This window comes from Pseudopodoces humilis, chromosome 16 (genome assembly GCF_049639895.1).
Source record: "Pseudopodoces humilis isolate 2021_Gansu_Grassland_sample_001 chromosome 16, ASM4963989v1, whole genome shotgun sequence".
NCBI lineage: Eukaryota > Metazoa > Chordata > Aves > Passeriformes > Paridae > Pseudopodoces > Pseudopodoces humilis.
In genome coordinates, this window is record NC_142215.1 from 1,787,122 (window position 1) to 1,909,017 (window position 121,896).

A 121,896-nucleotide genomic window follows, 5' to 3' on the forward strand; every position below is an offset into this window, starting at 1 on the left:
GATCTGACAATCCTCGGGGGTCCCTTCCAGCTCAGGAGATTCCATGTAAAACACCCAAATCACAACACTCCCAAACTCTGTTCAGGGTGCAATCCTAAATGTTAGGATTTGCAAAGTATTTACAGTTTGCTGCCTACAATGGAACCCCAAAAATTAAAGTGAATTTCTTCACCTTCACCTAAGATTGAAACTATTTTTTTAAAGGTTTTTCTTTAGGATTTAAGGGTAAAGCTGCACTATGGAATAAAGAGGAGAGCATCAGGGATTTTCTCTCCCTTATGATTCCTTCAGCAGATGTTCCTTCCCTGCCATGAAGGACTCTGTGCTAAGCTCCATGAAGTCCCTCCTTCCTTTAAAAGCTGTGGAAAAGCAGCTGTGCTTGGGCCACCTCTACCATGAGATTGACCCCTGCCCCTGCCCTGCCTGCTCTATCCAGGCTCCATTCCCCAGGGACACGCACGCCAGGCTTGAGTTTCCCGGCTGCCATTCCAAAGCAAAAGCCAGAAATCCAAGAGTCTTTGCTTAACAAATAAAATTCCAGCACTATTCACGACACTGGTGGCTCAGTTTACAGGGAGAGCTGACAGAGTTTTCTTCTTGCTCAGGCTCGAGTGAGTTATGGCGATGAAGGAAGACCCAAGAATGTTGATTAATAGATATTGGAATCTCCAAAAAGGAGGCCCAAAATCCACGGCTGGAAAGGGAGAAGGGCAGGACTAAGAGACAACCAGAGCTGCAGCAATGTGGGGTAGCAGTGACACTCCAGCCAGATCAAGTAACACTTTGTTCTTTGCAAATCCAGGAACGACTCATGGGAGAAAAATTCTAAATATCAGCACTTCCAACTGCACAGAGACAACTTCCAACTGCACGAACTGCCGGGCACGTGCCGGATTTGAGGCATTGACCAGAAGCAAGATGGAAATTACTTCTTGTTCCATATTTTTTCTCTCAAACCCATTGGCAGAAGCTTTAGTTAGGCTTCTCATGAGTTTGGTCCCAGAGTCTCAGGGCTAAAAGAGGAAAAAAAAATAATAAAAAAAAAAATTCTGCTGGCTGCCAGGAAGCTGCTGGAGCCCTTGGGACAATGGGTGAAAGGCTGGTTTGATCCAGCTGGGGAGGCCTTGAGCTGAAAGGTTTGAGAATGGACAAACAGCTGTCAAGAATGATGTTGGTGTAGGTGATCATGGCAAGGGACTGGGAGATCTTCTGAGGAACTTCCAAACCTTCTCTTCCAGCTCCTGAGCACTTCCACATCACCAGCCCTGTTCTAAAGCATTGGAACAAACTGCCCAGGGAAGGGGTGGATGTGGCACTTGAGGATTTAACAGGTCTTTTCTTAAAGGTCTTTTCCAGCCTTAATGATTCTGTGATTAATTTGATTGTTATTCCTACCTAACTACTTTTACAACAACAAATTTCTATCAGACATCCATATCTTCACTGATTACAGCACACTTGCTAATAAATCTTCTAAAATCCAGGTTTCTTTCAGCTGACACTCCCAGTGAAGAAGGAGGAGGACACACATCTCAGCCTGTCAGAAATCAGCTGGCAGGCTCAGGCAGCCCAGCAGAGCCTCCAGCTCGCAGCTATCACAGATCTCCCTCCAGAATCTCAGACAGGAGTACGAGGAGCAGCTTTACAAATTCCAGACAAACGGCTCGTTCTGGCATCATGACAATGCAATAAACACACATTTCAAAGGCACGTTTGTCAGGTTCCTCTGTTGTTCACTGGACAGTTGCCAGAAGGAATGAAAATGTTACCCAGGGGTGAGCTCTCTGAAGGCACTGGAGCTGGGGCTGAACTGTGCTGATGGATCTTACAGAATCTCAGTTAGGAAGATGCTGGATATTCTGAATTCCATGTTAGATTTATGGAAAACAAGGTGATACTTTTTTTAAAAAAATGTTACTAGATAAAGTGAAACACAATTAATTAAATTAAATAAATTTAATTAATTAAAACACAATGCTCCAATACTGTGATAGATTTCTCAAAATGACAGGGGGAAAAAAAAGGAACCAGAACTAAACCAAACCCCACACTCAAGGGGAAGAAAGTAACCATCAGTCAGCTGTTAAATGAAACCTGCTCTTTCTTTCAGATTAGCTACTGTCTAGTGGTCCATAATTAATATTGATTTGAAGGCAGCCTGCCCAAGGGATCCAGAACAAGTGAGTGCAGCACATGCTGACAAATGAAATATCATAATGGTCACTTTGCAGCATGCCTTGAATGAGTATCCATCAGTAGGAGGGGGTTTTCCCCCTTCAGACTTCCAAAAGGCAAAATTCTAATTTGACCAGATTTAGACACTGGAAAATGGAACTGATACTTGAGGAAACTGGAAAGTACTGTTCTATTTTTTCAGCTACTTTAATCAGTTTTTCATGTCAAGGCCAGACTGCGTGTCTCGGGGAAGGAATTCCTGGGTGAAAGTCCATGGGCTGAAGGATGGCATTAAAACCTGATTAAAACCTGCATTCCTGGTGGGTTTTGTGTGTGTTCCATGAGCAGGGACCTCCCCACGCAGCCAGGGGAAGGAAGGCGAGAGGTCAGGCTCTAACCTGGAGTTTTAGCAACCTGAATTTAATTTCTTGCCCTGCCAGAGACTTTCTGGGGCAAGCAGGGGGCAATTCTCTGTCTTTTTGGGGTTTACTTTCACACCTGTATAAGGGAGTGATAGGATCACCTCAGAGAGGCACAGCAAGGATGAAAACCAAAGAGCTGGGAAAAGTGGGATTGCCCAAAGACCATAACCTTCTGCAGCCAGCACTGCCTGACACACTGAGAAATGCAGTGGAGGGACCAAAACTCAGCAAACTGATGGTTAGTTTTTTCAAGCAGTGTTTTGATTCATAAATGCAAACAGTAATCTCCTCAGAGGTAACACATGAGGGGGAAAAAAGGGTTTTGAAGTGTTCTTTCTCAGAGTCACACCAAGGGGACCCTGGTGGGAGGAAGGAGCAAGTCCTCCTCCAAGGAGAGGGTTCAGCGAAAGGGGAGGAACGTGTTTGGGTTGAGAGCAGCCTCAAGTGATAATTAAAAGGATAAACCAAAAATTGCTTGTACAAAGAAAGCAGCTGCTGTGTGAGAGACCTATTTACACCTTGCATTGGGCTTGCTTTCATCTCTCTAATGACTCCTGAAAGTAGCAGAGCTCGGTGCAATTCCTACCCAGTGCAGCTACCCTGAGGATGCAAGCCACAGTAAACATTACATAATTCAGTAAAAGCTGTGCTCATGACCAGGACAGGAGCTGGAAAGATTTCCTATGTTTCCATAAAACATCCCATTTCCCTCTATACAATCCTATCTCAGGAAACAAACACAACAAAACAAAATCTATTAATTCTATTTTCTAAAACTAAAGAAGGAAATGACAAGTTATATTAAGAAAAATCAGGGTGGCACTTTAAAAGAAAAACCAAGATGTCCCCAATTACTAAAAGCAGATTTGTGTGTCCCCTTTGGTACTGAAGCAAAACTGAAACAATTTTAGAGTTGTTCCTTTTTCTTCCATTTATTTTTAAACAAGAATGTTGAATGATAGATAAAACTTAATTTAAAAAATAAGGAATAATCCCAGTAATCATTAATATATTTCAGTAAGATTATTTAAACTCCTTAAACTGTTTATTTCCAAGTCCAAAACAGTTTAAAGCTCACTGTGTAAATACTGGGCTTCTGAGCATCCTGCTGAATTCAACAGCACAGAAAACCTTCAGCATCATTAGAAATAGCACATTGTTTGCATTTTTCATAAAGACATCAAGTGTATTTCATCCCTGTGAAACACGATCTCTCCCGGGGAATTACGGATGAGCAAAACCAGAACAAGTGGAAGTTTAATTTTTTTTTAAAAAGCTGAGAAGCCAATGGGTTAAGCTCTCAATTTATCTTTGTTTCTCCAAAGATACAACACTCTCGCAGAGACATTAAGAGCGAGACCACACCTGTGTTTCTTTAGCGGTGGCCTGCTGAAAATATTTGTCAGGCATTGTGTCAGGAGCCAGAGCACATTCCTTCACTTTATGATTAACCTTTGGAGAGATTACGCTGGGAAAAAGCTCAAAGTGACATTCAGAGTGAATTAACGGCGCACAGGCTCAAGGCTCTGCCCTTGAAGCTGCCGGTGTGTTTCAAACAAAGCCTAAGTCAGACGTGGAGTGAGAGTCCAGAGGAAACAGAATCCACAGTCAAGTGCTGAAAACGAGCCAGGGACGTTTTGATATTTGGGCAGTGGTAAATTCAATCCTCCATAGGAAAGAAAAAAAAAAAAAAAGAGACAGATGAGAAAAAACTGACCCTTTTAATCAGATCTGGTCTCAGGGATGAGAAAATCAGCTTCAGTGGAGTAAAACCCGAGCAGAAGCTGGGCTCAGGCTGTGAGCAGATCCCACAGCAGCCCAGCATCTGGAACAGGTTGTGCCACCTCTGCTGGGCTGGGCAGAGCTCCGGAGCGTTCCTCCTGACAGGGTTTGCTCCCTGGATCCGAGTCAGCTGGGGCAGCTCCAGCCGTGTTTCATTGAGACTTTATCTCGAGACTAAAGCAAAAGTCAGAGGCTGCCTGAGTCTGGGCACCCGGCCAAATCTCCAAAGACAAAGAACTTTGTCCAGCACAATGCTAATAAATGATTCCACCCTCCTTTTACAAAACATTCATTCTCTTCACTCGGGGCACAGGATCCATTTTCCAAGTGTACAGTAGGGGATTAAAGGAAAAACAAACCCGTGGCAAAACAACAGCAACAAGCCCTGAGCAGAAGGATTTTCCCTCTGTACAATGACCAGACCCCCTGGTCCCAGAGCAGGGATTTGAAGCAGAAATGAAGCGGCAGAAGCGCTGCAGAAGTGAGCGGAGCCCGGCTGTTTCCGAGGAGGTGTCAGGAGCACAAGGCAAAGCTCGCTGCGGTCACCCCGGGGAGAGGGGGATCCCTCAACACCCAGCTCCTGTTGCTGTGCTTTGGCAGTGCCTGGGGACCGGCCTGTCTCAGCGCTCTGCCTTGGAGCTCTGCCCACCGCACATGTTTTTCCCCTTAAAGCCTGGCTGCAGAACAACAGCGAGCGCCTCCGGAGCGGCCAGCCCGGCCGGAGCTGCTGAGTGACGGCGCTGGGACCATCTGAGCTGCCCTCCGGAGCTCTGAGAGAAGAACATTCCGTGTTGTTGAGCACCATCTGCTGGCACCTTGGCCACGGACGCAGGTGCAGCCGCCTCCACCTGAGCCTCCTCTTCCAAGGAGGGCAGGAGCTCCCTTATCCCAGCTGCTCATCTTGCTGTCTTCCCCTTCAATTCTCGATTTTTCTTACAGCAGCGCTGCAATGTCAGTGCCTGACATGGCTTCTCAGGGTGGCTGGGGTTGGGAAAAGCGTTTCTGCATTGGTCAACACCTGTCTGAATCCAGCTTCACCTTTCTTTGAAATTTATTCCATCAGCTAAAGGTCCATCATTTGAGGATGAATACTTTGTAGCCTAATCTCACACAAAAAACAGATGATGCCCTTCCTGAGAACAAGGACTGCCCTAAAAACGCCTGGCAAAGGACTTCAGGACAACCAGAGGATGCATGGTTTCATCTCCATCCCTGTTCCTGTTGCTTCTTCATGAAAAGCATGAAGAGGACAAGGGAAATGTTACAGCTCACTACAGTAAATTTTCAATACTACTTTGATATAAGCTTTTTTTCATGTGATTGAGAATAATTCCCTGTCTTAAATTATTACAAGATCCGTGACAGGGATTGGATTGAGTGCTGCAGCCTCTGCAGAGTCTCAGTCCCTCCCAATGTGCTCCCATTTTCCATCCTGCTCCACAGCAGTTTGCTTCTGCCCTTGGAATGCAGCGAGCTGGCAGCTACATCCATGCATTTATCAGGAGTCTGGAAACTCCAGATGGGATCACAGGATTAATCCCTGCATGTTCCTAAAGCATCTGATATTCAGGAACATCTGGGATTTCCTCAGTGTCCCACAGTGCAGACCTTTCCTACCACCAAAGCATAAAACTCAGCTTTCCCAGGTGGAAGAGAAATAGCCGGGACACTGGGTCTGTCCCCAAAACCCAAGGAAGAGCCTGGAAGTTGTGGGGTTTGGGAGAGTTGTGGGGTTTTGGTTAATCAGAAAGACTTGATATCAAGTAAATAATGGAGTTCGCAGACATTCTTTCCTTGTTAAGGGACTTCTCGATACTTGGACTTTGAGGTTGTTTCTGTCAACATCAAGGATTTCTGGTTTTTTTCTTTTTTTAATAAATTCCAAAAATCCTTGAAAAACACTAAGACAAAGGCATGACTCACATTCAGAATTTCCTGTTGATTTTTTTTTAAATGACCAGGATGTCATTGGACAGCTTGTCCTAAAATAAACTGATTACAATGATTTTAAGAGACATGGGATATAGAAAGTTTAAGGCAGCAATTCTGCCTTCTGAGCCCCTCTCACCAGCAATGCTGTGAGTGAAGCCCTCAGGGCAATCTCTGGGACTTTTGCAGGTACAGCATTCCCAGAAATGGGTTTTAGGGGTCCAATTCTCACCAAAGACTGACAAAGCTCTTCCTGTAAACTGAAACTCAACAGAAACCAAACCCAAAGCCGTCTCCAAAATCAGAACTGCACTTCCAGGTTTGTCCTCCTGTGGGACATCAACACAGCTGGGAGGCCGATAGGGACACCAAGGGCTGATAAATTCCTCTTCCCCTGGACCAGGCACGCTGGGAATGGGGAGGAATGGCCAGTCTGGATCACTTTTCCCCGTGCTCCAGGTCAGAGACAGCTCTGCCACCCAGCACCACGTCCCTGTCTCCATTAGCAGCACAAGCTCTTTGCTCTCCTGGGCTGCCAGTGGCAGGGAGATGAAGATAAATAAGAAGGAATCACACCAACAAAACATTAAACAGCAAGGAAGAGGTTTGGGATGGCACTTGGGAGTGCCCCAGGAGCACAAGCCTGGCCATGGGTTCTGCTGGAGCCCTGCAGAAGTGGAGATGATTATGTTCCTTACGAGCACATTAACCAGAAAATGCAATTTTTGGGTTTTTCTCAGGCTCTCACACTCACCCAAAGCATTGCTGTCTTGGAAAAGCATTCTATTTGTTCATTAGATGCAGGGGATTTCTGCTGACCAGAAAACCTGGATTTGAATGCCATATGCTCCATAAATCCAGGCAGATAATGCTGATGAGCTGTGAGTTATTTCATTAGCATCATGCAGCTCCAAAGAGGGAGAGGCCACGTTAAACTCCACAAAACTCCACAGAATCCCGTGGAGGAGGGGTGGTGGGGAGAGAAGGAGACTCTCATAACCCAAATAACACATTATGAAACTCGGTTTGGGTCAGGCTGACAGGGTTTGCTAGCAAGCAAAGCTTTCACACACGCAGATTTTGCAACTGCAGAGGAAAGCCTTGGTACGAATTACAGAAGGTTAAAAGTTAAGAGAGCCTGTTCCTTGATCCAGCCTGAGGTGAGGCTGGTCCCAGAGTGTGAATCACAGAGGCAGCTGAACACAGGATGCTCGAGGACAGGAGCATCTCTCGCTTTGCGCCGCTCTTGATGGGAGAGGAACAACAAACCGGGGCGGGAGGTGGTAAAGCCTGCCTTGGGAGCACAGCCTGCATGACTCAATCCCCAAAAAGCATCTTTGAAAGTCTCACAGCTGACAAGCAGCCAGCCAAGAGAGATTCTTGCTATTCAGAAATTTAGTATACAAGGAATAAAAATTTGTTATGGAGTTACACATGGCACTACATCTGCAAATATTTTACATTTTCAAATGTTTAGAGAATTCCAGAAATACTAACTCCTCCAGCCTCCCTGTAAACGTTCTGAACACATTTTATAGGAGCAGCAGAGGCAGGAAAGTAGCTTTCTCCAAAGCCAGACAGTCAGTAGCAGTTTTGAGGCGATCCAGAGCTAAAAAATTACTGCAGAATATTTAAGAACACTCATTTTATGGCACACACAAATTTACTACAACAGCATTCACCCCCACTTTTATCCTTACAGTTTGGGGATCGTCATAGTTTTAATTAAAATTTCATATATATTTATGGAAAGGAAATTGGTGGCACCACTGCCTTTACACCAGCTATGATAAAGCAAATAAAAGAGAACTCTAGTTAATTTTAGGTCCTTATTATCTCTGCATGCATTTCATGACATTAATGAATATTGACAGCGAATGTTATGTTGGATAACATTCTCCACTATGTGGAGGATTGATAATGAAACATCCAGAGCTAAGATTACTTTTGAAATCCTGATTTAACTCTTTCTACTTATAAATTCCCAGAATCATCACCGGAGAATTGATTTGCTCAGTCAAGTACTGCACATACAAAATTATGGAAGAAAGAGGAAGCAAAAAGTTTAGGAGCATCTTAAGTGCTCAAATCTGCTCCCAGGAAATCAGTCCTGCATAGATGGTACAAGTGAACCACGAAAAATGAAGCTCTGATCAAAGAAAGAGGAGAAAGAGTCAATAAATTGCTGACTGCAGGCTCCCATTCCCCAGCTCTGTCTCCTAAACCACATTGGTTTGTGGCACACAAACCCCAGCTGGAAAAGGCTCGGCTTTGGGTGTCCTGGTTAAAGGACAAGCTGCAGCCCAGGGCCTGGCACCATTCCAGCTGGGCTTTTTGGCATCCTCAGCGTGCGGCTCCCTCCTCCCTGCGCACACCCCCGTTAATAAACACGGGCTGTGCCCTCCAGGGAACGGCCAGAAAACTCCAAAGTGGGGACCTGCTGTTATTGCAGCCGAGCTGTGCTGGACCTTTCCTCCTCCTCCTCCTCCCTTTCGCTCTCCTCACGCACTCCCAGCCCAGATGGCCAAAGCCAGGCGTGGTTTTAGGGACTTCCACTGCTGCACTCCGATGCGAGCCAGTGTTTGTCTGTTTGCAAAGGACACAGGAACTGATACAACACATCTGCTCCCACAACACTATTTCTTTCATCTGCTGGAGTTTTGGCTTCTCGGAGAGGAAGTAATTGGCTGTTAATTATGGGGGCTGAGAACTGGTCACATCACAGAACTGTGTTTGCGAGCATGATTCATGACAGCATCATTTCTCAGCAGCTGTCAGCAGTAAAGGCTCAGCACTTACAAGAAACTATTATAATATTATACCAGCAAAGGATGAAGACAAATGCTGTGCACAGCTGAGAAAGCAGCAAACAAAATATTTTTCTTAAACCTTTATTCGATAGAGAATCGACTTGAAACACGCTGTTTCTCAGGAGAGATAAACAACAATGCTGCCAGCACAGCTTCCCAGACCGTGAAACTGAAATCCAAACTCTTCAGATGTCCTCCCCAGAGCTGGATGAAAAATGAAAGACCTTTTCTCATTAATAGCTGGAAATTTTAAACTTGTTCTTAATACTCCCCAGACTGTCTCTGTTCCTGTGTCTTTCTTGTCTTGTACTTAAATTGTTTGCTCCTTGGGGAAGACATTTTGATTTGTTATCTTCATATAGGCCCCAGGAGATCTGGCCAAAATCCAGCCCCAAAGTATTTAAAAGCAGGAAAATAATCAACCTGCATCAACTCAGAATTCCATATAGAACAGCATCCTGTCTCCAGTGACTCCCAGTAGCAAATGCTTTGGAGAAGAAAATGCAAATATCAGAGCAAAGTGGGCTGAACTTTTTCCTGACTGTATTTACCCTGCTCCCTTCAGCTTAGTAAGAAACAAACAATAAGAAATAAAATGGCCATTATGGCTCTGGTGCATAACAGAGAGATCTAAATGCCCTTTATTGTTGCTGTCACTGTGTGTTCTTTCTGAGAGAGCTTTGGCGAGCCAGGGGAAGTTCGTCCTGTCAAGTGTTACCTCATCCTTGAAGATTCCATCACCTGAGGCAGCTCCAGACCCTGCCAGAGGTGGGCTGTACCCATCCCACTTTACAGCCCTGTGCAGTGATAAAACCAGTGGCAGTCCAGGTGAAAATGCTGCTGCAGACTCAGGTGATTAAGGAATGCCTTAATGGTCCCATCAGCCATCCCTGCTAAATCTGCCCACACACAGCACACAAACACTTTTATCCCTTTAAACAAAGTCCAGCCTTGAAAAAAGTTCTTCCCAGAAATCAAACTTTAGTGCACTGGTCAGTGGAAAGGAGAGTTGCACACAGTTTGTCATAACCTCAGTTCTAGGTTGCGTTTCCATGGCATAAATAAAAATGAGAAATTCTACAAAAGCTGTGGAGGGCTCTTTTCTCCTCAGCAACAACCATAAATCTCCTGTTTGCCAGAGCAACCACCACGAGGAAGAAGATGGTAAAATGGGCACCACCTCTGGCCCAACGTGGTCATCAGCCATGGTAAAAAACCAAGGTGGCTCAAAGACAGCACTCACTGAGGAACAGGGGCTTTTACAAGAAACTCAAATACTTCTGTATGGGCTTCAAACTTTTTGGCGTGGTTTTACATCCGCAGTTCCCTTCCGGATAATTGAGGCTGGGGAAAAGTCTGGTTTGCAGTGGGCAGGAAAAATTAAGGCTTCGTGTTGTTTGTGGGCTAAACCAAAATACCAGGACTTGTATGTAAAACATAAATGAGAAGAAAGGAAAAAATAATGTTATAAAAACCTCTCAAAGGAGTTTAAGGAGAGCTGACAGATAATGACATCTCCACAAAGAAGGGCCTGAGCCTTTTTCCCACAGAATTCCTGAGACTTTGGAGGAAAAACTGAGAAAAACGTTTGTTTCTTCGTACTCAGGAAACTTTCAATTTGGGACTACTTATATCAGGAAAAGGGGAGCTCTAGGAATTTGAAGATGATGATATACTGCCCTCAAAAGTCTGATTTTTCACATCAGAGAAAAGCAAGACTTTTCCTCAATTTCATGGAAACTGGCTCTCCTTGGGATTCAAAACAAAATACTGTAGTTTTATTAATGTGCAAGCAACTGCCAGAGAACAAATGCTTTATCAAGAACCATAGAGTGAGCATCAATAAGTATCTTTTAAGGTTACGCAGGGGCAGTGGTTTCCATGTAATGGCTGTATGGACACAGGAACGTGAGCAGGTCTGTAGCTCAGGTTTTGTCTCTTGGTGAGTATGAGCTAGAAAAGCTGAAGGTGCTTTCAAGCCCTCATAGAGTCAGGGTTTATGCTCTAATACCATCTGACTGAGCTTAATTCAACAGTGACCAGTTCCTGATTCATAAATCTTTGTGTAACTCTTCAGGTCGAGTTACTCAACTCCAAACCCAGTTCCCTCTGCACCATCCTCGAGTCTGGCCAAGACACTGAGCACAGCCACAGAAAGAAATAAAAAAAACACCTCAGACACCCCTGTCCTCACACCTGTTCAACACTCCCAGTCCCAAGATAAATTAACTCAGGCCCTGTTGCCAATGTTAACAGAAGTTATTCAAAGAAAAACAGTAGGTAAGCCCTGAATCCAGAAGTTTGGAGGGGAGCAGCCTCTGTTTCTGCAAGTTCTGCAGAGCAGACAAATAGCTCTGATGATAGTTGAGAATTTAGTCTGCAGTAAATGTGCCACAGACCATAGAACACAAGCACCCCAAGAGTTAAAGGCGGTGTTACCTGACTGATCAGAAGCTGAGTGGTAAAGCTTTTCAAAACCCACACGCTTATCCAGGTTGTCTTCATAATTCCTGAGCCTTAGAGACAGCCAGAACAGGGTGAGCTACCCAAAATTTATCACCCACACAAGGTTATCTGAGCTACTTCTGCCCCCTGATAAAAGCTAGTCAGCTTTTGGATGTTTTCAGGTGGTACCAATAGACTAATAAGGGTTCTGCCCAGATTGGCATCACATGTGAGGATCTGACTCCCAGCCTGTCCCCTCACGGTGAAACTCAAACCCTTGTGCTCCAAACCATGCTGGTGTAAGAGCTGAGCGTGAGCTGAAGCTGCCCAGCCAAGAACACAGCTGTGCTCTCAGGAGGTTCCTCCCAAGCACTGGGAGAGTTGGTGGCTCTCGTTCCACAGCCACAACTGGAGCCATTCACCCTCATGTGACCGGAATCAGAGAGCCAAAAATCTGCCTGAGAACGGCCCTGTCTTACAGAGCTCTCAGTGCTGGCCAAGAGGGTTCTGATCCAGTGGGGAGTGTGGGAGCTGCAGCAGCCGCCCCTGCTCAGAGCAGGCAGCTCTGGGGGTGATGCTCAGACAAAGCAGCTCATTCCCTAAGTCATTCCTTGGATGTTCTCCTTGGGACCTCCTGAGCTGGCTTTCAGCCAGGATGAGGATTTAAGGGTTGCAGTCAGAAGGGTGCACTCGGTGTCCTGGACAGCCTGGGAGGCTCTGCCTGCCCATCCAATGTCCATTTCCAATCCACTTCTGGAGAAATGTGAAAGATTCACCTAGAAACTAAACATCTCAGCTGGGGTATCTTTAACCAACTCATCACAAAGGAAAACAGCATCTTTTGCAGGACTCGGAGGAAACGTGGACAGTTCCCTTCTGCACAGATTTATTGGAAAGGTTTTCATAAACACAGATGTTGGGAACGGATGGCTACTGTGTAATCATGTGTAGAAAAAGCCAAGGGACAAAATATCCCTTAATGAAGACCCACATACCATGCAATATTCCAAAACAAGGGAGGAAGAAATATGGGTGGTGTTACAAACACACAAATTGCAAGAATCTAGATGCCAATATTTATTTTAAAAAAAAATTATTTATTCTCCCACTCTATTTGTAAGCAAAAGAGCCCCAAAAGACCTTGCTCTGAGCAACACACGAGGCAGCTCAAGGGACCTACGTGGCATTAAAGTCAGTTTTTAAAGGATTAAGCCCAGTTTAAAACAACAGCATTGAGATGGGAGACAACTCTCTCTATTTCTGATATCCTGATTTAATGCAAGGACTGCACACACATTTTAATTGACATTTTAATGTCACAATTTATTTGAAGAGCTTTTACTGGGTTTTATAGAATCACAGAATGCCCTGTGTTGGGAGGGTTAAAGATTATCTCATTCCACCCCTGCCATGGGCAGGTACTTGCCCTTCCACTATCCCAGGGTGCTCCAAACCTTGTCCAACCATGGACACTTTCAGGGATGAGGCAGCTACAGCTTCTCCAGGCAATTTAAGATTTTAGTTTGTTCTGTCTCAGTTTTAGAGGTATAAAAAAGATTAAAAAATCTTCATGAAAGTATTTGAGGCAATGAACCCATTGCCCTCTGCAATTCCCAGGGGCAATACTGATTCTGCTGTGACCAGGAATAATCCTGCATTAGCACAAAGGTGTTCATCTTTCCCAAAGAAGAGAAGAAAAAATAATTGGACACTGAAGCAAATAGAAAGCCCAAATTTCTGGCTTTTAGCGGTTATTAGTGCAAAAATATGTACTTTATTTTTTCCAGAATATCTCCATAGCATTAGGGAATATCACTTTCCCTTCCCTCTCCTTCATTTGTGACTTTCATTCACTGATCACAGCAAAATAATATCCAAGGAGAAAAAGTTATTTTTGCCAGTCCAATATCCCTGTTATACCAGTGAACTTTGCAGAAGAACCCCAAACTCAGGTAATTTAAGAATATATTTATAATATTCAACAAAATAATAAATTCTGCACATGACACAGGAAATAATAATCAGATGATCTCAGCCCCAGAAGTATTTCACTGCTGTGGAAATGCCAGGTTGGAGAGTTCATGTGGAAAAGGAAAAGCCTTGTAACTTCTCCAAACATCAGTCATCACTTCCAGATACCTCTAAATACAGCCATTCATTTCACACTGCAGGATATTGTATTGAAAAGCAAGGCAGGGCCAACGCAGCACCTTCTACCACTAAATATGCACTGCACAAACCTTAGCTAAGTGTGTTTTTCCTATTTGGAATAGGGCTCTTTCATTTCCAAAAAAGAGCTTCATGCTTCTCACAGAGGAAAAATATTTATAGCCACATGCAAAATGAAAAAAAAAAAAAAAAAAAAAAAAAGGAGAAAAAAAAGGGGGGGAAAAGAGCTTGAAAAGGCAAATCCAAAGGTATTCCAAGATAGCTCCGTGTCAAATATAGTGACTCATCCACCTCTTTCAATGAAAATGTTCATCCCAGATAGATCAAAGGCCCTGAGTACACCAAGCCCTTTTTGCTAAACCTGGCAGGAGAGTAAAAAGGTTTTCAATCAACAGCCACTTGGTGGGAGGTCTGGGAACAAATGAAAGCCAGAAGACGCTGGCATTTGAGAGAGACCATCCCCTACAATGCACAATAGGGACAATGTATATAATGTAAGCACAGTTTGTAAGGAATAGAGGGAAGCCTGGCTGGATGTTTTTGTGCAGCTCTACCAGATGGATCTGATATGAGCAGTTCTGCCTTATTTTTGTATAGATTTTCAAAGATGCTCCCCAGTGCCTATCACCATGGCTTTGAAGGCTGGGCTCTTTATTGAGGATTTATTTGGAGCCTGGATGGATCCTGCCCAGCTCTGTGGATGCTGTGCAGTAAAGGAGCCTCTGCAAGCTGTGATATCCCCGTGAGCTCCCATTTTACCGCTTGGGTTTCCACCTCTTCCACCACCCCCACAAAGGTTGGGCTGCGGGGGAAGGGAAACAACAAAACACAGGAAAGCAAAATGTCAGAGTCTAATTTAAAATAACCCTGACCTGCTGCAGCGGCTGCTTGCAGTGGGAGAACACAAGGCTAAAGATTATCTCGCACAGAGGCGTTTTGTGCTGTGCTGTGCCTGCAGCCTCTCCCTGCGGCCGCCCCGCAAGGCAGCGGCTCCCCGGCCCCGGGATGCTCCCGGGATGCTCCCGGGTCTCCTCGATCCTGGGGATTCAGCGGTTCCCTGTTTCCCCCGAGATGGTCCTGGCGCTCCCCATCCCGCGGGTTGAGCGTTTTCCCACGGGACGGTCCCGAATTCCCGATCCCGGGGGTTCCCCGGCCCCCCGGGACTGTCCTGGCTCCCGAAGCCTCAGGATCCCGCAGGATCCCACGCCGATCCCACACGGATCCCACACGGATCCCACACGGATCCCACGCCGATCCCACACGGATCCCACACGGATCCCACACGGATCCCACACGGATCCCACGCCGATCCCACACGGATCCCACACGGATCCCACGCCGATCCCACACGGATCCCACACCGATCCCACACGGATCCCACACGGATCCCACGCCGATCCCACACGGATCCCACGCCGATCCCACACGGATCCCACACGGATCCCACGCCGATCCCACACGGATCCCACACGGATCCCACACGGATCCCACACGGATCCCACACGGATCCCACGCCGATCCCACACGGATCCCACACGGATCCCACACGGATCCCACACGGATCCCACGCCGATCCCACACGGATCCCACACGGATCCCACGCCGATCCCACACGGATCCCACACGGATCCCACACGGATCCCACACGGATCCCACACGGATCCCACGCCGATCCCACACGGATCCCACACGGATCCCACGCCGATCCCACACGGATCCCACACGGATCCCACACGGATCCCACGCCGATCCCACACGGATCCCACGCCGATCCCACACGGATCCCACGCCGATCCCACACGGATCCCACGCCGATCCCACGCTGCCATCGTGCGGTCGCTGCCGGCTCCTGGCACCGCTCGCTCGTCCGAGCCGGAATTACGGAATGGTTTGGGTTTGTGATCGCCTCCTTCCATTCCTTCCACCCCACCTTCCCCCACCCCAGGCTGTTCCAAGCCCCCGTACAACTGGGCCTGGAACACTGCCAGGGATCCAGGGGCAGCCACAGCTTCTCTGGGCACCTGTGCCAGGGCTTCCCCACCTTCACAGCCCGGAATTCTTTCCCAAAATCCCATCTAACCCTGCCGTCTGGCAGTTAATGCCATGATCCCCTCTGTCAAGCACTGCTGGGGCTTGGGCAGACCCGATTTCCTCAGGGCTGATTTTGGGGACCCTCCTGCGATGGTAAAATAGGAATGAACATTTCTGGGTGTGTTCCGTGCCCAAAGGTTCAGCTCTTGTGTGCAGCAATCATCCCATCCTCCTCTCACTGAGCACTCTGCCTCACTGTTTGTGGGAAATGAAGAGAACTGTATCCTCGAAATGCTCCTTAATTCCTTCCCAATTTCCTTTGTCCTGCTTTGCTGGCTTCCAGCAGCAGACCCAGCAGACCCAGCAGTCCTATTTCCACCCTGCAGCGTGGCTCATCCATGGCCAGCAAGCGGCCAGAGAAACCAGGAATACATGGACTGCCCAAATCATCCCCGGGAAAGGCAGCACTGCCAGACCACAGGGCACAAACTCCAGCTCACCCCACACTGGGATACTCCAAACACGAGGAAAGAGATACACAGACTCATGGTAACACCACACTGACCAGGCCATGGGTTACTGCAGCTGCCTCAGCTTTCCATACACAGGAATCATCTGGGCCACGATGCTCCAGCCCTGCCCCTGCAGCTGAACAGTTTTTAGGAAGTCATTACAGTGAGAAAAACAAAGTTGCAAGTTCCTTGAGTTGTTCTGCTATATTTTTATAACTCTTTTTAAGTATTAACTGTGCAGAATTGACGATTCCTACAGAAGGGAAAATCCTGACACTAATATGCTTCTCAGTCATAAAGAATTCATGCATTTTACCCTGTTTTGAAACTCATTAACCAAGCTTCTGGAAGCAGTTTTTCCATGACCCAAAGTAACAAACAGTTTGAAATTTTCTCTGGGTAACAGTTGCCTACAAAGCACTTACAATTTATAAACTTTTCATCCAGTTTGTGCCATTTATCATTGCTAAAGTAAATGGAAGCAGTGGAATCGACTATGCATCATGAGTAATATAATGCAATATTAAAGGACACCCAGTGGAGCACTTTGGAGGCTGAAGGATGTAAATCATACACTCGGTGCTGGGAAACCAGAAGGAAAATGTGCAGCACCATTTGTTGGTGGCTGGAGCTGTCAGTGCTCAGCGTTCTGTGAGCACTGGGGTACAGGACTGACAGCAGGGATTTACTGTTTGTGTGAATGAGGAGAGAAAGGAGCACAGGAAAGAATTCCTAAGGAGTGATCACAGGCGTTTCCATGCTGCCCAAGCTGCACAGAAACTTGCAGGGAGATGAGGAGATGGGTTCAGGGAAAGGAAAAGCCCAACTCTTTGCACCTTCCTCCCCAATCCTTCACTGCTTCTTACCCATATGCCAGGAGAATATATAGATTTATTTTAGCAGAATAACCAGCCACTGGAATTACACTTTGGAATTATTTTCTTTCTTCCTCTGCTTTTTAATATATTTTGCTTTTTAATCTTTCACTCATTTCCTTTCCCTCTTTTGGATTTTTTCTTCAGTCTCACTGAAGAGGCAAGAATCATGATGTAAGAAATAAGTCACCCTTCCCATTCCTCTGTTCCTCTTCCAATAATCTGCAAATTCCATCAGCTGAAGGATGTGGGACAGGGATGGATTGGGGCAGACAGGGAGGCACAGACACAAATCCTGCCTGGTGCTGGTACTGGGAAAGAGTTTTAGCAGAAAGATCAGCACAAACCCTAATCATGTTACAGAACATGTGAGATGAAAATGAAAGTTTAAATTCCTTGAGTGTTTATCTTCATTTGTCCACTTTTGGCTCTTAAGATGGACACGTAGACATTACTGTCCCCAGCCAAACGATGAGAGGATTTATGAAAGGTGAAGCAATGTGAACTTCATCTCAAAAATCTCAAAATGCTATTTAATTCATGTTTGTGTCTTTAATATCAAAATATACATTATTTTTCTGGTATGATGGTCAAACAGTTCTGTTGTTCTTCTGGGATAATTACTTGCATTATTGGCAAATGAGCAGCTTCTGAAGTCATGAAAGCGATTTTCAGAGTGCTCTGTTCTCAGAGTTTTTAATAAGAAGCTTCTCTCCATCACAATTGCAGAATAAAAGTTTGGAAGAAAATATATACAAATATTCCAATGACTCAAAAATACCCAGGAAACAATGAATTTTGAAAGCATACTTATCTGCTTTAAGCTGATGGTCTTTAACAAAATCTCCTGACTTTAAAGAGCATTTTTGGCTTTTGAAAGCTTCCACTTGGATCTATAAAGCTGCTCTTCAGAGCCACTTCCTTCAAATCTTTGCAGAAAACATCTGGGGCTGACACAGGGAGCAAACAAGGCAGCAGAAGTCACATCAGCACTTGTGCTTCCCTGGCTTGATGTTTTTGTGGCAAAAGTACCTTTATTTGTAAAAGCAGCAATGTTTTATCCCAATAACAGGGATCACACCTGCAGCCAGTGAGCAAACCCAGGAAAAGCTGGAGGTTCCACGTGGCTGGAATGATTATTTACACCCAGGAGTCCATGGAATCTTGGCCTCCAGTGACAGCTGGGGCTGCTGGGCTGGGGGGCTCCAGTGGGAACTTCCCAGGAAGGAAGAATGTGCCAAGAGGACATCACTCCTTCCAGGACATTTTCAGGTTTCCCACCTAGCCAGACTGATGCTACCTAGAGTAAACTTCAGCTGGGGGCATGTGGCACCCCCACCAACATCCCCAGCTTAGTCTGGAAGGAAAGATTTCCCATTCCCAGCTCTACCTGACATCCTGGTCAGCTCCTCTCCGGCTCCAGATTCAACAGAGCACCACTGCATTGTCCTCCCATCAAACCCCACTCTGTCCTACATGGGGAGCTCATGGAATAGCAAATTAGGCTCTGAGCTTCTCGAGGATCCTTTGGGAAAGCATTAAAAGGGAGGCCATATTCCTATTCCAATATTCCAGCTATATTCAGTGCAATATCAAAGTCTAGTCCCCATGGCTCTGATTTCCAAAATGCCAAGTCCCTGCAGGACACACACACACACTTCAGAAACAAAACACCATAAAAAGATCAAAGATCCCTCTGGGAATACATTCTCTGCAATCTTCAAAGCCAAATGTCCCCTCACTTGCCCCCTTGTAAACTGATTAATTTCAGTGGGAAGAGTGCTCACAAAATCAGCAGATCCATGCAGTGAGGATAAGTGTTTGTACACGTTGACTCCACAAGCAAATCCCTCTGTATTTTCTTCTTCTCCACAGAAACGAGAGGATTTACACTAATTCTCATTTCCAAGCTGCAGTTGGTGTCTAATCCGCGAGCAGGCAGCTTTTCCTTGAGTGGTTTTGCACATGGATGGGATGCAGCCCCTTTCCCTGGATGCAGGAATAAATGAGAGCACCATCTGGCCAGGCCCAGCGCCTGCGGTGCAATTCCAAAATGTGAGGAATGCTCACCCAGAAGACTCCACTCACATCCTCCCTCCTGTTGACTAAAGCTGCTCTGTCCCTTCTGGGCTGCTTTAGAGAAGAATTTGGTGGGAAGATGAGGGCTCTGAAATCCAAACCATCTTCAAATGTGCCTGTGTGTGGTCTGAGCAGGCAGCTTATGCAATGAGAAATGGGAAGCCACTAAAATGATTCTGCTTCTAAATATTTTGACCTTTATTGACATTTATAAGTAGCAGGCAGCTTAATTACCAGTTAAAGGAAGTTATTAGCGACAAAAGGAGCCTGTTATTTTTTTCCCCATGGCTCCTTTCCCAAACCAGGGCTGTTAGATGGGATGTCTGTGGCAGGACAAGGTGGAGGAGCCCAGGAGACCTCGACTACTTGATGGCAAATCTGTACAGAAATCCTTCTGGAAGTCAAAAACCTTCATAAGGGGGATATCCAGAGACAGCCCATGCAGAACAACAGACTCTCCACTGCTACTAGGGTTCGAGCCTTGTTTTACAGAACTGTCCCATTTTCCTACATGGAACTGCTTGATATTTCTGGCTGATTTTCTTTCAAGCACATCCATAAAAAGGCCTTCCCAAACTGTTTTTTTGGGGTTTTTTTTCCTCTTTTATTATTTTTCCTTCACAATATGCATTTAGGGGTTGGCCTGAGGAGCTGAGAATATTCAGGACTTGGCTGCTAATCCTGACACACACTGTTAAAACAACTGGAAGTTCTGCCCCAGAGATGGATGAATTCCTAGAGCAAACAAAGCAGCTCCTTTAAAATCACCCAACTCTTCATGCTGGATTGCAAGGGCTGGGAGCTCTACACATATTTATTGTCCCACTAGAGCAGTGGGATTGTTTGCTGGGTGATGACACTGATGAGAACATCTTTATTAAAAATAGATATCATGGAATGATCAGTGCTCTCCCATAATTTTAGAGTATCTTTCAATAAAAATTAGGTACAACACATATCAAAACTACAGGATAAGCAGAGCTCTGATACTGACAGATGCAGGTAGGACTTTTTAAACTGAATTAGTGCTAATATGAATTTAAAAATAGCCTCATGAAAGAATTACCCTACACTTATATTATTTTCAGTTCTGTAATACACATTAATGTTGTTTTAAGAGTCTTTATTTATGAAGGGAGACACAATGTAGAGAAGACATGGATATCCAAAGATGCTTAAAAACATTATTTCTTCCCTGGGTGAATAACCCCAAGGTTTGAATTCCCAGTAGCTGGGAAGGTGGATGAGTGATCCAAACCTCATTTTGGAGTATGATATGGAAGATATGAAACTTCCAGGCACAGTGATTTAGCTTTTCCTCAATTCTTCTGCTTTTATCTGAAGTCCCCCAGTCCTTTCCACCAACCTCAGCTTCTGATTTTCTGACAAACTTCTGGACTCCCAAGCAAGACTTTCAATGCTATCTTTTTCCCTGAATTTTTACCCCAGACCTTCATAGCTTTTTCTGCTCTGTATTCTTTAGACCTTTTTTATTGAGTTGATTATTCACCCTCACTTTCAGAGGGAAAAGAAATTTTACTTTCAAAATATTTTGAAACTTAGAGTTTGATCCTACAGTCACCAAAGTCCAAGGCAACAAGGGTGTTCCATTCAGAGGGAGTAGAACAGCCCCGGGTCCCTGAACATTGTGTTTTCAATCAGGGAGCCTTCACATTTAAAAGGAAATCATTTACACAGTGTTCATATTCATTGTCCACCTACACAGGACGGGAGATTTGTTGGACAAGATGAAATGTGCTGATGGCAGGAGGGCAGAGCTGCTCTCAGCTGAACCTGCTGCAGGAAATGCCATCAAACCCCTCTGGGGAACCAGACCTGGTTCTTGGTACGTGGAAGGTCAGCTGAGGTCCCAGTGTGGGCATTTTCACCCCAGGAACAAAACCAGAACTAAAGCCCCAGGGAAAGAACCAAGGGAAGCTGCTGCAGCCCATCTGACACAAACATCCAGTTATCAAATATCTGAGAAGAAATTCTGTTCAAATATATTTCCCTGAAGTTTAATAACAAGGAGAGCTTGGGCAAATATCAGCTGCAAAGACTTGGGAAAGCAAATCAAATCCGAGCTTGCAACAGTGAACAGGTATCAGTAATAATGAAATATTTGCCTGGATTTTCACAGCCTTGAACAATTCAGTAAATCCTAGCACTCCACGTCCACAACCTGATAATAATAATTATTATTATCAGGAAGCCGCACTGCCCTTGAGAACTGGGCAGTGGGTTCTAGGAGGAAGGAAATTGCTGCCACATGCAGTAAATAAAAAGAAGTTTGAAAAAAAAGAAATACAGAGTTGTGCTGTAGAATCATTCCATTGAGCCTGGCTAGAAACACAGGCAGCTACAAACCAATCATTCATCTCCAACATAAACACAGATTGGGTTCAACTTGCAGTAACATAGGTTGAGATTTTTAGTAGATGACATAAATAAATGTATTTTTATATTTCCTGACCACATTAAGCTTGAAATCAAGAGTTCTAAAATGTGAGCCATACACTGTAAGGCTTCTAATAGCTAATAAATTCAGATAGTCACACTGAAGCAATGTTTTCTCCTTAAAGGTACATTTTGCTGCAGTGTATACAAATACAAGGGGACTTGTTTTTTTATGGATTTGTAATTATATGTAGCTGAACATGATCATTCCATACAGGTTAAAGTTCTCTTAGGAGGACAGCAAGATGGAAACCACTTCAGAAGGCACAATCTCTGGCCCCAAATATTATTTCTACATGGAAAGACATTGGTAAGGAGCTGGGGGAAGGTTGAGGAAAATTACTTTCTCCAAAAAAGACCAGTTGAGGAAAGGTGAAACATTCTGGCTCAAGAACATCAATGTATTCCTCTGTTCCTGCCCCACTTCTGCTACTCTAAGAAAGCACAAAACCAGTTTTTATCCTGCCCAGTGCCTCAACTTCCCATGTGTAAAGCAGGGATCAGAGTGCTGCAATTCCTTCAGGTGGTGGTAAAGGAATGAACCATCCTAGAGAATCACCAGTAATACTTAAGAGCTAAAATACTCCCTAATCAAAGGTAATTTTTCATCTCCAGCCCTTACAGCACTTCTGTGTGGAGCTGAGCATTGTCCCCACGATAACCCACACTGGGAAATGGAATATAACATTATTCAGCTTCTCAGGAAGGGCCAGCAGCAGTGTCAGCAGTGATTTTGGGAAGGACTGGCAGCAGTGTCTGCAGTGATTTTGGCAAGGGTTGGCAGCAGTGTCTGCAGTGATTTTGGGAAGGGTTGGCAGCAGTGTCTGCAGTGATTTTAGGTGGCAGAAAAGTGTGTGAGATGCACAAAGGCTGATGCCCAGCAGTCAGAGAGCTCAGGGTCAGGCAGCACAAGGCTGAATTTCAGCTTTGCTCCCCACACAAGCTCTGGCTGAAGGACACAGTCACTGCCCAGGCTTGGAAGGCAAATCCCTCAGCATAGAACGAGCCTGTTTGTGTTTTGGACCCAGCACTTTCAGTGGGTCTCTCACAGAGACGTGTTCCCAGTGGGGGAGCCATAAAGAGTCAGTGTGTGCTGGCTCCAGAGCCCCTCATTGCCTGGATGTGCTGGAAAAGCCAACTGGAAATGTCTGAGTGCTGATGTCACTGCAGCACAATCACTTTGGAGGCTGCTCAGCTTTCCTTGGGGTGCCCATTCCTCACAGGAGCCTCGCTGAGCTTTGTCTCCTGGCTGGAGGTTTGGAAGCAGAGAGAAGTGAAGATGGCAGCTGAAAGCCTCACTTCACAACAAGGAAAATCATCCTTTTAAGGAAGGATTTGTTATTCCTAGCCCAGTTTAAAAGCCAGCACTTGAGACTGAGTAAATTAAATGGATGAGCAGAATAAATCTGAAATCAGCAACTGCTTCTTCAAGGGGAATTGAGCTGCATGTGACAAAATTAATAAGAACCTCCCCACCCACCTAAGTTAAGGTTGAAAAATTAAGTGTTTAGGGGCTGGAAACACCAGGTTTAAGGCTGCCATGTGCAGTCCTAATTCACATCTCCTGTGTGATACAATTAAAAGCTATTTTTCCCCATGGCCTCACCCCATTTAGTGGGGAGGATGAACAGAGCTATTCAGTATTTCTGGTTGGGGTTTTTTTTTACCTTTTTGAGTCAATGTGTGGCCTTGGCTTTATTTATAGCATGCCATTTAAACTCTTCACTGAAAACAGGATTATTCACATCCTTGTGGGTTTTAATATAACACTTATCACAGAAATATTTGCTTCAAAAATATAACAAATGTCTCATGACAAAACCCCTGCCAGTGAGGTAGGATGGTAGCACAGTCCCTTGAGCCCAAGTGCTTAATCAGAATCAGAGGTCCCACAAGCTTATTTTGTTTAGGATGAGATCATCTGAAAGTAATACAGTGTATAATATATTCTTGGGTTTTAGCAAACCAATGGTAACAAAAACCCATTTCTCTGGGACAGAGCTCCAAAACTTTAGTGCCCTGAGTTCTGGCTTTGGGAAAGCATCTGTTTCCTTTCAGCAGTGGCCACAGCATTTGCAAACCTTGTTCTCTGTGGTTTAAAGCAGCTCCTTCTAAGACCACGGGGCAAACATGCAAGGCCTGATCTGAAGTAAAGTAACATAACAAAGAAAGGCTGGAGTGAAATTATTCCTGGCTCACTTGGTTCTGGAGGATTTCCACTGAAATTTGCAACTTCAAAGGCAAAAGAATTACTCCTACCTCTGTTTGCAGGCCTCTGGACATGCATGTGGTTATATAATACACCTAAACCCAAAAAAGTTGTCATATCTGACTGCAAAACACCTGAAATATCTTTGAATGTGTAGCACACAACAGTGCTAATGCTCTTTTTCAGCAGTTAATCAACCATCAGCAAAGGTTTAACAGACTTGAGCTCAGGCACTGCACAGTCAATCCTCTCACAGACAATTCACATTTACCTTTTAAATTTGGATCTGGGTTACAAATCAAGTAACTTTTCTTTTGAGACATTGTAGGAAAAAAAAGAAGTTGCTTCGGGTTCTTCCACAAGTATGAAACCATTTGATAAATACAATTTTCAAGTTTATACAAGCCTGCAGTCCCACCTGCACACCCAGTCAGGGAAATCAATCCATGATTCCCTGTCATGCTGCTTGTTTTACAGCACAGGCTCAGAGAAAAGTGCTTGTTAGAAACATTTTTAAAACATTTACTCACTGTTCTGACAGCCCTTAGGATCTCTTTTCCTTTTTCTGGTCTGTGTTGCTTGTCTCTCACTATTCCTCACTGGTGCTGTCTTCAGAGGCCAGCTGAAAGAAAAATGCACAATGCCAACAGTTTATATCCACCAGACTGGAAACCTGGCATGTCTGGAGCATTGTTATTATTATTATTATTATTATTATTACAAATATGTTTTGGAATTTGTATTTTTGGCATAATGGGAAGATTCATTCTAAAGAATGTAGCTTAGCTTTTTAAAAACATGTGAAATCTGTTTGGATCACATCAAATTGAAGTATTTCAGAGATGACTGGGACTAAGCTTCTTTCTTGATTTGATGTAGCAAAAAGAAAATTCACAAATATAATCTCAAGTACAACTTAGGAGCATCTTAGATACTGTTATTAAAAATTTTGCTATTATTACTGAGTTTAGACTGTATTTAACCCTTCCCATGGCAAAGTGACAAAGGCTCTGAGAAATCACTAAACCAGGCTGTGATTTGCTACACTTTTAACTGATTTACATTTTTAACTGCTCAGTTCCCAAAACAATAAAGAGGCTGTGATGGAGCAAAGCACTGGGGCAGATATTTCACTTTAAGAACACATTAAAGCTCCAGTGGCATCACTTGGTTTTGGACTTGAGCTGAAGTTGCTAAGGAGCATTAGTGAGGCCTTGTCTCTGAATTTATCCCTGAAAAAGCAAAAGTAAAATATATTTAATTTTTTTTTTCTTTTCACTGGTTTTGTTTGTTTGATTTGATAAATAAGCTCCAAGAAGGTCAGGCCATGGCACCAAACAACTTTCACTCTAAGAGCTGTGAAAGAATTTACATCATCCCAGTTCATATTCAGTTTCTCCATGAAATTTTAAATTTTATTTAGGAAATAAGGAGCCTGGAAGTTTAGAAAGGAATTTTCTCAGGCTGTGCTTATGTGAGCAAAGTCCTCCTGTCCCTGGCAGCCCTGACACTGCAGCCCCTGAGGCTGATCAGAACCTTCTGCTCCCTTTGCTGCCCTTCCCCACCTGCCCTGACCAGGCAGACAGAGATCCCTGAATGTTCAGCCAGAAGTCAGAGTTTCCAGCTCCCTGGTGCCCTGTGCAGAACCTTCCACTGGCATTTTTCAAACCTGCTCCCAGCTGAAGGGCTGAGGAAGCCAGGGCAGGTCAGGCTCCCAGTGCTGCCTCTCCCTGGAGCACAGCTCCGTGCCCTGCAAGGCTCCAAACTCTCCTCTCCAGCCTAAACCTCCAACCCTGGGCAGCAGCAAAATTAGTCTGAATGTCTTTAGTTATTAAAGTGTTTTATCTGTCCACTCCCTGACAATTTGTGCCTGTCTGGTGCATGAGAAAGGGCCCTTCTGGGGCAAAACCACAGATAAAATGTGTTTTAAAACTGGAATTAAAGCCCTGAATGTGGATGTTTCATAATCTAAGCTGAATATCCATAGAAAGAACAATTGTATATTTTTAGTAATGACCTAATTCAACTAATTCAATAATGAACTAATTCAACCCCTTCCAAAACAATTCATGAGCTCTTACTCATTATCAACAGACAGTGCTTGGGGACCTTTGCTAATTACCACTATTCTTTGGTGCTGGATGTATTTATGTAATGGATGCAGGGTAAAGATGGACAGGAAAGAAAATATAACTGTTTCTTTTTGTTCCTACTCACAAACAGTAATGGGAAAACCTCCAAAAGCTTTCTTGCTGTTTTGTGGTTGTCAGGACACTTCATTTTCTCTCATTCCCAAGCTTCAGAAGCTTCCTCTTTGTGATTGCAAACAGATGATGGCAGAGGCAGCAATTAGACTAATCCAAGTAAATTCCAATCACTGGTAGCCTGCAGCAGCTTGCAGTGCTCACATCAAATGGAGGCCCACCCTTAGCACGAAGCTGTCAGCAGGAAAAGAGAAATTAAAATTGATTTTTAGAAGCAAATTTCTGTGACCTTCCTCATTGCACCCAGGAGTATCTATAACATCTGTCATTTATTATATATCATGGCTGGGATTCTCAACCAACCACTGAGCTTGGGCATTCCAAATCCAGTGTGCACCTTTGACTGTATCAGTACAAATTCTCAGTTTTGACCATTTGGGAGTTCCACAAAAGGAGGAAGTGTCTGCACCTCTCTGCACACACCAAGAAATATTAAAAATATACAATTTAGGAGCTCTTTTGAAAAGGACACCTTTAAAATTGGAGCTTTTAATAGAATCAGAATAGATTCTGCAGATTTATCCTGTCCTTGCCAACTTTTACAATCTTTCTTTGTAAAACAGAGGTGGCAGGTTCTCAGACAGTGTAATTTTTTTAATAATGACCCAAATAAAACCAGTGGCTAGTGATAGCAGCTACTCAGTTAGCTCAATGGTTATTCAAATATGAGAGCAGTGTCTTTCATAATAGTGCAGGAGCTGCTAAGTAAATTTAGTGTAAATTTCAGAGTCACTCATCTCCATTTGTTCTCAGGAATCCCAGTTCAAACACAAGATCTCCCAGATTCTGGAGGTTTTCTTGCAGTGGAGATTGTCTCCAGAAGCTGCCCACACATTTCCCAGGATACCAGACTGGTGTTCCCCACAGTAAAGTAAAGCATCCTCATTCCTCTTCCTTCCAATATTCTTCCATAATTCTAATATTTTTCTCTGAAAAGCAAAACCAGGTCGTAAACCCAGTTGAGCTTTAGACAAAAAGTTTCCAAAAGCAGCAAATATAATGCAAGGAAAGTCATTTTGTAACACAGAAAAACACAAGCACAGTTATACAAGTGTTCTTGTTCCAAGAACAATTGTAAGTGGGTTTTGTTTTGATTTGGAAAAAACTCCAATATCTCAGTGTAGTTGCAGCAGACCACACACTGGAAAAATTACGTGGTTTTCTGGTGGCTGTATAATAAGAAAGGATTTTTCTCTCTGAGACAGAAAAGGCCTATTCAAGGTTGGAAAGGGAGTGTGGCTCGGAAGAATGGAGAATCAGGAAGCTGAGGAGATAGGTCAGAATTGTGTGAGGATGATGTGGTCTCATTTTCTGAACAGCTGCCAGGGAATTAGGAAAGACAGCTTCTCCTTTTTCATGAAAACATAAGGGCTAAAAGCAAAAATCCAATAAATAGCAGGTTTAGGGTGTTTGCTGTTAAGGGTGGCTCCATCCCTGGTGTCTAGCTGGAGATAAGAGGTTTTGCAACACAGACTGGCACAGATAGAAAACAAAGTGGGAGGATAAACACAATGGGCTCTGTGCCACAGGTTTTGTGATGTGCTCACACAGAATCCTGCAGCAAGAGAAGCCATAAATATCTCCAGCATTTATGGATGGACATGCACTCCAGGCTGGAGACAAGTGAACAGCAGATAAAGCACTCACAGAGTCAGGCCCTGACTTCACACTCACAGAGTGAGCCCATTGCAGGAGCTACTTTCCAGGTTATTTTACTGCATTTTACTTCATTGGGAAATCTTGGATGGGCTCCAATGAGTAGATTTTTTTTAAAACATTCTTTTTACCAGTAAAACACAATAAAATATTTTATAGCCTTGATGTGTTTCTGGCACAGTTTAAAAACTGCTGCTAATAAAACTTTACCAAGAGGAAAAAATGACCAAGTTGTCACAATGTAAATATGATTTTTTAATTTTTTTTTTTTTTTTAATTTGGGGTTTTATGCAGGAAACTGGGAAACAACATCACAGGAAAAGATTATGTTAAGAGAAGAAAACCTATGCAAGCACAACTTAGATTGGAACAGTGTCATGTTCCTGGCAGCTCATGTTAAATGCAGTTGGAAAGAATTGTGTTTTCATGCACACCAAGGGCTGGCTCCTCCTGACCCCTGAGTCAGTGACAATTCACCAAGTGATGCCCTAAAGCAGCAGCCTGGCTTATGAATATGGCACCAGGCTAAGCCAGACAAGAGCTCTGAGCTCAGTCTTGGCCTGATCCAAGCTCCCTGTGTGAGATCCATGGAGCTTTTCACACGGAGAGAGGGTTGATCTGTCTGTCTGCTCCCCCTGCCAGCTCTCTGAACAGTCCCAGCCCCTCCTGGCCCTCCAAAGCCTTTGTTCCTGGAGTGTTTTTAGGTGCAATTTTCATTTAACAAGGAATGAGTAATGGCCACCCTTAATCATCACAATTCTGGCACTGTTCAGCGCTCTGGTGACTCTGGTTCACTGCCCTACCCGGTTTTGCAGGAGATAAAATGTGCCAAATGCCAAAAAAAGTGATAAAAACGTCCCTTCAGCACCCAAGTGTGTAAACAGCACTGCCCTCTGTGTGCATCACAGCTGCAGAAGCTGCTGCATTTGGAAGGAACATCACCTCTGCCCCTGAAAATGCTGATATTCCCTGCTCCTGCTGATGTTCCTGCTCTCATTTCAGTGCAACTTTTACTGCTGAGGTCTCTGTAAGATCTCGGAGATCTCTCTTCTGAGAGGCTCTTTAAGAACTGCAATGTTGATATTTATTTTATGCTACCAGGCAACATTCTCAGTCATCAATTTGGCCACGCGAGGGCACCAGCACTGCTCGGGAAAAAAAAAAAAAAGACAAAACCGAGTAGCCAAAGGAATAAATAAGAGTTTGTTTACAAACTGTACAGCTGTAAAAGCACAGGATAGCAGGTTCCAGGCAAGAGTCACCCACCCAGAGCATCCAGCAGCTCCAGGGGTGCACAGCAGGGAGGAGGAAATCCCCCACCACCAAAACCCAACAGAGCTGAGCTGCTCCTGCTGCCCTGCCAGGCTCTCCTTGCCCAGAGATCCCTTTCTCAGAGTGGGTGTGGGAAAAGCTCCTACACCTTTGTTGTTTTGGGTGCCCAGAGCCTCACTCAGCCCTGGCTCAGGTCTGTGGCACAGGGGCAGCAGTGACCTCCAGGCTCTTCCCCCTCTCCCTCAGCACAGAAAGGTTTTCTCACTGAGAGCCAGGTGAGCAGAGATGTCTAAAATCACATTTATAGCCCAGCAGGGGTTACCTCGTTTTGTGCCTTTATCTGTGAGATGAACTGAATATAACTCCTGAAGTAAAAGAAATGAGTTGTAGCTTGAGCTGAACATCCACATTGGGTGAGTTGTTTTCTCCACAAGGACACCACCACAAGGAATTCCTTTAGAGAGAAAAGAATGTGATTTTTTCAAGCCTGCATCTTAATTATCTGATTTTAAATGATGCCATGTAAAAACAAAGGCCTTGGCCTCACCAACTCTCACTGAGTTCTCCCTGCCAAACACCATCCAGGACACAGAGATTTGCATCAAGAGAAAATAATGGAATTCAGAATCCCAGAATACTTTGAGTTGGAAAGGACATTAAAGATTCCCTGATTCCACCCCTGCCATGGCAGGGTCTCCTCCCACTGTCCCAGGCTGCTCCAAGCCCTGTCCAACCTGGCCTTGGGCACTTCCAGGGATCCAGGGGCAGCCACAGCTTCTCTGGGCCCCCTGTGCCAGGGCCTCACCTCCCTCACAGGGATAAACTCCTTCCATCTATCCCACCTAAATTTCCCCTTTCAGTTTGAACCCATCCTTGGCCCATCACTGCAGTTCCTGATGAAAAATATCTACAAACCCCCTGTTCAAGAGCCAGTTCTGTATGAATGTATAGATGAGTGCAAAGCTAATTTTGCTTACAAAGGAAAATCCTCATTGCTAACAGATCCTGTGGTTAAGCTAAAGCTTGTCCTGCAGCATTGACTGTGGATACAAAAGGATTGTTCTTTTTTGTTTTGACTGTAAGTGAACAAAATGCTGTTTGCAACTAGATGTTTCTCCCGAGGTTTTTGTGATAGCCTGGATTAATTCCATGCAATTATTCTGGGAAAGTAAATTTATTCTGAATGCCCTGGTAGGTTTGTGGCAGTTCAGAGGAATCTCCCAGATAGGACACATCTGTTGTGAAGAACACCAGGTAAGGCAGGAATGGGGGAAATTAAAATAACTCCAGCTACAATCAGGGCAGAAGGGATCACAGCTGCCAGACAATAAGGGGGCAAAAAGTTTTACAGGATCATCTTAACAATCTGAGCTCATTAAACCTTTTTGCACTATTTGAAAAGCTGTTTCTTCTACTGTGTTTGTCAGAAAATCAGAGCAATGATGAGTTCCAAAATGCACATATGAATTTGAAAAGTGTTTGATTGAATATTCCACAGCAGACTGTGCATAAGATGGTTTTATTCAATACAGGGTGCTGTAAAATCCTAAAGTATTTTATTCTGCTTGAGCACTTCTTGAGGTACTGAAATTATTTCTAATTCTACTACTAAGAATAATCACACCAAAAGTGGAAAATCTATTTTTTGTTGTTGTTGTTACCTCTAACTCCAACTGAGCTCCTTGCAGCACTCTGTAGAACCCACAGCCCTGGGGCAGTGCCTCAGCTGCAGAAACATGGACAGACCCCGTGGAACATTTCCTGCTCTCCTGGCTCCTTTTCCTGGGACTGTTGGTCAGTGCTAATGAGAAGAGGAAGAGCAATGCTAAATTTAAATTTACTGACTGAGCCAGAGACCTACTGGCAATGTCTAAGTTCAAATCACATGTATTTGCAACCTTTTATATTCAAAATAAAAGCAATTCTAGAGTATTTAGACCTGATTTAAAATGTCTGTAGTCTGCTACAAGCTTTTTTTTTACTCTGTAATCTAAATGCTCCAATTTGGAACTCCAAGGTGAAGATATTTTAAATCCAGGACTAAAACCTTTAATGCTGAAGTAGTTACATTTTCCCAAGGCAGCTGTGCAGTTCCTGTGTTAATTAGGAGATATGGGATTATCATTAATAAACAGAGGAACAAGAGGTCTCTGAGGCTGTACATTTATTACATGTTCTCAAAAGGAGTCAGTCCTTTGCCTTTTGTTTTTTGCCAAATTTGGGGGTTCATTCTGGTCAGGAACCAACCTGCAAAGCAGCTCAGGTATTCGAATGCAAAACATGATTATTTTAAATATTCTGCTTTTCCTCATGGTCCAGCCCCATCTTCAGATTCACCAACAGATGCTCAGGAATGTAAAACATCTTTTGGGGATTATCCATTTGGGGAAAACAGTGCTTTTCTGAAAAGCCCTCCTGAAACTTTATTTAACTCAGCTAAAATGTGTCTCTCTAATAGTTCAACTTGATGTCACAGTTTAAAATTGATGCTGAGACTAGATAAAAAGGACCACATCAAGATAAAAGCTGCAATTAATTAAAACTGCAATAATTGCAAGTTTTAGTTTTCCTTTTCAAATTCCACGGGGCTTGTTGCCATGACAGGCGGGAAGATGCTACCAGCATAATCACTTCTTTCTTCTCATGTTTAGAAGGTTTTACTTTACTTTGTGGGACAGTTTGAAATTCAGAACAAAATAGGTACCAACAAAGAGATCTTTAGGATACAGATAAGTAACAGAAAATATGTGGCTTCTAATAATTATAATTTTGCACCTCAATCTTCCCTCATTTTCCCCACCCTGACAGAAGTTGAACTGCTCCTTCCACTCAGCCCAAGCTTTCAATTACAGTTCCCACTCAGCAGAAAAAAAATCAGCTTTTCCCTTTTGAGCCAGCCCTTTTGGAGCAGCAGCTGACAGAGCTCTTGTATTTTCCCTGGCAGGGATGAGGAGGGACATCCTGAGGTGCTGGGCTGTGCTCGTGGCACTGACGGGACCGAGCGCGGCTGAGGATTTCCCATGGACCAAGAACAATCCAGGCTCCTTCTACTACGGCACTTTTCCAGCTGGTACCTGCCAACCCCACTGCTTTGGGGGATGGAATGTTCCAGATCTGCTCCTGGGTTTGCACAAGGGAGTGACCCAAAGGTTTTCCTTGTCCCTCCAGGAAAATGGCAGGAACAGAAATGGAGAATGCAGGAATGTTTAGGGATCTGCTCCTGGGAATACAGGGATCCACATGAGCCTGCACTCCATGGATCCACTTAGACAGGAAATACAGAGGAAAGGCTCACAGCTTAATAGTTCATATCCACAACTCCCTGGTTAAAATGCAGTGTAAAAAGTCACACCTGAAAACCCTTCTCCTTTTTTATAAATTACCTACAATTAATGAAATAAACTAAAATACCCTTTGTTATGCAGCTAATTTAAGAAATTAGTGTAATAACTGTGCTGGGTTTGTTTCAAGCTGTTCAGTATTATCCAACCCACTCTTCTGTATGGAATTATGAAACTTATCCTTTCTTCAACACATATTTAAACACATTTCATCCCAACAAAATCAAAACTAGAAAGATGCAGGTTCATGCTCAAGTTTTTATCTCATTTATGATATGGTATTTTGTGTAACAATAGGAAAATAATCCAGAATATTTCTTTATATTTTACTTAACATCTAAGATTGTAGTTGCTAAAACTACCATGAAAACCAAACTTCCAGCAGGAAGAAATGATGTGGAAACATAATTTGTTTTTTACAGTAAGACAATTCTGCCATGCTATCAATGCCCTACCTCACTGTAAAACACAGATTTCACAGGTTTAATAAACTAAAGGATTCATTTCCTTTTTCAGTGCATTAGAACAGGACACCTTCAATTTATTACCCATTTTCAGACCTATTTAGGCACAGATACATTTTGAAATGTAGAAAACCTCACCTCTCCAGCAGCGCTTACTTTCAGTTCCTTTCTCCTATGAACATTTAGCACCAAGACCAATCAGCAGGAAGATATTTCAATAACTCCCCTGTTTTTACCTTCAGGTTTCCTGTGGGGTGTTGGAAGTTCTGCCTACCAGACCGAAGGGGCCTGGGACAAGGATGGGAAAGGACCGAGCATCTGGGATGTTTTCACTCACAGGAAAGGGAAAGTGGTCAGGAATGAGACGGGAGATTCCGCCTGTGATGGCTACTACAAAGTCAAGGTATTGTTCAAGAGGAATTCATTCCTTGCTCTTGGATTCCTATTTTGAAGGAATAAATAAGGGCTTATTTAAATAATAAGCTCTAAGGGCTTATTGAACTTAGGGCTGACATTTTTAATCAGTAAAATCTTTCCTTATAATCTCATAGGAACAATAATCCCACGGTGTTTCCCAAATACATCTCAGCTTTACAGGATTTCTGTGCCTAAAAAATATTCTAGATGTTGTAGGAAGTCCAAATGCTTAGTTAGAAATACAATAAAGATATTTGAGCTTTAAATAAAATTAACTTTTTGGGTGTGTGTGCATGTATGAGGTTTTCTATGTATTTTTAAGAGGGTTTAAAATTCAGTCTGGATATTCCCCATTTTTTGAAAGTATAACAAACAAATAATCAATGAAGCTCTGTTCACAACATCTTTCCAAGCCTAATACCATCAAAACCAATTCTGAAATTACTGTGCTGGAGGAAAGACAGATACACAGCAAGAGGAATCCAAATGACTGTGAGAAGCCAGGGTTACATAATTGGAATTGCAACTAATTTAATAAAAGCTGTATTCCACTGAGGTTTCTCCACATACATGAAGTCCAAGGGAGAACCAAAGGTCTCAGCAAGAACTAGAAGGAAAAAAAAAACTAATTATGTCTTTCCTAAAATGGGAAAATGCAGGAGAGGTTTCTCAAACCAGCAAAAGTTTGAAAGAACAGCTTAAAAAGTATCCTAGAGAAGTTGGATCTCTGAGCCTCACTGGGCTGTGGCACCAGAAGAGATTGATGCAGAGACAATTTGGATTTGTACTTAAAAATACTTTCTAAAACTTGCTTGTATTTGTCCAGTTACCTGGTCCTCTTTATATCAGAGCATTCCTTGCTTTCATCATCAGAATTCTCTTTGCATTGGCACAAATACCACCAATTCCTAATTTCATTGAACACTGAAGATGTAAAATTTCTTAGCAAAAGAACATATATGGGATTTAGGGGGTTTTCTCATTCCAGTGTAAGATAGTAAAGGAAAATCCAAGTAATTACGTTTTTGAGCCTGAGCTGAAATGTTTGAGGTCAAGATTTACAGGCTTCTATTATTTTCTAATACAAATTCTGACATAATCATAATTGTGTTGCAAAACCTCAGCTCATTTTTCTGTAGTGCAAACATTGTCTCCACCGTTACACAAAACATTACAGGACTTCTTTGTACTGTCAAGAAAAAGTGGTTAAAGAGAAAGGCTTCAAGTAGAACGAGCCATCACCTCAAAGATAAGAAAAAAACCCAGATGGAATCCTCTTTTGTGCAAATCTTCCACAGATTTTCTGCATTCTTTAAGAATTATTTAAGCCAGATGAGGAACTGAAGTTATTCTGCTCAGCCTCGGGATGTGTTAATTGGATTTTCTTCTCACAGGATGATATTCAGTTACTGAAGGAGCTGAAGGTGAATCACTACGTCTTGTCCATCTCATGGCCAAGGATTATGCCCACAGGCATCAAAGGTAAGCACAATTTCACCACTCTTCCCAATATTCTTATCTGTGAGGAATTTTACTCCTGAGTAACCCACACAGTTGTTCAACATTCCTGTTAAACAGATTTCTGTTTGTCTGCATTTATCCATTACAGAATTCCCAAGACTGGAATGTAAAATTCCTTGTTTAATATTTCTAGATTTCTGTTCTTCCAGTTATTTGGGAACTAATGCAGGTAATTCCTTGTCTGTGCTTTTCATCAGCTGAGCAACTGAATGAGAAGGGAATACAGTTCTACAATGACACAATTAACAGTCTTCTGGAAAACAACATCACCCCTATTGTGAGCCTCTACCACTGGGATCTGCCACAGGTCAGACAATATTTAAATTACTGAGACACCTCAAATAAAGTTTTCTGATAGAAATATTTTCCTAAGGTTAAGAACTAAGAGTACTTAAAAAAATTAGAGAAGCTTGCATGATTTTAAGAACTTGTAAATATTTCCTATTCGTCTGAATTTTATGTGCCTTGAAGTTTTGAAAAATCTTTCTGAGCTAGAAATACAAACGGAATTAAACAGAAATAAAAGTCTTTTTTAAGCAGCAGCTGACCTTCAAGTACAATTATTGAATCTTGAAATTCTTATTTCCAAAGGTTCTTCAAGAAAAGTATGGTGGCTGGCAGAATATAAGCATGATTAATTATTTTAATGATTATGCAAATCTGTGTTTTGAGAAGTTTGGTGACCGTGTGAAACACTGGATTACGTTCAGCAATCCTTGGGTAAGTCATCGATGCTTCCCTTCCAAACACTCCCATTGCACTGTTCTGTTCCCAAAATTCTGTGGAAGTGACACTAGAGGACAGGAGGTGAAAAAAATGGAGGAGGAGAAGGAAGGGGAGAGATTTAAACCATCAATCTTTGTGGCCAAAAAACTCAGCAGGCAGATTTTGCACAAGGGCAGAGTTTTAAGACATGAAATTCCAGGAAAATTTTGAAAACCCTGGAGAGACACCAGGAATTGGAAAGGCAGCTGCTATTTACCCTTCCCCATTCCTCAGCTCACCTAACCCTCCTCACCAACACCCTGCTCCCAATAAGCCACAGCTCGGTACCAAAGCGGCAGCAGGGCAGGAAATGGGAGCCAAGGAAGGGAAAAGGGGATTGGGGAGGGGCAGCCCAGGCAGGAGAGCACAGGATCCAGAGGATGGAGCACATCCCCTGGCTCTGGAGCCCAGGGAAGAACTGACTCCGTGTGTTTGCAGGCAGTGGCTGAAAAGGGCTATGAGACGGGAGAACACGCACCAGGACTGAAGCTCGGCAGCTGCGGCGCCTACAAGGCTGCTCATCACATCATTAAAGTAAAAAACCTCCTGAAACTGTGCTTGAAATTATGTCTCAATTAAGGATTTTTATCAGATTTCACTCCTTAAACAGAAATAGTTTCACAGCCATGTAATTTCCAAGTAGGACACCAAAATTATAATCTGGTTTTAAACCTCCAGTGCATAATCCAAGGCACTACCAATGTTCGGCACTTGATTTAACACTTGTAACAATCTGATTTTTCCTTATATTATAAATGTCTCTTATAGTTTGTTTCAAGCTGGTTGAAAAAGAAAACATCCAAGTTAGTCTAGAAACAAGAAGTAATCCTGGCCTGTGGAAATGAACCTGAATGTCGCAAGTGACTTCAGGAAGTCTGGTAAAAATTAACTTTTCATATGCCTGAATAAATTAGGGAAAGACATCCAAAGATCAGAGCCATGGGACAGAATCCTGTCCTGAGGGCTGTGTGTCAGCTCCATGTGGATGTCCTGGAATTTAGGGAAGGAATCCTGCATAAAGGCTTTTGTGATGTCTTACATGAAATGCAAGTTTCTATAATAAATACAAAAGAAATTCTGTGATATTTTCAGACAGACTTCAGTGCGGAAAGTTCCACCAGCTTTCCATGGCATAAGAGATGAAAATGTGAACGATTTATTCTATTTTTACATTATTTTCAGACTCATGCCAAGGTCTGGCACTCCTACAACAACACCTGGCGCAGGGAGCAGAGAGGTAATCAGGATTCATTCTGTGATTGTGCTGCTGTTTCTGTTAAGGGCTTAAAGAACTGCAGAACTGTCCCTTTGTTTTAAGGGATGGTTGGAATTTCCCTAACGAGTGGCTGGGGGGAACCTGTTGATCCACACAGTCAAACAGACAGAGATGCTGCTGAAAGGTACATCCAGTTCCACCTGGGATGGTTTGCAAACCCCATTTACAGAGGGGACTACCCAGAAGTCATGAAGAATTATGTAGGTAAGTCCCAGTAACACGGACATGAACAGATCCACACTTCCAGCAGGGAATAACTCCTGGCCAATGTGGGCTTTAATCAAGTGAGGGCACAGGTGACACACAGCAAAGCAACCAAAGGCCCCATGGCTGAACACAGCTCCTAAAGCAGTTTGGGAACACACCAGGATACTTTAGATCACTGTTTCTCCATGTATGGTACCAAACTTAATTCTCCAAACCAAAGGATGAAAGATTATCTCATCATAAAAAAAACCAGTTAAGCTCAGGTGTCCTTGACATTAACACCAAATTCAGGAAAACCATATTTGGCCCCAGCACAGGTGCCCAGGGCAGCTGTGGCTGCTCCTGAATCCCTGGAAGTGTCCAAGGCCAGGCTGGACATTGGGGCTTGGGGCACCCTGGGATGGTGGAAGGTGTCCCTGCCCATGGCAGGGGTGAGGTGATGATTTTAAAGGTCCCTTCCAACCCAAACCATGGAGGATTTTATGATTCTTTGATTTATTGTTGGAGATATAAAGAAAACCAATTGCCATGCTCCTCAGAAGTTGTTTCCTATAATTATTTTGCTAGGTAGGAAGAGTGCCCAGCAGGGCCTGGGGACATCAAGATTACCAACTTTCTCAGTGCAAGAGAAAACCTATATTAAAGGCACCTCGGATTTCCTGGGAATTGGTCATTTTACCACTCGTTATGTTCTGCAGAAGAACTTTCCCTTCCTCCAAGTGTCCAGTTACCACACTGACCGTGACCTGGCTGAACTGGTGGACCCCAACTGGCCAGCTCCAGGCCCCAAGTGGCTCTACTCTGTGCCCTGGGGGTTCAGGAGGTTGCTCAACTTCGTTAAGGTGAGTAGAGAGGTTCTTTAATTAGAAAGGAAGAAAATGCCTGGTTTAGATTTAGATTTTCAACAGTTCCAGCTATTGATCTTGTCATAGTGGGAACTTTCTTTGTCAAAAAAACCCTTAATTACAGAATTCAGTCATTTTAAAATAAACCCCATAGTTAACCTAAATTCCTACTACACATTTTTCTTACTTAGGTAAGTAAATGTAGAAAATTGTTATTAATGCACTTTGCTAATTCACATATTCTGTCAAAATAAAATGATTTTATGTGAACCAATTTAAACATTTCTGTTTGCAGACCCAGTATGGGAACCCCCTGATTTATGTGACAGAGAATGGAGTGTCTGAAACAGTGCAGTGCCCTCAGTTGTGTGATGAGTGGAGGATCCAGTACCTGAAGGGATACATCAACGAGATACTCAAAGGTCACTTAAAAGCAGCTTTATAGGATTTGACTTTTGGAGTGTTTTCACCTTCTGCTTATTTTTTTTTTGTCATTTCCATCACAGAGAAATAATTATTTACAAGTCAAAAAGGACAGCAAACCAGACTCATAAATTTTCACCAAAATGACAACCTAAGCAAAAATATCAATACTAATAAATACAATAACCTACCTGAGATTCAATACTGCAATAAATCGTCGGTTTCCACTTTCAGAAAGCAGAAATTGCTATGCCCATAGAACTCTAGTACCTTTAAGCTAAAGACAACAGTTTCAGAGGATCTAAGTTAAATTAATTTGTACTTCATTTTTCTGCCCTCCTCCCCATCTCTTCCTGCTATTAACCAAAACATTTACAGAGCCATATTTTAAGGACAAAACTTTTATCAGTGATTTGTGTTCTTTTTCCCAGCTCTAAATGATGGTGTAAATGTCAAAGGTTATACTGCCTGGTCACTGCTGGATAAATTTGAATGGAACAAAGGCTTCTCCGAAAGATTTGGGCTTTACCACATTGACTTCAAAAACAAGAACAAACCACGGTACCCAAAGGCATCTGTTGATTACTATAAAAAGATTATCAGTGCAAATGGATTCCCAAATCCAAGAGAGGTAATGTCAGCTGCTAAATTTGATCTTTTTTTTTTTCCTTTTTCTTTGATTTATGTGCCAATATCACATTGAATTTCAGGAAACAACTCGTATGAATATGGTACAGATGGGACACTTTGGTTCTGTACATTAGGGATCTGTTTAATACAGAGATATTCAGATACTGAAAGCGGGAACAGCCTCAATTACTGTTCCTAAAGCATCCCACAGACTCCAACTGGACATACTGATGCAGTCAAAAATTCTCCATCAGAAGTTATTTAGCAGTGCTGTCAGATTCCCAGGCAGAAAACTCCAAGTATGTACTACCCTACTGGAAAATTACCTGGAATGCATTATGTGCTGTTAAAAATTTTATTAAACAATTAACTCGGAGAAATGCACTGAAATGAAAACCACAAAGCCACAAAGAAACTTGCAGAAAATTGTGAGTTGGTAGAATTAGGTAATTTCAAGTTCATTGTAGGGACAAGGGTTGAGGGGCAGGGAGGGAGCTGTGGGAGTGAGGAGGATGCTCACAGAACTGTCACCCCTTCCCAGGTGGAAAACTGGCATCGGAAGGCCATGGACAGCTGCTCTGCCACACACCAACACCTTGCTGCAGGTAATGATGGTTCTGTTTTGCTCTATAAAGGCAGATTCTCTAAAGTTCAGATATTACATTGCTCCTTGAATTCTGTTAAAAGGTATTTTCTCCACAAAAGCACAAGAAAAATGTCTTCACTTACTGTCTCCAACTAAAATCACTGTAGCTAAATGGATTAGCTGTGGATGTTACTGAAATACAGGAACTGGAAGAGCTACTACTTAAAATTGAAGTTGGGGATGGCAGCATTCTCCTCAAAATAAAACTGTTAAATGCTTTTTCAAACACAAACCAAAGCCAGACAAATCAAGACAACCACACAGACAGAAAATCTCTAAATGTTTTACTTTTACATAAAGTGGAACTATAAAAATAAATAGAAGGGCTAAGGAGTGGCCTAAGATTAAGTTAGGGCTCTGATGCTCCTGGTAAACAAAGAAAATCCAACACAACTGATCCAGAACACCTAAAAAACCTCCTGGTGTAACTCAGGACCTTTCAGCATGACCGAAGAAGGAATTTTTTAAGAAAGAGAAAATAACTACTACAGATTCTTACAAGAGGATGAGCTAAATTCCACCTGGTAGGAAACATCCCAGCATCAGCCTGAGCTGATCCTGCTCAGCCTCCACTTCCAAGTCATGCTCAGTGTCAATAAACTGGGTTTACTGAACTCTTCCAGGCTTCTCTCGGAAATAGAGTTCAACAAAGTAAGACCCATTTAATTTTTCAAACAGATACAGAGCAATCATAAAAAGGCCAAAGCTTCCCAAGGATTTCTCTTTGACACTTTTCTTTCACCTTGGGGTGAGGGGAATAAAATTCAAAGGACCAGTAAAATATTTGTAATGCACTGCAGCTAATTCATAGCAAAGACGATTCTTGCAGCCCTTTGAGCACTGACATGTGTTCAGAAATCTAACTTAAAAAGGAAAATAGAAGGAAAACTATCATGGATTTACTCCAGCTTCAGCAGACTTAGGAAATTCTGTTTGCTTTGTTTGCTGTTTATGCCAACGTCAACATTTTTATGTTCCAAAAAACCTTTATGTTTACTCTAAGTTAGGTATTACTGTACTCCAGAGGATTAAATCTCTTACATATTCCTCATGTCTCAAATTTTAGATTCCCTGATTACTCACATGGAAATGGTGACAGAGATTGTTCTTCCTACAGTTTTCACACTCTGCATTCTCATCAGTATTGTCCTCCTCATATTCTACCTTCGAAACCACAGCTAAAATTGATGTTTGCACACATCTTCATTTGCCAAAAGGACTAAGCTGCAACTGTTTTATTTGAGTGGCTAAAATTTACCACAGATTCCTCTTTTTATACCCCTGTAATGAAATATTATTTACCAATCCACCTAGAGCTTTTATAATTTTTCTATTCAACTCCCAAAACATCTTTTCACCAAATAAATTCTCTTTCCATTGAGTCTAAGCAGTAGATTTTACAATCCTAATTATTTTGGAAACTAATACACATTTTGTTCACCAGAGAAATAGTTAAGAGTAAAGTGATTCAAATCTTGCCAGTACAAATTTCAAGTGATTAAAAGCTGCTTGCAAATTCTGATTTCAGTCTGTTCATCAACAGCATTTTGATTACCATGTAATTGCTATTTGAAGAAAGACAGACACATGATTTTAAAATATAAAAGGACTTAAATATTCCAAGAGCACTGCTTAAATATGAACTTATTCATGTCTAAAAGTTAGGAGAATATATACCTTGCTATTTAGGTGTGGAGAGTTGTTTGAAGTGAATAACCCAAGGTGACAACTTCTGAATCAGATTTCAACCACATCTTTGCAGTTTGGTTTACAGGAACCAGACTTACCTTACACAACTTTATAATATATTATACACAAAAATGTGGATTTTAAATAGTCCAAGCACTTCCCAAATTAATATTTCACCTTAAATCCCCTTCTACTGCAGGTAGAAACAAGTACTATAAAAACTTGGTTCCACAATTCACCTGGCTGTACTAGAAATACAGCTTCCTGTGCTTGAAACCAGAAGTTATAAAAATTTACAATAACCAACTGTAATTTATAGATTATATCATTAAAAGTATATGCTTTTAAAAGCATGAATATTGGGTGTTTTTCTTATTCTTACTTACCCATAGTTAACTTTTTAATGCAAAAATATTTCTGTCTCATATTATTTGGTCAGCATGCACAACCCTATGGAATTGTTTAAATCAGACCACCAAAATGTTACCTCACTGATTAATCAACAGAACACATGCAACTGCCAACATATTTAAATTATTATGTCCAGCCAATTATACTGATTTTGTTTTTCAAAAAATTATGCAAAACATACAAGACCACACTGTTAAAATAACTCACTTCACATTGAAGGAATAAAATGATTTGAAGAGGAGAGAGAGGTATTTCCAAGAATACTCCAAAATATAAATACAGGGACAAAGAAACCCAAACTGGATGAAGATCCCAAGGCCCTGGATGAAGAGGTTTCCAAATACTTCAGGATAATGAAGCATCACTTGATTCCAGGAGAACTTTATTCTTATTTCTACTTTCAAACAATATTGCTTGGTTTGTTGGTTAAGATAACTCACACTTTGAACAGTGTCTGATTGCATTTTTAATGATCAAAAAAATAAAATATGAAACCCCAAAGGGCACAACTTTGTTGAATGTCTGCAAATATATGAAAATACCCACCATATTTACAAAATATTTATACTGTACAATCATAATTGCACTGCATTTTTAACAAATGAGGTGCCTACAGGTGAATTGTGGCTGTGGAGGCCCCACTTAAGTGTAATAAAGCAAATAAATCAGTGAAAATGAACTGTTTGAAGCCCAGAGTGTTTCTAAAAGTTCTGTTGGGACAGAAAACACTGAAATTTCCACCTTTCTGTACCTTTCCAGTCCTGCCTGTTCAGTAACATCAACTTAAGTGAACTGCACCTGACTGCACTGAGTCATGGTAATAAAATACAGCCTTTCTTCACTGCTTCCATTTACTGCAGAGTCAGAAAAGAAACCTGCAAGGACAAAGGGAAAAGCAGGGATTAGCCACTCTTTTTAGAAGGTGAAGATTAGTTCATGGAGCAGCTTTCAGAACTGTTTTCAAAGTGCAGTTTTACTGAAGTACTTAATGACAAAAATCAATAATGACAGGAAAGATTTACCAAATCCTCACATCAAACCTCATCCCAAAAAGGCAAATCATTTCTGCACCAGTCCCCCTGCTTAATTCTTCCCCATTCTGATGCTTTTCCACTTGTTCTACATTTGCTTGCAGCAAGACAGATCTTCTCCCCCCTTTGCACCTTTCTCTGACTTGAGACCAGCATTAACAACAGGGAAATTTCTCTTTCAAAACTCTTCTCAGATTCATTGGCAAACATTTTAGAAATAAGGTACAAGATTTTTTGGGTATCAGTCATCTCATATTTGGAACTATTTTGTCATTTGAACTCTAAAAACATAACTCAGCCAAGGTAAGAAGGCAAGAAAGTCACTACCTTCTGAATATCCTTAATTCTGTAAATACCACCTCACTCTTTTGGTAGAAAGTAAAATATCATTTTGCTTTGCTAAAAAGTAAATATAAAGCTCAGACCCACTGAACTCAGGATAAAAACTGAATTTGTTTGAAGTTTGTACTTTGATTATTTCATTTCACCAGCAACATTCCCCACCTGAATTGTCTGATGTCCCATGTTCAACTGGAGCATTGGTACTGACTTGCCATGTTGTTTTAACCTCCTTCTGTCCATGCCCACTACTTATCTCCACCTTCCAGACTTCTGGATTATCACTGAGAGAATAATCAAAAAACATTAAAATTGAGTCAGGTATTCAGTCCCATCTGAATTTTATGCTGCAAACTCTCAAGTTTCTCTTACTTTTGATAGAATTTCTTCACAAGAGCTGGTCTGATGGGCAGCTGAAACACATGCTTCTCATCCAGAGGGTTCTCCTTGTAATACTTCATGCAAATCCTACAAGAGATATCAGGTTACTTTATTTAAAGAAATGCTTGTACAACAGAACATCAGCTTGTGTAAAATTAACTGTATTCTCACATTTTATTATTTCCTTTAGTTTTCAGTTTTAGTCCCAAAGCAAAATTTGGCAGGAAGATCCAGCTGCTCCTTCTGCAGTTTCACTATCACCAACATTAAGGTGTTTCTTTAAAACTGTCAAGCAAACTCTATTTGTGATTGTAATTTAAAGAGCAAAAGTAAAAATGAAATAATTACTGTGTCAAAGGGAAGAGGTTCTCATGTCTGAACTGCAGTAAGCCTGTACAGCTGACCATTATTTCCAGCATATGGTGAAGCTTTTGAACACGGTGGACTTGTTCCTGGAGATCCACTGATGTGGAGGTGAAGTAATCCTGGTAGAGAAAAGAGCTTTTGCTCTTACCTGAGCTCTCCACTGCTACAGACACACAACACGCCCTCAGTAAATAAAATCATCTTCCTGCTTCTTTGGAGATTTTTAGAGTGGCCCAGCAGACTCAGACCAAAGCCTTATCAAAGTGTAACAAAGGTTCACTGCCTTAGCAGTGACCCAAATCAGATATCAAAGGAATTATCTGGGAATAAGGAAACAAAACAATGACATTTCTGCAGTGTGTTGTTCCAGCCTCATGATCTGCAGTTCAGTTTCTCAGCTTTTATGATTTGCATCCCACCATCAGCTAAGAATGTTCTGCTTTAGAAAATAAAAATAAAGCATCTCACCAAGTAGGTTGCTGTTGCAAGCTCCTGGCCTGTAAAAGGAACAGCAGAAAAAAAATTAAAATTTAATATGTGGTATCAGATGAAATATAAGCAACATTCAGATGATCAAACAGCAAATTCTACTGAAGCACAAAGTCAGCAGGAGTGTGATGTTATTTATTGACACAATCATTCATTCCAAACAAGAAAAACCCTCTAACGTGGTATGGTCAAGGCATGATTTTATTTTTCACCAAGGCTGCACGATGAAGAAATCCACCATGTACTTGGAGACAGCCACCCTCCTCAGGATACACAAGCTTACAAAAGTAGTGAAAATAAAAAAGCAAATACATGAAGAATGAAAACAGGATGACAGATGCCAAAAAGAAATGAAGATGTAACCACAGCAGTAAAACACAAAGCTATACTTCTTTTGAAACAACTAAGTTTTTAAAATTTTGAAATTTAAAAGCTGGAAATTTCCATTACTCAGGAAGCTGGAAACTGCACTTCAGCAGATGGGAAGGCAGAGAGATGGAGGTTACCCAAAAAGTTCATTATTTCCTGCATGGAACACCTTTTCTCCTGAATTCCTAATGCTGTTACCAAGTGCCAGGCTCACCTATGAAAAAACTGACATAATCCTTCTTCATCTTCTCCAAGCCAATCTCCAGAAGCATCTGAATGGGAGTGATGTCACTGAGGGAAACATCCTCCATCTTTCCATGGTAGGACTGTTGGATCAATTGACTTAAAAAACTGCTGCTCCCTTGATGAATCTGAAAATAAAGCAGTCATTTTGTGATGACACTGCATGAAATATCATCAATGTTGTTCAGAAGTTCAACACCAGGGAAACACAATTTAAAAACAGCACAAGTGAGGTCAGAGAAGGGACAGGAACTGCATTTTACTTGAAACTATCCCAAATTTTAGCATCTCTTGTGAAATACAAATACATACCCATGGCTGTATCTCACCATGTTCCAGGGATTTTATGACCAGTGTGAAACAGTCTATTAATTCCTGATAGGAACTGACACCTGGAAAGAAAAACACAGTATTTTAATTATCAATCCAGGCTCTTTCTCTGGTTGTTAAGTCAATAACAACAGGCCAACACACCCTTGCACAAACAAAACCCCTCAAATTAAAGAAATTACAGACTGCAAAGGTTTTTGGTAGCTTTGTCACATGATGACTTTAAATAAGGTTACTCTAAAAAAACAATCATCAACAGAGGTCACTGAACTCTACATATACTGAAAACTGTCCTTCAGATCTAGAGAAAAAGGAATTATAAAGTTTTCAGTTTTAGAGCAGATAGGTTTTAGCCTTAAAGCAACTACCAATAGTCTAGTGCCTTCTGCAGTCAAATAAAATGAAATTATCTTCCTGCTGGTCTGCCATTGGAAGGTTGTAAGAAAAGACATCATCCTGCATCCCTAAAATGGGCTCTTTTCTAGGAAGAGACTGCTGATACCAATTTCCTGAAGAGCTGATGAGTCCTTAAAACTCAGAAATGGACAGGAATTTCCCTGAAAAAGCAATACTGTCTTGCAGATAGAGAAGAAAATGAAAGGAAAGAAATGAAATTAAATGTAAGATGGGGCACAATACACTTACCTTTCATTTTGCACCATAATTGCTCAGTAAAATCCAGGTCTCCTCGCTCCCCAAAGATTGATTTTATGCAACTGTCCACAGCAGCTGTGTCACATTTGATTTTCTGGAAGAATTTATTGGACTTCAATGAAGAATGGTGCCTGAGAGTCAAAAATCTTCCACATCTGAATGTCTCCAGAGATCAAAACTGGCTGCATCACTAATTTTCCCCCTTTCCAGGGAAACTACCACACAGTACTTTGGAAGTATATTTTTATTTCAAAGTGAGTCTGATTCTTTGCAGAATTATCACAGTGGATAACTGCTAGCCTTGGAGCAGAAAACAAAAGCCACTGTCAGAGAGATTTTTAGATCTCAGCCAGGTATTGTCTGTGTACCCAGCAGTGCCCTGGGAAGCAAAAATCCAGACACACAAATTCTCAGAGCACAGAACTGTAGCTCCTGTTAGTATAAAGAACTATAATTCCTCATAGTCCTGATACAGAACAGTTCTGTTGACACAGAAATCAATATATTCTTGGATTATCAACAAAATGCTGTTTCTCTCTTAACAGAAAACAGACCTAAACCTTTCCTTGTAGGCTGAGAGGAAAAAAAAAAATCTCAATATAACCAAACACATTTTTTATCATTTGAATTTGCCCATTGCTTTACAGGATCATAAACCTCCAGGTAAGAGGACACATATTCAGCTGATACTATCAAATTGGCCCCAAATCACTAAATTAGGCAAGAAAAGTAAATTAATGCTAGAATGCAACGGCACAAAGGTCAGAATTCCTGGAAGAAATCAGACCTTCTCCCATTATTTTTACACAGCAGAGACAGAAAGGAAGAGATCCATATTCTTTTTCATCACTATTTACATATAGAAACAATATACAAGATTTAGTCAAAATCTGAAATAACTGCAGTGAAAAGGGAAGCAGAATGACAAAGAGCTGTTAGGAGACTGCACACACCTCTGTTTCATTCTTGTTTCCAAGTGTATAATCCCCATCCAGTTTCTTCTTTAAATCTGGGAGTTAAAAAAAGTAAGTTCCACCACTATGAAAAGAGTCATCAAACCAATCATGAATCCCCTGGCACATCAAAAATGACAAATACACCGAATTATAAAATTGGTTAATTTAAAAATGGTTTTATTGGGTAAGGATATAGTCTGAAAAGACTTTAGAAAAATGTTTTTCATTATTTTTACTTTGCTCCATGATATTAGAAAAAAGACAAATATGTATTAACCTATTTAACTACTCTGTGCAGTTCACAGAAATGAACATTTCCAGCTCTAATGCTTTAAAAGTTGTATGTGGAATTCCCTTTTATTCCTGTCAAGTGGCCTTCCCTCCCCATGGAACAAGCAGCAATTACCAGTCAGAAATTCCTGGACCAGTTTAAGAGCTGAATCAGACTCTGATGGCTCAGGCCACTCAGTCACACCCATCTTCAGACCTTCAGCCAAAACCTAAAGGCAGCAAGAAAATCACAACAGAAATCAGTTCTTCTTTGGAGTTCTGCATGTGTCATCCTTCACAGGTAACCTCACCAAAAATCACAAATCTCTGCACAGCTAACCAGGAGTTACAAACTTTCAGAATTTCTTGGATGATTTGTTCTCTTTCTATTCAAGACTTCTAAAACTGAACTCAAAGTTCAGCTAAAATAAATGCCTGAAGTTATATTTGAAACATCTGATGGAGTTTTCAATAAAGTAAATTACTAGCACATAAAATCCCCATTCCATGCAAATGTCAAATTGGAATTTCTCCCCTGCACTCACCAAGAGGAACTGCAGCTCTCGGTACAGCTGGAACACAGGACTTCTGGGGTCCCCCGACTCCAGGACAATATTCTGAAAGTTCCACAAGTTTCCCTCAGTTACAAACTTCAGAAATCAAGAGTCCTAAAATTCTCATCAGTGAGAACCATCTCAGCACAACTTTTAATCCAGCTTATGAACAGGTTACATTGCTTTTATCTTCTATCCTTTATACTACTCATGATGTGAATTGTGCCAAGAGCTTGGGTTCATTTGCTTTTTCCATCCTGACTTACCAGGGTGGCAGCAGAGATCAGTGGGGGAGTCTCCAGAATCTTTTCCACACCATTCCATGTAATATCCACACAGATGTTGCTTCCAAATTCTGCAATGGTGTCCTCTATTGCAGCAGCTGCAATCAGCTCATACTGAGCAAATCCTTTTGTTGTCACCTAAAATGAACAGATTTCAAAAATAAAACCAAGAAAACTACCACAGGCAAAGTAATTTTAAAAGCATTTTACAAACATTCAAAAAAGGGTCAATACCAGACAAATGCATTATAGACACGACCTGAATCAGACTGTTATACTATAAAATCATACAAAGGTGAGTTTCCACAGAGGATCTAAAAAGCTTCCCCTAACCAGCATCATAAATCCCAAAACAGAGTTTTTAAACTTCAACTGAAGCCATGACAGAGTGTAAAAACATACAACAGATGAATGATGTCTTATTTTATGTTCCATTTTGAGCTGTTCCAGGTTTGCAAAACGGGTTTTATCAGCTGTAGGACCTAGGAAAGGAAAAAAGTGATAATCAAAAAGCCCCGTTTGACACAATTCAAATCTGGCACTTCAAATTCATTCCCAAATTCTCCATTTGGTGAAGCATGACTCCTGCTGTCCTTTAGAAAGCTGGAATTCTCCTTGCATTTCTCCTATTGAGTCAGAGGCTGTGTAAGATGCTCAATGGCAGCAGTTTAAATCTCCTGTTGCTGCACCTGAGTTGAGGCAGGCCTGCACAGCTACAGGTGCATCAAGTAGATTAAAAAGCCACTTCCCACACACAGCATTGATTAAAAACATCTTTTATCTTATTTTAATCCCCTCTTGTTCATTAAAACCAGGAATACAGAGCATTTACAAGCCAGGATCACACAAAGACAGCATTGTGACATCAGCATTCCCACAATTTTTAGCCTTCCTCATTTAATTTTCTGTGCACCATGATCACCTTACCATCACATGAAACCGTGTAAATATTGAGCCCTGTGACTTTGTTTCCAGCCTTGATAGGCTCAGCTCCAATCCAGCAGGTGTGCTGAGGATCAGAACCATCACACCTGGCCCAGAGGGGAGGAAGCACAACCAGGTCACTTATCCCCAGGTGGGTCATGTTTGGGTTTTGCACCATTGTGTACAAGGAAATCAACTGCCTAGAAATAGGAACAGGGAGAAAGTAAGATGCCATCAAACTTTTAAAATATAATTATTATATTATATTATTATAATTTATATTATAAATTTATATGCTTATATTTAATATCTGTTATAAATATATGTTAAATTATATTATTAACATATTAACATAGGCTGAATATTCTATAATTATAATGGAATATCAAGTTTTAAGATAATTAAAAGAATACATTAGTCAGGTAAACCACATTTTGGTACAGTGCACTAGTATTTTAATAACACCAAAGACACAAATCAGATTTTTAGGGCCTTTTTTAACAGAAGTTTTACCAAAAAAATAAGCACTGAAGTCTTAGTGAGCTCTTTTTGCTCATCTACACCCAGTGAATCCCAACAGCGCAGCTCACAAGTGCTTTTCCAATAGCTGGATTTTAGCTACTTTTTAAAATGCTTTTAGCTGTTTAAAGTAGGGAGGCCTTTTTGCAGGATGGAAAATAGTCACAACTCCTCATAAACTAATGAGTAATTTTATCTAGGGGATTGAAAATACAGGTTCTGAATATTAGAAAAAGACATAAAATTACAAAAGAAAACTCCCTCAGAAGGGGAGGGAAATCTTTCACTTACTTTGCTCTTCCAACAGAAAGAGCCAGGGCTCCAGGACTCTCCTTTGGCAAAACCCCAGAGGCACCAACAGCATCATCTATTTTTGATTCCTCCATGGAGTCACTTTCTTCATTGTGCATCTTTAAAAGAAATGTGCATTTAAGTCAAAAACTGCAAGGTGTGTGAAAAAAAGTCTGATAGGAATTCAAAAGTCTGGATTACATTTAACATCTATCATGCACACTTACAGCTTTCTGCAAAATATATATTGCGCTGCCTCCATTCCAAAATTTTTCAACAGGGCTTTTGCAACTGCCACCAACCAACAAGATCTCTACATCAGTCTGAAAAAGAAAAATAAAAAAAAAAATCAAAGCTTCTTAGTGCACTGTGTAGAGACACTGCATTTCAGCATTTTTTCTTTAAATACCAGAAACTGCAAAATTAAATAATCCCACAGACTGTTTTCCAATCCCATTGCATCCATTTGTGAGGCACTTGCAGCCTTCCTGCAGCATCTGAAGGCAGCCTACAGGAAAGATGGAGACCATTTAAGAGGATGGAGTGGGAGGACAAGGTGGAATGGATTCACACTGACAGAGTAGGTTTAAATTGGAAATAAGGAAGAAATCCTTCCTGCAAGGGTGGTGAGGCCCTGGCACAGGGTGCCCAGAGAAGCTGTGGCTGCCCCTGTATCCCTGGAAGTGTTCCAGGCCAGGCTGGACAGGGCTTGGAGCAGCCTGGGATAGTGGAAGGTGTCCCTGCCATGGCAGGGAGTGGAATGGGATGATTTTCAAGTTCACTTCACTTCAAGTTCACTTCATAGACAAACCAGTCTATGATTTTACCTCATAGAGATAGCGATGTCCGGGGATACTGTCCTTTCCTTCACCACGTATCCTGAAAGAAAAGAAAACGTTGAGATAAACGGCCTTTCCCCTCAGCATTCCTCATTAAACAGCAACATTACCCACATACATTAAACGCTCCAAGGCTACAACCGGAGCCTCAGCAGCCTCCCCACAAGCGGGACCAGACCTCCCTCAGCAGAGCAGCGGAGACTCCCAGGCAGTAACCCCGATCCGCACGGGAGCAGGAGCCCGGACAGCCCCGAGAACAGTCCCGATCCTCACGGGAGCAGGAGCCCGGACACTCCCGGGAACAGCCCCGATCCTCACCGCAGCAGGAGCCCGCTCAGGCCGCCGCCCGCCCGGCGCCGCCGTTCCGCCGCCATCGCCGCCCGCCACAATCGAACCTCCCGCCCGCCGGCGCTACGCGACGCCTGTGAGGGGAGGGTGACACGTCACGCTGGATCCCTCCGCCGGAACAGAGTCCCCTGCTTTGGCGGGGAACTGAGGGGGACAGAGGCGCCCGGAGGGCTCGAGACGGGAGCGACGGGGCCGAAGGGACTTGGGTGGGGACTGGGACCGGGGTCGGAATTCCGTCGAGAACTTGGACCGGGGTCGGGGGTTGACCGGCCGGCGCGGCAGAAGCGGCGGTGAGGAGGCGGAGGGACATCGACGTAAGTGGCGGGGTGTAACGAGTCTTTCCTTTTCCGGTCGGGGCGCGGCGCAGGCGGGCGGCCGCACGAGCAGCTCCGCCGCCATGGTGAGGGGAGCGCCGGGCCCGGCCCGGGGGGGCGCGGGGCTGAGGGGGAGCGGGGCGGGCAGCGGGGCCGGCACGGGGGAGCCGGGCCCAGCGGGCAGGACCGAGCTATGGGCAGCTCGGGGGCCGCGCTGGCGGCCTGGGGCGCGCGGCCGCCATTTTGGGCCCGTCAGTGCTGGGCGGCCGCGTGGAGCCCGTGAGCGACCGAGCGGGGCTCGGCCGGGCCGGGCTGCGGAGGCCGCGGGCGGGAGATCGGTGTGGTCCGCCCGGAGTGCTCCTTTCCATGGGCATGGGAAGGGATGGGCTATGTCTCCACTGTCGTCTGGCAGCGCTGAGTAGTTTCCTCATGTATTTATCTAAAGTAAAACAGGCCCCACGGGAGCGTTTGCGCCCATCTAGAGTGGAAAGAGCGGCTTCTATATATCTCATTTTTAACCTATTTTTGTTGCAAAACGGGCTTTAATGAGCCTTGGTCTACAATCAAGTTGCAAATTAACAATTTTTCTTGCTATTACAGCTCAGTTTGCTCTGATGCCTTCACCTTGATCAAGTTTGTTGTTTGTCTTGGGGTCTCTGGGTGAACACCAGGGGCCAGAGCCTTGCTGGTGACCAGAGTCACATGCAGACATGGCCCTTCCATTGCTATTATCTGGTTAATTTGGAGTTCTAGAGTATTTTAATACCTCTAAAATGAACTGCAGATAGGAAAGGGAAGGAAATATGCTTTGCCTGTACTGTTACCACGAGATTAATTAACAACCAATATAATAGAATGCTAAAACATTACTTTTAAAGAGTGCTGTTCATCCACTGGCTATTTTTGGGCATCCTTTCAGCCTTTTGACAGACAGCTGGTGCTGAGAGCAGCTTCATTTTTTGCTGCACATATTTTGAAGCACCAGGGATTGTTTAGAGGGTCCAGACTTCCCTCTGACACTGTTTGATTAGCCGCAGTCATTGCAGTAGAGAAATTGCTTGCAACATTTCCTAATTCAAATTACAAGTGTTTGGTTAATACAGGTGGATTTTTTTAGAAGTAGATGTGAATAGTTTTGAAGGGGTTTGTTACAGAGCCTAAATTGTAGAAATGCTTTGGAAATTCAGGTGTTGTTTTCTGGGCATGAGCTGTGGAGCGCAACTTTGATTAAAATATTGCTGTGATGACGTAATTTGCGTCTTATCCAGTGCTCAGCGACAGTTGCCTGCTGTCAGCGTGCTGGCACTGCTGAGCTGACGACTCCTTCGTTCTGAGCAATACATGAGGAGCTAAAACACCAGAAATCCACTTTGCTTGTACTGAAGGGTTTGTGCTTCCCCCCCAGGCTTGCGCTCGGCCGCTGATCTCCGTGTACTCCGAGAAGGGGGAGGCGTCGGGCAAGAACGTGACGCTGCCCGCGGTGTTCAAGGCGCCCATCCGGCCCGACGTGGTGAACTTCGTGCACACCAACCTGCGCAAGAACAACCGGCAGCCCTACGCCGTCAGTGAGCTCGCAGGTACGGCTGGCACCGCGCTGCGGGGGGCTTCACGTGCAGATACAGCTGCAGTGGGGATAACAGATGTGCCTGTCGCTGGGCTTCTGCATAAAAAGCACTCCTTAACGGTCTGGTTTGAAATGAGGAGCATCGAGGTGGTGTTTGGGGGTGTTCTGTGGTCCTGCTTGAAGTGCAGGTTGCTGGAAAGTATCACAATGCCAAGGTCCTCAGGTGGAGTCGTTGTTCTTTGTAAGAAAAACACAAAATGGCTGACAGGTATTCCAGGTGAAAAATCACTGCTCTGCACTGACCTTGTGAGACTTGCCTCAGGCAAGGAACAGCTTCTGCAAATGGGCATTTGTTAGATTTGCTTCTGTTGTTGGTGCAGATAACTTCTGCTTCCCAAGAGGTCTGTGCTAGAAACGTGCCTTTTTAACCTTATTTCTAAGTTTCACACAAACATTTTAACTCACTAGGTATAGCATTGCCAAGTCAGACACCTGCTGAGGACTGAGCTTAAAATAAGGATCTTGGGTCAGAATCAAGTACATTAATAGACAGGGATTAATTTTTCCTGATGAAGATTTGTTATGCTGAAATGATGAGGTTCCACTTCATTGGTCCGTGTTTCTGAAACACATGATTGTGTGGAAGTTCTGATTGGTGCCCTGTGTTCAGCATCCCTGTGACTGTGGGAGCATGGCAGTGATGTCCCTCTCTGAATGACCCTCTCTCTGTTTCAGGTCACCAGACCAGTGCTGAATCATGGGGTACTGGCAGAGCTGTTGCTCGAATCCCGCGAGTCCGGGGCGGTGGCACTCACCGCTCTGGCCAGGGTGCCTTTGGCAACGTATCCTTCCATGGCCGTGCTGGCTTCGGGGACACTGAGCTCAGGCAGCAGAAAGATTTTTAATTGTCCAAATGTGAGATGGAATCTTTTTCTTGAGGTAATGGTTGCAGTTCAGACTAGATTTGCTATGACTCCCACTCTGGAACCACAATGACCCATTCTGTCTTGCCATGATGTCGTAATTTGCGCCTTACCCTGTGTCCAGGGACAGTTGCCTGCTGTCAGAGTCCTGGCACAGGAGGTTGACGACCCATTAGTGCTGAGCAAGCAATAAAAAGTCACTTTGGCATAAGAAAGCACCAAAAAGTTCTTAACTGCAGCTCCCAGATGTGTCGTGGCGGCCGCATGTTCGCCCCGACCAAGACCTGGCGGCGCTGGCACCGCAGAGTGAACATCATGCAGAAGCGTTACGCCATCTGCTCTGCTCTGGCTGCCTCTGCCCTCCCAGCTCTGGTCATGTCTAAAGGTGAGAATTCTGCCTCTGGAATTGTTTGTCTGGGCCAGCGTTGGGTACTTTGTGGTGACTGAAATGGAATCTTGCAGTGCTGTTTGGTTTCTGTTCATGGAGGCAAAGATTTACTCAACACTCGAGTACACAAAGTCCTGTGTGAAACAGACCTGTAAGACACCACCGGAACTTCACTGCTCTGGTTACTGTGCCTGACTTCATTTCATGAATTTCTATCATGAATTTAATTTTTCATGTATTATTTGTGAATATACAAAGCAATAACTTTGATGAATGGGTCCAGCCAAGGCTAGTGAGCAGTACTGAGTGTCTTGTGAAATCCTCTCCAGGCCACCGCATTGAGGAGATTCCAGAACTTCCCCTGGTTGTTGAGGACAAGGTTGAGGGCTACAAGAAAACCAAGGAAGCTGTTCTTCTCCTGAAGAAGCTTAAAGCTTGGAATGACATCAAAAAGGTGAGCTGGAAAGGCGTGATCTGAAGGGCAAAACGCAGGTGATTCATCTCTGCAGTTATTAGAGTTGGAATTCCAAATAATTCTGTATTTTGGCTTGGGAGAATGATGAACTCCTCACTGGTCCGTGTTGCAGATGCGCAGTGCTGATGGTGAAGTTCTGACTGAAGCAGCGTTTTTGGTCTGGCTGGTGGGCTGGGGCTGTTGGGATATTGAGTTTCTGCTTTTCCCAGGTTTACGCCTCCCAGCGCATGCGGGCCGGGAAGGGCAAGATGAGGAATCGCCGCCGCATCCAGCGCAGGGGACCCTGCATCATCTACAACGAGGACAACGGCATCATCAGAGCTTTCCGGAATATCCCAGGTAATTAACCTGGGACACACTCGCTCTTCTCTTGGGACACTGCCTGGAATGATGAGATTCCACTTCATTGGTCCGTGTTTCTGAAACACATGATGTGTGGAAGTTCTGACTTGCCGCAGTAGTTGATGTGTTCTTTGTAAGAACCTGTTGGGGTGATGTTTAGGGTGTTTGTGACAAATGTTGCAGCTGTTCCCAATCCTGAACTGTGGGGCACAAATGAGGCTGCTGAGTTTGACGCTGGAAAAAGGCTGATGATGATGATTGTTATTAATTTAAAAATTCAATAGAATTTTATACAGAGGTGTGTATAGCTCTGTAGTCAGCCATAAACCCCCCAGTCTCTTTAATGCTTAGCCTCACGTTCCTCAATTTTAATTACAAACTAAAGGGATTGCTTTGCCTGGTTTCCTGCAGGAATCACTCTGCTGAACGTGAACAAGCTCAACCTGCTGCGCCTCGCTCCCGGGGGCCACGTGGGGCGGTTCTGCATCTGGACAGAGAGCGCCTTCCGCAAGCTGGACGATCTGTACGGCACCTGGCGCAAGGCTGCCACGCTCAAGAGCGACTACAAGTGAGTGCAGCCAGGCTGGGAGAGCAGCCCTCTTTTTTTCCAGGAAAAGGGATACTGGGATTTGCTCCTAAATGCCCGGTTAAGGTGAATTAGCCACGGTTTTACCACCACTCACACTCTGAACGTTGGTTTGCAGCCTGCCAATGCACAAGATGACCAATACAGATATTGGGAGAATCATGAGAAGCCAGGAAATCCAGAAGGCACTGCGTGCTCCAAAGTAAGTGATTTTATTTAATGAACAGAGCTTTTGTGGAGGAGTTTGAAACTGTTCTCAGGCTGGAATTTCTTAATTTCTGGGTAAACAGAAGGAATTGCTCTTGTCCAGATCTCAGGGAGAGTTTAGCAGAAGTGGCATTGCGAAATGAGATGATCATACAAACATGGCTGTGCTTTTCAGGAAGAAGATTCAGCGCAGGGTCCTGAAGAAGAACCCGCTGAAGAACCTGAGAATCATGATCAAGTTGAACCCGTACGCCAAAACCATGCGGCGCAACACCATCCTGCGGCACGCCCGGAACGTGAGTGGGGCTGCCACGGGCAGGGCTGCCACGGGCAGGGCTGGGGCTCGCCCTTCGCATGTTGTCCCGATTGATCATCTCTCCCTCTGTTCTAGCACAAACTCAAGGAGGAGAAGAAAGCCAAGGCCCAGGACAAGGTGGCAGGCAAGGCCCAGGACAAGGTGGCAGGCAAGGCCCAGGACAAGGCGGCAGGCAAGGCCCCGGCTGCACCCAAGGCAGAGCCCGCTGCCAAGAAGGCCAAAACAGCCAAGGCAGCCAAGCCCGCGGCGAAGGCCAAGGCTGAGGCGTAACCGCGGCCGAGCTGCCCGTGGGGGGCTGTGCCCGCGCTCTGTCCCTAATAAACGCTGTTGGATGACGGAAGGCCGTGTGGGGTGTGCGTGTGTGAGCAGGCGTTCGGGCAGGCGCCGCAGGGAGGGCAGGGCAGGGCAGGAGGGAGGTCGGGCGGCTCCCGCCGGGGCGGCCGCGGCTGCTGTGGCCGGAAGTGGCCGCGCGGTGGCGCTCGCCGCGCGCTGCTCTGGCGGCGTGACGTCACGCGAACGGCCCGTGACGTCAGGGGGCGGGGCGCTGGCTGCCGCCGGCGGGGACGATGCTGAGCCGGCTGCAGGAGCTGCGCCGGGAGGAGGAGACGCTGCTGCGGGTCAAGGCGGCGCTGCACGATCAGCTCTGCCGGCTGCGGGTGCGCGGGGACACCCCGGGGCTCGGGGGCGGCGGGGGGGACGGGAGCGGGAGCGGCGGGAGCGCTGCGGCGGGGCCGGGCCTGCCCCTCAGCCGCGGCCGCGCTCGGGCCCTCGGCCCGTTCGGTGCTGGGAAAGGGAGAGCCGGGAATTGCTGTGGGGTTCTGGGTGCTCTGCGAAAGGGGGGGATCCATCTGCGGTGCTCTGAGAGGTAATTTGTATGCAGGGTCCATCTCGAAGAGTTAAATGTAACTGAGCGTGTGTGTAGGATACATCTGTAAGGTAGCTATAATTGTGAGCGTATGTAGACATTAAGAGATAAATGTAATTGTGAGTGTGCATAGGGTACATCTCTAAAAGGTATGTGGCATACAAGAAGAGAGAAATGTAAATATGTAGGATACATCTGTAAGTGGCACCTGCAATTGTGAGTGTAGGTGTACATTAAGAGATAAATGTATGTGGGATACATCTTTAAGAGGTAAATGTGAGTGTGTGGTTTGCCTTAGCTGGTGGATGGAGAAGGGATAGTTTGAGGTAGCGGAACTGAGGACTGCTTGGGTTTAGAGACTCATGCAAATCCTAATAAAGCAGCGTAGAACAGAATTGCAGAAGATTTAACAAAGCTTTTCCGAGACTGCCAGGTGAACCCCCCCAAAGTTGTGAATGGAAACGTTAAGCGGTGTCAGAGGGGCCGGGCTGATGATGCCGGCAGTGCTCAGTGCGGCTCCCTGCAGGTGGAGGAGCTGGCGCTGCAGTCCCTGATCAGGGCCGGCGAGGAGAACGTCCCTGTGCCCCTGCCAGCCCTGGCCGAGGACACTCAGCAGGTAAGGGGGTCCCTGGGTTGGAGGGGGCCCCACGGCTGGGTTGGGCTCTGCACGGTTTTCCTGTGCAGCTCCTCGTGTCACCTCATTTCATCTTCTCATCACTGCAAAGCTCAGCTGTAAAATGTCTGTTTTGCTACTGGTTTTAAGGGTTTCACCTTTCCCATCCCCAAAAGCAGCACCGTGTCTCGGGGGGGATTGGGAAATACCTGTGTGGTGTAGCTTCAGTTCACCATTTATTAAATATTTTGTTTAATGCTTGTGACACTGGGGTGGCACCGCTGCTGGGGATGGAGGCACAGGTGCTGCAGCTTTTCACTCAATACCTGACCCAGGTGCAGCTTTTCCATGGAGATCAGGGCCTTGTTGCTGTGATGGGCTCTCAGTCAGCAGTTCTAGCCCTGAGACCTTTAATTAGAGACTGCACAGCTCTCACAGTGATTTGAGAAGCTTTTGGTGCCCGTGCTGGGTTTGGTAATCAGCCCTTTTCTCATGACAGACACTTGGGCAGATGGACAGTGAGGCTGCCATCAATCAAACTGAGTTACACCTCAGTGTTCAGAATGATGAAGAGGAGGAGGAAGAGGAGGAAGAATCTGATTCTTGAGAGAAAAAAAAATCAGAGAAGGTTTTTAATACAGACTCAGGAATTTCTTCTTCATTCATCTGAAACTCACCAAGTGATTTCCGTTCCGTGCTGTGTGTGGATATGAACTATTTGATATATCGGAGTCAAGGGCAGTGACACTGAACACGTGAATTTCACAGCCTGGGCACATCTTGACTCAGATGTTGAAAGAATGAAAATCTGCTGCACAAATATGTAGCATAATCCATTCCACATTTCAAACCTAATGTAGCTCTTACAACATCTTTGTATGTGGAAGGGAGAAGTAATTGATCAACCAGACTAATTAACACGTGCACTAAAAGCAATAACTTGTCTGTTCTCACTTCCTGATGTGAGAAACAAATCCAGGTCCTGGAGGCTGGTGCTGCCCCAGTTGATTACATTACAACCTCATTTGCCTGAACTGGGAATTTAAGATACAGGGTGAGAAAAGATGTGTCCAGGGCTGTCTCCAGCCTTCAGCTGCTGTGTTCTGAGTTCCATGGAAAGCTGGAGTTACTCTCAGAGTCCTCCCAGTGTCAGCCCAACTCTGAGCACAGCAGGGAGGTCCCTCTGTCCCCCTGGTGCTCTTCAGTTCTGTCAGTCTGTGCCAGAGAATGACTTTCTACTTCTGCTCCTTCAGAGCAGCAGCCAAGGAGCCTTTTATTTGTCCACAAATTGTAGAGTAAGAAATGATCTGTGGTGCTTGTAATAAGCTAATACTCTTAAATTGGTGTTATTTTCTTTTCCTCTCATTGTAATCTCATAAATCAAGGCAAGGTCACCTGTGATTCTCAAGGAAGAGCATGAGAAGTTTATAGGTAAAAATGGAAAATCATGTGAAATCTCCCCAATTTTGACTTTGGAAAAGTGTCTGGGATCCTGGGGGTGGCCAGAACTGAAAGTCAGCCTGCAGTGAGTTCCTGCCACTGTTTAATGAGTGTTAATTTGGCTCTTGTTTGGTTTGTACCCACTGGAAACTGTTGGGATGTAAATGTGGCTTCATCCTGTAAAGACTAAAAATTATTTGGGTTTTGAGGATCCTGGATGTCTTAATGAAGGAGTTTAGAACAGGAGTGAAGAGATTGTTTAACAGAGCTTTCCCAAACCTGACAGGTAAAAAAAAGTCTGAGCCAAAAATGTTTGGTCAAATAAGCCGTGGCAGTGATGTGTGTGAAGAGCTGGTTTGGGAGGAGCTCAGGAACCATCCTGGCCTTTCTTGGCACATTTCAACTCTAGAGGGTAACTTTGACTGCTGAAAAATGTTATTTGTGCCCAGCATGGTCCAGAGTAGTTTTCATGGATAGAATTCCTGCTGCTTTTGTGAACGAGTCCCTCGCTTTTGGATTTGAACAGCCCAGTTCTAGCGCATGTTGCAATAAAGTTCTTTTCCTGCTGTCCTTACACACAACTGTGCTTGCAGTGCCCAAATTATTTATCTGGGGGGACAACCCAAAGCGGGAGTTAAAGCTCTCAAACCTTGCTGTGTATTTCTTTTAGCAGACAGTAAAAGGCTCTGGTGTGGCTCTGGTTGCTGGCTGTAGGTGAAGCTCGGGGAAGAGTTTCATTTTCACCCTCCCAGCTGCCACTTCAGGTCTCATTCCAGCCAGGACAGGCTGGAGGAAGCCCTGGATGTGTCAGTGAGTAATTTCCTGCTGCTGCTGGGCCCAGGCTGTGCCAGCCCTTTGATACCCGATCCTTTGGCCATGTGGAAGTTCTTGTCCCGCTGATGGGGATTCCTTTTGGGGAGGAATTTCAGGCATTTCCTCATCCAAAGCATCCTTTCAAAGAGCTGAAATTTATAGTGCAGTGACCGGATTAAAGCCTTGGTCAAGTTTTAAAATAAGCTTCAAGAAGTTACTTGATAATATATTTATTAAGAGAACCCATTGCTAAACATCTGAGAGAATAAAACAATAAAGGATTTTCATACACTTTTAGACACTAAACACAGTTGTCATGACTCTTTAGGTTAAAAGAAAGCAAAGTGCTTGGATCATTGTCTTGATTCCATAGGACACTTCCAAGAACTAACTTTTAAAAATCAATTAGAAAGACATACATCACTAAATCCAAGGATGATGATATGTTCGAAAAATAAATATAGAAATATGAACAAGTCTACAATTAGAATATTGCCCTGTACATTCCGAGAAATGCAGAGCTCTTGCCTTCTTCACCTGCAAAGAGAGAGATCTCTAGACAACAGCAACATTGGAGCCTAACTTTCAGGAACAGCTGGGCAGCAGCAAAGCATGCTCACAGACAGGCTCGGAGCATCCCGAGCCCGGGGAGCTCAGGGAAAGCATGATTGAAGTACCAACGATTTACAAAGAGTCTTGATAAAGTTCAAACAAGCCAGGGGCCAACCCCTCTGCCCCAGTGATATTTTCATTAAGAAAGAATATCCATAATCACCTAAAATCAGCAAGCACTGGAACTTACACAGCTTACATTTGGTCAGTGAACGACGGAACCCGGTACGATACCAATTAGTTTAGGACGAGATTTAAAACCGTTTTGGCACATGCTATCAAGACATTCTTCCTTAAGAGGTGAAATACATGTTTGAACAGGTACAAGCTGAGGAAAGAGGACCAGGAGAGCATCGTTGTCACCAGAGGTACAGTCCAGGAGCTGCCCCCGGGCTCAGACGCCGGCGGCGTGCGTGGGGGTGCTGGGCTGGTTAAGGCCAATGGTGGAGCAGAGCCACCCCGCAAAATCCACCTCCTCCGCCTCGGATCTCTTGATGAAAGCATGGATCTGGGCACAGGAGAACAGGGTCAGTGTGCCAGCCCCCAGGAGCAGCCAGAACCATAAATCCTCTTAGAGCTGTAAAACTTTACAAACCACGTGTGGAGAGTTTTCCACAGAACTGCAGAACAGGCACTGGGATCCCTCCCCAGAGGGATCCTGCCACAGTGCCTGCTGCAGGGCACTGGCACCACACAAATGGTAAGGATGTGACTCAGCCACTCGAGGTGATACTCTGGAAAAAGTCTGCCTGGGCACTGAAAGGCTTTTTGTAATAAAAAGTCTCCCTGCATTTTGTACCATTACTGTGCGGCAGGGTCAGGGCAGGGAAAACCTGATTTTCTGCAGTACAACCCAAGTCCTGGCATTACACTTCAAACCATAAAAGGGTGCACTGAGACTGATATGGTTATTTCACACAGGGAAAAAATACAGGATTTGTGTGGAGTTCTACAGACTTTGCAAGAAAAGCTTATAAAAAAGTGACAAATTTTGTGTTTCAGAACAGATGATTAAAAATGTATTTAATTAGTCCATATGGTATGTGGAGATTTGTTCTTTTGTCCTCCTAAAAGTATCAATCAATACTTTATTAGTTAATAATAAACTCAAGAGAGAATTCTTTTGTTAATTAATTTAAGTCACCCATTGTGATTATCAAATGGCAGACTCTACAAGCCACCAGACTTTTGATCTCCTTGACAGTCCCTGTTGTAGGAGGGTGTGAAACCTGCAGCCCCTTGATCTCTAGCTCAGAAAAGCTGTTCCTCCTCAAGCTGAGCTGCTCATGGGCCACCAGCCACCCTCGAGGCCACGTGCTCTGATCTGCCAACCTGCCTGGGAAAGGCATCCATCAAATCAAAAACCTTCACTTACCATCAGCTGCTTCAGGTCGGCTCTCTCAGCAGGATTTTTAATTAAACTAGGAAAACACAAAGTGGTGCACAAGTTACACTCTATTATCTTCTAAAATAAGGCTTGAGTTGTGTCCTGTTGGTTGTGTTGCTCTGATGACACCATTCAATAAAAGCATCAGGTGCTTCTTAGACAGAGATGGGAGCCTGCAATTCCCTTCTGTGGGTTCCACAGCTCCAGGTAAGAAATCCTGAGTTGTCTGACACTGATGAGTGTCTAAACCAAGCTGGGGAGATAAATCCCATTTCATCTAAAACAACACAAACCACTTTATCCCTCACGTTTCTTTGCCCCAAGTGTCTCCAAGCTCAGTATCAAGTAGGGCTATTGCATGACTGTCCTTCCTTTTGGAAGCTGTGAACACAGATATTTGATAAATAAACAAACTTTTGAACTGCAGTGAGCTGCCTCCCTTAGCACTGGTTCAGTGCTGGCATCGCTGAGGGAAAGTGAAGAGATGGGGCAGTGCCTGCTGGGATTAAGGTTTTGGTTCATGGGCAAGGAAGAATTGCCAGATTCTTGCCAAGGAAGATTCCAGATTGTGCATCCCACTGCAGGATGATTGTTCCTGAGCCTTGCAGAAGCTGTGTGTGCTGTGCCTCACTGCCCAGGCTGGGAAAGGGCTGCTCTGAGCTGCACACAGCACAAACTCGGTGCTGAGGAGGGGAATCTCCCCGAGCCTTGGGGTTCCTCTGGATGCAGCCTGTGAGATGAACTTCAGGCAATTAACACCCAAAGAGGATTATGCTGACTGCAATCCTTACACTTGCCCTGGCCAGGAGCAGGGACTCTGACTGCCAAGTGCCTGATAGACAAAGCAGGGCTGAGCCCAGCGTGTCCCTTTGCCACTCAGCCACAGAGAAAACACAGAGAAAATACTCACCATTTGTTAACAAAATCTTGAAATTCAGAACCAAAGACACCATTGGGCAATTTTGGAGGTGGCTGTAAGTAAATAAATGAATAAATAAATTTTTAAAATCAGCAATCATTCAGCATAACTAATACATGATGATGCACAACCTACCCAGGGACCTACCAGTCACATGTCCCACATCTGAGCAAAGCTGTAAAACCCTGGCTGATTTGGGTTATTAGTCCCAGCTGCAGGACCTCAGGTGTTTCAGTAAGAAATCAGACTTTCTCTGGCATGGGGTGGGTTTTGGTGGGTTTTGGTTGGTTGGTTATTCTGTTTTTACACACACACACTTGAATGGGGCGAGCACAGCCTCAGCTCTCATTAAAGAAGGCTCAGAGCACTAATTAGCACCCTGTCATTCTCCACACTGCTGAGGGAAGATGCCCTGCACATCATTAGTTCCATAATCCTTTTGATGTAAATTTTCTGTCCCTGGGAATGAGTTTGTTCAGGCTCTGAATTCAGAAAGAATTCTGACAAATAAAGAAGGGGGACTGCATAAACCTGCACATTACTGCCTCATCCTCCAGGGCTTGGCTCCAGGATCAGGATAAGTTTCCATCCTTGCACTGAGTTACTTTTATGCATATACTTCTATACTTTTATGTTATGAGACACTCCTCCCTCACTGGTGCACAGCCTGTGTTGGAGGGAGCAGCTCCTGCTGAAGAAGTTTGTGCTCAATCAGAAGTTGGACAAGATAATCTCACCCAACTCAACCACTGCAGCTTTTCAACCCAAACTGACCCCCTCAGGGATGTTGCAGGAGCAGGACCACAGCAGCTGAAGTAATTCAATGCTAACTCTATTCCCAGAGTTAGTGCTGGCAGATTGGGGTGTTATATAATATGCAAAATAGATTTGTAGTCTGAGAATTCTGCAAGCAGATGAGTTACAGAAGCAATTTATCAATTTATCAGTGCCACAGGCAATGCAGGGACCCAGACACCAACTGTGCCTTTTAAATGTGTGAGGTGGACAGTTTTCAATAATTCATCCAGCTGCTACAAATGACAGCTAACATGAGCATGGGGTTTTTTTGGGTTTTTTTATGAAGAACATAAGCAGTGGAGTCACACAAGTTTCAGTGGTACTTGTGAAAATACTGGAAACAACCCATTCTCAAAAACAAATCTCTAACCAGCCTTGGAGCTTAGCTATTTGAAAGATAATTGTGACTAAGTCATAAGGCTAAGCCAGACTAAACAGCACCAACCCCACAGTCCCCCAAATTCCAGGATGCCTTAAAAGTTTACAGTTGTAAAGTGCAGATGTTTAGGTTTATAAATTACCTCATTGACGATGTAATCCAGCAGTTCAAAGATTGCCATGGGGGGTCTGCTGTCTGATCCATAGGCTGGGAAGAAACGGAGAGGTGGGATCAGTGTCACTCTCCCCCCGTGGCTGTGGGGGTGCTTTAGGGAGCCCTGGCACTTTTGGCACCCAGCAGATTTACAGGGAAAAGGTACAGCAGCAACTGGGAAATGCTTTCATGCAAGGAGACATTTCCAGGTCTGATCCAAAGCATTCACTTCACTGGGAATCATCTTGCTGCCCTTGGATCAGCATCTTGGAGAGAACCAGAGTAACAGACTGGAATCTCAGTATGGGGCAGTTCACAAGAACCACCAACAAAAGGGTCTCTGGTGCTCTGCTTTCACAGGGCTCCTCTCAGTGAGGCTGAGCCTGGTGCCCAATACAACCCTGATTTTTTAGAAGTTTAAAGCCCCACTGTGCAGACCAGGATGAGGTGAAGATTTGAAGCTGGCAGGGAAGGGTATTAGAAATCAGTTTGAGAGTAACTCACAGCTCATGGGTCTGCCAGGTGCTCTTTGCCTGGGTGAGGTCTCTGTGACTGGAGAATCTCCTTCCACAGGGCAGCCAAACATCAATTCCAGCTCCTTGGAGTCAGGAGGGGGAATGGGGTACCTGCCAATGGCCATCTCCACCAGGGACAGCCCCATGCTCCAGATATCCGACTGCACCGAGTAGTGAGTGCCCTGCAGCCTCTCAGGCTGCAAAACACAGGGGAGAGGAAGCAGGCTTGTAACAAGAAATTACAAAAAAAATGTATTCTGCAATAATCTGGATAAACTAAAGGATGAAAGCCCAACTTATTATTAGTACAGCATGCTCAAATGAGTGGTTTCATTGGTATTTTCCTGGAAATCTGTCCTCTGTATTTCCTGAAGTTCCCCAAACAACTGTGAGACTCTTCAGAAATTATCCTCTTATGTGCTGTTTTATTTCTTTAGCAGATATCTAATGGAAGTATTACACAAGGCTCTGCAGGCAAGATCAGACTCAGCCAAAAATCTGGTTTGTATTGTCTTCAGGAGATTCACACACTGTAAAGATATTTGAGTAGGGGATTTTTTTGGTCAGTTGAATCATGATCAGAAGTGTATCTGGCTATTCCAGTGCTTCACAGATCCTCAGTTCTGAGCAGTGTATCCACCTCCTGCTTCTGCCAAAACCAGCAGATGAGTGCTGCACCAACTCCTTTTCCTTAATTTTTGCACTTGCTTTGTCAATGTTCAGTGCTGAATATGGTTTCAGAAATTATTAATACATTGATCTTCTTCACCCTTAAATCCATTTTTACTCAGAGTTCTCAAAGAATACGTTCACTTGTGTGCACTCTTTTAAAAATCAAGCTCGTATTTTACCAAAACGGTGCAGATTCTTCTCTGATTACATGCACATCTTGAAGAAATACATATGTAATTTGAAACTCCCTCTCAGAGAATGTGAGAATGCAATAAAGCCTTTTCCTTCTGCCATAAGGGGGTGATAGCTTTGTTTAATTAGTTTTGTAGCATTTACTGAGATTATATTTGAGTTTTCTCCAGTGTCCCACCTCAGTCAGTTCCAAAGCCATCTGGACAAACCACACAACGGCTGGACAGCAATAGAAATGTCCAAATCCCACAATTTTTATAAAATATAAGGGCAAAGGAAGGTGGGTGGATGAGAAAGAGCAGGAAACAGAGCACTTGCTATAAAAATATAATTAAAATATAGAAATCTGTTCAAGTTAAACTCTGTTGTTTTTACACACCTCCATGTGGTAAAAAGGGATGTTTGTATGTAATAATTCTGTGTGGCTTTGTATGTATAAAAGGGAGCTACTGCAGTGTAGTGTTCACTACCAAGACAAAATCCCCCTCGTGGCTTGGTCTGTGATGCCAGAGAGCAAAGCCAACCCTCAGCCTGTGAAAACAACAAATTGAAGAAAGCTGAAGGCAGACAGCACTTGGCTCCATCCCTTCTGGAAGAGCCAGGGAAAGGCAGCAGCAAGGATGAGCTGGGGCTGTAGATTTGCTTTTGCTCATTAGCAACAGCCCCCAGATGTGAGAGCTTCAAGCCCAGGCTGATTTCAGGTGTGTCACAAATGGCACAAGGACAGTGCAGGTCTCCTGCTGAACAGAGGCAGCATGAAAGCTTTTTTCTCTTTAAGTCTAAGCCCACGGTTTTAATCCTACAGCCAGAGCTGGGAACAAGTGCAGCAGTTAATTGTGTGCTGAACAAGGTGTGTGAGAATAAAAGAGCTGTTATTGCCATTAGCTGGGGCTTGCACATCACGCAGAGAGCTCATCTGGAAAGAAGCTCCAAGGTGTTCCTCATCCCCAGGAGCACAGAACACCCTGGAAACAGATTAATTCCTTGCCCACTCCCAGGATTCCTCCTGTTGCTGCAGCCACGCTGGGATGTGGGAGCAATCCCACAGGAGCTGATGAGGCAGCACTATGCCTACAGAGCGACCCCAGCAAATGCTGGAGTGGGAAGAGAACCACACTTCCCAAGGAAAACAAACCATAAACACTGGGCTTTTCTGGGAGACACAGTGTGCAGCCCCCAAAGGCAAGAACTGACTGGGTTCTGCAGTGTAGACACAGCCCCAGCTCCTCTGGAATGTTATAAATATTCCAACTTTTTGGCTTTTCCTGCAGCAGTTCTTTCCCCCCCACAAACTCTGATATGACATCAGAATATTCCTGGAATGCTGGAAGAGCTGAACAGCAACAGTTGGTTCTTGTTTGATCACCAGAATTGGGACAACTCAACCCTAACAAACCCAGAGCTGTAAAATCTGCACTTAAATCTGTACTTACAGACATGTAGGAGCGTGTGCCAACAAAGGAGTTTGCCATAGAATCTATCAGCTGCCCACTGACACCAAAGTCACAAAGCTTGATTTCACCTCTAGAGTTTACCAAAATGTTGGATGGTTTCACATCTGGAAAAAAAAATAACCAAAATAGATAATTTAGGAGATAAAACAGGAAATCTGACAATGCAAGGTGAGAATTCTCACATGCTTCCTTTTGCTTCCCTTCTGTGACACTGTTCTGGCCCTTCTCTGGAATAATCAGAGATTTGGGTCCCTCCCAAATCCATCTCACAGATTCTATTTAACTACAGATAAATAAAAAGAAATATTCAAAATCACACATGTAAAAAGGATTGTCAGCTTTTTGATTTCACCCTATTAAATATTAGGTTTGGGCATCCACATCCTCCTTGCAGATAAATGGTCTCCTTTGAGATAAATAAGTGTGCAACAGCATAACTCCTCCTGAATGATGACACTTTGCCTAGAAATGATCAATAAAGAGGCCCTACATATTTATTTTACAAAGGTCAATGAATTACAGCAGCCACACTCTCATTCCTTCATAGCTACACAGGCAGAAATCATCCTGTGGCCTAACACTCCTCGGAGTGGGTTCCTCCTTTCTGGGTTTGGGTTTATTGGGGTTTTTGGGGTGGTGGTCTTGGGTTTGGTTGTTGGTTTAGATTTGGGGTTTTTTTGTTGTTTTTTTTTTTGTTTTAAAGCTCTGAAAAAATAATTTTCCTATTATTGAAAATGTGTATTTTAAATAATTTGAGGTTGTTTTTTTCCTGTGACAGAGCCCCCTCATGATTTTGAATTCATCGCTTTTCCTAAATGGAAATTTAATAAGGGTCACTGGTAGCTTAGCAACTAATAACATCTCTTTGTGAACACAAAGGTACAGGGAACAAGTGTTCAGTGTTTCTTTTATAGCTGTAAGGAGGTTTTTCACTGTATCTCACTGCTTAGCTGGTCATTACCAACACATTATCAAAATAAGCAACCAACAGCCCACATTGGCAGAGTAATGCTGCAGAAAAAAGGGAATTGGAAAATTGTTTTGAAGGAGGAGAATTATAATTTCACTTTAGAGCAGACTCAGAAGTCTGTAGGCTGTCACATTTTCATTTGTTTTTCACTTTTAAGCACAGATCTATCCCAGGAGCTGCCCTTTGCTTGGGATGTCCTGTGAAGAGGGCACTGATGTGACAAAAATCACCATGCAGGAGGTTTATACCTCACTGAGCAAAATCCATGGTGGGGGAGGACAATAAAACAATTTCAGCTTTTTCCCCCCCCAGCTCCCTTTTGAGCAGTAACACAAAGTTTGGATAATTATCTACTTTGGGAAATTGTGGCTCTACGTTTTTGTCCCTGACATCCCTTTCCAGGCAACTGAAACTCTCCAGGTACAGTTTCCTGGTCTGATTTGGGTATGGAAAATCCAAGCAGGTATTTTGTGTGTGCTGCTTTCAATTCCCCACCCCTGAGAGAGGTTCTGGCCAGCTGGGCATACAGCTGGACCTTCTGCAAGCTCTCCCTCTGGGCAAGCTTTGCCTGCTGAGACCTCACCACAGGGATGGGAAGAATCCAGGCTGGGAGCCTGACCTGGCAGTTTAAACTCCAGCAGGAGCTGAAAAACAACCAAAGCCAAAGCCCAAGCAGCTGGAGCAGGGAAACAGCGAGCAGAGATTAGAGATTCCCAGCTGCACAGGAATCTGCACCCAAAGCTCTGTGCAAAAGCAAGATGGAAAAAACAGTGTTTGCAAAACACCCTGGAAGCACAGCAGAGCCTGAACAAACCCCAGGTACCCAGATTTGTGCACAGCTACAAATTCAACTCAGAACAAAGATGTAAATCCTCACTTTCATCTCCAGAGTTCATTGATACTTCATAATTAAATGGCAAAGAAAAAATCATTACCATTCCACTGTCAGTGCCCCAAACCAAATTCTGTTTGTGAGCATCTTTAAGTTTCAGAATCCCCCTGGTCTCTCTTTTCCCCTCAGTGTTTTTGCAGGTGGCAGAGCCACACTGCAGCTCTCAGACCAGAACAGCAACCCCATCTCCTCACTGGATTTCTGCACAAAGCTTCTCCTCCCTGGAGTATTTTCATTTTCCACACAAGGCATCCCATGTGATCACTGTGATGTTTGGAAGGCTGCCTCTCCACCCCTCTAGATGTAGCACCTATTCTATTTTCACTCCAGAGCCTCTGAGCACTTGAGCAGTTTCTCTGGAAACCAGAGATTTGTATTGCCAGAGGAACAGGAATGCCAAAGCATCCTGCAAAATGTATGCTGGAACTTGCAAGGAGCAGACAAAAGGAGCACAAAATGTGTTATGTAAGCATTTCAGTTTTAAAGAAAGTGCAAGATATTTTATATATCATCCCAGACAAGCTAGGAAGAGAATTCTAGAGAAGTCCTTTGCCAGGGGGATGGATTTATGACACTGCAAAGGGAGCTGGTAACACAGAGAAGTTTCCAGAATGCCTGATAATCTTTGGAAGAGGTTCCTTTCTCTGCTCTGTCCCTCAAGTTCATTCTGAAGGGTGGCCCTGGATGTTGCCATAACACCTTCAGCCCAGAATTCACTCTGTACCAGCTACTGAGCAGACATGTGAGGACACAGACCAGAGATGTGCCCTGCAGCACATTACTGGGATCCTCCAATCGATTCCCATTTCCCAAGGCAGGATCTCACGAGAATCCTCTGGAACTGCAACCCTGGACCAGAGCAGCGACACTTCCCTGCTGGGTGGTACCTGCTGCCTCCAGCTGGGGTTCAAAAATTTACAAAGCAGCTTCTCTGCAAGGAGAGACTTTCCAGAGAGGACTAAACTCCTACAGCACCACAGATACCTTTATTTAACAAAAGAGAAGATATTATTAAAATATCCAGCACAGTCAAGCTCCTCACCCCTTCCTTTCCCGTGCCTGCCTTGGATCCCACCAGTTTAACTTCCAGAGGTTTTGTGATTTCATTCCTGTCTGTTCAGAGAGAAACAGAACACAAAGCCCAGCGCTCCACATGAGCAAACCCTCTATAAAAGAACTGTATTTTCCTCTATAAAAGGATTTTCCATTCCTGCTCTAACAAGCCCCAAAAACTTCTTCCTTGAGCTGTCTGGAATGACAAGTGAACAGTTTTCCTCAGTCCAGGACACAGCTGTGCAAGGAAGCACTTTAGGTTAAATATTCCAAACTTGCTGATATTGCCACACAAGTAATAAAACACAGCAGTGGAAGAAATTCCTTCCTGCAAATGAGTTCACACAAGCCTGTAGATTTAAGAACAGATTTTTTTGGCCCTTTGTTGCTATGTTCTCATGTTTAACAGCGATGTCTCTCCATTTTTAAGTCACCCACTCTCCCCACAGCACAACTCCAATAAATCCTGCTGAAAACAAGCCCACCAAGTGCACACATTTTCCCCAGGGATGGACAGTGAGAACAAGCAGCCCATGTGAGATGCTGTTCTCACCTTGTCAGTGCAGCAGAGAAAGCAAAGCACAGAAATCTGCAATTATTAGAGCTGTGTATAAAATAATGCTGACACAGTTACAGGAAAAGTGCTTTTACCAGCACTGTTTATTTCAGCTGGGATCCAAGGAAGAGGCAGTTTGGAAAAACTGCCAGAAGCAGCTTCACCTGCACTCCAACCTTCATAAGGGCTGTCCAAAAAATGCACAGTCTGTGGCACAGACAGACCCATGGAGAGCATCGAGGACAGAAGCTGCAAGTTTGGCTCTGGCTGTCCAGAGATGGGAAAACCACTCACTGTTCTGACTGATTCTCCTTTCAGCTGCCAGAACCGGCCATGGTCAACTCCAAAAATGTCATTTTGGCTCCCTCTTTATCAGACATCACAGATGTGATGTGTTCACAGAGCAGCTTCTGCAAGAAGTGCACAGGGTCACAAACTCCTGCTGCTGTCAGAGCACACAGGATGGAAACTGAGCTGAAAAATGAAAACCACAATGTGGACATGGAATTTTACACTGCAGGGCACACTCAACCCAGTAAAACTGGAAACAATGTGGAAGAGGGATTTTTGTTGTAGAAGAGGAATTTGTTGGTCCATGAACCTGCAGTGTAATCTCTGGCGTAGCGAACACCGTGAGGTTAAGCTGCACTTAAACAAGATCAGGAGGGCTTCATTTTGGATTTATCAGATTTACAGATTGTAAAACTGAAAATAAATAAATAAAAACTGCTGTCTCAGCTGAGCAAGATCAACCTAAAAAAAACCCAAAAACCTCAAGCAACCAACATAGTAACAGCCCACTCCTGTGGCTGACTTGAGAACAAGAAGCAGCAGTAACTCTTCCAGGATGCCCTAAAATAAGGTGATCTCTTTCCCTAGAGTCCTTATGCTCTGAACAGAGACAAATGACTTTGAAACTGTCACCAGAAATGTTTAGAGTCTCCCTCCAACCTCTTTGCTCCACAAGAGAGCTATATTTGTTTTAAAAAAACCCCACAAGCCAGGAATGTGTGATAAACACAACTTTCATGTGTAAGGTGATCCTACAACAGCTTGTGCAAGCTGGGATTGCTGATTCCTCTTTTTGGTCTGGGCAATAAATGTAAATTTAGACATGTATTAATGTCTGCTGCAGATATTTTATAATCTGAATCTTCTCCTGTGCTCCAGCAGCTGCTGTGGGTCGCACACAGGGCACCACCACTGCTCCAGCTCCACCTTCACATCACAGCCACAGCAGCAATAATGGATTTATTACTGTTCCAAGGGTCATTCTTCTTTAATGGAACATGCAACAGATTAATGGAGGAGCTGGATTTTAAAAAAGGCAAGTAAAATCAGAAAATAATCCAATATATTTATTCTAAAGTAACTAAAGACCCAGGAGAAGCAACACTCCCATTTTAGATGTTTTTTAAATTGTTTTAACCTAAAAGAGGATGCAGTTCTGCATGACAGCTCTCAATAAACAGCATGTGAATGTAAGACAGATGGGAAAAAAGGAGAGTTTCTTTTAAAAATTTTAATGTCAATGACAACTGAACAGTCAAATGAAATTTAGGTCAGAGGTTTTAATTGCAATCAGTCTCAAACACAGACAAGTTCTGTGTGCACAAAAAATGCAAGAACAGCAGCTCAAGCATAGATTATAAACCCAGATAAGCAGCAGGAAGCCAGAAGCTGAAGACACCTGATAGTCATGCTAAGAGATTTGGATTTAAAACAAAAAGTTTGCCTTACACTGCCCAAGAAAATCCCTTTGAACCAAAGTCGTGTGGAACCACAAAGAACCGTGCACAGAAAAAAAGAGGTATTTTAATGTGAATAAAAATTATATTCAAGGAAAGTTACAACACAAATTTTTATCTCACCTCTGTGCATTATTTTATGCTTTTCTCTCAGATATGTGAGTCCTTTTATTACCTAGACAAAAATGAAAAAGAAATTAATTTAGGAAGCAGAAGAGAGAGTTGAATGCTTTGTCTGTACAAGAATTCCAAACGCATGCAGCTTAACAGAAATCCCAAAATGTAATCACTGCCAATCAACACTGAGTTTTAATGGGTACCTCCAGCTCAGACTAGAAAAGAGAAAAACAAATCCAATCCCTTCCTGGAAGTTCTGCACACAGAGCTTGCTGCAGAGCGGAGAGGAAAAGGCAATACTGAAAAATAAGGAAGTGTTAATTCAGGTCTTCTCCAGAAGCATCAACTGATCCCAAAGCAGCGAGTCCAAGCACACACAGCAGAATGTGTTACTCATCCCAGTGCCCACAGTTACCACGTACAAAGATGCTTCAGAAAAGAAACTGAAAAATGAAAAAACACACTGAAAAATTGGGGAATATTCCCTTTTCCCTCATCCCTGGATTGCCCAGCCGAGCCCCAGACGTGCCATTCCCACTCACCGCAATGCTAACTTTGCCCAGGATCTGCTCTGGAATTCTCCCAGCTTTTTTCAGCACTTGATCCAAGGAGCCACCATCCTAATAAGAAATATTTGAAAAGTCAACCTTGAATCAAGTTGCTCTAAAATATTTTAAGCAGTGCTGGAAATTGAAGCCTGAATTTGTTAAAGAAAAAAAAAAATTAAAAAAAATTGCTCTTCACGTTTGCTTTAACATTGTTGTGGTGCAAATCTGAAACAAATAAATCACTCCTCAGGAGGAATCAGTCAGGTTTGTGTTTATTTTAAACAAACATTTGGCCACTTACAACATCCACTCAAATAAACACTGCACACAATGCTCTTCCAGAGCAGCATTTCCAAGGTTTGGATCTCCTTAAGGAAGCACTGTCCACAAACAGTGACAAGCAAGCAGGAAGGATTTCACAGGTTTCTGTCATTTTCAGTTCAATGCATTTTTTTCTTGTCACAGCCATCCACAATAATCCTCCTCCCCCAAAGACAGAAAGAAAATATTTTATTGATCCTGATTATGGGGCTGAAAACTCATCATAAGGGAAGAGAAAGAGTTTTCTGTTTGAAAATCCCAGAATGATGGGGTTGGGAGGGACCTCTAAGGCTGGGGCAGGGACAACTCTCCCTATCCCAGGCTGCTCCAAGCCCCATCCAGCCTGGCCTTGGGCACTTCCAGGGATCCAGGAGCATCCACAGCTGCTCTGGGCAGCCCAGGATCAGGAGAGAACCCAGACCCCCGTCCCCCTCCTCTCCCTGCACAGGAGGAGTTGCCTCTGTCAGTTCTGCAGGTCCAGGGTGACTCTCCCAAGGATGGAAGGTTGATTTGGCACAGAAGGAACCAAAACTGGGAGAAAATGTTTTGAAGGTTCCCTGGTAAGCCATGGCCTTGTTTATTAGATTAAATAAACTGCCTGCATGCACACACACCCCCAGCAAAGGCAAATATATCCCACTGTTGCTAAGAGCTTTTCAAAAGGAAAACTGGGAAAAATGCTGTTTATTTTTAGCAACTGATTTAACAATAGACTTGTGCATAAAGTCTGGATTCTCTGGACCAGAGAATATACAACCAAAGATATTGAAAAGCCATTTTTCAAATTTAAAACCATATCCTGTTGTCTGGATCAGCACTGGATAACTCCCAACACTCCATTACAACTGGAGTAATTAATTGCCTTCTGCCTTAACCTCCCCTTTGGAACTTTTCATCAACATTTACACTTGGTGAAAGCAAAAAAAACTGGAACACAAAGGTTTATTATTTGAGGACTAAAATCTACAACTCTTATGAGAAGGGAAGTATATAAATACTTATCTGATCACATATTTTTGTTAAAAACACACCCACATACTCCACACTTGATTAAAAATACACCAGCAGAAAAAAAAAAATATCTCTAGAAATCTCCTGTTAAACTAGTCTGGATTTCTGGACAGCTGTCTCTGCTGAGACACTGCCATATTAACCATAATTTTGTACAGAAAAAAACCCTTTTTTCCCTTTCCCTGAGGACCAGCTCTGATCCTAGACAAGGCTGAACACAACTCAGCTGCCTCGTGTTGGCTGCAGCCTTCAGTGTTTTGCAGGAGCTGCCTCCAGTCCTTTTGCCTGTTAAATACCTGCTGCTAAGCAAAGTTAGGCACTGATCTTGAATTTAGGTACCTAAAAATATCAAACACTCAAGTTCCATTCCTGTTCCACCTCCAACTTTTTGTTCATAATCCTGCTTAGGTTTTGTAACCCACTGCTAAAAATAAGATTTCTTAGTGGTAACAACTGAAAAAAAAAAAAAAAAGACCACAATGGAGATTTTAATCCAATCTTTTATCCAAAAGGAGACCAAAAGCTTCTACCAATGATCTGCATTAAGCTTAATGCTAAATTAGGACTATAATTTAAATAATCCACCTCTCTTTTGATTTCATAACTTATTGATCAGTTATTCTACGTGTCAAAACGTTGGTTTGGACCAGACTGAGCCACCAGATTTCACCCTGCCTTCTCTTAAATTGAAAATGTTTGCTGTCAGACATAATATTCCCTGTCAGATATATTATCCCCTGCTTAGGAACCTACAAACCCTGACTGCTGCTGGTGATTTTCCCACTGACAAATTAATTGAGACTCTTCAGGCCTTTTATTTCTCCACGTGATCTCTTGGATCACCATCTCCCCTCTGGAACGCACAGGCTCCTTCAGCAACCACAGCTGTGCACACCTGTGATATGTAACATATTCTCAAACAATGGCCAGACAGTGTTTTTTTTTAACACCTACTTTCCTATTTTTCGCTCTTGCTTTCAATTTTGAGAGCTCAACTTTCAAATTCCCAGCAGGAATTTGTGTTTTGGGGGGTGCACACCTTCCCTTCGGCTCTCACATGCCTGAAACCAGGATCGTGAGCGCTCGTTCCTAAGCAACCATCGATTCCTTCTAAAAATTCTGAGGGACCAGAGAAGCATTAAAACAATCACATGCACTTTCCAGAAAAAATACAGCTTCTCTCTAAAGAAACTGTTCTTTTCAGGGGAAAAAATAAAGAGGTCTTCAGCTGTATTGTGTTTTGTGTTGTTAAAAATCTCCACCAAGCGAGGCAACAAATTTGACTGTCCTTTAATTACAGAAAATTTACTTTTCATGGTTTGAGTCCATATGGCTGGAGAAAGGCAAACAGATGTCGAGAAGAATGTGTACTTTGTATTAAAATGAAACACTGTTAAAAATATTTTTTTTTGGCATTAAAAAAGTTGTGTAAGATTCCTCTGGGCTTGTTCACTACTCTTCATGTTTGCATTTTCCCTAAAATTTTGAAAAAGGAGCAAAATATGGATTCACATAAATAAGAAAAAATAGAGCCTGCAGTATCAGAGTGATCTGGTCCATTCTACAGAAAGAACAAAGCCGAACCCCAATCAGAACAACTGTTTAAGTAGCAAGACTGGGTAAATATTTTGAAATACAACAAAAGGATAAAAGAGAAGCAATTGGGAAGCTACATTTGTGCAAGGCAGACACTGGAGAAGGGGATAAAACATCTCCAATCTACCAATCTCAACCTCAGATTTGCAGAGCAAATCCAAACCTTCAGCTGAGCAGAGAACTTTGGTGACTGCAGTGCTGGTGGCACTGAGGGTTTACAGGAACGCTCAGTAAATAACTCCCAGGAAATATATTTTCTGAGCACTCACCATGTGCTCCATGCAGATGGAGATCTCTCCATCAGTGATTAACCCATTCCTGAGCACTCACCATGTGCTCCATGCAGATGGAGATCTCCCCATCGCTGTAGAAGGCTCCATAGAAGCCCACGATGTAGGGGGAGTTGCACTCGTGCAGCACCTGCAGCTCCCGGATGATCTGGTTGCGGATGGCTGGCTTGATCTCCAGGTGGATTAACTGCAAAAAGAAGCCCACTAAATAAAAGAAAATCTACTCTTCAGGATTGGTTTGTGCCATTCAGAGAGGCTTTCAATACCTGGCTCTGCTTTGAGCATCTCATGACCTCCAGAGGCCCTTCCCAACCCAAATTATTCTACAATTTAACTGTAAAATACCCATCCTTGTTCTCCTAGTGGCCAAGGGAAAACACCACAACACAGCACCCATGAAAAGGCAGGAATTCCATCCTCTTTTCACAAAATACTTCTCCAGCAGAAATTTTTAGTTCCAGCACATTTCCTTAGGGAAATGTGTCATAGATGCACTGACTCAGAGGCAGCTGCTGAAAAATATCTGTCCAGGTGTTTGTAGAGCATTAGTGGAAGGAATGAGCTGAACCTCCAATTAAAAGCTCCCCAATACTTTTTCCCCCCCAAGACTGTTCATCCCATACAACACAAGTGTGTTCTTTATGTGAAAGGAAAGATTCTAGAAAGAGAATTATGGAAATGAAATTTTGGTTAATAAATGGAAGAAAAATCGCAATTCAGCAAACAGTTGCATCAAATATTAATGAATTGGGGCAAAATTTCCTGTTAAACCCACAGCAGGTGAAAAAACAAAAATCAATTAAATTGATTTAGTTCAAGAAAACCTCAGTGACTTGTGCATTTTGTAATTCTCACATCCCCAGAATTGGGCATTTTCCTTTGCTTCTCCCCAGACTGCCAGTGTCCTCAGTATAGTTTATTCTTAGAAAATTTTCCTTTAGTTTTGCTGGAGATGATGCTGTCCCCATCTTAAAAAGAAATACCTGAAGTCTCCAACTTTTCAATCAAAAAAAAAAAAAAAGGAAGTTCCCAGTGTAGTAAAACAATGGGTCCCAGGATGAGTGTTTTGTTCCCAGGGATTGTGACAGGAAGTGAAACCTTCTCATGTAAACTAAATGAGACTAAAACCACCGAGCTATTTCAGCCAAAAGAAAAAAAAAATCATCTCAGTTCTCCTGCAAACTAGGTCACAACTGCTCCAGGTTGTAAAGAATGAAAAATACTCTCAGGGATGGAAAAATCCCTTCCTGCACAGAAACTGCATCCCAGGATGGAACTACAGAACAGGAGATGTCACTGAACTCCAATGGATTCCCCCATTCCCAGTTTTTTGAGTTCTTTCCCTCTCCAGTCTCATCCAGAGGCCCTTTTCTGGTGTGTGCCTGTGAAGGAAGCTCTTAAGACAGGTGATACCTTTCCCATTCCTCTAAACTTATTGCCCAGAATACAGAATATTGCCACTTTTGTCTAATTTATAAATTCCAGTAATTTTTTAGGCCTCCTTCTTTTTTAGGTCTGCTTCTGAGTGAGAGGCAAAAAGGAGGAACAAATGCCAATCCTTTCATTACTAACACATGTGACACTTCTTCTGAAAAACTGGGAAGCTCACATAGGATGAGGAAGTGCAACCTTTCCTACTTTTGGAAACACATGCCCTTCTCTGAAAGTTGGCATTAAATAGTAATTTTTGTGTGTCAACAGCAATTATTTCTCTAAATAAAGTCACTGTATTTCAGAGACAACATCCTCTATAAACACCACCCCCAAGTTGTTCTTTCTGACTCTCACCTTTCTTGCCATTATGAGGCCAGAAGGTTTGTGAGACACTTTGAAGACCACACCACCATTCCCTGCTCCCAGCTCACTGATCTTCTCAAAGTCATCATCCTTCAGCTCCCCAACCTTCTGTTTCTGGGTGAGGAACGCTTCCAGGCGCTTTCGCTGCTGCTCATCCAGCTCCAGCTCTTCCAGCTTCTTCTGAAGTGCTTCCAGATTTGTCCTGCACAAGAAAGAAGCGCAGGATTGAGCAGTGCTGCGAGGGGAAGAGTGAGGGAACAGAGGTCAGAGTTAAATCACTCCATTTTTGCACCTGCACACGTTATTTAGAAGGACCCAACCTGCACAGTCACTCCCTTGAGATGTTATTGCAACTCTGATTTAAGTAAACTGTGTTTTATCCCAGATAAACAATGACAAACACATGATACCCAGCTTCCCCCTCCTGGAGGTCCAAATCCAGGCATGTTGAGTTTCACCACCTCCAGGAGTGGCTTAATGACTCTGCATTTCTGGTCAGAGAGAGCTCCTGAATCACAGCACAGCACTCCACGCTATTTTTAGTTGTGTGTTTTCAAGGTTGTGTTGTAATTTCCTACAGAGTCTGCCTAAATGTTTTATTGACTGGTTTTCACAGGACTGTATAACCAACAATTCATTCAGAGGTTTCTCATTTAGGTATCAGTAAAAAGCCACCAAGCCCAGCCAAACACAGGTTCAAAACACGGTCACTGAAAACGTGAAAGTCTTTGACCCAAAGGTTCTAAGCTTATTTTAATTTTGTTAAAGGACATATCTGCTTAAAACCTCATTTTAACGTATTTAAGAAACACAAAATAGAAAAACAAAACTTTATACAGGAATTAAGTTTGGAACTACAGACACAAGTTCAGTTTTCCAGGGACATTTTAACAACTTCAGTTCCTATGGAAACTCTTCATTCCAATATGACAACTTAAAGGCTCCTTTAAAATTTCCTGCTTCCACCTGAAACAATAAGTTGTTTCAAGAGTAAATATTTAACAGCAAATACCTGTTTTGCTTCACCAAATTTAATGCAATGTTCCCAGGGAATACACTGTTGCTAGGATGAAGAATTTGAGGAAGAGAATCTATTTCTTCTTCAGAAGTATGAAGACTGGAACTGCTTTCCATTAAAAAAATATTAAATTTCAGTAATAATCAAAACCATTTCTATTCATCACTTCATAAAATGTTCACTATGAAAATATGTTGTACAAAGGGACACCCTGACACCCAGTGAGGAGCTGGACAGCTGAGAGGATGCACAGCCACCATCACAACTGTCTCACCTTAAACATGAAGTATCTGCACCAAAGCAAAATTGTTTTTATGCTGTCTTTTAAAGAGAAACATAATTTCTGTCCTCATAGCATGTTTTATACCTATGTAATCACAGCCCAATAATCCTGGAGCATCCCCACTGAAAAATCCCCCTCGTAGATAAACGTGGCTTACAAGAATATCCAAGTTAATCTGTTTTACTGACTCTGTTTTAAAGATGAATCATTAAGAAAGAAACACATTTTTTTTAAATTCAGAAATGCAAAACTGAATGATTAATCACTGGCTTATTTTTTTCCCCATCAAATGCACCCAGTGAAGCAAACAAATTCCAGGCTGCAGTCAAAGTGAGGTGTGTCTTTCCTAGAATATACCTGAAGCAGCTCTTCTTACACCATGATCACAAGAGAAAAGCTGAGAAAAAGTTAAGCACTCCTTATTTTCCTGCAGTAAACTCCAGAGCAACGAATGCTGGACACAAACTCCATGTTTTACCCTGGAAAATTACTGTTGTGAAGAGACAGAGCTCAAGCCTTCATTATAATTTACAAGCTTTGAGAAGAAACTTGCTGTCATTTTATGGATTACTGAGTAAAGCAGGGCTGTCCATTTGGAATTAAAAAAAACAACACAAACCAGAGACACAGAAACAGGGTGCAACAAGGCTTTCCTTGCTGTGCTTTGAAGAAAACAACTATTCAGTTTTTCTCTCAGGCAGAAGGGGGTTTTTGGCTTTGGAGACAACACAGAGATGCTTGAGCACATGACTTGGAGCAGACAGACTGCTGGTGTGATGGAACAAACAACTGATGCTTTAGCAACAAAAAAATTTGCTAGGATAGCACTTATCATGTCTATTTAGTCTAATGTTTGTCTGGATAAAGCTTTTTTTTTTCTTTAATAAGTTGCCTGTTTCAATCTAAATAAATTTGGCATTGATTTAAAGCAGGCGTTTCCTTGCTTGAAACTATGAATTATTGCTGAGGTCCCTGCTTGAATACAAGTCAAAAGATTCCAAAAGCTCTCACAGACGAGCAAGTATTGGATCTCATGAGTTTCAGCACCTCAGGTTTCTCCACCAAGTGAAATCACCAGAATATTCTAAGCTTTAATGGTAAAACCTTCATTATTTGCAGTGTCGAGCAATGAAGTTCTCAGATTTTCAGGACCAATTGTCTAACTGTAAAGTGAATTAATCTGAAAGATATGAACCCAACAACTGCATTGTCAGAATCACTACTCAGAGTGTAACTAGCAACATCTCCAGTTAGTTTCATGATAAGAATAGAACTATAATAACTGAATGTCAGGCATCAGGAAAGAATTGATTTTTTTCATTCTGATCCTTTGCTTGAAGGACATTAATCAATTTAAAATGCAGATAGGTAAATAGAAGGTGTATTTTTGTTATCAAAATTGGTGTAATCTACTCAGGGTATTTCCAGGAGACAGGACTTTGGAAGTTTCAGTTTTTAACTCCAACTACTGTAAGAACACTCCCCTGACTGGCAGCTGGGACTGTTACCTGGACCCTCCCAGGTGAAATCATCACAGCAAGTTGCAAAGCACAGAGAAACAGGTGGAAAAGTAAATCATTACACAGGAAGTTCCACAAATCGAATGAAACCAGCACATACAGAGCACAGAAGAAGGAATACTTTAGACAGTTCATCACCAGGCACCACAAAAATGTTCAGGAACTTTGGCAGCTAAAACAGTAACATGCTACTGTGCAACTGTCTGCCTCCAGAAGGAGCACTGGTAGTTACTTAATCTTATATAAAACTTTTATTCAGAGACAAAGATTCCTATTAAAATTCATCACCATTACCTGCTGCAGTCTTGGAGTTGTGTTTTTCACTGTCAAGGCACCATGGCTTTGCCAGGGATCCATCAAAGCAGGAAATCATCAAATCAGCTCAGGGCTCCACGGTGCCAAGCACTACTCTAAAGCAATAGGTTATCATTTAATTTATTGCTGGCGGTTTGAAAGCCAAGCACACACTAAACTGCACCAGGGATGGGATCCAGCTCTCACAGGGTGATCCTTAGGATGAAGCCACAGGGAGGTCAGTGCTGCTTCCCCCATTTGTTGAAGAAACAGAGGAATCCCACACAACACCACCAGTAAACACCTTCCTACTCAGCTGGCAGGAGGATAAATACCCTGCACAGCCAGCAGAAAACACCTCTGCACTCAGTGCAGTGCCTTCACAATTACTGCAAGATCTCTCTCTCTTCCTGACTAAATGGAAAGTTGAAAGGAAAACACACTCAAGGCATGTTTTTGGGAAAGCTGGTTGTTTCTTTCTGTATTCCAAGCGCAGCATGAGGTACCAGGTGCTCTAGAGGAGGAATTCTCTCCACCCACATTTGATCAGGGAGGATCTTTCCTATTAACTCACACTGTTTCTTCCTTTCTGTGCTCAAGGAAGTGTTTTGACAGTGCAGCATCACCCTGGCCATCTGGCACTTCTGTGACCTCCCAAGTTCGAAAAGAATGCAGAAAGAACTCAAACACAGCCCACCTTCCCCAAACACTGATCCCTGATGGGTGTGGAGAAACCTCACCTGTATCCCTGTCCATCTGGGACCCTGGGGGAACCCACACCCAGCCCTTCTGCTGCCACCTTGTGCAGGTGAGAAAGGTTTTCCAAGGAGAATCACAGCGTGGGAATGTGGGAGCTTTTCAGACTCGGGGACACCCCACCCTGGGCAAGCTCATCTGGGATCTTCAAATTCTCACCTCCTCCAGTCCCTCACCTTCTGCCAATGGCCAAAAGTGGATGCTTGGGTAAAAGAATCCTGGGTGGACACAAGAAGCCGAAATAAATGCCCAGCAACACCTGGAGTCACTGCGGCACCAAGCACTCTGTTCTCTGCTTCCCAGACACGCACATGCTCCTATCCACAAACCCCTGGGCAGACAAGGTGTGTCACAAACACCATCCCACCACAAGGTCACTTTCTGAGCCCATCACACACACTCATCTTTTTAGGGCTGGCTGTAGATTTTTGTTTCAGGTTTTCTTTTTAAACATCCTACCCCACCCCCCCATGATTTCTAACCACCAAACACGTGCACATCACACACAGCTGGGCACTGCAGGGCCAGAGCAGGGAGTTAGGGCACAAGGAGCAAACTTTTATTTCATGTGTGCAGGTTGGCCAGGGAGGAGTCACAGACTGAGCAGAGTAAGAGCACTCAGCACACAGAGATGCACACAAGGCAAGTGGAGATTCTCAGCTCCTGGTTTTGGGGACAGCCACCTGAGCATTGAGGAAAACACTCCTGGAGGAGATGCATGAACATTTTAGAACACACTTGTTCTCTTGGAAGCAGTAAGCAGAAGAGAAATGCTGCTTTTAGTCTGCTAGCACATAATGGCACAACAAAAACCAGAAAATAAGTCCTTAATTAATACCAGTACTCCAAACCCCTGGGAGCTTTCTTTTTTTTAAATTCATGTTAGTGCTAAGTTAATCACACACTCAACCCTAAAGGCTACAGTAAAGCTGTTATTCAACTCTACTTCAGAGAGAGAAGAAAAAAATGTGGTAGGGGAAAAATAAAAAAAATCAGAGAGTCTTTACCAGTAATTTGTCAAATATCTGTTCAAAGGCATTACTATCAGTGCTGCAAGCTGAACAATTAGCATGAGTGAAAGCATCAAGAAGTACTTTCACTTTCAGATCTCCTGTCGCATGAGGATACAAAGCTTGGGGGTTGTTTTCCAGAACAGTGACATTAATGCTTTCCCCAAGCCCACACAACTGTCAATTTGGAGAAGAAAGTAGGCAGTTCACTACATAATTTCCATGAACAACCTCAATCAGGGAGCTGAAATTAAGTGTTAGGAACATGAAGACATTCTGTGGTTTTGAGAAGACAGACTACTATGTTGTGTGACTCTGCCAAACCTGGGCAACAAGACAAATTCTTATTGAACTTTTCCTTTAACAAAGAATAACATGGAAGATAAATGTAATTCCAGAAGTCTCCCAGCTTAGAGCACAGGTGTCTGTCTGGTCTAACCCCAGTGCAGTCTCATAAAATTTGCAGTCAGAGCAACAACTCAAAAAAATCCAAATTCCCTATAAATGCAAAGGAGTCTGTTTTGGAAAAATACAGTTTTTCAACCCTTGTTGATCTTCAATCCTTGCAATGCATTAGAGGATCTTAAAAAAATTCCCTTGTACTTAGGAGGGATTTCTAGGTGAATTTATCATCTGAACATCACAGACTGGTTTCTTAAAGCTCCTCTTGTCCCACCCCTGCCATGGCAGGGACACATTCCACCATCCCAGACAGCTCCAAGCCCCATCCAACCCGGCCTTGGGCACTTCCAGGGATCCAGGGGCCTCCCCACCCTCACAGTGAAGAATTATTCCCTAATATCTAACACACTATCCACTTCCACATTGCAGTGACATTGCATGGCATAGAGTGAGGTTTAATACTGCCAGAAAAAAAGACAAAAATACAACCCAGTTAAAAGGCATTTGATTAAAATCTATTTCTCAGTAAAAGGCACGCAAAACAAAACTATTAGAAAAGCATTGCTCTGTCCAAAAGAGTATCCTGCTAATTCAATACAAATTCTCATTTTTCTAAGGCTGAAAGGCATGAACTTTAAGGAAGAAAACAGACGACACAACTTCAGATCTCCTGTTGGGTCTCTGGACAGCTGAATTTCCAAAATTCCCTTTAGGCTGAGCTGTTGGGGGAATCTTTGCTTTAAGCCTCCTTCTCTTTTGCCTCACCACCATCCCATTAAACACTGCAGCTTCCTCCCCTAAGCCAAAGCACATGGAACACGTGTGAGCTGAAGGCAGAGCTCAGCAGACAGAAAAGCCAGCACTGCCAGCAGTGGCACAGAGGATTCACGCCCTGGGTGCCTTTCCCCACCAGATTTTTTGCAGCTGTTCCCATCCCTTGGTGTTCCAGCCCCTCACCCTGAGTGGCAGCAGGAGCTGCCAGAAAACTTTTGCAAACCCTTTGGCATATTGAGCTCTGTGGTTAAACCATGCCACAGAGAGGGAGTTTGGGCTTCTTTTCTGAGTTAAGAGGTTTCCTCAGGACTTAGTAGACCATTGCATTCAAAATTTGCCCTAAATCAACTTTGTAATCTCAAGTTAAGAAATTCTACAGACAAACCTTCAGGATCAGAAATCCAAGCTCTCCATCTCCCTTTCGTGTCTGTGCACCACAGATTTTTCCCAGCCAACACTATGCATTATCAGGATAAAGGAACCACAGCACAATTAAGACTTCTTTATGGACAGAAAAAAGAACTTATTGATTGGATATTTAAAGCACAACACAGAGGATACACAGAATTATAAATTCTGATCATCAGCTGACACATATATTTACATAGGCCTGCATTTCCATTGTCACTGAAGTACGAGTTAAATATAATGACAAAAACAAAGGATGAACACATGCAATAGTTACAGTAACAATATCTTCCCAGCTGTCCCATGTGGTGGCTACACAGCCTTTGAGGGACACTACAATAATAAAAAAGATGAAGTTACAGGATCAGTTTACAAGGCCCCTGAACAGGCCAGGATTAGAACTGAGACTCCTCTGTGCAAGGGCTGAGCCCAGAGCACAGCAGGACAAACTCCATCCAGAGCCAAAGTGACCAGGACCAGGAAAAGAAACTGCCAGAAACTGTCTGAAACAGACCAAAAAACCCCATAACTGGGATTCTGAGAAAGCCAGGGATGGAAGGTTAGCCTGTATTTCAAATGGATGGATTGCATAACACTGAATATCTGTCAGCACAGCCATTTAGAGAAAGAAATTAGTAACTTTTACTTAATATATGAATCAAGTGTACCAACACATACAGAAATATTCACGTATCTATATCCAAAGAGAACATTTTTTTCCCAAAAGAAGGTGTTCTGCAATCTGCTGACTCATTTTCCCACCACACTGAAAAAAAAAAAGTTCTGGAAAAGCACAGAACAATGCCGAGTTGTACAAAACCCTGCAAGAAAGGAAGAAGAGTTGCCAGGAAGTTTCAAGGGTTTGTTATAAAAACCCATAAGGAGGTTTTTAAGAAGATTCTTGTTCATCCAAAGAATCCCACACTGCTGGAATATCTCCATCCTGGTGCTCAGGATGCAAAGTAAAATCATCTGCTCCTTTTGCATGCCCTGTTAGGGATGATGCTTCCCACTGCTGGATGAGGCTGGATCCAGGTGGAGATCCCATCCTGAGCTGTCAGGAGGGAGAAGTTCTGCTGGAATCCACCTTCCTCCTGCTCAGACAGGACTCAGGATGACAAAGGCTCCTCCACAGATGTTTGCCAAGAGAAGCTGAGCACTGAATGAGCCTTTCCCAGTTGTTCCCTTGCTGTGGGCAGGAAGCCTTGCACTTCTGTTCCAAAGTGTAACCACGATTTTGTCTGAGTAATACTGAGCACTTATCAAAGCAGGAATCACCTGATTACTAATTTCTAGTGACACAAGTGGTTAGAAAAATAAATCCACCGCTTCCTCGAAAAAAAAAAAATAAATTAACAAATAAAAAATTAAGAAGTCTTTGGAAGAAAGAACATTATTCCCCAAAGATTCAGTTTTGCCAGCTTACATTTCTTCCTCCAAAAGACATTCTTGTGTTTCGGCAGAGGAATTTGCACACTTTACACAGCCCGGCCAACCCCCAGGGCAACGGTGGGGGAACAAATGCAGCTGTAAAAAAGGTAACACAGGCAAAAAGAGGGAGGAGCTTTTTTACTGGAAAATTTAGAATTTAGTAATTGAAAAGGAATAAGCTACCTAAAGATGAGATGGAAACGTTTATCAGACCTCACAGAAAATTCCTTCCTTGGCTCATTTCACAATTTTTCTCCTGTACACAGTGTAACACGTAGTCAAAATCCACCCTAAAAACTGGCTGGTGTATTTCCTGGCTCACAATTTTCACAATTTTGTAAATTCCCCACAGTTTTCATGTTTGGGTTTCTTTAAGTCAGTGCTAACGCAAAACCCCTTTTTCCAGGTTAACAACAGCAGCACTGTTGTTATACCAATAAAAAATTAAACTACATGTTGGGTTTACCCAGAGCCTCTCAATCCCTGTTTTTGGCTGTGAGATAACACTGGAAAATCTCACAGGTGATTTGCTCCTCTTGAGACAGAGACCTGAGACTACTCCATTAAAATATGTGCTGCTCAGGAATTGCTGTAATTTCTGAATTCCAGCATCTCTCAGGCTCCCTGTGCTCTGTCAAGACAGGAGGTGATGGTCTCATTCTGCCCCAAGCCACTCATTGCAAAGCAACCCATTTACAAATGAACTAAAAACACGTTTTCACCAGGATTATTTCCCTGGCTAAGCTGTGGTTACCCCAGTGCTGGTGGACAGAGCTCTGGAAACTCCTCGGGGATGCTCTGGTGGGTTCTGAGTTCTCAGCCAGAGCAGCAGACACTGACACAGCCAGGAGAGGAGAGACTTCTGCAGAAGGAGCAGGATCTTGCACAAGCTCTGTTGTGAAATCACACCTCTGTGACCATCTGCAGGCTCAGTGTAAAGGACAAGAAAAGTAGCTGGATCCATGAGCACAGCTGCACTTCCCTCACCACTTATTCTCCTCACATTTCCTCAGCAACATTTATTTTTACACCCAGTTTTTAACTCCCCTAAACCAATTAAGCTTTTGGAAAAAAAAAGACACCTCACACAAACTGAAGTATTCCTCCATTACCATCATTATGTTTAAATCTGACTGTCAGAACATAACAAGATGGGATTAAATGTCTTAAAATCCTTTCTACATGCAATTCATAATTGTCAACAAAAAGCTGCCTATGGCCAGCAAGAGCTGCACAGGTCAATGTGCCCCTTGCATTAATTTCTGTGCTAGTGGTGTACACTTAGTCATAATTTTTTTTCAGCACAAGTCCGTGAGGTGCTGCAGGCTCTGACCTTTCATTAATTTATTATAACAGATCACATGTTCTATTAGTGTGCACTTAAGTAACATTAAAATGGTATTTCTAATTCAGTGAAGGACTATGCCAGGCTCAAGCACATTAAAAGAGAAAGCTATGCATGGGTATATTTTAATTTAAAATGCACTCATATCACATGTATTTGGAAGCTTGATTAATCCTTCATTAGTAGGGGATTAAAAAAAACGTTGCTTTTTTAAAAAATATTTACAAGCTTGCAGAAATTCTACGTGTATATTGAATGCAACTGCAATCCAACCAGATCAGTCATAAAATTCCAGGGTCTAATCTTCCAGAACACTGCACACAGGCAAAAAAAGCTCCCCTGAAGCCCAAAGAATTCCAAAAGGGAAAAAAAAAAAAACAAATAAAAAAAATACTCCTTGAAGCAAGGCAGAAATGACCCTGCAAGCATTAAAGTGAACAACTCTGTGAAAATCTTCCTTTCCTTCTATCTAATCTCACATCCAAGAAAACTGATAAAAAACCTGCTCCATGGAGGACAAATCCTCTTGGAACAGGATCCACTGGGAAAGAGCCCACAATGGAAACTTAAAGCCCAAAATCCAAAGCCTCATAACCCCATCCCTCTGATGGGACACAGCCCGCCCTTCTACACCTCAAAAACCCAAACTGAAGCTCCCTTGAGAAAAATACCGAAAAACATGAAAATTGCAGGAAGCACAACAAGTAAGCAATTGTTTACTTTGCAAATTGTAATATATATCGAGGTGCAAACCAGTTCTGCACAATCCCCAAACTTTTCTTTCCCAAGCAAACACAGGGAAGTTGCACCAGCCATTCAGGGACTTTCTTAAATGCAATTTAACCAGAATAAATAGCAACAACAAGGAAAGGTTGATTAATTAATACTCAAACTATGACTGGAATTTGCAGTCACCCATTTTTACAAAATTACTCTCTGGCTTGAACGGTTCTAAGGCACCAGATTCATTATAATTAAGGCTTTAAAAGGAAAAAGAAACAAAACCAAAAACCACATTGTGCCTGATGACTTGGTTCTACTCACAGTTTGCTTTGGATTTTCTTTCTCTTTCAAAAAGAAATACAGTTCCTAAGGTGGTAAAGACCTATGGACAGTATCTTAAATGCCTCTCAAGGGCCCATTTCAGCACATCAGAGAAGATGCAAATTCTGTTGTCTACTTTTCTTTGCTCTCATGTTTATATAATTAAACACAAACCTCCTATTGTAGCTGATACTTCACATCTGAGATTTGCAGAGGCCACAGCTCAGGCTTGATTTGGGAGACACCAGTTGTTGCTAAAGCATATACACAGTTATATTTTGAAAAGAAAAAATAAATACACTTAAATCCCATCGTGTTAAAGCTCATAAAATACATAAAAGTCGCTGGCATGCAATTTTTAAGAAGAATTGTTTTCATTTTCTGTATTTAATCAAATCCCAGGCACTCTTTGGAAGGTTTATGTTTTAGCACAAGAGCTAGGAAAGTTGTTTGGATTTACTGAGACAAAGTAAAAACTAAGGCTTCAGGGCAGTCAGTGTGACCATTCTCTCTGACTTTTATTTTTATTTTAAAGATGTAATTAAAGAACTTCACAGAATAACTTTCTTTTCATGTAAACAAATTTCTAATACAGAAAGTGGCATTATCTCAAAACCTGCCTTTTTTTTTTCTACTTCATGTTCTGGGGCTGGATTGGCTTTAGAGAAAGAAAAATTGGGTAAAAACTGTCAGATATTCAAAGCAACAGGGAGTCAGAAGTTTGAAAGGAACACAAATCCATAAAGTGGAGATTTGTTCTCATTGGTTTTGGCTATTAAGACACTAAACTAGCCCAGAACGTTCAGCCAGAACAGTTTTCCTTCAATTAATTTTCATTCAGGTTTGCCTGGTAGGGTTTTTTTTTTCCCCTTTCTCTGCAGAAGCTTTGCACAATTATATCAGTGCAGCTCCAAAGAATGAAATTAAATCTACAGCTGGCCTGTGTCATCTTCGTTTCAGCTTGAGGAGCTGAGGCAGCTCAGAGCAGCAGAAAGCCGAGCAACCACGACTCCACGGGAAGTGTCAAAAACAGAAGTGAAGCTGAGGGCACAGGAAAACCTTTCATCAAGTTGTCTCTATTGTCCAACTGGGCAGAGCCAGGGATTGGGAAGGCCCTCGAGAAAAATTATTCGTGCAGGATGTTGTGGTTAAGTAATTGCTACAAGTAACAAAATCTGCTGTCGGAGAGAAACATTGTGAAATTTTCATTTAAATATTTGGGATACGTGTACTTAAATTGTAAGTGCACTAACTCCCCTTCATACTACCTTGCCAGGGATAAAAAAAAGAAAGGAATAAAGACAAAAGAGTCATGCACATGAGACCCAGGCCTCCTGCATACTCTTAAAGCCTTACACCATGTGTTATAAACTTTCCCTTGCTCCAGTCAATGAGCTCCCACCACCAAATAAGGATGAAGACAGAGGACAGGACACAAATGCAAAGCAGGACATCCTGAATCATCCAGCCTCTTCTTTCATTTCCTCCCTTTCCCCTTCCTTTCTGCCAGGATGTCATGGTGTCAGAAGTGCTCATTCCTAAAAGCATTAATAAGTTACAGAACCTTCCCCCCTCTGACAGCGAGAAACTCTTGGAATTCCAGCACACAGCTCCATGGCCCGTGCACATCCGTTTGGTTTTGTGCCAGAATCGCCTTTGGGCCTAAATAACTTCCTTCCTCCTGGATGTTCGGGTCCCTCACGCACTCACAGACAGGAATTTCATCGCCTCGCTCGGAATCTTCCTTTTTGCTTTGCCAAGTCATCCGAGCTCCTTGAGCGCTGCGCCGTCTCTGAAGAGCAGGGAGGCGTTTGCAGAAGGACAGGTTTGTGTATGTAAGGAGCAACTGGAGCCTCACATAGCCAGAATTCCATGATAGCAGGCTCAGGGCTTTAGAAAGTGTTAATGTGGCAGTGAAGGGATGCACGGCATACTTGGAACGCCTGGTGATGCACAACAGCCTCACAAACACCTGACTGAGGAATTCAGGCACTGACCAAAGGGGGAAAAAACCCAGAGCAGGAGAGGGGAGGAAAATAAACAACCTTACAGATTAAGGAAATGAAAAACAAAACTGTTTCCAACTCAATTCCAAAAACATTTCCAAATTCTGATGCAACTGTTCTTCGCTATTTGAAATGTTGTACAATGAGGGCTTAAAATTAGCAGGATGAGGGGATATTTCCATGATTAATTAATCCTGGCTGTATATAGGACAACTGGTTGCTGAATTTACTTCCACTAAGCTACTTCTTTTAAAAATACTGGACACCTCTAAGCCTGGCAAAAGCTGGGTATAAGGTCTTGTGTGTGACACAAATCAGAAGTGTGGGGGACAAACACACAAACCCCAGCCAAATCAACACACGGAGCAGAAAATGAAGCACGGCAGTTCATCAGGGCAGAAAAGACTCAGCACTCCCAGGAGTCCCCAAAGGCTTCCAACAAGTAAATGAGTACCATACACGTAAAAGCAATTTAAAATTAATGACACTTCTTGAGGGAAGAGATATGATATTGAGTATATTGGGAGCGAGGTGATTTACATCAAGTACTACAAGCAGCAAGTGACTGGTGTATCAGATTTATTCTGTAGAACAAGGCTAAAATGCAAAGAGATCCCTGAAGACTAAAGCAACATATTCCCAACTGCCTTGAGAAAATCGACTGGAAAGTGCTACCCAAGCAAATATAAAAACACAGTATTTTCTCCCTGTCAATCCAGAACAAAAGCTCTATAATATTCAGACCATAATGCTTAGATACAATCAGTAACTCCTGCCAAAGAACAGTTTTTAAACAGCTCATCGCTCAGTTAATCATCAAAAGAGTTTGCTAGAAATGTCACAGCTGGAGCTGCTAGATGCTGAATTTTTTATTTTTCAGGAGGAATTTGTTTGGTTTCAGGGTTACATTTCTTCTGCGGTTGATTTGGTTTTGGTTGTTTGTTTTTTTATTTTTATTTTTTTAGATGTTTGGGTGGTTAAACGAGATCTGAGCCTGTGTGAAAACGTGGCACTGCTGAATACAGAGCATTTTAAAGCCCAAGACTTGCACATGTCACTGCAAGCCTGCCTCACATCCTCTGTGTCACCGTGGTACAGCAGCACATCTCAGCTCAGTTTACATCTCCCACAGAGGACCGAGCTGACCATACAGGGGCAGGAATCTGCTCCTCCAAGATGCACCTTCACTAAAGGGCTAGCCCGACACCATTGTCTAAAAATCAAGGTGTGAACATCGACCCATGAACCTCAAATGAAAACCTTCTGTAACATTTCATCACTTCGAGGTGCAGGTGGTGTGTCTGCCTGACCGAGGCCACCCTGCCCACTCACATCCGTGAGAAACGTGCACCAGAGGCTTCATCAGCAACACGCAGCCATCCAATATTCAGTATTTTTTCCCCAAGAAGTGTCCCCGTGATTAGCTCAGCCCTTCCCACATTTACAGTGTCATGTTTGTGTTGCACACAGAGGAGCTCTGAAGCAGTTTCTGCACACGCACACTCCCTGCCGTACCCAGCACTACATGTCAATTAGTGAAAAACAGATTTGCTCAAACTAGCGATTGTTTGGGTTAAAGCCAAGGACAAGGCAAAACAAAACAAAACACCTTTTCTACAAATCTGCGGCTTGCAGTATAAATTCTCCCACATACACGTATATGAAATATGCCATCGGAAACGTGTAATTTGGCATTACTAGCTAATTATATAACCTAAGAACCCAGCAGACACCATTACGGACTACGAGAAAGGAGTTATACAAGTTTCCCTTATTTTTTCCCCAGCTTTTTTTTCCCCCTCGCGTATGTGACAGAAGTTTGTTTATTGCCGAAGGCAGCATCTCCTTACTCCGCGGAGGAGACCCCGAGTATCCCCCGCGCTGGGGCTCCCCGGAGTCCCCGCCGGACTGCGGGCTGGGGCTGCGGGGCAGGACGGGCTGGGGAGCAGCGCACCCCGCGGCCAGCCCCGGCCCGGGCCGGCCCGCACCCCCGCCCCCGGCTGCACTCACTCTGCAGAGCTGGTCCCGTTCACGGCGGATCCATCGGGAGCGGGGTTCAGCTGGATCGGCCCGGGCTTCTTCTTCGGCATCTTCGCTCGCACACGGCGCGCAGGGGAGCGGACGGAGCGGGCGCGGCCCCACTTCGGACAGGTCCGAGGGACTTCCTGCGGCGCGGCAAACTCGGGGAGGAGCTCCCCTGTGCGGCGGTGGCCCCGCGGGCTGCGGGCAGGTGGCCGTGAGGCTGCCGGACACCGCTCCGAGCGCTCCGAGCTCCGGCGGGCACTGCCCGGGATCGGGATGTGCCCGGCCGGGACCGCGCCGGCGCGCGCCGCCCGCACCCGCCGCGCGCCTGCGCAGGGAGCGCGCGCACGCGCACGGCGGGGAGCGAGGCCGCGGGGAAATGCTGCCCTCAGAGCACTCCTGCCCTCAGAGCGCTCTTGATCCCGCAGTGCTTCTGATCTCACAGCGCTCCTGATCCCACGGCGCTCCTGATCACAGCGCTCCTGCCCTCAGAGCACTCCTGATCTCATAGCGCGTCTGCCCTCACAGCGCTCCTGCCCTCACAGCGCTCCTGCCCTGAGCGAGCCCTGAGCGAGGGTCAGCGGGAATAATCTTTCCCTGTCAGAGTGGGGAGGCTGCACAGAGAAGCTGTGGCTGCCCTATCCCTGAAGTGTCCAAGACCAAGTTGGACGGGGCTTGAAGCACTCTGGGACAGTGGAAGGTGTCCCTGCCCATGGCAGAGGCTGGAATGGGATGGGCTTTAAGGTCCCTTCCAATCGAATCTATTCTATGATGACTTAAAAAGAGCCCTGCTTTAACATTGACTTGCTTCCAGAAACCGATAAAGAACTGAGTTTTTTTAAGGGTCTGCCCCTCAATACTAAAGGACATGTGAAGCAGCGGCAGAGAGGCAGGACAATGGTGTCCTGTGACAGCTCAGCTGGACCTGGGCAGCTGGAACAGCGCTGGTCACTCAGCCCAGGACACGCAGGGCTGTCACAGCCAGGGCTGGCTCATGGGCCTGTGGGCACATCACCCCTCGGGCAGGACAACTGGGTGTCCGTGCTCCAGCGGGCTCTTCTGGGGTAGCAAAATTGCTTTGAGAACAATATTTATCCTTGCTATGGTCAGTAGAACGTGTTCTTCCATACCAGTGTTCTCTCCATGAGGGAGGATTTAAATGTAAAGGTTCTGTTGTTTAGCTGTGGATCTTGTGGGGGGTTGAGGAGCAGGATATGGAATATTAAAGCACCCAATGGCCTTGTTTGGATAACAAAGCAAATCTGGACATGTGTGTGCAGTTAACTATGACACATACACTAATCATATGATAAAATTCAGGAGATAAAAAGAGTTCTGTGCATTTGACTTCCGTGAACAGCGTGATACTACAATCCTGCCTCTACTGCTGAGATCTGTAAAGAACTTTGTTAAAGTTTGAGTTGCTTTCATAAGATTAATTTCTCATTGTCTGAATCCAGCAGAAGTCAGCTAAAAACTCTTTTAAGGCCTGTAGGAGTTACACAGTGAGAAGGGCTTGAAGATTTCTTCTGATTTCTGACACAGCTGAGAAATTCTTTCTGTTGCTACTGTACATTTCTGTACCACACAGTGCTCCATCTGTCAACAAACACAACGCATCAAGCAGAAAAGACTGCAGTTACTCATAATTTTGCTTAAGTGATAAATGAAACCTCTCGCAGACACACGTGAGCCAAGAAGTGAAGCAGCACCAAGGAACTCAGCTAAGGTGGGGGTAGTGGCTTGGTACTGGTAAAAGAGTGAAAAAACAGCTTCTTTGGCAGTTCCATTTTTTTTTTTCCCTGAGATTTCGTAGCGGTCTTTTTCATACACAAGTCATGTGAATACACCACCTGAATGAATAATATCTTTCCAGCAGTGGACAGGTTTTATACTCCAATGAGTTGATTCAGACACAAAAAGAAGTGTAGAGTTAGTTCCATAACAAAATTTCAATTGTGAACACTTTGGATAAAGAACCAACCTGAATTCTGTATGATTTAAATTTCTGTGGTTTGCAAAAACACAATTATATTCCAATCGAAGTAATTATTGTTTTTACAGAAACTGAAATGATGAACAAAGTTCCCCATATATAATACAAAAATGCTGAATAAGTCTTATAATCTTATTAATTTCTAAGGTAAAATAAAATAAATAAATATTTTTTTCCACAGCTTTGCCATTAAAGACATATTCCCTCCATCCAACTCTGGATACTAAGGGACAGCTCCCTCCTCTGGAGCTCTTTATCCTTGCAATGAGAACACTGGGCTGTGAAATTACTGATTTCATCAATCTCTTTTAAAATCCCTTTGACCAAAGCACAGAACCCAAAAATATCTTGGCTTGACTGTATCTAGAAATAAATTCACGGGCATATGGATTGATGCCACTGCAGAAATAATTTCTGTACTGTTGTCTGTAAAACAAATAGGTTTAACATCAGGACATTTGTTACTAAAAATTAAGTACATTTCCCCAGCCAAAACAGAACACATGTTTTGGGAATTTGAATATTCTCTGTGGAAGGAACAGTGTTTGGCTTTACAAACAGGTGTTTCTGGAGGTGAGTCACAGAGGAAAAGATGAAATAAAAATAGAAGTTGCTGTCATTTCAGTGAGAGGTTTCTGAGCGGGGAGACTTTCTGATTTATTGATTTCACCACTGCTTGGAAAAATAGAAATAATTTGTCTCTGTAAATAGAAGTGGAACATAGAAGCTTGTCTTCATTACCAGTTTTTTCCCCTTATAGAAACCGAAATTTTGCCTAATTTCTTGCATGAAAAGAAAACCACAATTACTATATAGATCAATTGCATCTAAAATAAGCCAACTCTTCAAACTCGATTGCCACATAGAGCTGCGTATTTTACTGCCAAAACATGTGCACACAAACTTCTATTTGAAAGATTTAATACTTCTTAATCTATTTAGTGGTTAGCAAAGCAAGTTAGGGAAATAATTAGTCCCATAAAGCAATGGAATTTAAGAAGTCTGGTTTGAATTTGAATAAAATTAGCCAAGAGGATCAAAAATTATTTGAAGGGAGCTGACAGAGAGCCTGACAGAGATCACAACCTGCCTTGTACCTTATTTTCCACAAGAAACAGAGATTTAAAAGAGCACTGTGGATTACAGCCCAATTTTAATGCTTTGTGATATGCTAAAAGCTTAGAAATTAAGGTTTAAAGTGGCTGCATAATATCAAATTTAGATTAGATCAGCAAGGTATAAATGTAAATAAGTATAAATCACAAATAACTGAAATTTGCTTAATCCTTAAGATGTGACTTCCCACTAATACGGATACAATGGGAGCAGTGGTGCTGAGCATTTATGGCATGAAGAGCTTTGCCAACATAATATCTGAAGGGTTTTTTTGCTGAGCAAATTCTGCTCCCTCAGGAATAAACCCCTTCAAGCATGGAAGCAGGCAATTATCCATTTGACAGATTTCCTTTGCTGTATATTACGTGTAACAAAGCAGGAAATGAGACTGAAATATAAAATAAGGTGCTAATTTTCTGCAGTTTTTCTAATGAAATTACAGTAATCAAATAGAAACAAGCAGTAATATTTCCTTTTCACCTAAACTAGAAAACAGAAGTGTTTTCTAGAATAGAGGCAACCTGTGGGGGGTTTTTTGTTTGTTTTTTCCTGACTTATTATTTTAGCAGCAGGTGGCTGGTTATTCATTTCCTGAGGAAAAACCAATAATCAATGTTTGCCAGCATTTGCTTTTTATTTAATTAGGAACACAGGATTGGAAAGAACCACCTAGGTCATCAAGTCCAGTTTCTAATTAAACACTCTTCAAAAATATTGATTAATCAAAGTTGCATAAATATGGTGGGTTTTATAATTCTGTGTTCTCTGTAGAGATTGTAAGTGATCTACTTTTTGTTTGTTTGTTTGTTTGTAAGGATTTTTCAGTACAAAGAGGGGCTATTATTTCCAATACAAAGAGCTCATCATGTAGATATTTGATTTTCAGTAATTTTATATGACAATTACAATATTTTGTGCTGGAAATTAGCAGCACTTGATCTATGATTATTATTAAATCTCTGTGTTAATTTTCATACTTCAACTGCCTCAATCGATTGAAGAAATTGGCCATACCTAAAAGGATAAGATAAATTGATTCAAAGCTAAAAAATCCATTAGTGTGTTCTCCCTATATTTAATATATTCTTGACTATAAAAGATGCTTCAGCAAGTGGGAATATATATTTTAAACATTAACTGTTAAAATAATTTTAACCAGAAAGTAACTGCAATTGATTTGGTCGTACAAGAAGGAATACATTAAATTACCAGAAACACTGTATGTCAAATTTGAATTTATAGAGAAATAAGGGAAAACCAATTCCTTTAATGGATTCATATTTTACACTAATTTATATAGTTTTGTTTAAACAAAGAGACTATAATTTAAGCCAGATACACCTCTATGGACTGAGCTGTAAAAATATGAGAACAATTTACAGCTCCTACCGCACTGGAGATGGGAGCCTCTCCTGTTGTCCCTGCAGCCCCAGTCCTTACATGGCATTTTATGTGCACAGCTGCCAAACCTCTGAGGGCTCGGCGTATTTTCTTCCAGCCTGGACAACTGCAAACTGTTCTGTTTTAAATTCCCTGAAGGCTTTGTCTGCAGAAGAGCTCAGGATCGCTCGCTGTTCTGGTCCTTTGAGACGGGATGGGAACCCCTGACCTGGATTGGGAATAGTGTGGCCATAGGAGCAGGGCAGCGATTCTGCCCCTGTGCTGGGCACTGGGTAGGAACTGCTCGAGTCCTGTGCCTGTCCCCTCAGTTAAAGAAGGACTTTGAGCATGTCCGGGGAAGGGAATGGAGCCGGGAAGGGGCTGGAGCCCCTGGAACAGCTGAGGGAGCTGGAAAGGGGCTCAGCCTGGAGAAAAGGAGGCTCAGGGGGAATTTCTGGCTCTGCACAGCTCCCTGCCAGGAGGGGACAGCCGGGGGGATCGGGCTCTGCTCCCAGGGAACAGGGACAGGATGAGGACATTGTCTTAAGCTGCACCAGGGGAGGCTCAGGGTGGACACCAGCAGGAATTTCCTCACAAAAAGGGTGGTCAGCCATTGGAAAGCGCTGCCCAGGGAGGTTTGGAGTCCCCATCCCTGCAGGTGTCCAAGGAATTCCTGGAGTTGGCACTCAGTGCTCTGGGCTGGGGACAAGCTGGGGGTCAGTCACAGGCTGGACTCGATGGTCTTGGAGGGCTTTTCCAACCTCAGGGATTCTGTGATTCTGTGAAGTTACAGGGGGCTCAACAGGCACTATTTTAAATCCCATTCTTGGAGGTGACTCATCATGGGGCTTTGCGACATTGGTTATTTCGAATTAAACACTAATCCCCAGCACATTTTCCCTGCCAAGGAGACACTACAGGCGCCTGGAGGTGCTGGTAGGTGAGACATTGCACATGCCCCGGCCATGTGCAATGGCAGCCCAGAAAGCCAAGCGTATCCTGGGCTGATCCACAGGAGGGCAGCAGGTGAGGGGGAATTCTGCCACTCTGCCCCGCTCAGGTGAGACCCCACCTGCAGAACTGCCCCAGCACAGCACGGGAGTGAGTCCAGAGGAGGCACCAGGGTGATCAAGGGCATGGAGCACATCTCCTATGGGGAAGGGCTGAGAGAACTGGGATTGCTCAGCCTGGAGAAGCTTTGGAGTGACCTCACCGTGGCCTTCCCCTTCATCAGAAGACCTTACAGGAAGGATGGAAAGGAACTATCTACAAGGATCTGGAGAGACAGGACAAGGGGGAATGGCTTCAAATTGTCAGAGTAGGTTTAGATGGGATATTAGGATGAAATTCCTCCTTATGACAGTAGTGTGGCCTTGGCACAGGTTGCTCAGGTCAACTTTTCCATTCCTGAAAGCGTCCAAAGCCAGGCTGGACAGCACTTGGAGAAAGCTGGGATAGTGGAAGGTGTCCCTGACGACAGCAGGGGGGTTGGAATGAGAACGAGATAATCCGTAACGTCCCTTCCCTCCCTGGCACCCCGAATTCCAGAGTCCCGGGAATCACCTCAGACGCCCAGCCCCGCCCACTGCGTTTTGGCGCCAAAACCCCTGAGCCGCCGCGGTCGGGAGCTCGCGAGACCCGGGGTTCTCGCGGGATTCGGCGCGCGCGGGGGCGGCCCCGGCCCCTCAGCCGTGGCCGCGCTCCCTCAGGGCCGGAGCCGCTGTTGCGCCCGCCTTCCCTGACACCACCTGAGCCCAGCCCTGCTCCCGCGGGGGACTCCGGGGTTACCTTCCCTTGGGGAGCCGGAAAAGGGGAATCCTCCTCCACACCGCGTTTCGAAGTGGGTGAGCTGTAAATTTGGGGAGTTGCCGCTCCATCCCCGAAGGCTTTGGTCAGGGATGAGAGTGGCGCGCGGCTCCATGGACAAGCGCTGTGGTCAGGAATCCACTTATTTTGGTTAATTCCTGCCACTCCCGAGTAACTTTGACGAGTTGAAACATCACAAACCCTTATTTTTTCGGCTGCGTTATGTTATCCTCCGTATGGCATCTGCTGTTTAATTTGTATGATGATCTGGTTGGCAGATCTTTTCCTGAAAAAGCTGTAAATACCGTATATAATTGACGTTTATCTGCTTATGTGGCAGCCTCGCTGCTTCTCTTTAAATGCTTTTGCTGTTTTCTGCAGGAGGGGGAAAAAGGCTTCTTTATGGCAATGCTAGATCCTTTAGAGAACAACTTGTTTGATCTTCCGGATTATGAGAACACAGAAGACGAAACATTCCCACCTCTTCCACCTCCTGCCTCTCCAGGAAGAGACGATGCAGAATGGGCTCAGGCTAATGGAGGTGAACACCCGGGATCCCTAAAAATCCCATTTCAATGCTGTGCAATCGAAATTGGTGGTGTTCGACCTCAGTGCATTAAAATAGGCAGAAAACAAACTGTAAATTTAAATTGTTAATCATGCAATGCTTTCTGGCTTGTGGGAAGTTTATTTTTGTAGATTCCATGAAAATATGTAAACAAATCTTTATAAAGCTCAAGCTCTTTTGACAAAATGTTGCTACAAATAATTATACAGCAATGATCTATAGTTAGTCTTTATGACTTGGCTTTTAGAAGAGATAAGAGTGTTGGATGCACTCTTGATGCACTTATCAGAAATACAAGTAGAAACTTAAAATGTACAGAATACAATCCTCGGTGATGGCAATTGCTTTGAATACTTAAATGATGCTATTTTATTCCCCAGATCCAGATGGAATCCAGCTGTCCCAAGCAAAGGATTCTGCTGTGACTACACAGAAAGCAGTTAAAAGACCAAGGCCTAGATTAGATGCCCAAAGGTAACTTTATACAGAGTATTTCTCTGTGTGCTGATTTTGGTGTAGGGCTGTGGGAGAATGACTGAGGTACCTCTAAAACTGGTGTGAGTTCTTTATAATCAACAGAAAGAATCCAAGCTTTAAGCTGTTCTGTGGAATGTGAGAGTTTTTTCTTTGTTTCTTTTACTTGTTAATGGAAAGAAGAAAGTGTGGGTTTCAAGTAACTGCCCCATTTCCTATTGCCAGGTTAATTTCAGAAAGGGGACTGCCAGCTCTGAGACACATGTTTGACAATGTGAAGTTCAAGGGTAAAGGGCACGAGGTAAGACCTGGTGAGCTTTGGTTTTATTTCCTGGGAGGTTAATGTAGATTTGTTAGAGTGCTGCCCATCTGATATGGGGGGAATTTATAGTACTGTGGTTAGCCAGCTTCCCAGCAATATCTGAACAAACCCTGATGGGGTTTGGAGCTGCAGATTTTAAAACAAACATGAGTGCTTTAAGAAAATCCATCTTTTGATCATAAAATTATTTTCCTCGACTGTAAAAGTAGAACATCACATCTGTGACTCTTGTATTGTCCATACAAGCAGGGCTTTGAATGCCAAGGTTTTTAAGAAATGTGTGACATACAGCAAAGAGAAAAGAGAAAGCAGGACTTTATCTACAAGCTTTTTTACTGTTTTGGGTGTGCTTAGACATGCAGAGCTTATTTTCCTTTACATGTCACTATAGAGTTGGTTGTAGACAGGGGAGGGTCAGTCTCTTCTCCCAGGTAACAAACAATAGGACAAGAGGAAACAGCCTCACATTGTGCCAGGGAGGTTTAGATTGGTTATTAGAGAAAATTTCCTCACCAAGAGTGTTGTCCAGCCCTGGACAGCCTGTGCTGTGGAGTCATCATCCATGGAGGGATTTAAAAAACATTCAGATGTGACACTTGGAGACATGTTTTAGTGTTGGCCTTGGCAGTGCTGGGGGAGTGGTTGGACTCTGTGATCTCTGAGGACTTTTTCCAACCCAAACAATTCCATGATTCTCCTGGCACACTTGCAAGGACACCTGTGCCTCTCTCTTACAGAGAGCATCCATGGTATAAATGTTCTCGTTACCACTGGAGGCACAAAGGAACTGGGCAGTAGTGCTGAAAGGTGCAAAAACCTTTCCTAGATCAGCTTATTTTGCTGCATCTGCATTCTAAACAGCAGGATCAATGTCATCTGTGCCGCTGTGGATCTATTTCAGCCTGGGTTCAGCCCTGGTAGTTTAAGGACAATGCTTCAGGACCTGTAGATGTTTTACAGGATATGCAGATGCTCCTCTGAAATGTATCAGTGCTGTTCTCACAGCCTGAGTTTACACTGATGCTGGGTTGTGGGAGGAGGAAGGAAAGGTTACCCACACATTTGTACTTCTGAGCACTGTCAAGCTGCAGATGCTCCATGCTTTCAGGAATTGCTTCCCTGTTTCCCTCTGCAGTCTCCCTTCTCTGGCAGCTTTAGTAGCTGGGTATTGTCTTTTCTGCTCTAGGCAGAGGACCTGAAGACACTGATACAACATATGGAGCACTGGGCTCACAGACTGTTCCCAAAACTGCAGTTTGAGGATTTTATTGACAGAGTGGAGTCTTTGGGAAGCAAAAAGGAAGTTCAGGTATGGATTGTTTCTGTCAGTTTCTCTTCATGGTGTTTGGAATAGTGCAAGAGGTAGGTTTAGGGGATCAATTATGCAGCAAAAGAAGACCTATGCTGTGCATAATGCTCAGAAGTATAATGTTATTTAAATTAATTTCTCTCAATCTAGAGCTCTGTCTGGTACTTATGTTAATATTTAGATACAACCTTTCTTTATTTGAGATAATACTCCAGAGAATTGGCTTCAGCACTTTCAGGACATCTTTAACCACAGCAAGAGTGCTGGAACTGGCTGGAGTTTTAGGTTTTGTTTGGTTGATTTTTAATGCTTGAACCTGCAAAAGAAGACTGATGAAGAATTCAGCTTCACCTGGCTGGGTGATAGGTGAAGGACTGGGAAGATGATCCGCAGCACTGAAGGTCCGTGTGTCAAATGGACATGAAACGAAAGGAGTATTTTTTTCAGAGTAATAAAGTGTAAAATAAAATTGCTGTGGTTTTTCCATCCTCCCAAAGTTGAACAAAAAAACTTGCTACAGGTGAAATTACCAGTGTTTTAATCTCCCACCTGCAGACCTGCCTCAAGCGGATTAGACTTGATCTTCCTATTTTACATGAAGACTTCAAAAATAATGAAGGTATGCTCTCACTGCTATTTGTTCAGTACTTCAGTGCTTGAGATTATTTACTTCCCTTTCTACTGACCAGAAGTGAATGATCATGATAGGCTTTTCTAGTGTAGAAGAAATTGTTGAGAGGTCTCTGATTTAAAACCAGGCTTCTGTGAGTCTTTTGATGGCAAAACTGAACTGGTACTTGCACATATGCACGTAAAAATAAATAGAATTGCATGGTCTGCTGAAAGGAAATGGAAGATGGCTGTTGTTAGAAATGTTGTTCCAAAAAGCCCCCTAGAACTGCAATTATTGAGCACACAGGTTTGTGTTGTGCTTGGATCCTGTTAAAGCAGGAGTCAGACTCACCCCGATGGCAGCCTGAGGAGTTGTGGTGCAGTCAGGGTGTGGTGTCTGTCCCTCGCAGGCAGTGCCTGCTCATGCTGGGGGCACTGTTGTGTCTGTCAGTGCTGGCACACAGCTGCTGGGAGAATTCCTGCTGCCAGGATCAAAACCCAGCACTTGCCGAGGACATGAGTCAAGAGTCTCTTCCAGTTGGATAGGAATCAGACATCAACAGTTTTTTAATTAAAGAGGAAGTACAGTTCACATGGTAACTTGAAAGAAACATTAGCAGCAGCAAGGAGGGAATTTCACTGTCATTCCTAAGGATCTGTGCAGAGTTTTGCATTTCTGCTGTGGGTCTCTCTTGAGGACATTATCTACCCATTGTCCCATTTGTCTCCATGTGGCTCTTGGCCTCCAGCCCAGCCAGTGCTTGGGAATGAGGGTGTGGGGGATGAGTTTGTGAGTGGTAACAGCTGGCCTGAGCTTTGGGGTGCCCTGGGGGCAGTTGGTGACACGTGGCTGCCTTCACTGCTGCTGCAGTGCGAGAGCTGCACTGCAGCCAGAAGCAGCCACGGACAGCAACACCAGTGGTTCCTGCCGACAGGGTCTGCAGAGCCATCAGATTGTTCTGTGCGATGGTTCCACACACTGGGCTTCAAATGTGGTGCTGAGCTGCTTCTGAACTGTGGCACTGCAGGGAAAAGCTGCAGTAGGTGTCTCACAGGTGTAGATAAACTCAGGCTGGAGTAATTAACAACCCAAGCTTTTTGTCTGCTCACATTTCTATTCACAGGCTTGAAGTGGTGCAGAGGCCGTGGGCTCTTTCAAGGGTGCTGTGCTGCTCTCTGGGGGTGAAGTTTGTCTAACTGAGCTGCCTTCACTTTGCACAGTTCAGTGCTGGCAATGAGTAAATATCTCTGGAAGAGAGCACACTGAATTCAGAACTCAGTACTCAATGTATGTGTTCAGACTTCTGATTCACAGAATCCTGGAATGGTTTGGGTGGGAAGGGGCCTTAAAGCCCATCCTGTTCCATCCCCTGCCATGGGCAGGGACACCTTTAATTAGTGCCACACAGCCTGGCCTTGAAAGGTTGGAATTCCTGTAGGGACTCCTGCCACTTCCTAAAGTGTTTTATTAGTAGGGATGGAAGGAAAATTACTTGGCCTTAAGGACTGCCTGGATTTCCTGTCCCTTTTTGACCCTTCAAGCACAGCTGCTGTTGTACAGGGAACTGTGCCTCTGCACTCAAACATGGATTATTGTTAGTGTGTGAGCTCTGAGGACTTGTGTCCTTTGAATACTGGGGATGTGAGCCTAGGCAGAAAATTGCCCATTAAAATTAAATTATGGAATGAGCTTCAGCTGTCAATACAAAAGGTAGAACATAGAAACGCTTTCAGAATGTTCTGTTGACTGATGTGTTGTGCATCTCTGTGGGTTTAAAGTGTTGATTCTGCCCCTCTTCCCCCTGCCACTCCTCCTTTTTAACCAGCAGGAGAAGGGGAAAGCAATGGGCTGGATCCAGCTGCTGAAGATGCACATTCCCACTCTGGAAATGCAGAAGAACTGAATTCCCTGCCTGGTACAGCTCTGACAGAGGAGCAGCAGGAGCGGATGAAGAAGAACCGGCAGCTGGCCCTGGAGCGGAGGCAGGCGCGGCTGCAGGGCCTCAGCCAGTCCCAGCACCAGGGTAAGGACCCAGTTCAATGGTGACAGGGAGGGCAGGGGCTCTGGTGGCTCTGATGGCTTTCCTGGGAAGTGCTGGAATGTGCAGCTCTCACATTTGAACAGTTTTCCTGTGGTTAAACTCCCTGGTGGTTGTACCAAGCTGCGACAGCTTTGTCTCTGGTGAAATGCAGCTCAGCCTCTTATCTCTGAGCTGCCTTTGCTGGGATGGAAATTCTGGTGATGGAAACATCAGCTAAACACAGCAGCCGTGTCTGCTCATGATTTTTCTCTTTTTTCTCAGCAGAGCTCCCCAGTAGTTACTCAGAGGAGGAGTTTGACAGCCCAGTTGCTCAGGATCCCACTGACCTTACTGGAGACACTCAGGTTCCTGCAGCCAAGGATGCTCCTACAGATGATGGAGAAGATGAATTGGAATGTGCCAGGGAAGAGCAGTAACTTCCCCACACTGTGAGTGCCTTTCTTGACCAAATGCTCCCCTGCCTCAAGTACTGTCACTAGACTGAAGTGTTGCTGGCTCTTGGCACTCCAGAAGCTCCAGGGAACTCTTTCCCATGGCACCACTGAAGAACAGAACTCTTCCCTGGAAACTGCACAGGAGCAGCTCCATACACCAGGAAATAGAACAAAGCTCTTCAGCTGCACTTGAGCCATCTTTTCCACCTCCCAAAACATTTTCTAGGAAATGTTTCTGAGTTTTTGGACCTACTTTGAGTACAGCTTATAATTTATGTTAAAATGAATTATCTGGGATGTTGATGGGTTAAGATGCTATTAAAGTTGTGTTTGGGCTTTTTTTTTAACAGGTCTTTTAGGGGTACTGGATTTTTTTTAACAGCTTATCTATTACTTCTCTATTTTTCATATAAATTGGAAGCTATTAAATTTCAGAAATCAAACGTGAAATTCTTGTATGAAGCTGTTCCAAGGCCAGGGCTCCCACACTTGCCCATCCCTTGGGTCAGATATCTGTCTCCAGAGAAGCACCTCCCCTCAGGGAACAAAGCCTTCCTGCTCCTGCTCTCTGCTTCATCCTCTTCTCAGAATCCTGGGTTTCCTTACACAACAGCTTTTCCCTTTTGTGGAATGAAGAGGAATCACCCCTTCCAATAGTAAAAAGTACTGAATTTCTGCACACTGAATTAAACCACCCTCAGGGCAAGAGGTGTTATTTTATGAAGGAATTTGCTTTTTATGTCCTTGTAGGGAAGAAGGAAGTCCGTAGGTTTTAAGAACTTACTTTGCTCATGTTGTCCATAAAGTAAGTTTTTGAATGATTTTTAAAAGAATTCACAGCACAGTATCTTCAGTCTGAAATATGAGCTTTATCAGGTATAAAATCTTTTCATAAGTCATCCATACTCATAATCAAATAAAAATAATTCTTATTTAAAATAGACATTTAGCTTCTTAGTGAAAGGACTCTTGAATATTTAAATAAACTGCTTTTTACAAGATCCCCCAAGCACTTGTGCACAGTGAACAGGACTGGGACAGGTCCCAGTTCAAGTCCTGATGTCCTCTGTCACATCCAACAGCGCCAGCTCCCGGATCTCCTCCAGCAGCTGGTACAGGCTGGGCCCCTTGGTCTGGCAGAACTCCCGGGACTCCTCATCCAGCACTTCCACCCTGGCTTTCTCTTGGGCACGCTGGGCCTCCTCTGCAGACTGGCTGACTTCTTTCACCAAGTCACACTTGACCACATGGAAACTCTTCTGGGCAGCCTCTGTGTCTGCAGTGTGGTGCGGCGCATTCCTGATGATCTCCAGCTTGATGGTTTCTGCGTGGCAGCGGGAGGTCTGCACGAGGATTCTCACCTGCAAAGCAGTATTGGGGTTAAATTTCTGATGGTGCTATTTCCTTTTCCTCCCCTCAGATGAGATACTCACTGTGATGTGATCAAAAAGGCTCAAGGTCACGGAGTCTCCAGTGGTTGTAGTGGAGGTGATTTTATGCTGAGAGCGATGGAGGGATCCAGGCTTCCACTGGCAGCTCCCAGACCCTTGACAGGAAATGACCAAGCCCTCTTTGTTTTTCATATAGGCTGCACCTTTGATTCCGTAACTACAAAAGAGCAGGGAAAAGCTGTTCTAACCATTTTCAGGTCTCTTATTTTCAAAACCCACAGCCTGGCTGGGATTGTAGGAAAGCAACAGGAAGGGGCAGGCACAGTAGCCTGATAATCCTGCTCTGGGGATGCTGAGAGGTGTTGTTAAAGAAAGCCAGACAAGAAAACACCATGCAGACAGTGACTGAAGTGTTTGAGAGCAGTGAAGCAAAAGTGAAATAATCAGTGATCCATTCTCTTAAGACTGGGTGGGGCCTGGAATGGCTCAGCATGGGAGAAGAGCAGCTTTACAGGTTTTTCCAGACAGACAGTGAGGAGACAATTCTCCATTAAAAAAAAGCTCCTTTAAGAGCAGCAGCATGTGTGCCCTGTGTACTCTGTAAGGCAGCAGCCTTTCTCTGGCCCTTGAGCCTCAGATCCAGCCTCTGGAATGCTGGATGCCAGATGTCGCTCCCAGCACTGCAGCAGCAGCAGCAGGTGTGGTTGGCAGCCCACCGCAGTCCCCGGGCTCACCGGGGCACGAAGACGAGCACGCCGTTGGTGCGGATGGAGTAGATGACGCCGTCAGCCACGCAGCGCTCGGCGCTCTCGGCGCTCCTGTCCCGGAAGTACATGCACTGGAAGAGCTCTGTGGATTGCTTCTGAGCACGCTGGGCTGCCTGTGAGCACCACACACACACACAGACAAAAACATACGTAAATATTCCAACAAGCGTCTCTTGGCTTTGACTTACACTGCTGCTTTTACCCATTATTTATTCTTTTACCTGTCCCCAAGAAAAATTACATCTAAAACAAAATCCTGCGTGCAGTACAAGTGAAGTATGAGAAGCAAATTGGTATTTAAAAAAACCCCTATGCACTACAAACAAAAGTAAAGTGATGCTCTTAATTCACAAAAGCCAGAGTCAGGACTGGTATCCCATTCCCGAGGGCACCACGGAGAGTCCCACAGGGATGCCCTTACCCGGTTCCTGTTATTGATGTGTCTGCACAGCTCCTCCAGATCCTTGTTACTGATGATGTTATCCATAACATCCCCCGTGGTTCCCCTCAGGGCCGCTGCCATCAAGAGCCTGTGCACAACGATGTCAGCGTATCTCCTGATGGGAGAAGTGAAGTGAGTGTACTTCTCCAGGGCCAGCCCTGCCAAGAGAAAGGAACAGAGATGAGATGAGCGCTCAAAGACATCACCCAACAGTTCAGGAATGACAGCCAAGGCAGAAAAGTGACCAGATACCATAATGATGGAACTGCTCCTCAGGACAAGAGCCAGTTGAGAAGTACAGGGCATTGGACATGGCATGGGTGGCCATGGAGCGCAGCAGTTTGTTCACAATGGGATCTGAGGGGTCGTTTGCTCTGTCCAGAGACTCGGCCAGAGCCTTGTTAGACCTGGAAAAAAATTAATTAACTAATAAATTATTTTTATTAATGAAAATAAGATTTTAATTAAGTCACTTTATTTCTTTGTTAATTTCTAAGAAAATGATGCTATCCCTGGTTATAATGGCTCACAGTTAACAACAGCATAAAACCCACATAGAAGTTAATAGTTATTTATACAAAAATGGCAAGCAGAGTGATACTGAAACATTCAATGCAGTTTAGTAACAGCTCTACTCTAAGAAAATGTTTAGGAAAAATCGCAGTTTTCAACCACATGTCTGCTGCAACCTGGAGAAGCAGGGACTGGAGCAAACTCCATCCTGTGCAGTACAAAGAGTGAGCTGGCCCAAACCTTTGTGTCCAGCACAAATGGGACATGGTGACACCCAGGTCACAGAGGCTCTACTGATGCCCTTCACCATGCTGAAGATAACTCAGGTTATCTTGCCCAAGGAATTCTGAATTATTTTGAGTCATTTAAAATTACTACAGTGCACAGAATTCACCTGATTTAAACCAGTACTCTCTTACACAGGAAATAAGTGCAAAGAGGAAATACAGAGGATTACAGTGGAAATACAGTGCAAACAAGGCCACTGCACAGCTTGACCACTGCACAGTGACTGAACAAATGTTTTGTCTGGGCATGTCTAAAATTATTCAGCCACTGCCATTTGCAGTACAGCCAAGCAGAATGCAGGCAGCTTCTCCTGGTCAGAACATCATCAGAAAGGTTCTGATAAAACTTTTTAAGAACTGCTATGCAATGTCTCTTAGCATTAAATACTCAGAGCTGGATTTGTTTAACAATAACATGGCCAATTTAGTAATGAAAGCTACCGTGTGTCTATCGAGAAGCCTTTGGCACTGGCACATTCCCGAAGCTCGGTGAAGAATTCCTGGCGTGGTGGAGGGTGCTGCCTCAGCAGAGCTTGGTGGGGAAAATCCTCGGAAATCCTTTTCGCCACCCAGTGGTTGGCCAGGATCATGCATTCCGCCACGGTCTCGTGCACTTCCAGCGGCTGCTTGGGGATGAGATCATGGATATTCCGTTTGTCATCCAGCTGCACTCGGATCTCGATCCCTTCCAGCTCCAGCGCGCCGCACCTGTCCCGCTTAGCTCGGACGTGTCGGGCTATGTCGGTGAGCTTGGATATGGCCCAAAGCAGCTCAGCCAGCTTCTCCTGCCTCGTTCCCTCATCCAGGTCTTTCAGTTCCAGGATATCCCTCACCACACTGGTGTCCCCATCCAGCAGTGCCTGGGCTGTCTCGTACTCCAGCTTGTAGGCAGAGCGGATCAGGGTTTTGCTGTATTGAACCCTCAGCGTCTCGAACGATTCCTTCTCCAGCTCCCACAGGACGCTCACAGCGTATCTTAAAGACAACACCACAGTTCTGGAATAGCTCTGGCAGACTTAAACTCACATTTCAAGCATATTCAAATTTTAGAAATTTATAGATTTAATTCTGGTTGTGGAAACATCTTTTTCTTTATGGAACCAGTGCTCAGCAACACCACTAAATAATGCACTTGCCTTTCAGTCTCATGCATGACAATGATAACTGAAATGAGGACCAGCTACACAGCAGTATTTTCAATTTTTATCTGATTATGAGTATGGATGAGTTATGAAAAGATTTTACACTCTGCTAAGCAGAGTATCCCTAAGGTATAAGGTCTCCTTTATGTTAAAGCAGATGATAGTTATTTTTGTGATAGTTATCTAACTGTGATAGTTATTTTTACCTATTTTTATTTTTATTAGTAAGATGCATCCAGAATGAACATCTCTGTACCCTGAATATCCTCATGCCAGCCTTGCATATCCTTACACCAGCAGCCAGCTGAGCTGTAAATTGATATTAACTGGTCTGTAAAATTCACCCTACCTGAGGCAGAACTGAAAGGTAATTTTCAATGTACACAAAGAGTAATGCAGTAATAATGCAAAATGACTTGTAAAAGTCTCCCTGGCCTGAAGTCCCAGCCCTTACCTGTCCACCCCGCTGAGGAGGGAGCACAGGTCAGCACTGAGGACAGAGGGCAGCATGTCATAGCGCCGGTCCGCCAGGTAATACGTGGTGGCCCTGGAACAAAACACAGTTACTGCTCCTCCCACCAGGACTCCTGGGTATAAGCACTGCTCCACAGCCTGATCTGAAAAAGGTTATTCCCACAGAACACTCCCAGGTGCAATACCAAAGCCAAATTATTTAAATAGCTATCTCTACAGAACAACCCTAATTTTGCCTTCCTTGGTATTTCAGCTGTCATTAAGGGCAGAACTGGGGCTCGACAAAATTTGATCACTGAAGAAGAGGTGACTTAATGGCTACATCAAACATCTCTGCTGCCTACACTTTATACTTCTTTGAATCTACAAAGAATACAGTTCATCAAGTGATTCAACAGTTTAACTTCAAAACAGCGGCAGCAAAAGAAAAAAGAGAATGAAATATTTGCACATTAAAAGACAAGATTGAATATTAGAACACGAGCCTAACAAACACCCCTGGAATTAAATTCATGTAAGACTTAATTCCATTTTGTGGGTGTTCATCTCCCTTGGAAAGCAAATAAGTGGTTTTTAAAAATATTTTAAGTCACAGATGTTAAATTAGACTATAAAGCAAAGAGGAGTGATTAGGGAAAAATAAGCTTGTATAGCTTTCTGGAAAATGTGTCCAAATAAAAGCAGAGTGTCATTAGTTATGTAACAGTTTAATTAGCTTTAAGAAGTCTTTAGTAAGACATGAAAAGTGAAAGCATGTTTTTTTTTCCTTCCAAAGTTTCCTTAAGGTAGTTTCACAAACTTCTGAGCTACATAAATTTTCTAATTTCCAGAAGATAACTCACCTTGCTCTGGCCTCAACATCAGTGTAGGAATTTGCTGCCACGAAGTGAGTCACATCTGCAATGTGCACCCCCAGCTCGAGGTTCCCGTTGGGCAGAGTCCTGACAGAGAGAGCATCATCCACATCCTCACAGCCCTTGGGGTCAATGCTGAATATCAGGTGTGTATCTCTCAAGTCAAGGCGTTTTTTTGCCTCCTCTGGACTCACTTTCCATGGATTCTTTGGAGAACTCACTGGCATTTCACTCATCTATACAGAAATATTGTTGATGAACACAGATTTATATATTTTCTACAAAAAGATGCCAACAAATTAGATTAGTTTTTCAAATTTTTCTTTTGTTTCATTTTCCAAGTCTATTACATTTAAAAGAATTCCATGTGTATTAATAACCAGTGTTATTACTACAGTGATACTACAGCTCTGGCAAATATAACCATTACATATTGGTTTTTTAGTCTTCTTTCAATTAATTGTAGGTATAATCAAAATAGTTATCTAAGAAAGCTGGCTCCTCTCCCAGCTGAAAACAAAGTATTTAAGTCAATGATTTTGGTAGGATGAGGCCTTTAAGATCAGTAGCATAACCACCTACTAAAGACAGAAAAATCTTAAAAGTCTAACTCAAATTTGAATTAAGAGTTCATAATCTCCTCCTCACAGCAAAAGGATTATCTTAAAATCACTCTTGACTTGAAAATCCATAGTATCAATAGAACCACAGATCCAAGAGATTGCAGAAAAATAAAGTAAAATAATAATTAATTTTCAGCTTTCAAAAACCCACCGGCAACTAAGATGTTGAACTGTAAGAGGGTCCCTCTCTTAGAGAAACAAGACCCTGGAAATGAAAAGACTGGATCTGATCACAGAGACAAACCTGGATTTCTGAGAAAGGGGCAGCACAAATGCTGTTCTCCACCAGAATAGCTGCAATTTCCCCCTCGAGATCCCCAATTCTCCCCAGCACTCTCACAAAGTGTCCGTTTGGATACAGGGAAGTCGACTCCCAGGAATCGATGCGCACGACAACTCTGTAATCCTGCAGCAAGACAGCTCTGTTAGAACAGCTCTGTGCCCCTGAAAAGTACAATTTATACCCCTAACACAACCTTTAACTTAGCAGAAAAGTCCCAAAGCAAGTGGGATGTAAGTGCTCAGGGCAGCTGGACTGTGGCCCAAATTCAGAACTCAAATAAACTTTGTTACCTGAAGTGGTTCTGACAGGAATTGAACCCGCACAGACTTTTATAGTTTTACCATGTTTTTGTCAAGAAAAGCATCATTAGAGCCTATAACGCCCTATAACAGCTTTGTAGGAGCACAGAACAGAGAAATTCAGTCAATTACCTGTAATGCTTCAGCCTGCTGAGTGCTGATCCGGATTTTGGGAATACGGTAATCCCAAGGCGTTACAAGGACTTTCTGAGCATTTCTGCCCTGGGACTGGCTCTCTTCTTTAGAGGGGAAAGTGACCACATAATCCCTCCAGTTCTTTTGGATGATTCCAACTACTTTACCTTTAAATAAGGAACACTGTGCATTAAAGAGTTAAACAGAACCAAGAAAGCAAATATGTGGGAGGTGCAGGAGATTCATTGCTTTGTAAAATAAACTGCTGTGTCCCCAAATCTGTCACAACTGCCAACAACATATGGTGTGTAGACAATACAAGTGTGTCATAAACTAATGTTGGCACAGGCAGATTTTAATGAGCTTTTATTTATGTGGAGACTAACTCATTGTATAGATTTCAATTGATACACGACATAAATTACTCAGATTCCCACTGCTGCTGAAATGTGGCCAGTTCTAGTAATACAGAGAATTTTTAATAGCAAAGAGCAAAACAAAACATGATTTCCCTACAAAAAGAGAATTAACCTCTTAAAACTTTTAGCTGACTTCAACAAACTTTTAAGATGCAGCTATGGCTGCAGAGTAATAATTTCAAACAAGACTCTAAGTTCCCATGGTACTCAGGCATGTCACACTGGGATACTTTTTCACCTTTTTTTTTTTTTTTTCATTATTTATCAGCAGGGAATTAAAAGGATGCTTCTCCTTACCTGTAGGCATAGGGTCACCTGTGGTGTCTGCAGGTGCTTTGTCCTCAGTCTCGTTTTCACAGAGGGCAACAGTCCTTCCTTTCCATTCATGCTCAGGGAGCAACTCAACCACAACCACATCCCCGTGGATTGCACGGTTCCGAGCCTTGGCCCCATAAATAAGGATGTCACTTTGAAGTTCTGTATTTAAAATAAAAGGAAACACAACTATGATCTACTAAAAAAATTCAAATCCCTCCATTCTTGGAAGCATTATGCTGAAATAACAGAAAATGACTTTTCCAATATGATTTCTTCCAAAAAGGACTACAGGCAAGTAATTAATATTGCAAGGAAATGAAAACCTTTTCCTCATTTTATTTTTTTTTTAGTGAACTTTTGGATAACAAGTAGCAAAGGCTGGGATGAGTTCACTCTTAGGCAGCAGCTATAAAAACAGACAGCATAGTTGAATTGTGAAAGCCACTGCCACAGGATTCTGGGGAAGGTTCAGAACAAAAGAAGCTTTTAAAAAATAATGAGTGTATTGAGCACTAGTTTGACTGCAGGGTCTGTCACAGGAATATCTGAAAGCAGTTATTAGTGAGAGCTGGGCCAATGTGTCTGTGCAAGGGCAATGGACTGTTCCTTCAAAGGTGATGATTAGTAACTCATGCCAGAGACACAATCCTGGGTCACTTTGGATCAGCTTGACCCAAAGGGCAATTTTCCAATTATGGTCACAAAGACCAGCTTCCTAATCCTGCCAACATCTATGCAAACTCTTAGTGCAGTCGAAGGAGTGGTCACCTGAGATTAGAGCAAAGCACAGGGACAACAATTTGCACCAGCATTTCCCTTCAGAGAGGTGCAGGGAAACAGGACAAGGGCCAGAATATGGCCAGAAGTGGTAAGAAAGAGGAAGGAGTTTTCCTCACAAGTTCCACCCTCTGGTTAATTTTCAGCCTCCTTTCTGGCCCATGAAAACCACACAGGCACTGCAGTGTCTCAGTCCTCATCTTATTTGATAACTGAAAACTTCTCACCTGTGTCTTTGCTGCCAAAGCCCTGAAGCCGAACAAAAGCTTCCAGCTGTGCTCGGTGCTTATTGACATTCAGGGTACCCTGGAAGAGACCAACAAAACAATCAATAGAATGAAACAGTCACCCTAAAAATGCACAACTTAAAAGGATAAAATTTTGGGGGTTACAATTATTTTTGCATGAATTAGTTTTGATTGATCCGTAGGTTATTTTGAACACAACTGTTCTGTCTGCGGGATATAGAGCTTTAGGAATTAACTTCTGGAAAAGAATGGTAAATTCTTTTAAATGCTGAATTTATTTATAAGTTGGTAAATGACATTTTATTCCAACTGCAGGCAGTGTAAGATTACCTTTGTTGCCTGCCTTAGCAAAGAATCTGGCATTATTCCAACACGAAAGAAAAACCTCAGTCTTTCTGTTCATATTTTATTCCTGCCTCTGCTGAAATTGCCAAGAAAGGAACAAATTACTGCCCCTAATTCTTTAAATTATTTTTAAAAGGACACTTGTCCACCAACAATCCATATTAAAGCTCTGAGCAGCCATAAACCTGTAAATTAATTTTATTGACTGGGAGATCTCTGTGCAAATGAAGTTAGAACTGCTGCCTTTGTGCAGCACTATTTATATTTAAGAATGAGGCCTCACTGCTTCAAATCACACCTGGTCTCTCAATTTACAGGTACATCACATATCAACCTCAAGAAAAATCCATAGGAAATTTCAAATCCTCAATAGTCAATTCTTATTTTAACTTCTCCAAGACAAAAAATATTCACATGTCACAACACAATGTAGGGGAAATATTTTGAGAATCCTAAGAATCCTCATCCCTTCCATCCTCTTGTTTTTAATTTTCTTTCCCTCTTCCCACCATAGCCATATTTCTTTCTCTAATCACTCTAATTCAGGCAACTCAAGGGACCAAGCACAAGACTGCATGTCTCTGTGTATGTTCTCTATATAACAAATACCTGCAGGTATCTTCCAGATTTGATCCCAGCCTCCAATATTTCCACAGGTAAGTGCTCAGGATATTCTTTTCCATGGTTCTCTTGGCTTTCACTCTCCCTCTCACGCTGAGCTTGGACTATGGAGTCAAAGAGCTCATGGGCAGCCTTTAGGTCAGGCCAGAAGTTATCCAAGTAATTCTGTATGTACAAATAGAAATAAACATGAGAGCATTCTGAGATCTCTATTCTTTTAATAATGCATTTGGAAAGCCTGTAGTGGACAAGAGCTGTCTCACACTCAAAATAACACAATGGTAATGATGAGTCTGCTCTAAACACCACAGATCTGTCTCAGGTTCAGCCTAACCCACTGCTAAATACAACAAATGTCAATCAGTTTGGTGCAGTTTTTACTCAACATCCTTCCACAGATACTGTGTGATACCACAGTAGCAGTGGTATCAGAGATGGACACCTAAGTGCAGAATGAATGCTCTCAGACATCACTGTATCCCCAGCAATCCAGGCAAAGTAACTGGCAGAACACTGTTGATGGATATTTAGGCTACAGCTGCTTACGGACAGCTTGCACTCCAGATTTAGGCAGCTGCCTGAGGGAACTGATCACTGCTCATCAATGCCAAATTTCTTAAAAACAAGGAAAAGGTCTCCTGGGAAAGAAGACCTCTATCCTCTGAGCTACTGTTTATCTTTCCAGCTCTCTGCTTTGCTCACTGCCATTGGTTTTTCTGACATTCCCATAAGTGACATATTTGCTTGCTTTGATAAATGGAGACATGAGTTACCATCACAGTTTTCTTGAATGTAAACTCTGACATGATTTAAAATACACTTTAATGTACTTGCTTCATCATTTTGATGCAGCATAAAGGAAACCTTTTATTTTTCTGGCATGTTACCTTGAAAGAAATCACAAACACTCCTTCTGTTTCATTTCCATACTGCCTGATAGCATCTTCATCTTCTGTTACCATAACAACTGGCATCTGACCCAGGCAGTGATTGTGATACCAGGCTGCTGCATTGTAAATATTCCTAGAAAAGTAAAGTTTGAAATAAGATTTCTGGCATAGTTCATTTGCTATTTGCAAGATTTTGCTGGCTTTGTATAAACGAGATTTGGATTTAACACTCAGACTTTTGAGAGATATACAGCAAGCTGCAGAAACATTTTTCTGCAAAACCGTTCCTGTGCCATTCTTAAGCAGCACAAGAAGAGAGAAGAATAGAATGTTTCCTCCCCAATACATCCACTTGTGCCCTGGCTGCAACACAACATGAAGTTCCTCTGAGTGAAAGCTTGTAAAAAGCAGGTTGGAGGTGCTAAGACTGATGCTACGGTATGACTTTAAACTGATCCAGCTTTTTCTTTAGCATTATTGCATTTAATTTAATAACATTTTGTCTATTTCCCTAAGAAAACAATGCTGATACTTTTATAGTTATAAAGCACAATGAAGACTTCCAGTGACTGTGAACTGTTGCAGAGCTAAGCAGAGCAAGAGCATGGATCTTTCAGTACCTGGTGCATGCTGACATTCCTAAATACAAAGCCATGATGCTGTGCACTGTGACACTGCAGAGGTTCAAACAAACCTGGTCTGCCACTTCTCCATGGATTCTCCTTTCTCCCTGGGCAGGTAGCAGTGCTGGTGGAATTCATTAGCAAACACAGTACAGTCATGACGGGGATCCTTCAATAGATTTCGTAACTTGCTGTACTGTCTGGAATGAAAAAAGACCAATAGATTCTTACGCTTTGTTTTAATAATGCTATTTCAAATCCACGTGAAAATACAGCTGAAAAAGTCCAGGAAAATTATTGCCATGCACAGAGAAACGCACTCATTAAATTACACCACTGATGAGAAATCCTAAACCATCACCTGCAAGCAAACTTTGTAAAGTTCCATCATGAATGCTTCTGATTTTAAACATACTTGTTTTCCAACAACCACCACAAAACACCCTAAGTGTTCAAGAACTTGTTTTGTTTCGTCACTTTTGAGGCAAAGGCAATTTCTTCAAGAGCATTTATGCTTTAGAAATATGGGAAGGCCCTGAGAGCAAATTTTACTCTGAGGTGCTATGGCAATGCCCAGGTTAAGGTCTGGTGAGATAAGTACCACACAATAATATTAACTGCTCCCCAAAGACAAGTGCTCAGGCATCAATACAGCAAACCAAAACCTGTCCATGATCTATCTGTGGGCACCTGATAGATCATCAATGCAAAGTCTAATTAATTCCAGCCATTTGATTAGTTAATAAAGCTACAGGTTTCATATTGCTCCTGTCAAGCAAAAACTATGCCAGGCATTGATATCCATGGATCACAAAGGATCCCAGCCTTTCCCCTTCTGTAAAACTACATTAAGACACTAGAAAGGGCTAAAAACAAATCATACATTTTACAAATCAGTATTTTTACTTCAATCTAAATAAAAAGTTCGTTCTTATGGGATAAATACCTGCGTCCTTTCTGATGCTGCACAGCCTGACAAGCTGTTTGCATGAAAATAATTCCTTTCAGCTCTGGAAATTCCAGAATCTCCAGGTATTCCTGAACAACCTTGCAGTCCGGGACAACGTAGTGTGTGACATCATCTGATAACAATTTGCCATCTAGAAGATAATTCAGAGTTTCAAGGTTCAAACTTTCAGTTGCAATACTGGTTTCTTGAAAATATTTCCTGATGTAAGAAAATTAGGGTTGTGCCCCCTCAAATGCGTACATTTCTTTTCCTGATGAACAAAATTATGGATATTATGGTATAATTCTGTGGTACGGTCCATAAATTTGCATCCACTGATGCCAAAATTCAGTGCAAATTCTATCCAAAGGAGTAAAAAAGATTCACTTTCATTATGAAAAGGCTATAACTTAAAAGAGTGAAGATTACAGTTCTTTCCTCTGTGCTTCCATATGAAAAGGGGACTATACATCTGGCACAGAAAATCTTTTCATGTAATTTCCAAAGGCTGTAGAATTATGAGCAGCTCCTTTACCCTGCTCCCACAGCTCTCTCTGTTCAAACACACCATTTACAGCAGGGTCTTTACATAAAAGAGCACAGGTAAGGGTACACGTAGAAAAAAATACTGCTACTGCAAAGAAAAGATGTTTTTAAACCTAAACTATTAATCATCAGTGTTAATTTTCTTTGTAGAGACTATGCCTTAGGAATATGCCATCAAAATATCACACACATCACAGATGACATCTTAAAATGTACCTCAAAATTGAAGGGTTTAATTGCTTTTGGTATTTCAAAGATTACCCAAAAGCTTTCAGATGGGGGGGGAGCCTTCACTGTATTTTCTCTTAATACCTATTTATTCTTTATTATGAACAGTGAACTGCTGAACTCAGTGCAGGCAAATTATACCTATATAGAATAAAGTATATAGGTATTGACAAGTCAGGTTATTTTCATGTATTTCTTAGAAGCTGACACGGGACAATCTTTGAGCTGTAACCACAAGAAGTGTGAATCCAGCCAGCACAATTGTGCACACAGTAACTTGGCCTCATCTCACACTGATGGCTTATAATGGATGATGGCAGCAGGCATACAAGAAAGCTAATATTTATTAATAATTCAGAAGAGCATTAGAAGTGAAATGCCACTGGAAGATTTATGAGCTCTGCCCATACGAAGCTATCCTTGCCTAACCCATACATCTAGAGCAGAATGACTCCCAGGCAGGCACAGCTCACCCTTACAAGCACCTGCTGATGTGATTTTTGCAGGCAGTCTCTCACAGGGCATGAAATAGATTTGCTCAGCACACTGTGTAGAGTCAGGAAGAAAAACAAATATTTCCCGGACATCTGGGTTATCTTGAATAACCACCTAGGGACATATTCTGACAGTCACTTGTAGCACAATTTACATTTAAGTACAAAAGAGGGGGAGTTAGGCACAGCAGGAGAGGTTAGACTTTTTTCTGATATTTGCCTTTAATATATCCTTGAGGAATTCATAACCAAATGCAGTATTTTAGGGAGCAGTAACTATCACTAGTCCTGATCTCCTAGATAGCAGTAATACACAATAATAATCTAAATAATACACCTTCTGTCCTCGATTGCAACCTAAATCAAAAGTGAAAACATCTATGCTAATCATAGTTCCAAAGGAAAAAAAAAGTCACAATTCTCAACCTTTTCTTTTAGGCAGGTCATTTGGTCGATTTAAGCAGGTTGGATTTTATGTTTGTTATTTGCCAGTCAGTTTCCTGCATCAAATAAATTGTGCTATTGAACAACAACAACAACAACCCCAACTGAAATATCAACCACAGCTCGGGTGATGATCTGTGATGCACACAACAGCACCACAGTACATAAAAACAACAACAAATGCAGACATCAGAGCCTGGCAGCCTTCCCGTGTCTGAAATGCCCTGATATAACACAGGCAATTACATTTAATTACTGAACAGAAATAGCTGCTGATGCAGAATTACAATGGCTTCAAGACAACGGCTTGGCCCCATTGTAATACTTAACAGGTATGTATAGAATTTAGCTCATGCTATAAACTACCACCCTGCAAAAATTAATGCATTTTAAAGGATATTTTAAAACAAGATAAGTGTAAAAATTGAACAATCCTTTAGCCTTTTATCACTGCCAGTAAACTGTTCAGTTAAACCCTGTAACAATCAACTCCTCGATTCCTTCCGCTCTTAACGCCTCGCTGATTTCTACAAGATCTTGCTTGAAAGCAAAACTGTTGCTACAGCCGCGATTTGTTCAGCACGGTGCGGATCACCCCTTCCCCTTCAGGAATAACCCTAGCCCGAGGATCATGCTGTATCCTCAGGGACCACCCCTCGCTCAGGGATCCCCCCAGCTCAGGGATCACTCTGCCCCCGCCGCCCCAGCCCGGCCCGCGGGCGATCCCGGCTGTGTCAGCGCCCATCCCCGGCTCCCCCCAGCCCCTCACGCCGGAGCCTCACCGCGGGCGCAGGCGGCGCGGCACAGGGCGCTGCGGCACAGGGCGCTGCGGCACGGCACATCGGGGCGCAGGTAGTGCTCCCGCACCACCCGCACCGCGCGGCCCTGCTGCCCCCGCAGCTGCAGCACCTTCTCCGTGCGGAGCATCGGGGCTGCGGGGACCGGCCAGGGAGCGGCGGGGAACGGCGGCCCCGAGGCCGCGACTGCCGGGGCGCCTGCGCGGGGCGGGGCCCGAGGTCACCGCGCGGGGAACGGCCCCAACCGAGGGGCGGGAAGAGAGCGGGTGGGGCGGGCTGAGGGAACCGGGCGGGAACGAGCTGAGGAGAACACGGCGGGCTGGAGGGCCGCGAGCTGAGGGACGGGCGGGAGCGAGCTGTGGGGAGCGCGGCGGGGTGGGAGGGCCGCGAGCTGAGGGAGCTGGAACTGGAGCTGAGGGACAGACAGAAACGAGCTGAGGGAGCTGGCACTGGAGGTGAGGGACAGCGGGAACGAGCTGAGGGAACCGGGGCAGCTGAGGGCGGGCGGCTGAGCTGACGGCCCTGGAACTGGAGCTGAGGGGCAGCGGGAGCGAGCTGAGGGACAGCGGGAGCGAGCTGAGGGAACCGGAGCTGTAGCTGAGGGACAGCGGGAACGAGCTGAGGGAGCTAGAACTGGAGGTGAGGGACAGCGGGAACGAGCTGAGGAAACCGGAGCTGGAGCTGAGGGACAGCGGGAACGAGCTGAGGAAACCGGAGCTGGAGCTGAGGGAACCGGGGCGGCTGAGGGAACCAGGCGGGTCCTGAGGGGCGGGCGGGAGCGGACTGAGGGGGAGCCCGACAAGTGCAAGCCCTGAGGGAGCCCAGGCTGGGCGAGCCCAGAGGGCGGATTAAAGTGAGGCATGCAGTTGTTATGAAGCATCATGGTCTTTCACGGCATCTTCCAGGTCCGTTTCTCGCCCCTGATTATGTGATCACATGCCAGAGCACTCCGGGAGGTGGGCATCAGGGCAAGGGTGCGTGAGGAGAGCAGGCAAGCCCTAAGGACACCTGATTTTACAGTAATCACCGATATTATCCTTCACATTTACAGAGGGGAAGATAAAGGCACTGACAGATGAAGTCTAGTCCAAGATGAAACAGAAGCAGTGGAAGGTCAGGAGTCCAAAGCAGTGTCTCTGGGTCTGAGCCACTGCTCTGTGTAATGCTGCAAGTGTGGCATTTTGGGGATGGTTGTTTTAACTCTTAGAAAAGCATTCATACTTTCTCAAATAATGATTGCCTACACCATAACTTCACTAGAACATAAATACATGGTGAGAGCTGTGTAGTGTTTGTCCTTAGGAGGGAAAAAACCACTTGGAAAAAGCCAAGGCAGTATGTCACTGTATGTTCCTGTTTATTCTACTTCTTATTTTTTGCATGTTTTATAAAATGTGTATCTCCAATGACTAATACTTCTAAGTAACCAATTTGTGCCAGTAAATGGAAGCACCATCTGTAAGAAGCTGATTTGCAGAAGCCAAGTCCTCAAACATCTGAGGAGGAGGAGGTGTTATAACTTAGTGAGAGACGACCAAAGTGTAGACTTGGGTTTGGGAGTCAGGATGATTTCAGATGTATTATGTAAGCAGGATGTGAGAGGAAAAGGGAAATGGGGAGCAAAATGATGGAGCTCTTGTTCAGCCGGAACAAAGATAAGTAACCCTTGCTGATAGAAAGGGTAAGAAAAACACAACATTTGGGAAAAAAAAGACATTTAATTGAGTTTGAAATGTAGCAGATGCTGATTGCTGACACAGTGAGGAACACAGACCCGTGTGCTTACTCAGTGACATTCAATGACTGTAATAAAATGAAGGTTAATTAAATAAAAGTAGGTGAGATCACTGCTCTCATTTGTGCACTGTTTCACAGAGGAAAATGTAAGACCTTTGGGCCAAGTTCATCCTCTACTGATACTGTTGAGTAACTGCACGTGTATTTCTAACATAGTCTGAACAGTTTTATCATTCTTGAGTTTCCCCACTTCCTTCCTCTCTTGGAAGAAACCTCAACTGATTGCAAAAAGCCAAGCTGGAGTCACTAGAGCTAAAGAGAACTCTTGACACTTTATCTAACAGCTGAGTTTGTCCCTGTGAGATCAGAAATCAACTTTTCATGCTGATCTGGTAATTGTATTTACACAGGGCAAGAAGTTTGTGCAGGGACAGCCAAAACTAATGGGATCACATGTGCACGTTTAATTGTTTTAAAATAAAGGTTACAAAAATGTTGGTGTATCAATATTAGAAGATCTTACCAAATGTTGAAGAATAAAGATGGAGTGCAGTCTGCCTGCAGAACTATGGGACATACATTGCTTCATACACTTTCACTCCATAAAGTACTTTAGAGGAAAAAAAGTGGTAGAATACAAAGACATCAGTACAAGTATTGTTTTTATGCAGCTTTTATGCTCACTTTGTGCAATGCTCCCATGTTATCCACTCTAGCAAGTGCCAGAGAAGCTTTTATTTTACATGGGCAATAGAAGCCTTTTAAATTCAATCTCATGTTTGTGCCTGCCTGAGATGGGAAATGGGAGCTTCTCACAAGCTCTCCCTGCCTGGAGAAGCCTGTCAGGAGATGCAGGACAGAATTTCAGTGTTAGCTTTTGACAGAAGTGTTTCAGCAAATCACTGATCACAGATCACTGGAGAATACCAGCAATTGGTTCAAGTTTCCCAAGCCTGAAGCCTGACTCACCTGACAAATGCCACAAACAAGAGGCAGAAGATAAATCTGAGATCCACAGAGTCTTGGAATCAATAGAAATTGTATCTTTCTCTTTGAAAAAGGCCTTTTTATCTTTTTTTTTTTTTTTTTTTCCTCCAAGTACTCTGTCACTGAGGTAGAGGATGCAAGATTTGATTATCTTTT

General features: G+C 43.5%; 7 protein-coding genes and 5 non-coding genes across 18 annotated transcripts; 9 read left to right on the forward strand and 3 right to left on the reverse strand.

Moving 5' to 3' along the window:
• Nucleotides 1-34,757: 34,757 nt before the first annotated feature.
• LCTL (lactase like) lies at nucleotides 34,758-41,076 on the forward strand. The gene is made up of 11 exons (XM_005521792.2): nucleotides 34,758-34,791; nucleotides 35,028-35,137; nucleotides 35,422-35,550; nucleotides 36,034-36,129; nucleotides 36,778-36,832; nucleotides 36,914-37,075; nucleotides 37,646-37,920; nucleotides 38,219-38,345; nucleotides 38,778-38,977; nucleotides 39,518-39,581; nucleotides 40,689-41,076. The coding sequence occupies exons 1-11, from the start codon at nucleotides 34,773-34,775 to the stop codon at nucleotides 40,802-40,804; spliced, it is 1,353 nt and encodes a 450-aa protein (XP_005521849.2). The 5' UTR covers nucleotides 34,758-34,772; the 3' UTR covers nucleotides 40,805-41,076.
• Nucleotides 41,077-42,185: 1,109 nt separating this feature from the next.
• Nucleotides 42,186-50,947, reverse strand: ZWILCH (zwilch kinetochore protein). 2 transcript variants are annotated; one of them, XM_014251074.2, is made up of 18 exons: nucleotides 50,880-50,947; nucleotides 50,550-50,601; nucleotides 49,950-50,045; nucleotides 49,723-49,841; nucleotides 48,916-49,112; nucleotides 48,391-48,470; nucleotides 47,971-48,126; nucleotides 47,696-47,767; nucleotides 47,287-47,380; nucleotides 46,878-46,933; nucleotides 45,916-46,018; nucleotides 45,253-45,332; nucleotides 44,912-45,068; nucleotides 44,308-44,336; nucleotides 43,822-43,958; nucleotides 43,465-43,560; nucleotides 43,258-43,376; nucleotides 42,186-42,597 (listed from the first exon to the last, which is right to left on the reverse strand). In XM_014251074.2, exons 1-18 carry the CDS (start codon nucleotides 50,933-50,935, stop codon nucleotides 42,506-42,508), a joined length of 1,791 nt encoding a protein of 596 aa, XP_014106549.2. In that variant the 5' UTR covers nucleotides 50,936-50,947; the 3' UTR covers nucleotides 42,186-42,505. The 2 variants fall into 2 exon arrangements, with proteins under 2 accessions (XP_014106549.2, XP_087919303.1); XM_088063177.1 differs by lacking the exon at nucleotides 50,880-50,947 and adding an exon at nucleotides 50,680-50,697.
• A 300-nt stretch (nucleotides 50,948-51,247) lies between these two features.
• On the forward strand, nucleotides 51,248-56,364 carry RPL4 (ribosomal protein L4). The gene is made up of 10 exons (XM_014251202.2): nucleotides 51,248-51,309; nucleotides 52,629-52,800; nucleotides 53,523-53,629; nucleotides 53,957-54,095; nucleotides 54,428-54,552; nucleotides 54,783-54,912; nucleotides 55,327-55,483; nucleotides 55,620-55,703; nucleotides 55,884-56,004; nucleotides 56,100-56,364. The coding sequence occupies exons 1-10, from the start codon at nucleotides 51,307-51,309 to the stop codon at nucleotides 56,292-56,294; spliced, it is 1,233 nt and encodes a 410-aa protein (XP_014106677.2). The 5' UTR covers nucleotides 51,248-51,306; the 3' UTR covers nucleotides 56,295-56,364.
• LOC148183005 (small nucleolar RNA SNORD16) lies at nucleotides 52,460-52,560 on the forward strand. The gene has a single exon (XR_015773992.1). It is a non-coding gene; the product is annotated as a small nucleolar RNA SNORD16 (small nucleolar RNA).
• On the forward strand, nucleotides 53,373-53,443 carry LOC148183006 (small nucleolar RNA SNORD18). The gene has a single exon (XR_015773989.1). It is a non-coding gene; the product is annotated as a small nucleolar RNA SNORD18 (small nucleolar RNA).
• LOC148183007 (small nucleolar RNA SNORD16) lies at nucleotides 53,796-53,895 on the forward strand. The gene has a single exon (XR_015773991.1). It is a non-coding gene; the product is annotated as a small nucleolar RNA SNORD16 (small nucleolar RNA).
• On the forward strand, nucleotides 54,956-55,025 carry LOC148183008 (small nucleolar RNA SNORD18). Its single transcript, XR_015773990.1, has one exon. It is a non-coding gene; the product is annotated as a small nucleolar RNA SNORD18 (small nucleolar RNA).
• Nucleotides 56,365-56,552: 188 nt separating the features above from the next.
• On the forward strand, nucleotides 56,553-59,523 carry SNAPC5 (small nuclear RNA activating complex polypeptide 5). Its single transcript, XM_005521648.2, has 3 exons — nucleotides 56,553-56,680; nucleotides 57,416-57,505; nucleotides 58,002-59,523. The coding sequence occupies exons 1-3, from the start codon at nucleotides 56,591-56,593 to the stop codon at nucleotides 58,107-58,109; spliced, it is 288 nt and encodes a 95-aa protein (XP_005521705.1). The 5' UTR covers nucleotides 56,553-56,590; the 3' UTR covers nucleotides 58,110-59,523.
• A 446-nt stretch (nucleotides 59,524-59,969) lies between these two features.
• MAP2K1 (mitogen-activated protein kinase kinase 1) lies at nucleotides 59,970-92,362 on the reverse strand. 3 transcript variants are annotated; one of them, XM_005521647.2, is made up of 11 exons: nucleotides 92,037-92,362; nucleotides 77,727-77,937; nucleotides 75,979-76,125; nucleotides 72,715-72,792; nucleotides 72,179-72,230; nucleotides 66,816-66,940; nucleotides 64,508-64,715; nucleotides 63,993-64,057; nucleotides 62,665-62,726; nucleotides 61,743-61,788; nucleotides 59,970-60,875 (listed from the first exon to the last, which is right to left on the reverse strand). In XM_005521647.2, exons 1-11 carry the CDS (start codon nucleotides 92,114-92,116, stop codon nucleotides 60,762-60,764), a joined length of 1,188 nt encoding a protein of 395 aa, XP_005521704.1. In that variant the 5' UTR covers nucleotides 92,117-92,362; the 3' UTR covers nucleotides 59,970-60,761. The 3 variants fall into 3 exon arrangements, with proteins under 3 accessions (XP_005521704.1, XP_087919233.1, XP_087919234.1); XM_088063107.1 differs by lacking the exon at nucleotides 92,037-92,362 and adding an exon at nucleotides 78,028-78,045; XM_088063108.1 differs by lacking the exons at nucleotides 77,727-77,937; nucleotides 92,037-92,362 and having other exon boundaries at nucleotides 75,918-75,990.
• Nucleotides 92,363-98,215: 5,853 nt separating this feature from the next.
• Nucleotides 98,216-104,557, forward strand: TIPIN (TIMELESS interacting protein). Of its 4 annotated transcripts, none has more exons than XM_088063125.1 (8): nucleotides 98,216-98,384; nucleotides 98,728-98,887; nucleotides 99,295-99,388; nucleotides 99,614-99,689; nucleotides 100,897-101,019; nucleotides 101,575-101,638; nucleotides 103,458-103,655; nucleotides 103,935-104,557. In XM_088063125.1, exons 2-8 carry the CDS (start codon nucleotides 98,749-98,751, stop codon nucleotides 104,087-104,089), a joined length of 849 nt encoding a protein of 282 aa, XP_087919251.1. In that variant the 5' UTR covers nucleotides 98,216-98,384; nucleotides 98,728-98,748; the 3' UTR covers nucleotides 104,090-104,557. The 4 variants fall into 4 exon arrangements, with proteins under 4 accessions (XP_087919251.1, XP_005521703.1, XP_087919253.1 ...); XM_005521646.3 differs by having other exon boundaries at nucleotides 103,938-104,557; XM_088063127.1 differs by having other exon boundaries at nucleotides 103,461-103,655.
• On the forward strand, nucleotides 102,478-102,612 carry LOC148183009 (small Cajal body-specific RNA 14). The gene has a single exon (XR_015773988.1).
• A 399-nt stretch (nucleotides 104,558-104,956) lies between the features above and the next one.
• DIS3L (DIS3 like exosome 3'-5' exoribonuclease) lies at nucleotides 104,957-119,204 on the reverse strand. Its single transcript, XM_005521645.3, has 17 exons — nucleotides 119,002-119,204; nucleotides 116,505-116,658; nucleotides 115,630-115,758; nucleotides 114,933-115,068; nucleotides 114,034-114,210; nucleotides 113,059-113,137; nucleotides 112,034-112,213; nucleotides 111,315-111,484; nucleotides 110,845-111,006; nucleotides 109,966-110,213; nucleotides 109,104-109,196; nucleotides 107,949-108,482; nucleotides 106,960-107,114; nucleotides 106,687-106,865; nucleotides 106,233-106,378; nucleotides 105,541-105,715; nucleotides 104,957-105,468 (listed from the first exon to the last, which is right to left on the reverse strand). Exons 1-17 carry the CDS (start codon nucleotides 119,144-119,146, stop codon nucleotides 105,157-105,159), a joined length of 3,174 nt encoding a protein of 1,057 aa, XP_005521702.2. The 5' UTR covers nucleotides 119,147-119,204; the 3' UTR covers nucleotides 104,957-105,156.
• Between the last annotated feature and the right edge of the window lie 2,692 nt (nucleotides 119,205-121,896).

Bases quoted from the DNA above. Each gene is read 5' to 3' on its own strand.
- LCTL (XM_005521792.2), top strand. The intron at 37,076-37,645 runs GTAAGTCCCAGT...TTATTTTGCTAG, and splicing joins AGTCATGAAGAATTATGTAG to GTAGGAAGAGTGCCCAGCAG. The intron at 38,978-39,517 runs GTAATGTCAGCT...ACCCCTTCCCAG, and splicing joins GATTCCCAAATCCAAGAGAG to GTGGAAAACTGGCATCGGAA.
- ZWILCH (XM_014251074.2), bottom strand. From the start codon at position 50,935: ATGGCGGCGGAACGGCGGCGCCGGGCGGGCGGCGGCCTGAGCGGGCTC. The intron at 50,046-50,549 runs GTAAAATCATAG...TTTCTTTTTCAG, and splicing joins GACATCGCTATCTCTATGAG to ACTGATGTAGAGATCTTGTT. The intron at 43,959-44,307 runs GTGAGATGCTTT...TTTCTCTACCAG, and splicing joins TTGCAACAGCAACCTACTTG to GATTACTTCACCTCCACATC.
- RPL4 (XM_014251202.2), top strand. The intron at 54,913-55,326 runs GTAATTAACCTG...GGTTTCCTGCAG, and splicing joins AGCTTTCCGGAATATCCCAG to GAATCACTCTGCTGAACGTG. The intron at 55,484-55,619 runs GTGAGTGCAGCC...GTTGGTTTGCAG, and splicing joins ACGCTCAAGAGCGACTACAA to CCTGCCAATGCACAAGATGA.
- SNAPC5 (XM_005521648.2), top strand. From the start codon at position 56,591: ATGCTGAGCCGGCTGCAGGAGCTGCGCCGGGAGGAGGAGACGCTGCTG. The intron at 56,681-57,415 runs GTGCGCGGGGAC...GGCTCCCTGCAG, and splicing joins ATCAGCTCTGCCGGCTGCGG to GTGGAGGAGCTGGCGCTGCA. The intron at 57,506-58,001 runs GTAAGGGGGTCC...TTCTCATGACAG, and splicing joins TGGCCGAGGACACTCAGCAG to ACACTTGGGCAGATGGACAG.
- MAP2K1 (XM_005521647.2), bottom strand. From the start codon at position 92,116: ATGCCGAAGAAGAAGCCCGGGCCGATCCAGCTGAACCCCGCTCCCGAT. The intron at 72,231-72,714 runs GTGAGTGGGAAT...ATTTTTGTCTAG, and splicing joins TGGGCAAAGTTAGCATTGCG to GTAATAAAAGGACTCACATA. The intron at 64,716-66,815 runs GTAAGTACAGAT...TGTGTTTTGCAG, and splicing joins GCACACGCTCCTACATGTCT to CCTGAGAGGCTGCAGGGCAC.
- TIPIN (XM_088063125.1), top strand. From the start codon at position 98,749: ATGGCAATGCTAGATCCTTTAGAGAACAACTTGTTTGATCTTCCGGAT. The intron at 99,690-100,896 runs GTAAGACCTGGT...TTTCTGCTCTAG, and splicing joins TCAAGGGTAAAGGGCACGAG to GCAGAGGACCTGAAGACACT. The intron at 101,020-101,574 runs GTATGGATTGTT...TCCCACCTGCAG, and splicing joins GAAGCAAAAAGGAAGTTCAG to ACCTGCCTCAAGCGGATTAG.
- DIS3L (XM_005521645.3), bottom strand. From the start codon at position 119,146: ATGCTCCGCACGGAGAAGGTGCTGCAGCTGCGGGGGCAGCAGGGCCGC. The intron at 112,214-113,058 runs GTGAGAAGTTTT...TTTTAAATACAG, and splicing joins CTTTGGCAGCAAAGACACAG to AACTTCAAAGTGACATCCTT. The intron at 108,483-109,103 runs GTAAGGGCTGGG...GTTGTCTTTAAG, and splicing joins CTCCTCAGCGGGGTGGACAG to ATACGCTGTGAGCGTCCTGT.